The 144,179-nt window shown below is 42.3% G+C and overlaps 10 protein-coding genes and 1 long non-coding RNA gene across 11 annotated transcripts in view; 5 read left to right on the top strand and 6 right to left on the bottom strand.

The window, feature by feature from the left end:
- Nucleotides 1-3,526, bottom strand: part of LOC136932931 (hypermethylated in cancer 2 protein-like) — a 14,803-nt gene extending 11,277 nt beyond the window's left edge. The window contains exon 1 of the mRNA XM_067228248.1: nucleotides 3,455-3,526. The gene's annotated coding sequence lies outside the window, so the exon portion shown is untranslated. The remainder of the gene's footprint in view (nucleotides 1-3,454) is intronic.
- Nucleotides 3,527-18,941: 15,415 nt separating this feature from the next.
- On the top strand, nucleotides 18,942-23,201 carry LOC136933063 (uncharacterized). Its single transcript, XM_067228444.1, has 6 exons — nucleotides 18,942-19,607; nucleotides 19,844-20,082; nucleotides 20,569-20,753; nucleotides 21,004-21,721; nucleotides 22,614-22,882; nucleotides 22,943-23,201. Exons 1-6 carry the CDS (start codon nucleotides 19,340-19,342, stop codon nucleotides 23,199-23,201), a joined length of 1,938 nt encoding a protein of 645 aa, XP_067084545.1. The 5' UTR covers nucleotides 18,942-19,339.
- Nucleotides 23,202-27,705: 4,504 nt separating this feature from the next.
- Nucleotides 27,706-30,780, top strand: LOC136933026 (uncharacterized). The gene is made up of 4 exons (XM_067228376.1): nucleotides 27,706-28,371; nucleotides 28,608-28,846; nucleotides 29,333-29,517; nucleotides 29,768-30,780. The coding sequence occupies exons 1-4, from the start codon at nucleotides 28,104-28,106 to the stop codon at nucleotides 30,561-30,563; spliced, it is 1,488 nt and encodes a 495-aa protein (XP_067084477.1). The 5' UTR covers nucleotides 27,706-28,103; the 3' UTR covers nucleotides 30,564-30,780.
- On the bottom strand, nucleotides 30,641-37,667 carry LOC136933024 (uncharacterized). Its single transcript, XM_067228375.1, has 15 exons — nucleotides 37,401-37,667; nucleotides 36,632-36,751; nucleotides 36,105-36,352; nucleotides 35,899-36,021; nucleotides 35,630-35,764; nucleotides 35,305-35,373; nucleotides 34,928-34,975; nucleotides 34,732-34,851; nucleotides 33,912-34,082; nucleotides 33,320-33,531; nucleotides 32,850-33,169; nucleotides 32,504-32,679; nucleotides 32,265-32,437; nucleotides 31,756-31,970; nucleotides 30,641-31,095 (listed from the first exon to the last, which is right to left on the bottom strand). The coding sequence occupies exons 1-15, from the start codon at nucleotides 37,603-37,605 to the stop codon at nucleotides 30,827-30,829; spliced, it is 2,604 nt and encodes an 867-aa protein (XP_067084476.1). The 5' UTR covers nucleotides 37,606-37,667; the 3' UTR covers nucleotides 30,641-30,826.
- Nucleotides 37,668-45,000: 7,333 nt separating this feature from the next.
- On the bottom strand, nucleotides 45,001-46,716 carry LOC136932875 (uncharacterized). Its single transcript, XR_010874779.1, has 3 exons — nucleotides 46,051-46,716; nucleotides 45,576-45,814; nucleotides 45,001-45,089 (listed from the first exon to the last, which is right to left on the bottom strand). It is a non-coding gene; the product is annotated as an uncharacterized lncRNA (long non-coding RNA).
- Nucleotides 46,717-55,541: 8,825 nt separating this feature from the next.
- On the top strand, nucleotides 55,542-56,411 carry LOC136933062 (sphingosine 1-phosphate receptor 3-like). Its single transcript, XM_067228443.1, has one exon. It carries the CDS (start codon nucleotides 55,542-55,544, stop codon nucleotides 56,409-56,411), a length of 870 nt encoding a protein of 289 aa, XP_067084544.1.
- A 12,218-nt stretch (nucleotides 56,412-68,629) lies between these two features.
- Nucleotides 68,630-69,499, bottom strand: LOC136933061 (allatostatin-A receptor-like). The gene has a single exon (XM_067228442.1). It carries the CDS (start codon nucleotides 69,497-69,499, stop codon nucleotides 68,630-68,632), a length of 870 nt encoding a protein of 289 aa, XP_067084543.1.
- Nucleotides 69,500-83,263: 13,764 nt separating this feature from the next.
- LOC136933048 (adrenocorticotropic hormone receptor-like) lies at nucleotides 83,264-84,133 on the top strand. The gene has a single exon (XM_067228429.1). It carries the CDS (start codon nucleotides 83,264-83,266, stop codon nucleotides 84,131-84,133), a length of 870 nt encoding a protein of 289 aa, XP_067084530.1.
- A 35,132-nt stretch (nucleotides 84,134-119,265) lies between these two features.
- On the top strand, nucleotides 119,266-125,005 carry pmpca (peptidase, mitochondrial processing subunit alpha). Its single transcript, XM_067227976.1, has 13 exons — nucleotides 119,266-119,312; nucleotides 119,870-120,072; nucleotides 120,165-120,244; nucleotides 120,421-120,503; nucleotides 120,660-120,754; nucleotides 120,941-121,041; nucleotides 121,168-121,431; nucleotides 121,528-121,620; nucleotides 121,713-121,831; nucleotides 122,043-122,133; nucleotides 122,313-122,375; nucleotides 122,462-122,606; nucleotides 123,875-125,005. Exons 1-13 carry the CDS (start codon nucleotides 119,266-119,268, stop codon nucleotides 124,042-124,044), a joined length of 1,554 nt encoding a protein of 517 aa, XP_067084077.1. The 3' UTR covers nucleotides 124,045-125,005.
- Nucleotides 125,006-125,127: 122 nt separating this feature from the next.
- Nucleotides 125,128-133,301, bottom strand: inpp5e (inositol polyphosphate-5-phosphatase E). Its single transcript, XM_067227975.1, has 10 exons — nucleotides 131,740-133,301; nucleotides 130,760-130,883; nucleotides 130,488-130,585; nucleotides 129,885-130,009; nucleotides 128,070-128,189; nucleotides 127,422-127,529; nucleotides 127,074-127,235; nucleotides 126,760-126,875; nucleotides 126,541-126,677; nucleotides 125,128-126,320 (listed from the first exon to the last, which is right to left on the bottom strand). Exons 1-10 carry the CDS (start codon nucleotides 132,585-132,587, stop codon nucleotides 126,188-126,190), a joined length of 1,971 nt encoding a protein of 656 aa, XP_067084076.1. The 5' UTR covers nucleotides 132,588-133,301; the 3' UTR covers nucleotides 125,128-126,187.
- A 326-nt stretch (nucleotides 133,302-133,627) lies between these two features.
- LOC136932566 (gamma-crystallin M2-like) lies at nucleotides 133,628-134,556 on the bottom strand. The gene is made up of 3 exons (XM_067227705.1): nucleotides 134,524-134,556; nucleotides 134,048-134,290; nucleotides 133,628-133,921 (listed from the first exon to the last, which is right to left on the bottom strand). The coding sequence occupies exons 1-3, from the start codon at nucleotides 134,554-134,556 to the stop codon at nucleotides 133,628-133,630; spliced, it is 570 nt and encodes a 189-aa protein (XP_067083806.1).
- Nucleotides 134,557-144,179: the final 9,623 nt, after the last annotated feature.

Genomic DNA, 144,179 nt, shown 5'->3' with positions numbered 1-144,179 from the left:
CCATTGGTCAAGCTTTGCAGATTTGCAGATAGATGCTTGTAATGGCTGGTCAGACAGTCAGTCTAGACCCTGTTAACTTTTTTTAATGCATCTTGGGCATTCGGATCACAGTGGACATTGCTAAATACAACGACCACCACGGCGCATGCTGATCCAATCACTCAAACCACTGGTGTGTGGGACGCATCCGACCAGGTGTTTTGTAGTGTTAACGCTAAAGGCCAAAATATACTTCACGCCAAGTACGTGAACGAATACACTGAATGGCTGCCGCACGTATCCAGCGATCATTTGGTGTGTACTTTGTGCACGTCAGCCTGGCCCTTAAATGTACGCATATGCAATGTGCAATACCAACTGAAATCGTGGGGTAGTATACCAAAGTTCCTCTGACGTGCTGCGAGATAAAATCAGCTAACAGCGAAGAAGTAGTAGTAACAAAACAGATGTCAGTTTTAAATAGCAAATATGTGCGCTGGCTCGCAATTAGCCGTAAAGACATACGTTAACAATACCTCCTATGTCGCCATGGTTACTGCTGTTGTACAAAATCTGAAGTAGTCGTCAACGTATTTAGTAATGTTTTTTTGCTGACCTGCCTCCTAGTGGCTCTGAAACATCCATGTTGACATAAAGAACGCAGTGGAGTATGTGAACAAAGCTGCTTGCGTAGCTTTCGCGTATGTACCTACACGTACGAAACTGGAGTATACCGAGGCCTTTATGCATACCGATGCATCTCCTGCCAGGACGCAAGAGGAAAAGCCACTGCTTTTTAACATTCCTCCTTCCCTGCCCTGCCCTCTTTTGCAAGTCGCAAATTACTTTGTATTAGCCAATTTCTAAAAGTTGGAAGAGCCTTTACAAGTTCTTTTAAACCTTTTTTTCACAGTTTTTTTTTGCTTTTTGTAGAAAACTGTTTCCTCAACTAGCCTTTGTGAAACAAGCCTGGCGCTTGTCAGTACTTGCTCTAGTGGAAGTGACGTAGGCAGTGACAAAATCAGAACACAAGTGGACAGCGGGACACCTTGGAGACGCACAATTCACACATGTGAATGGCGGTGTGTCCTGGCTGTCTACTTTTGTGTTAGAATCACCAAAATGTGTTTTAAATCCAAGTGTAAACAGGGCCTAAGGACTGATCTCGCTCTACAGAATCAGATAGAATAAATTGGTGTGAGCAGGTGCAGTGACCCCGGTGTTTAAGTGTTGGAGGGGGGGGGGGGGGGGGGGGGGCTACATAACTTACAGTTCCCCTGCTGCAGCTTGGGGGAGACCCCTCCAATTAGGGGGCATCTGGAAGCAAGCAGGTCAGCCTTGTTTAACACCAACAGGGAGAAGGCCGCCACAAACAGAGGCCTGCCCCCCCACCGAGTGAAGGAATGAAAAGAGCCGTGAACGTCTCAGTTTGTGTGTGTGAGAAGGGGGGGTCCAGTCGCCCCATAACCCAGATGTGCCACCGCCTCTTGTTCAAAGAAGAGCCCCGCTCCTTTCCTCTCCATTCCTGTCCCACACGCAGTATGCAGGCTGGACTGTGTTGTCCTAGCTGTCCTGGTCTGTCTAAGGCAGCCATTACTGTACAAGACAAACCCTACGTCCCCCACCCCTCCTCCCTCCATTTGTGTGTGTGGTTTTCCCCCAGTCCTCTCGACTCCCTCCATGGGTGTGTATTGTATCCCACCCCTGTACTCTCTCCCCCCTCCATGGGTGTGTCTGGTATCCCAAACCTGAGGGGTGTCTGCAGAATCAGAACAGGTTCCTCTCAGACTAACTGATGTTACACAGACACCCAGCTAACCTCCCTCTGATCAACACACTACAGCAATGCAGTCCGTCTACAGGAGTCAAAATAGACCTTATAACACCAGAGACTGAGATATGAGGCTTGAATAACTGTTTCTGTTAAGAGCTTCATGGACGCAGTGAAAAAACGCCAATCAGGATTTTCAAACAGATTTGTTTGATATAACAAAGATAGGGTAGACCCATTTACCATGCAGAATGATTATGACTGTAACCTAAACTGGAAAATAATCTAATAATTCCTGTTAAATACGATAAACATTTACAAACAGAAATGCTGCCTAGAGAACACCCAGACTAAGGTAGTTTACGATGAAGACGAGAGCTTTACCCAGAATTCACATAACTGACATTCCAGGCCCATGTTATCTCCGCGCCCCTTGGTACTTAAAGAAACTGGTCACCTGAACAGACAGGCCGGGTTCGCCCCTGAACACACCCTACAACCACCCTACCTCAACCCAGCAGCTTAGAGCAGGATATGACAGGATTAAACTGCAATGTATCCTTGCAGATTAAAACAAAACACATTTTTTATCAAATATGAAAATAAGCCTTGCATTACTTAAAAAAAACGTAAAGACAGAGTTAAATAGACACTGTTGTAGTTTCTGATTAGGCCCTTTACAACTTAATCGATGTGGCGCAGGCTGTGAACCGGGTTACACAGGAACATCCTAGCACCACAGGCTAGGTACTAGCTAGGCTGTTTACCGTGCACCCTATAGCGACATATCGTAGCCTACACAAACTTCATATAATGTACAATTTTCTAATTCCAATAACACGGACGCAGTTATGACGAGAAGCGTCCGTTAAAAACATCGACGGGATATTCCCAAACGACTGGCTAAGACATGTAAACAATGACCCATCTAGATGGCAAACTGGCATTATTGCAGTCAAGTCGTCTAAACAATGAGTTCGACTCAAAGTAATGAAGACTTTACATTTAGCCTCAATCACGCCTCAATTTTTACTCGTGTCGAATTCTGATGCAATCAAGAATCCAATAGCACTACCTGCATCAATTAGCTAATTCCATTCAATTATTTCAAAGTCAATTTGGATTTTGGTCTTCAACATAGGCTTTATTCCATTCAATAAGTCTTGCGCCGTGTAGGCCTATGTCGACGAAATTATTGAACGTAAGAAATAAAATAAAAAACAAGTCAATCGCTATGGGGAGAAATGGTGTCGACATGCTGCTAGTAGCCTACTGGTTACGATAGCTCCTTTCTTCCAGTTCAGTCTATACTAAGCCTTGCCAGCTTACTTTGCCCAGGATTCGTTCGCAAATCGACCCCGTTTTCGGAGGCAGAACACATGGGCAAAATACATCGATGTAAACAATGCAGTGTTTATAAAGGCGGAATTTGAATAAGCCTACAGTACGACTTAGTGTTTAAGGTGTGCATGCAGACAGACCGCCAGCGTATATCTTGCCAAGCAAGCTGGTAAAGGCAACACAGGCACCAGCCCACACAGGCGAAACCCCTTTTTGTTGGCACGCGATGGACAGCAAGCGCAACAACCAAAATCCTTGTGATTTTTCCGTCGATGACAAATAAATCCTAAACAAACCGACAATCCTCTTGGACCCTGACATAGTACCACGTACAGAAGAATGGTAGAAATGCAAACTTGGTACCTTATTACATCGGTAGGAGCGTTCTCAATTTTCCATCCTCTTGCTCACCTCACAGCCTTCGGGACGCCATGTTGCAAGCTTGTGACGTTAAGCGTCCTCACCCCTGACCCAAATCTGAATAGAAGCCAACGCGATGAGCCAACCAAGAGCGGAGGAGAGGAAGAAAACATGGGCTCTTTCCTCCCCAGTGTAACATGAGGGTATAAGGACTGATCGATTTATCACCAGTGAGACCCCTTGCCAACTCGGCGTAAAAACAGTCATTCCCATTTGCAGAATATAGGATTTAGTGATCAATAAACCTGCGCTCACGATCGCAATACATAATAGACCATATCTGCCCCTCACAACTCTCACGTGTAGCCTATATGTTTGTCGAAACTTTAACAACGAATTTAATGGAATATATGCCTATAACACGCATGTTATTCTGTGATGTGATATTTGTGATAGGCTACCTTAATTACAGGGACGGTCCAAAGTATTTGGTGTCAATTAGATTGACAGTTTTATCACGTACTTTATTGATTTGAGACAATAATGAACACTCTCATTCGATTTTTGTCAATATGCAAACGCCAGGGGATGTTCTCCTACCTACGGCTTTAGTGAGGCAATCGAACCTAAATTTTCTGATATAAAATAATTAGATCTACTGTATGTTATAGTAGGCTAGGCTGTCCCAGGTAGGCTCCTACCATAGGCATATGGCGTCATGACATGACTAGACCATAGACTTATATAGGCCCTACAGTAGACACAGCGAGCCTGCTCTTTAAAGGGGTCATATACAGATTTTATAGGGTATTTCACACTGTTCCTTAAGGTCTCCAAATAGGGTATGTAACATTGGTTGGGATGAAAATGGCCTGGGTGCTGTTCTATGCGCCCTAATGCAACCCTGTGAAATAACCCTAGAATGAAACGAGAGGTTTTCTCCCTGTTATGGTATGTGCATGAATATTTAGATGAGCTGCGTGCTGATTGGTTGGTTTACAACGAGCGAAGCTGCGGAGCTAAGACACAACATAGCCAAACATGCATTGTGAATTATAGATTTACATGACAACACACATAATTTTTTACGGTCGGATGTGTATGTACATTTTGGGGCGTGACAAAGGGACCAGAGCCAAATAAGGTGAACTCGGTGGCTTTTTGGAAAGCGCCTGTTTTACAGCGGCAGTTTCAAATTGTGAGATTTGAATTTGGAAAGAGGTGTCAATAGACTTTGAGGTTCACTGTATGTCCATTTTACCCACCAAACTGTTGTTATTCAACTATGACAAGGTAAACTCGGTTTTGCCGTCAATGACCCCTTTAAAGACGGCGTCCCCATTCATTTCCATGGAAAATTTAGTGGCGCAGTGAGGCAAGCGAGAGCGTGAAACGGACTGCGCCCTCTTTCCAGTTCCGGCTCGTCCGGTCTTGCGCAGAACAATGGCTCGCCTTGTTCCTAGCTCTGAGACTCGTGCACGCTTGCAACTAGCTATATACGTCATACTTTGTGACATCTGGTTGCGAGCGCGTGGGCTAACGCATTGCAGTAGACGCAGACAACTTGTAGAATGGCGTAAAAGTCCGATTAAGAATCAGTATGATGCAAACTCAATCAAAATCAATGCTATCACTGTATACTATCATATTCCGTTCACTTGGTTTTTAGTAATATGCCTATTCTAGATGGAACATATGTTCCACATACGACTCAGACACACCACATACATTGTTCTTTTTGCTTTGTGTTTTATGTTCCACATACGACTCAGACTTACCACATACGTTGTTCTTTTTGCTTTAGGTTTTTAGTATGACTGCTTAAGTATTGTGTCGGATTAAAGAAACTGTAAACTTGAATAGCTGGCTCCTTGTTCTAGCTCGGCAAAGAAAGCTAAGTTAAATAGGCCTATGTTACTATTATGATGATGATGTTGCTTTACTATTACTAGCTTACTGTTATTGTTAATGCCATCATTGTGGTGTTAACTGACATAACGTTGCATAACCATAATAATTTTGTGGTTATCACACATGATTTATACCCTTCTCCTTATGCTCCTTCAGCTCAGGTAAATCCGCGATCGGCAATGTTCCTTTTTGTGCTCGCGCCCTGTTCATATCCGCGAGCACATTTCCAGGCAACTTTTCTTGACGTAAGCAAATAAATCGGGTGCTATTTCACTCATTTCGGATTGGTTTCAAACTTCAAAAAAAATATATGAAAAACCTAGTAGTATGAGCCAGGTTCGAGAATCGAACACAAATTATTGGGGGAGGTAGTTTTGGTTATGTTGACTGGAGTTAATAGAATAAAATCTACCGGACGAGTCGGCTACCAAATCGGAAATGCAATACCACCAACATCCACCGGGGCTGATGCCTCACGCCGAGGGGTGGGGGTCTGGTCTGGACTAGACCTGAACGGCAGTTATCTGTTATCTTTTTCGCCAATCATTGCTAGACTGAGCACGCCTTTTTAGATTACTATTACTTTTAACTATTTAAAATGTATATCCTACAAATATGTAGGTACAATATATCTCCATGAACACATGAAAGGCCGCTGAAGAGCCAAGAAGGTTAGTGCGGATCTCTCTAGCACCAGATGTTCTAAATGGAAGTGATGTAATGTTCCGACCCCGCCTCTTGTCACTTGCTCTGCCTGCTATATCTTCCTCCTTCTTGAGCCGCTTGTCTATACATTGTAGACAAATGCAAGCGAGCCCATGATCAACATGTAGCCAAAAAGCACTATGGCCTGTAGGCCTATAAGTGGGTTGTATCACAGGTGGTCTAGCCAGCCAAGTCAATAGATACAGTCGGCTTTATCTGCTTTACTATAAAGAAAGCAGTCAAACTGAAATCTGCAACAGTTCTGATGGTATATGGATGGTTGAGAAGGGAGGGGAGGATATTGAGGGGACTTCTGGCAAATGTTATTTGAAGTCCTGGACGGGATTCCATGCGTTAAGCAAATAATACAAGAAGTACGGGTCAGCCATGGAGCACATTCCTGGGATGTCTGAGAGAGTTGGTTATGGCTCCAAGCCAAAGACCTCTCCTGACACTGGGTGGTTGCCATGAAAACTGCATCTGGTGACTAGGCCTACAGGCACGCACTATGTGCACGTTGAACGTATCCAATGGACACATGGCTGTATCATTGGCAGGGCCCCTAAATTCAAACGTTCTCTTCCATATAATTCACACACCCAAATAAATGTCTGCATAATAGTATATTCTAAAGGAAGCAATATTTGAAAGACCATAAACTTTATTCAAATGATTGATTGACCATTTGATATAATAACGAGTTTAACCTATAAGATAAGAATGTAGACATTCTAAACATTTTTTTAAAACTTTAATCCTAGTATTCAAATTGAGCCTGTGTTGTTTTGATAATAATTTCAGAATTTGCAGGGCACCTAACAGTTAGGCCTAGTCTATTATTACATGCTGATTGGGCTACAAGTAGGCCTACAAGTTTGAATATAAATTATAGGTACTATTATGCTTTTGTAAGCGGTTTGAGAAACTGACAGTGCCAGTGACATCCTAATCATAATTGACAAACATTGACAAACATAATTCTAAAATGTTTCTTGTGTACAAAACATGAAGCAATACAAAGGTGTGTCAAAGTAAGTCCAAGGCTATACCAAGACGTGTTCAAATAAAAGTACGTCTAAATAATAATAACTCATCCACTTTTTGGAGCCATCCTCAACGTTTGTTTTCTGAGGCATCACGTCTTGAATCCTGTCAGAACTGGATGTCTGTTAGTAACGGATCCTTGCACACCAGGATTCACGCTGAAAATGATACAAAAACATACGTTGCAATAGCCTATTCTCTTAAGAAATTGCCTACTTTAAGCCTTGTGAAACTTTGTTTAAATTAAACGATAAACAGCAGTTGGATTTACAGTGCCCTAACGATTTACAATTTTTTAATATCCTAATGAGCCTATACAATGTTTTTGTTCTTGTTGTTGCTTTTTACAAACACATTTACAACCCCCAGGTAAAACAAGCTTGTCTATATCCTTTATAGGCTATACCAATATCCAAAATACGATTAAACAAATCTTGCACTATCGTTGATGTAAAATTATTTTACATGGACGTTCGTAAATAGGTCTCCAGATCACTGTGGATAGGCTATAGGCTACGCTTAGGGAATTTGTCCTTCAATTCTGTTTCAACCATCCATTGTAGGAATCGGCCAAATACAAATCAATAGCCTTTAACGTAGCCTATGCTAGGTAAAAAATAAATAAATAGAAAAACATTTAATAGCAACAATCTGATCGCTTATGCGCTCACAGCAGCATCCTCTCCCCACCTCCTCCTACGGACAGATCTCCAGATCTTGGCGAACAGCGTAGCCCTGAGCCCTGCGCACCCTCTTACATACAGGAGCGGCGTCAACACAGCATTTATTCGGGGTAGAATTCGGAGAGGGTCCGTTCCTTCGTTCTTAAACGCATAGCACGTGGATCCCACAAAATTACACAGGATGATGTGCAGGAATATTGGTAACCATGCCCCTAAGAAAAACACAGCTACAACTATGATGAGGTAAACCGAGGAGCGCTTATTATCTGTCTCTGCCGAGGGGTGCTCTCTCTCCAACTGAAATTTTGCTATTAAGAACAGTCTGATATTCAACCCTATCATGATGATCACCGTGAATATGTTACCCACAAACGTACCAATACCAGTCACCCTTTTGGCAGTTCCAACCGGCACCAGATTGTTAACGGCCACTATAACAAACGCATAGACCCAGTAGGTTAAGATAACCAACAAAGTTCTGTTCCTCGTCATTCTCTGTGAGTACTTAAAAGGTGCCGACACGGCGTGATACCGGTCGGCTTGGGCCGCCAGAATGGCCATGTAGGACAGACCTAAAAACGTGGGTGCGATGTAGAAAGTTCTATTTGGTGAGTCATAGCTGTCCCGCACATCAAGAACCCCAACATAATAATAGGAAACACCAGAACAAATGTCACTGAAGCAGGTGCTGAGCATGTACATGAAGCGGTTCTCACTGCGCAGCGCCCTGTTTATCATAATCGACAGGAAGACAGAGACGTTAAGAAAAATAATGGCGGTTGCCAGCGCGATGCTGAAGAGAAACATCAGCACATTGCCGAAACTATTGAGCGGCAACACGGTAGATAGACGCTGCACACTGTCGTTATTCATCGAGGCAGAGACAAAGAGAATGCAAGCTACGAGACAGTGAGCAGCGTGTCAAAGTCTGTTTGACATAGTGGCAGACACCTAGGCGTTTCTGGACAGTGTCGGGGCCCCTGTCGGATTCCGCACTGTTCGAGCGCAGTATTTTGAATCCGTCACGGGGTGCAGTGCCATGGTGCGGGCACCAGGGTCACAATTCCCATGGACTCCAATTAGCCTACTGTAATGTTTTCGATGATTTGGACAAGATTGACACGTGAAAAATATGTTATTGAAGCCACCATGGTCTCTATTGCATACGTACAACCACAACTGTAGGCTACATGCTGTTGTGCATGACATAAAATGTTTGTCTTGAAAATTACATGGAGTGAAATGTGTAGGAGGTAAGAGGTAATTATATGGATAACTTGGTAAAATACAGTACAAATCAACAATACAACAAATAAAGCAATACATCAAAGGGTCTTGGTTCTATTCCAGTTCTGAATGGCTTTATTACCTGATACAGTATATCAGATTTACTTAACCTACTTGTAGATAAAAAAAATTATTAAGGGGTTAATATTGATGTGCTTGAATGAAATTTTCCTATCCTTGCAAGAACAACTTGTTAAACAACTTATATTACTCATATCTTGAAAAATATCAGAGTTAAATATTGTAGCCTATATGTGGTTTGTATTTCTTTTTTTATATACGCAAAACCTTCCTGCTTATAACTTCTCCTTGCTGTAAAGTACCATCATGTATTCAAAGGTAGCCTATATGGGAGTTCTTTAAAATTAATCAAAGGTATCTGGATGCAGGCAAAACCGAAGGGACTGTTTAAGAAAGCACACTGGACAGGGTTGACGGTGTCAAAGAGGATGGGTTCATCTTCATTCCTTAATTAGGAAAGTATGTTTTTATTATCTACTGATTTGCTAAGAAAAAAAAGTGAATTAGCTACTTTAATAACATTTGCCTATCCACAGACTTGACTTGATCCAACTGACTGGCAAACACACATGGACTTACACACAAGGATACAATAAATTATTCTGTTTACTCTGTTTTATCAAACAACCTTTGCTTAATTTTTCACATTTGCTCACAAAAATACGCTGGGAAATTAATGTTAGCAAACTATCTTAATGTTGCGCCCTGCAAATCCTGAATAGAACTTGACCAACAGAAACATTTTCCACTTATAGCTACCTAGCATCAGCTATTTATAAAAAATTATATTTATAACTGTAGGCTAGAAAACCAACGATACAAACAAGCATGAAATTGATCAATTTAAGGAATAATTATTCTAGAGTAGCCTATTGTCCATGTAGTTGTTAGGCTACAACAGTTTCTGCCTATATCTTAGGCCTCTGGATGAGAATGTAAGGAAAACCAACCTGTTGTGGGGGGTTTTCTGACCCTTTAACAGTCAACAACAATATTTAAACAAGATAAACTTACTACTTACTCTCCATATATCATAGTACACTGACAGACAGGTGGTGTTGAGCTGACTCTATCTGTTTTAGCTTCGATTACAGGCCTAAATATTGGTTGGGATTGTTAAACTTTCCTAAAAGTTGGTAGTCCCTATCATCCCTACCTAAATCTAAACCTATGCATACAACCCACCACGAAGATGTCTACAGTATGCCATCTAGGCCTACTGCATTGTTTGACGCAAGCATTCATGGAGGGGGTGATTTCCCCCCTTGGTGCTCCCATGTTAGAAAAACATAGATTGCCCCTCTGGTGCCTGTCCTCTAAGCCGAAACATAGCAAAGTGCCCTCTTCGGAGGCCCAGTGTGCAAGAAAACTGATGCAATGCCCTATAATGGACGCCCTTCCAATGGAAAATTAGTGATGCAGTGCCCTTGTGGATGCCCCTATGTGTGAGGAAATGTGGCAAAGCACCCTCCAATGTGCCCCTATGTGCATTTCTTTATGAATTGCCCTATGGGTGCCCTTTTTTCTGCTTCTGCCTCTAAGACAGCCTGAGTACGACACTGTAGGCTAGTACCACGCAGTTCACTGGTCATCAGTGGAGACTCAGTCTAGCACATTATACACTTTTTACTTTCTTTAGATTAGCCATTTAAAGAACTAAATCTGACACACTGCAATTTAATTTAATCCATGAGTGCAGGGTCAAAATAAGAAACTATTAAACAGCCTTCAGTTGTTTACAGCAATTGAGATACATGGTTTGTTTTTGTGGATGCCTAAGCTGTTGCAAAGAGTTGGACTGCAAACGTTTTGGGAGAACATAAATGTCGCAGCTTAAAACTGTCTCAAAAAAAGGAAACGAGTTTTACTTCAATGGTCATGTAGGCTACCCCTTACAAAAAATAAGTATATTAAAGTATACTACAAGTATACTAAAATATGGATAGTACACTTTTAGTTCACTTTTGATATACTTTTAAGTAGTATGCTTAGAAAATAGTTCACTTTTAATATACTTTTAAGAAGTATACTTAGAAAATAGTTCACTTTTGATATACGTTTAAGTATGCTTTGAAAATAGTTCACTTTTGATATACTTTTAAGGAGTATACTTAGAAAATCGTTCACTTTTGATATACTTTTAAGTATGCTTTGAAAATAGTTCACTTTTGATATACTTTTAAGAAGTATACTTAGAAAATAGTTCACTTTCGATATGCTTAGAAACAGAAAATGGTATACATTTCTTCTGGAGTAGGATGTACGTTTTCTATTATTACACAGCAAAAACCGTCAAAATAATTTTAAAGTACAATACAGGTTACATTTTTTTAGATCCATCTCATTCTAATTATTCATGTCTAGGAAAGACTATTATGCATTGCACATTGAATCTTTTTTGTTACTGAAGCTGCAACCTTAATTACTGCCAAAACATTCTGAAACCCTATACTCTTATACTAATAATTATCAATTGGAGTATTAATGGGAAAAACGAAAAAACTACTTGAGAAAGAAGCAGACAGAAGGGTTGCATTTGAAGGTTATACTGTCAAACTGACTGAAGAATGAAATGACGTGAAAAAATTAAGATAGCGTGGCTCATTGGCTGGTCAATTCCCATGATGCAAGGCGGTAAATAGTTTTCCGTTTGTTCGAAATACAAATGTGACTTCATGAATTTCGTTTTTTAAATGTGTCTGCTTAGAATGAAGTGTTTTGTTGAGTGGAAATTGTCATTGTTGTGCTGGTTTGCCATTGTAGCCATGAGTTAAATGACTGTTACGTTTCATAAGAAGAGCTGGATTATTTGGCCGGAATTGAATACGCAGTAATTAGTTTTTTTCAGCAAAAAATCTGCCGTGTCACTTTGCGAGGCCCCGCCAAGTGACGCAAGCTCAGCGGCGTTTAGTGATGGCCATTCCGGCTCTTTTTCGTGAGCCGGCTCGTATGGCTCAGCTCACCAAAAAGAGCCGGCTCTTTAGGCTCCAGAGCGGCTCTTTAAAAAACACATGTTTTAACTATGAATTTTATTATGATGGGTGTGAAAACAATTTGAATTAAATTATGAAATGAAATCATACTCGACCGTAACCACATATCTTTAAAAATGCATTGATTTGTCATGGCTCTCCACCGAGTTTTGACTACTCTCTGACTGTTTGTGAGTTGGCTCGGCCCTCCCTCATGCAGGATTGACAGGAACAGAATGTGAGGATGATCATGTGCGCCTTTAAGCCTACAAGTATTTTTTTTGTTGTTCTTTGAATTAGTCAATTATTTGAAATACAATTAAAATTCATTATTTCATAATCATTTAGTTTTTATAGGCTGTATTAATCTATTAAAAATAGAGTCGGCTCTTCAGATATGCGAGCCAGCTCCCGACGTTCACCTTCAAGAGCCGGCTCTTAGAGCCGGATCGTTCGCGAACGACCCATCACTAGCGGCGTTGGAGGGGCCCCTGAATATTTAAATATAACTAGATCATTAGTGATGGGCATTCCGGCTCTTTTTCATGAGCTGGCTCGTAAGGCTCAGCTCACTAAAAAGAGACGGCTCTTTTGGCTCCCGAACGGCTCTTTAAAAAAATACATGTTTTAACTATGAATTTGACTATGATAGGTGTGAAAAAACAATTTGAATTAAATTATGAAATGAAATCATACTCGACCGTAAACACATATCTTAAAAAATGCATTGATTTGTCGTGGCTCTCCTCCGAGTTTTGACTACTCTCTGACTGTGTGTGAGTTGGCTCGGCCCTCCCTCATGCAGGATTGACAGGAACAGAATGTGAGGATGATCGTGTGCGCCTTTAAGCCTACAAGTATTTTTTTGTTGTTCTTTGAATTAGTCAATTATTTTAAATAAAATTAAAATTCATTATTTCATAATTATTTAGTTTTTATAGGCTGTATTAATCTATAAAAAAATAGAGTCGGCTCTTCAGATATGCAAGCAACTCCCGACGTTCACCTTCAAGAGCCGGCTCTTAGAGCCGGATCGTTCGCGAACGACCCATCACTATAGATCATAGTAAATGGACATTTATTAAGTTTATTCTTAAAGTACTTTAAATAATTCAAAGTGCACTTGAAAGTATTGAAAAGTATACTTCTGAGGCACTAAAGGAAGTATAGTTCATGAACTGAAAGTGCACTACACAGGTTACTTTACAGTATACCAAGGTATACTTTTAAGTACTTTAGGAAGTATACTTCATGAACTGAAAGTGCACTACACAGGTTACTTTAGAGTATTCCAAAGTATACTTTTAAGTACTTTAGGAAGTATACTTTATGAACTGAAAGTGCACTACACAGGCTACTTCACAGTATTCCAAAGTAAACCTCAAATGCACTATAAGTGTACTTTAAAGTGTACTAAATGACCTAAAAAGTGGGCCAATTCAGTTTACTTAGTACAAAAATAGTATATAAATAAGTACACTGCTAGTATACTTTAAGTTACATGATAATAGTATACTTTTTTATACTAAGTATACTTACAAAATAAATTTTGAAGTATACTTATTTTTTGTAAGGGATGTCATCTTGTGGACACAACAACAAACTGCAACACCTAGTACCTGCCAAACTATCATCTCGTCCTGAAACATTTTAATTTTATTGGAGATATTTGAAGAACCGATCACTGGTTGACAGTCTTTGCTGGTTAACACAAGTATTTATGGGACTGCTAACGTCTTTAAATTGTGATCATGAAATGTTCTGTTAATGTTTTGACCAATCGTTGTGTTTTATGCATAAGGGTTAAGGTAACTGAATGTAGGACCTAGGAACTAGGTTGGGATGGGATCTTCGAAATGTTGGAAGCAGACGAATGATATTGAGCTATAGGCCTAGCTATAGCTTTTTCCTTGCAAAAAGGCTATCTGTCTCTCAACTTGATTGCTTCACGCTAGTTACAGTATTATTTAAAGAAAAATCTATTTGTATTAGCATAATTTACTTTTTTATCCAAAGCAACATCAAAAGTGCATAGAAAATTAAGAATATATATATTAATTCTTATTTATTTGAGTAATGTTAGCACTTTAGTAATTTTATCCTTTTTATTGATATTGAGTCAATGAATGATGCACTGACCGGAAGAAGTTAAATTTCGTTGTACCAGTGACGATGACAATAAAGATCTATTATATTCATTTGTATAGTATGTGATTGTGTTGGGGGCACAGCCTGGCCCAAGGAGAATGCTGTATACTGTAGTTACATGGAGATTTTTGTTAATGGACCCAGTAGTGTTTGTTAGGGGACAATTTATACATGAGATGATCAATAAAACTACCATACTTGAGAAATCCAGAGAACAATATAATCATCAATTCTTGTAACTGGCTGAGCCTAAAATATCAGAACAATGGCCATTTGGTCTCATAAGCACAAGTCATTGTATTCCACACCGACACTGGTACAACATGATGCTAGTGTGGGGGTCTGTCCGTGCGGAGGAGACACCAGAGAAAGAAGACAATATATCTTAATGATTATTTGTATTTTCCCATGGGACCAGTGTGGTATCATCCCTGTATAATTAATATATCTCATATGTATTTTGTCCAAGAATAACTGGTGGAAGTTGTGGTTCAATGGCAAAATGTACAAGCCAGAAGTATCAGCACTACAACAAGCTGGATGATTATCAATGACATTTTCTGTTTTGAGTACAATTCAATTGAATAGCTATATTTCTTGATGATGCAATATATGAAGGCTAAGAGAATTCATCATGAATTGTGTTGCCGATGAACTCAGCAGAACAGACCACACTACTTAAGGCCTTGCGGTCCCTGTCTGTGCAGCTCCCATACCACACTGAGATGCAACCAGTCAGTATGCTCTCTATAGTGTATCTGTAGAAGTTAGTGAGGATAACTGAGTCCATGCTGAACTTCTTCAGTCTCCACAGGAAGAAGAGGCGTTTACAGGCCGCTTTGACCACCTTTGTAAGTGTGAGCAGACCAGGTGAGATCATTGCTGATTGTAAGGATGAGATCTCTGTCTCCAAGCAAGCCGGAAGGAGGCACGACTATTAGAAAAGGGTTGACTCGGTTTTATTAGTAACAACGTCAGATCATGCCATCAGTCCATGACAGAGGGATAGCATGTGAGAGAAACAAGTCTCTCAGAGGTCCATTATATACATGAGCTGGCCCATACAGATATAGTAACCACCAAAACATGCCCTTAAACAGTACACATTTCACAACTTAATGCACAGGAGAAATAGCACACTGGTGATGTGTCATAACTCATTGTTTGTACTTTTCTCAAAGGTTAAACAGAGCACATTCCCTGATCTATATGGGTATTGTCAAAGGCCCACTGCGTGACCTCTTGACCACAGCAAGAGACAACCTCACATATGTATAGAAAATCTTCATATCACTGATGTTCACCCCGAGGAACTTGAAGCAGCTGACCTTCCACTTCGGATCCGTTGATGTGTAGGGGTGCATGCTCTTCTTCCTGCCGCCTCCTATAGTCCACAATCATCTCCTTGGTCTTGCTGATGTTGAGAGAGAGGTTATTGTCCTGACACCATGATTTCAGGTCATCAACCTCCTCTCTGTAGGCTGACACTGTCAGAGATGAGGCCCACGATGGTTGTGTCGTCAGCAAACTTAACAAGGAGGTTGCCGCACAATCGTGAGTGAACAAGGTTAAGCACACAGCCCTGGGGGGTGCCTGTGTTGGTGATCAGTGTGGATGAGGTGCGGTCACCGATTCTCACCACCTGCTTCCCCGTCAAGAAGTTGAAGATCCACTTGCAGAGGGAGGAGCTTAGTCCCAGGTCCACAAACTTGGAGACAAGTCTGGAGGGGATAATGGTGTTGAATGCTTAGCTGTAGTCAATGAACAGCATCCTCACATACGTATTCCCTTTGTCCAGGTGGGAGAGAGCGGTGTGCATTGTCAGAGCGATGGCATCGTCTGTAGACCTGTTGGACCGGTATGCAAACTGCATTGGGTCCAGGGTGGGGGGCAGCGAGGGGCAGAGGAATGATTTGACTAGCCGCTCGAAGCACTTCATGATGACAGAGGTCAGTGCTATCGGGCAATAGTGGTTCATACATGTGACCTTGGTGTTCTTGGGCACAGGGATAATGGTGGTCATCTTGAAGCGATGGGGGGTACAGACAGGCTGAGGGAGAGGTGGAAGACGTCACTGAAGACCCCTGCTAGCTGGTCAGCACAACCCAAGGGCCCTACCTGATATACCGTCTGGGCCAGGAGCCTTGCGAGGGTTGATCTGCGCTGCCTCACCTCAGCTGCAGTTAGTGTAGGATAATGTAGGAAATATGTGTTGGGCTGGTTGATCTCTCAGACTGTCTGCCTGAGAGAAATGGACACACTAGTATCATGTTGTACCAGTGTACGTGTGGAATACAAGGACTTCTGTCTATGAGACCAAATGGCCATTGTTCTGATGTTTTAGGCTCAGCCAGTTGCGAGAATTGATCATTATATTGTTCTGGGGATTTCTCAGGTATGGTAGTTTTATTGATCATCTCATGTATAAACTGTCCCATAACAAACACTACTGGGTCCATTAATAAAAATCTCCATGTAACTACAGTCTACAGCATTTTCCTTGGGCCAGGCTGTGCCCCCAAACACAATTGCATACTATACAAATGAATAGAATAGATCTTTATTGTCATTGTCACAGGTACAAAGAAATTAAAGTGCTTCCGGTCAGTGGATCATTCATTGACTTAAAAATCAGGATAAAATTACTAAAGTGCTAAAATTACTCAAATAAATATACCTAAGACTGTACCGTAAAGAACCACACACAGTCATTACATGATACATAACATTGTGCACATTATGTTGGTATGTGGTTATTGCAGTTGGATAGACACTGTTTTAGTCTGTTTGTCCTTGCCTTGATTGATCTGTATTGTCTGCCTGAAGGCAACATTTTAAACAGGGAGTGCCCAGGAGTGTGAAGTGTCTTTTATGATGTTCTGGGCACAGGATCTGTGTAGGTCTTCCAGTGCGGGGAGAGGGCAGCCAACAATGCTGTGTATGACCCTCTGAGCCACTGTACAGCTGGTATACCAAATGAATATGCAGTATGTGAGGATGCTTTCAATGGAGGCTCGGTAGAAGGACACCAGCAGTCTTTGTGTGATGTTATTCCTCCTGAGTGTTCTCGGGAAGTACAGTCTTTTTCAGCAGCTCAGAGGTGTTCACACTCCAGGATGGGCTGTCCTGTAAGTGGACCCCCAAGAAGCGGAAGTCCCGCCACCCTCTCCACACTTCACTGCTCACACGTGAAGTGTAACAAGTTTACTTTGTACGCTGTGTTGGTTGACAGTGACGGCACAGAGCACTGCCCAGCTTCTACGTCCAAATCTGTGCCAACGCCATTTTCAAAAAGCAGCGCAGCAGCCTGGTGAGCAGCAGAGGTGGATAATGTCAGTCGTCCTGCTTTGCGGAGGTCATCCATGTACCTGCAGTAATGAAAAACAGGACACAAATTTGGAACTACAGTCAAATAGTAGCCTTTGCCTCAGATAGGACAGTGGGGAGCGCCATGACACAAGAGTATGAGAGTGTGCCCTAGCCAGCTGCAACACAGGTAAGGGCACCATCACAAACTGTTGAATGACACACATTTTGCATATTCTGATTGGATAGCCAATAACTTGTCATGCAACACCATAACCATATATTGGCCCTTATTGTTAGAACTAAGCTAAGCTAAATGCAAGTTCCATTGTGTAGTCATTGCCATGGTGATTGTTTTGTTAAGGTCTTAAGGCATTCAAATGTCACTTTATGAGGTTATTTAACATTAATACGAGTTCCCCTAGCCTGCCTTTGGTCACCCAGTGGTTAGACATTTTGATAAGTATAAGCTAACGCTAAGTCCTGGTATTCTAGGTAGATAACATAAGCGCTCGCCAGCTAGCAAGCTAGTTTAAGGAATATAACCTACGGGGATCTCTAATACAAGGTATATTTGGCTAACCACCATATTACCATTGTACGAGTAATGTTATTCTAAAAGCGAAATCCAAAAGTTACCTGATGGCATACGAGGGTCTGAGAAGGCGTCTTCGTTGTGCTCTCTTATTGCCATGGAGTGCGTGGAGAACTCGGAGTTCTGAAAGACTAGCAACAAGTTCTTCCATCGTCTCCATCGATAAAATGCCTTCCAGTCTTCTCAAATTCACGTCAATAACACGTATGTGCCATTTCTGAAATCGGTTTGCGTCGATATTTTCTCTGTAGTGCTGTCCTCTGTGAGGTGTGGTCTTCAGCAGTTAATTTGCATGTTAACTAGATATCTTCAAAACTAATTAGCATGTTAACTAGATATCTTCTAAAGCTTATTTGCATGTTAACTAGATATCTTCTAAAGCTTATTTGCATGTTAACTAGATATCTTCAAAAACTAATTTGCATGTTAACTAGATATCTTCTAAAGCTAATTTGCATGTTAACTAGATATCTTCAGACGCAAATTTGCATGTTAACCAGATATCTTCTAAAGCTAATTTGCATGTTAACTAGATATCTTGTTGGCAATAGTTACTAGTACTTATTGGTTTCGGGATATCTCTTGTCGGAATAGTTAACTAATATGGCAAGCCGTTTTAACATTTATTTCTACAAACGTACTAGTCACTATTTTAAAGTTACTAGTACTTATTCTTTAGTTACTAGTAACTAATCCAATAGTTACTAGTATATATTCCCATTTTACTAGTAACTTTCATTAGATACTAGTAACTATTCTTTAGTTACTAGTAACTAATCCAATAGTTACTAGTATCTATTCCCGTTTTACTAGTAACTTTCATTAGATACTAGTAACTATTCTTTAGTTACTAGTAACTAATCCAATAGTTACTAGTATCTATTCCCGTTTTACTAGTAAGTTTTCATTAGATACTAGTACCTATTTTTTAGTTACTAGTAACTATTCCGACATATCCCGAAACCAATAAGTACTAGTAACTATTGCCAACAAGATATCTAGTTAACATGCAAATTAGCTTTAGAAGATATCTAGTTAACATGCAAATGAGCTTCTAAAGATATCTAGTTAACATGCAAATTAGCTTTAGAAGATATCTAGTTAACATGCAAATTAGCTTCTGAAGATATCTAGTTAACATGCAAATTAGCTGCTGAAGACCACACCTCACAGAAGACAGCACCACAGAGAAAATATCAACGAACCGATTTGAGAAATGGCACACCTATGTGTAATTGAAGAAATAGGACGAAAATGCAGAGCATTAGAAAGAGCTTTCCAACAAGCTAACATAAGCCACGCACGATTGATGCCGATTGAGTCATCACTTGTGAATTTAAGAAGACTGGACGGTATTTTATCGGTGGAGACAATGCAAGAACTTGTTGCTAGCCTTGAAGAACTCCGAGCTCTCATCACCACCACACATGCGATGTCAGGAGAGCACAGCGAAGACGCCTTTTCAGCCCCTCGTATGCCCTCAGGTAACGTTTGGATTTTACTTTTAGAATAACATTACTCGTACAATGGTAATATGGTGGTTAGCCAAATATACCTTGTATTAGAGATCCCTGTAGGTTATTACTTAAGATAGCTTGCTAGCTGTCGAGGGCCGATGTTATCTACCTTGACTTTACAGTATTGTCTTTATTAGCTACATTAGTTGCTAACGTTTCCTGACCATCTCTGCCCAACTTGTATCTCTAACTTATGTTCTCAGGCCAGCGAGGGAGACCTAAAATTGCCATAACAAGGCAGCAAATACAGTTCCTCGTGGGTCAAGGCTACACAGTCAAGCGGATGGGACAGCTGCTGAAATGTTCAGCATCTTTTTTATATCAGAAAACCAGAGCGCTTGGATTACCAATTAGGAGTTCCAGGTCAAGAACCCTAACCAATGAGGAACTTGAAGATCATATAAGAAGACTTCACAGACAGTTTCCAAGATCTGGAAATGAGGTGACATTGTTATAAGTGTATTATAACTAATCAGTATTTTTGTAACATTTTCTAGCATCCTGGCCCGTGTGATGTAGGCTAGCCTACACGTTTTCATTCTGAAAGTTTGTTGGCCTTTTTGTTAGCATAAATAGACGTATAATAGTGTTCATGCACTACCGCTCAAATGTTTAAGAACACCTAGGGTTATTAATGTTTTAGATAGAGTTTCACTAAGGTGACATTAAATTGATTAAAATAGATATCCAATACCTTACCAATGTTGCAAATATCTATCACTGTTGTAAATGACTGATTCATGATTACTAATGTAAATACAACTGCAGAGACATTTTCCTTTTAGCTCATTCATAATTAATTATGTTTGACTATTATTTCTGATATATTTAATGCCACCTTGGGGAATGAAGATTCAATTTTCTATCAAAACACGTCAATTTAGTAAAAAAATGTTTTACCAAAGGTGTAAATTGCCTGTGGTTTCAGATGATGAGGGCATTGCTGCGAGCAGAAGGATTCTTTGTAACACGACAGAGAGTGAGAGCGATGCTGACTTATATTGACCCAGCGGCTGCTGCGCGAAGATGGAGTGCTACCGTGGCAAGAAGAACATACCATGTGCCATATCCCAACAGTCTGTGGCATATGGATGGAAACATGCGTCTCATCAGGTATTCAGTTGTATTTGACAATTAAATATGCACTGTTGTACCAAGCAAACTACTTTCTTCTTCAGTAACCAGCTTCCAAAAGCTGTAGAACATGTATTCCCTGATTATCAGAAATTCAGCATTTAAGATGGTCAGCTGGAAAGAGAAACTAGTTTGTTTCTTCTCATATTCTACAAATGGCACCATTAAAGATGTATTGTATATAACTGAGAAGTACTAATTTTGTTGACCAATAGTTTTTCCTTTACAGGTGGGGCTTAGTTGTTCATGGAGCCATAGATGGATACTCACGCCTAGTAACATACCTAAACTGTAATACAAACAACAAAGCTGTCACTGTACTTACACAGTTCTTGAAGGCAACATGCCTGTATGGACTCCCATCCAGAGTTCGCTCTGATCATGGTGGGGAGAACACACAAGTAGCATTGTTCATGAATATTGTCCAGGGTGTAGAGCGCAGTAGTCACATAACAGGGGAATCTGTTCACAACCAGAGGATAGAGCGCCTCTGGAGAGACGTGTTCCTGCAAGTTCTACACTACTTCTACAATGAATTCTACAGCCTAGAGGATGCTGCCATACTAGATCCAGAAAATGACATCCACAAGTTATCACTACACCTGACCTATCTACCAGAAATTCAACGTAGGTTGAACATGTTTAGAGAGGCCTGGAATCAGCACAGTCTAAGGACAGAAAACAACCGAACACCCTCACAGATCTGGACAGAGGGCATGCTGACCAACATAGAGGCAGACAGCACTCCCATCAACAACGTATTTGGTGATGACCCATATAGGGAGGACAGTTTAGAGGCCCTTCTGGCACAACATGGCATCAACAACTTTCCAACTGACATAGAAGAACAGTTCCCAGCTGTAGTTGTCCAACAACTAAATGTAAATCTTAACCACCAACAACAGCAAGACATTTTGAGGGCTATAGAGGGAATTGTGGACTTGAAAGTGAAATATAGGGTCATACACAGCATTGTTGGCTGCCCTCTCCCCGCACTGGAAGACCTACACAGATCCTGTGCCCAGAACATCATAAAAGACACTTCACACTCCTGGGCACTCCCTGTTTAAAATGTTGCCTTCAGGCAGACAATACAGATCAATCAAGGCAAGGACAAACAGACTAAAACAGTGTCTATCCAACTGCAATAACCACATACCAACATAATGTGCACAATGTTATGTATCATGTAATGACTGTGTGTGGTTCTTTACGGTACAGTCTTAGGTATATTTATTTGAGTAATTTTAGCACTTTAGTAATTTTATCCTGATTTTTAAGTCAATGAATGATCCACTGACCGGAAGCACTTTAATTTCTTTGTACCTGTGACAATGACAATAAAGATCTATTCTATTCATTTGTGTTTGGGGGCACAGCCTGGCCCAAGGAAAATGCTGTAGACTGTAGTTACATGGAGATTTTTATTAATGGACCCAGTAGTGTTTGTTATGGGACAGTTTATACATGAGATGATCAATAAAACTACCATACCTGAGAAATCCCCAGAACAATATAATGATCAATTCTCGCAACTGGCTGAGCCTAAAACATCAGAACAATGGCCATTTGGTCTCATAGACAGAAGTCCTTGTATTCCACACGTACACTGGTACAACATGATACTAGTGTGTCCATTTCTCTCAGGCAGACAGTCTGAGAGATCAACCAGCCCAACACATATTTCCTACATTATCCTACACTAACTGCAGCTGAGGTGAGGCAGCGCAGATCAACCCTCGCAAGGCTCCTGGCCCAGACGGTATATCAGGTAGGGCCCTTGGGTTGTGCTGACCAGCTAGCAGGGGTCTTCAGTGACGTCTTCCACCTCTCCCTCAGCCTGTCTGTACCCCCCATCGCTTCAAGATGACCACCATTATCCCTGTGCCCAAGAACACCAAGGTCACATGTATGAACCACTATTGCCCGATAGCACTGACCTCTGTCATCATGAAGTGCTTCGAGCGGCTAGTCAAATCATTCCTCTGCCCCTCGCTGCCCCCCACCCTGGACCCAATGCAGTTTGCATACCGGTCCAACAGGTCTACAGACGATGCCATCGCTCTGACAATGCACACCGCTCTCTCCCACCTGGACAAAGGGAATACGTATGTGAGGATGCTGTTCATTGACTACAGCTAAGCATTCAACACCATTATCCCCTCCAGACTTGTCTCCAAGTTTGTGGACCTGGGACTAAGCTCCTCCCTCTGCAAGTGGATCTTCAACTTCTTGACGGGGAAGCAGGTGGTGAGAATCGGTGACCGCACCTCATCCACACTGATCACCAACACAGGCACCCCCCAGGGCTGTGTGCTTAACCTTGTTCACTCACGATTGTGCGGCAACCTCCTTGTTAAGTTTGCTGACGACACAACCATCGTGGGCCTCATCTCTGACAGTGTCAGCCTACAGAGAGGAGGTTGATGACCTGAAATCATGGTGTCAGGACAATAACCTCTCTCTCAACATCAGCAAGACCAAGGAGATGATTGTGGACTATAGGAGGCGGCAGGAAGAAGAGCATGCACCCCTACACATCAACGGATCCGAAGTGGAAGGTCAGCTGCTTCAAGTTCCTCGGGGTGAACATCAGTGATATGAAGATTTTCTATACATATGTGAGGTTGTCTCTTGCTGTGGTCAAGAGGTCACGCAGTGGGCCTTTGACAATACCCATATAGATCAGGGAATGTGCTCTGTTTAACCTTTGAGAAAAGTACAAACAATGAGTTATGACACATCACCAGTGTGCTATTTCTCCTGTGCATTAAGTTGTGAAATGTGTACTGTTTAAGGGCATGTTTTGGTGGTTACTATATCTGTATGGGCCAGCTCATGTATATAATGGACCTCTGAGAGACTTGTTTCTCTCACATGCTATCCCTCTGTCATGGACTGATGGCATGATCTGACGTTGTTACTAATAAAACCGAGTCAACCCTTTTCTAATAGTCGTGCCTCCTTCCGGCTTGCTTGGAGACAGAGATCTCATCCTTACAATCAGCAATGATCTCACCTGGTCTGCTCACACTTACAAAGGTGGTCAAAGCGGCCTGTAAACGCCTCTTCTTCCTGTGGAGACTGAAGAAGTTCAGCATGGACTCAGTTATCCTCACTAACTTCTACAGATACACTATAGAGAGCATACTGACTGGTTGCATCTCAGTGTGGTATGGGAGCTGCACAGACAGGGACCGCAAGGCCTTAAGTAGTGTGGTCTGTTCTGCTGAGTTCATCGGCAACACAATTCATGATGAATTCTCTTAGCCTTCATATATTGCATCATCAAGAAATATAGCTATTCAATTGAATTGTACTCAAAACAGAAAATGTCATTGATAATCATCCAGCTTGTTGTAGTGCTGATACTTCTGGCTTGTACATTTTGCCATTGAACCACAACTTCCACCAGTTATTCTTGGACAAAATACATATGAGATATATTAATTATACAGGGATGATACCACACTGGTCCCATGGGAAAATACAAATAATCATTAAGATATATTGTCTTCTTTCTCTGGTGTCTCCTCCGCACGGACAGACCCCCACACTAGCATCATGTTGTACCAGTGTTGGTGTGGAATACAATGACTTGTGCTTATGAGACCAAATGGCCATTGTTCTGATATTTTAGGCTCAGCCAGTTACAAGAATTGATGATTATATTGTTCTCTGGATTTCTCAAGTATGGTAGTTTTATTGATCATCTCATGTATAAATTGTCCCCTAACAAACACTACTGGGTCCATTAACAAAAATCTCCATGTAACTACAGTATACAGCATTCTCCTTGGGCCAGGCTGTGCCCCCAACACAATCACATACTATACAAATGAATATAATAGATCTTTATTGTCATCGTCACTGGTACAACGAAATTTAACTTCTTCCGGTCAGTGCATCATTCATTGACTCAATATCAATAAAAAGGATAAAATTACTAAAGTGCTAACATTACTCAAATAAATAAGAATTAATATACCTAAGACAGTGCCGTGAACAACCACACACAGTCATTACATAATACATAACATTGTGCACATTATGTTTTGGCAACATTAACAGTGGTTATTGCAGTTGGATAGAAACTGTGTTTTAGTCTGTTTGTCCTTGCCTGGATTGATCTGTATCGTCTGCCTGTAGGCAACATTTCAAACAGGGAGTCCCCAGGAGTGTGAAGTGTCTTTTATGATGTTCTGGGCTTTTTTGAGGCAACGGGATCTGTGTAGGTCTTCCAGTGCGGGGAGAGGGCAGCCAACAATCTTTTGAGCGGTGTTGATGACCCTCTGGAGCGTTTTCCTCTGAGCCACTGTACAGCTAGTATACCAAATGCATATGCAATATGTGGGGATGCTTTCAATGGAGGCTCGGTAGAAGGAACCCAGCAGTCTTTGTGTGATGTTATTCCTGCTGAGTGTTCTCAGGAAGTACAGTCTCTGCTGGGACTTTTTCAGCAGCTCAGAGGGGTTCACACTCCAGGATGGGCTGTCCTGTAAGTGGACCCCCAGGAAGCGGAAGTCCCGCCACCCTCTCCACACTTCACTCCTCACACGTGAAGTGTAACAAGTTTACTTTGTACGCTGTGTTGGTTGACTTTGACGGCACAGAGCACTGCCCAGCTTCCATGTCCAATTCTGTGCCCACGCCATTTTCAAAAAGCAGCGCAGCAGCCTGGTGAGCAGCAGAGGTGGATAATGTCAGTCGTCCTGCTTCGCCGAGGTCATCCATGTACCTGCAGTAATGAAAAACAGGACACAAATTTGGAACTACAGTCAAATAGTAGCCTTTGCCTCAGATAGGACAGTGGGGAGCGACAGGACACAAGTGTGAGAGAGTGTGCCCTAGCCAGCTGCAACACAGGTAAGGGCACCATCACAAACTGTTTAATGACACACATTTTGCATATTCTGAATGGATAGCCAATAACTTGTCATGCAACACCATAACCATATATTGGCCCTTATTGTTAGAACTAAGCTAAGGTAAATGCAAGTTCCATTGTGTAGTCATTGCCATGGTGGTTGTTTTGTTAAGGTCTCAAGGCATAAAAATGTCACTTTATGAGGTTATTTAACATTAATACGAGTTCCCCTAGCCTGCCTTTGGTCACCCAGTGGCTAGACATTTTGATTAGTATAAACCAAGCCCTGGTACTGTATTCTAGGTAGATAACATTAGCGCTCGCCAGGTAGCAAGCTAGTTTAAGGAATATAACCTATGGGGATCAGGTATATTTGGCTAACCATATTACCATTGTATGAGTAATGTTATTCTAAAAGCGAAATCCAAAAGTTACCTGATGGCATACGAGGGTCTGAGAAGGCGTCTTTGCTGTGCAGACATCGAGTGCGTGGTGCTCGAGTTCTGAAAGACTAGCAACACGTTCTTCCAATGTCTCCATCGATAAAATGCCTTCGAGTCTTCTTAAATTCACCAGTAATGAATCAATAGGCAATCAATTGTGCGTGGCGTACGTTGCCTTGTTGGAATTTGTTCAATAACACGTGTGTGCCATTTCTGAAATAAATTCGTGTCGATAAGTTCACTGTAGTGCTGTCTTCTGTGAGGTGTGGTCTTCGGCAGCTAGTTTGCATGTTAACTAGATATCTTCTAAAGCCGATTTGCATGTTAACTAGATATCTTCTAAAGCTAATTTGCATGTTAACTAGATATCTTCTAAAGCTAATTTGCATGTTAACTAGATATCTTGTTGGCAATAGTTACTAGTACTTATTGGTTTCGGGATATCTCTTGTTGGAATAGTTACTAGTAACTAAAGAATAGTTACTAGTATCTATTCCCGTTTTACTAGTAACTATTCTTTAGTTACTAGTAACTAATCCAATAGTTACTAGTATCTATTCCCGTTTTACTAGTAACTTTCATTAGATACTAGTAACTATTCTTTAGTTACTAGTAACTAATCCAATAGTTACTAGTACCTATTCCCGTTTTACTAGTAACTTTCATTAGATACTAGTAACTATTCTTTAGTTACTAGTAACTATTACAATTCTTACTAGTAACATTATTATTCTTACTAGTAACAAATGCGTTTTTACTCGTCATTGCTTATGACGAGTAAAAATGACTACTTGATAGTACAATTTAAAATGTTACTAGTAAAACGGGAATAGATACTAGTAACTATTGGATTAGTTACTAGTAACTAAATAATAGTTACTAGTATCTAATGAAAGTTACTAGTAAAATGGGAATAGATACTAGTAACTATTGGATTAGTTACTAGTAACTAAAGAATAGTTACTAGTATCTAATGAATAGTTACTAGTAAAACTGGAATAGATACTAGTAACTATTTGAATAGATACTAGTTGGACACAAATAGTAGATATCTGTAAAGCAGAGCCCCATAGGATACCATTGTAAAATTGTCCAATTTGTTACTAGTAAAACGGGAATAGATACTAGTAACTATTGGATTAGTTACTAGTAACTAAAGAATAGGTACTAGTATCTAATGAAAACTTACTAGTAAAACGGGAATAGATACTAGTAACTATTGGATTAGTTACTAGTAACTAAAGAATAGTTACTAGTATCTAATGAAAGTTACTAGTAAAACGGGAATAGATACTAGTAACTATTGGATTAGTTACTGGTAACTAAAGAATAAGTACTAGTAACTTTAAAATAGTGACTAGTACGTTTATAGAAATAAATGTTAAAACGGCCTGCCATATACTAGTAACTATTGGATTAGTTACTAGTAACTAAAGAATAGTTACTAGTATCTAATGAAAGTTACTAGTAAAATGGGAATATATACTAGTAACTATTGGATTAGTTACTAGTAACTAAAGAATAAGTACTAGTAACTTTAAAATAGTGACTAGTACGTTTGTAGAAATAAATGTTAAAACGGCTTGCCATACTAGTATCTATTCCCGTTTTACTAGTAACTTTCATTAGATACTAGTAACTATTCTTTAGTTACTAGTAACTAATCCAATAGTTACTAGTATCTATTCCCGTTTTACTAGTAAGTTTTCATTAGATACTAGTACCTATTTTTTAGTTACTAGTAACTATTCCGACATATCCCGAAACCAATAAGTACTAGTAACTATTGCCAACAAGATATCTAGTTAACATGCAAATTAGCTTTAGAAGATATCTAGTTAACATGCAAATGAGCTTCTAAAGATATCTAGTTAACATGCAAATTAGCTTTAGAAGATATCTAGTTAACATGCAAATTAGCTTCTGAAGATATCTAGTTAACATGCAAATTAGCTGCTGAAGACCACACCTCACAGAAGACAGCACCACAGAGAAAATATCAACGAACCGATTTGAGAAATGGCACACCTATGTGTAATTGAAGAAATAGGACGAAAATGCAGAGCATTAGAAAGAGCTTTCCAACAAGCTAACATAAGCCACGCACGATTGATGCCGATTGAGTCATCACTTGTGAATTTAAGAAGACTGGACGGTATTTTATCGGTGGAGACAATGCAAGAACTTGTTGCTAGCCTTGAAGAACTCCGAGCTCTCATCACCACCACACATGCGATGTCAGGAGAGCACAGCGAAGACGCCTTTTCAGCCCCTCGTATGCCCTCAGGTAACGTTTGGATTTTACTTTTAGAATAACATTACTCGTACAATGGTAATATGGTGGTTAGCCAAATATACCTTGTATTAGAGATCCCTGTAGGTTATTACTTAAGATAGCTTGCTAGCTGTCGAGGGCCGATGTTATCTACCTTGACTTTACAGTATTGTCTTTATTAGCTACATTAGTTGCTAACGTTTCCTGACCATCTCTGCCCAACTTGTATCTCTAACTTATGTTCTCAGGCCAGCGAGGGAGACCTAAAATTGCCATAACAAGGCAGCAAATACAGTTCCTCGTGGGTCAAGGCTACACAGTCAAGCGGATGGGACAGCTGCTGAAATGTTCAGCATCTTTTTTATATCAGAAAACCAGAGCGCTTGGATTACCAATTAGGAGTTCCAGGTCAAGAACCCTAACCAATGAGGAACTTGAAGATCATATAAGAAGACTTCACAGACAGTTTCCAAGATCTGGAAATGAGGTGACATTGTTATAAGTGTATTATAACTAATCAGTATTTTTGTAACATTTTCTAGCATCCTGGCCCGTGTGATGTAGGCTAGCCTACACGTTTTCATTCTGAAAGTTTGTTGGCCTTTTTGTTAGCATAAATAGACGTATAATAGTGTTCATGCACTACCGCTCAAATGTTTAAGAACACCTAGGGTTATTAATGTTTTAGATAGAGTTTCACTAAGGTGACATTAAATTGATTAAAATAGATATCCAATACCTTACCAATGTTGCAAATATCTATCACTGTTGTAAATGACTGATTCATGATTACTAATGTAAATACAACTGCAGAGACATTTTCCTTTTAGCTCATTCATAATTAATTATGTTTGACTATTATTTCTGATATATTTAATGCCACCTTGGGGAATGAAGATTCAATTTTCTATCAAAACACGTCAATTTAGTAAAAAAATGTTTTACCAAAGGTGTAAATTGCCTGTGGTTTCAGATGATGAGGGCATTGCTGCGAGCAGAAGGATTCTTTGTAACACGACAGAGAGTGAGAGCGATGCTGACTTATATTGACCCAGCGGCTGCTGCGCGAAGATGGAGTGCTACCGTGGCAAGAAGAACATACCATGTGCCATATCCCAACAGTCTGTGGCATATGGATGGAAACATGCGTCTCATCAGGTATTCAGTTGTATTTGACAATTAAATATGCACTGTTGTACCAAGCAAACTACTTTCTTCTTCAGTAACCAGCTTCCAAAAGCTGTAGAACATGTATTCCCTGATTATCAGAAATTCAGCATTTAAGATGGTCAGCTGGAAAGAGAAACTAGTTTGTTTCTTCTCATATTCTACAAATGGCACCATTAAAGATGTATTGTATATAACTGAGAAGTACTAATTTTGTTGACCAATAGTTTTTCCTTTACAGGTGGGGCTTAGTTGTTCATGGAGCCATAGATGGATACTCACGCCTAGTAACATACCTAAACTGTAATACAAACAACAAAGCTGTCACTGTACTTACACAGTTCTTGAAGGCAACATGCCTGTATGGACTCCCATCCAGAGTTCGCTCTGATCATGGTGGGGAGAACACACAAGTAGCATTGTTCATGAATATTGTCCAGGGTGTAGAGCGCAGTAGTCACATAACAGGGGAATCTGTTCACAACCAGAGGATAGAGCGCCTCTGGAGAGACGTGTTCCTGCAAGTTCTACACTACTTCTACAATGAATTCTACAGCCTAGAGGATGCTGCCATACTAGATCCAGAAAATGACATCCACAAGTTATCACTACACCTGACCTATCTACCAGAAATTCAACGTAGGTTGAACATGTTTAGAGAGGCCTGGAATCAGCACAGTCTAAGGACAGAAAACAACCGAACACCCTCACAGATCTGGACAGAGGGCATGCTGACCAACATAGAGGCAGACAGCACTCCCATCAACAACGTATTTGGTGATGACCCATATAGGGAGGACAGTTTAGAGGCCCTTCTGGCACAACATGGCATCAACAACTTTCCAACTGACATAGAAGAACAGTTCCCAGCTGTAGTTGTCCAACAACTAAATGTAAATCTTAACCACCAACAACAGCAAGACATTTTGAGGGCTATAGAGGGAATTGTGGACTTGAAAGTGAAATATCAAACATGCTGCACTGAAATTTCTAATAAGTTGAATGAGCCAGCCAGGGGACTGCCTTCAATCACATGACTAATGCATGTCTATGCTCTCTTTTTAGATTTGCCTTGCAATGTGCTTGATTCATAGATCTAGGTGATGTTATAGTAACAGAAAGACCACTTTTATTGTACAACCCTTCCGTCACATTTAGTTGAACAACATTTTTGTACAATTGTAAATTACATTTGAGGTTCAGAAACAAAAACTTGGTTTGAATTTGTGAATTAAAGATGAACAGTACCAAAAAACAAAAAGCCTATTGACAGTTTCCTTACACCATTTCATTCTAAGCCCTACTCTTGACCAAAGCCCTGTGTATTGCAAATACCAAAGTCCATATTGTACTTAAAGGCAGTGTAATCCTTGTGCAAAGGTAGACGCAAGCAGTTCACACATGTGTTTGCCGTTGGAAACTTCGCCCTCTGTTGAGTGTCCCCAGGTAAAAGACAGTCAGTGTGCAGGAACTCGATGGATGGTTCCGGCTTCAAGCCAATGGCAGGTAGCGCACTGCATCCAGTCGCAAACATTAGAATTTTCTCCAACGAGCAGGGGGAGTTACCTTCTGTAAAGAAAGAAATGTTATAAGGAAGCCAATTCAAGCTGCCCTATGCAACTTTCCATAAAGTGATCCTGTCAGCCTTAAACTAGTTATTACTGAACATGGTAATACAGGGACAATAACCAATTTCTGAAAATGCACATTATTAATTTGTCCATAATATGCATTATTTTCAAGTTGATGTCGATTTAGCCATTTTATTGTCGTCTATAGTTTGTATTACCGTATTGTTCGCACTCAGGCGCACTGTCAATGAATGGTCCATTTTCGATCTTTTTCATATATAAAGCGCTCTGGATTATAAAGCTCAGTTTTTATTTTAATTAAAGGCTTTTAAGTGTACCTTATAGTCCGGAATATACGGCAGTCAAATTTGTATTTTTCAACCACTGGATCCAATATATTAGTTCCTACCATTTACACAGTTTATATATATTTTGGGGGGGGGGGGGGGTTTCAAAAAGTTATAGTGCAGGTTTAAGTGGTGTTCAGAATCATGCACTAGAGTATTAAGTTAAGCGTCAGCGAGCTGTAGCGTGTCTAACTCGTCAGTGGCCGGGGTTTGGATAATGTGTGTGACATTCAAGCTATGCACGGGCAGGCCCAACTTGCCTGGTAAAATTATGGTAAACTAAATAAAAAGCAAACTGATCTATTACTTGCCCTCTGCATCTAGAAGGTAGTCTCTCCAAAAGCCCACAGCAATGTTTTCCTGTACTCGTCTGTTACTTCCTGCACTGGAAAAACAGATGACAAACAGGTGATCGAGACCATCTGCGTTAAGGGTCTGTGGTGGGCTGCAGAAGAGAGGACGAAAGGCTTCTGGCTGTTTGACAACCTCCTCCAACAATCCTAATGTCCTCAGGCCTTCCTTGAACCTTGAAGAATTAAAAGTGGATAGATCCAGTAAGTGAGTGAGCTCAAGCCTGAATTGTCACATTATACAAATGTAGCATTGAAAAGCAAACTAAAATTGTGTACTGTAAGAACAGAACTTAAACATTTCACGTTGTGTTACTGTGTAACCAGGCACTGCATAGTGCAGGGAATCATTATCCCGTATAAATATCTCATGGGATAAATGAAAACTTACAGCATTTGTACGCTGGTTGCTACAATGAATGTTAGAGCTCAAATCGACAAACAGCACTTAAAACAATGCTCAATTATACCGTTCGAGTGGACCATGGAGTCGGTTTACGACTTGGAACTGGAGGATGTCCTGCAAAAGCAGGTCTTTGTCCTCCAGACATTTTAAAGCTCGTAGGCAGCCTGCATTAGACAGGTAGTCACTGTGACTCGACACAACTGAACGCAACTCCTCCATGGACTTGGCCTCTGATACCTGGCAAAATCAGATATTTTAGCACGAATAGGTCAAGTAAAAAATTAAAAAATAAACTGAAATTACCTGTATGATTTTAGCTCGCAAGTCAAGGTCGTGCACATCATCGATGGTGGGTGAGACGTTATCTTTCACAATGCAATCAAATAAAGTGGGAGAAAAGAATCCCGGTGATGGCCCCCCATGAACCATACTGACTGATATAGCCTTCCCCATGATATAGTACTTGTCTTCTCTGACAGCTGGAGAGTAAAATTGACATGATAACATTACTCCAAAGTAGTCTTACATGTAATAGCCAATTATCCATGATTACTTCATTTTATTCAAAACTTCCAAGGCAACCATTCCATCTTTTGCCAGTGCTACTGAAATGAAAATGTTAACTGAAAATGTAGACAAAAGGGCTCACCAATCGAGTCAAGAGCAAGGTTTTTTTGTCCATCTGGACCTGCCAGCATCGGGGAGCGCTCAATGTCTTCCATTAGTAGACTTAAAAGCTCTCGTCTTGGACCTCCCAAATCTATTCCTTCCTCAACATGTCCAGTTTCATCAGAAAACTTAACAGAAATTCTCTTAAATGGATTGTATGATTTCCGGTTGAATGCTCTAAATGCACCATCGAGTACATTGTTTCGGTTGATGTTAAATCTGCAGCTCAAGTTGTAGTTAATATTTTTCCCAAGTTCCAAAAGAATTTCTTTTGGGGAACAGTCAAAATCTTCTGTGCATCTGCAAACATTTTAATATTGTAAATATTAAAATGCAGTAAAGTCCACCCCCCCCCCAATGCATTCAAAGTCACATGCCAAAATCTATATTTTCATCTAGAAACAACTGACCATAGACTGGAAACGCTACAACAAAATATGTACAACTCACTGAATTTCGATGTTATCCGTTAGCTGCATCTCATCTGGCTCAGACAGCTGCATCTCATCTGGCTCTGACATCTCAGTCTCTGGCATGATGTCAAGGTAATCTATGTAGATTTCCTCTGCAGGTCCACACTGTGTAGGCCCAAAATCACTTTGGACAACCTCCATCAAATCAGGCACTTCAGCAGAAACTCTGTTTTGCTGCTGGTAAATGGTCTTCAGAAAGTGATAAGTTGTAAATACACAAAGATAAAAGATTACATCTATTACATTGATTTCGGAGCTAAAACTTAACACCTTTGTAAATCTTTACTTTCAAAAAAGTAAATTTTAATTCAAAGGTAATCTAATTTAGTTCTATCCACAACAATGTTAACCAAATCACACTTTCAAATTGGTAAATGAGCTTTGAGGTCTAGCATGCAATGCATTAAACAAGTGTTGAATGAAGTTGTAACTGCTGCTTTAATACCAAAAGGTACGTTACACATGAGTCATTGCAAATTTTGTGTTAAAATTGATTTCACAGAAACATAAATGAGGCTGTCCAAAACACAAGTGATAAATACCCACCCCACTTTTATTATATTATTCACCTGCACTTCCTCCATGTCCATCCATCGAACATGGAGGTTCAATGGAGAGGTGATGTTGTGGTCCAGAAGAGTCCCAGACACCATGTTGATGACTGTGGTGCCTGACGTAGTTTCTCTGATGTAAAAATACTCAGTGGCTGAGGCATGTGATCCAACAAAGTCAAACAAGGCCTGAAATAAAATATGTACTTATTTACTAGCCGGAAAATATCAGTACAATGACAATCAAGGTTTATGACTGCCGTTTTGACCTGACATCCTTGCTGTGTTTATATATTTTAAATATATAAAACTATAGTGTTTAAACCAAAAATTACAATTGCACTATATGCAAAATGTGGGTAACATAGTACCATATTTATAGTATAGTCAGTAGCAGGTAACGCAGTCTCATTTACACACCAGTGGAGGGTGAGTAGTAAAATGTTAAGGTTTTTAGTTTCCAGAGTTATGAGGCCTGCTTGCAGGCACCAGTAGATGGTCAATTTAGACAACAAGGACAAACCATGTCTATGTAAGGATGAGGAAATTGATATGATATTACATAATGTCATCATGTGTTCAGAGGTTTAATTAGGTAACCTCATACAGTGCGGAATGCTAAGCACTCAATTGAATGATTTTGCCTTCTGTAAAAACACAGCCTTTTCTTTGAAAAGCCGTTTTCATATTTGAGATGCAAAACCTTACAGATCTACATTCTTCAGATGGGTCATGGTTTTTGGTTGGAAAATCCCAAATTTTACAAATCCAGAAGAATCACATAATTATTTTTTAGCAAATTAAGCATTTATACATCTGTACATTCAACAATGTTTACCTGCATAGGATCAGATGTATGGAACCGTCTGATCTTCATTGTGCCATCTGGAAAACTGACTTTCAGAGGTATGCCACCAGCAGGTTCCTCAGTTGTCCTCATGAGTCTCTCATCTATTGTCTGAGAGACAGTGAGTTTGTAACAGGTTGAATATGTGCCTTCTACTGAATAGATGCTTACGGAGATGATATAGTACCTTCAAACGCCTCTCCTCGTAGTCGCAGACAGCTCGTCTGCTCTGATCCTGTCATCAAATAAAAACCATCAGCTTCAGAAATTTTAATCACCATGAAAGTTTGCACAGACAAGGAATTGATGTTGGCAGGAAGGTGCATGCGTATAGGAATACATAAGTGGTGTTAAGTTTAAACAAATCTAACTATACTAACAAGGTACAAAGCCAACCTAAAACCAACTACTACGGGGAAAGGTATGCAGAATAAATTATAATGTATATAGTTAATATACACAATATAAAAGGCCCTGGGGACTTGAGGTGCAGCCGTTAGTGTACAAGGAGAAGAGCAGAGGGGAAAGGCAAATACCTAGTTAAATGTTCCAAAAAAAATATACCTTTTCTTGGTCAGCTCTCAATGACAGATTGTATTCAATGTCTTGTTGTTGCCGTACAGTCCTCCACTCCTGTTAAAACAATTATTAAAACCAGGAAGCAAATGCTATAACACTTTTTTATAACTATTGTTTAAATGACAATGGTGAACAATTAATTGAAATTGCTTGGGTTTTAATTCAAGTTGCACATTACTACAACAAACCAGAGTCAAGGATAGAGACAACAATGAGTCATAGAAAAAAAAGAAAACCTTGACACAGCAGATACATTTATTTGGATAGGTCCTCCAACCCCTCTATGTAAAGTTAGGAAAGAACAAGTTACCTCTACATCATGTGGTGTTCCATTTATAGGCAGTACAACCAGTCCTGGACTTTGAGCTCTCTCAAGGTTTTCTACAGTCTCAGTGCTGGTCGGATGTAGACTCTGATGATGACTGGACAAGTCAGAGGTGTACCCCTGCAATTCAGAAAAGCAAATAGGACATGTGGTTACGCATTTGCTCTGATCCGCCAACCTCCCTTGTGTTCATATAAATAGTCACGGATGAAATCCAGTCCAATAGTAAAGAATTAAGACAGCAAGTTACCTACCTCTACATCATTTATTGTCGCAGGTACAGTGAGGACTTCTGCTCTTGGACTTTGAGGCCTCTCAAGTGCTGGGTTGCCTTGTGCTTCATGTATGGTGTCAGGTGGTATGGGTAGATCCTGTGTCTGAAGAGACAAATCAGAATATTTTGTGAATTATGCACTTGGACACATGGATGCAAATACAGTGAATAGAAACTGCACTGTACCTGCCCCACTTCAGCACAGGGGAGAATGTAGAGTCTGCTCTTTCCCATCACTTTCTTCAGGGCTCTCACAGAGTTGGCTTGGACCTTTTTGATTTTTTTGCCCTTGTCTACTTTTGCCAGCTCAAACCCCACCAGGTTCAAGCTAATCATTGGGAATCTCTGACAAACAAAGTGGTTCAATTCTGCCAGACTCCAATTCAGCTCAATGGTGGACAGTTGTCCATCCACTGACTCCTGCACTGGTACTCCTAAAAGAATATTGAAAACAAATGAATGAAAGACATAATCCTCTAAAACTGATAAACCATCTACTAGATTGACTATGCCTGTATTGGCTTGCAATACTAGTTTGATTACATACATTAACTTTTTTTTAAGGATTGACAAACTGCAAATGCATTATCCATTTGATCATTTTAAAATTACAAAAGTTTCTATTATATTATATTACCAATGTCATACAAGTTAATATTATTTTTTGTCAAACACATTTCATTGCTTCTACCTAATAACAGTGCATGATGTACCTAATCCATTATTTGTTAGAGCCTGACGCGCAGAAGTTGATGGCAGAGACTGGATATCTGGTCTTGGGAGCAGAAAGAGGCCCACCTGCCAAGTCGAACGTCCCCTTCTGGAGGATGTGCCTAAATCAAAGTTTCAATAAGATTGAGATTTACTTTATGAATGAATAATTTCAATACTTCAGGCGATTTGCAAAGCAAACTTCCAGTTGTGGTATTATAGCACACCTAATTTAAAGCCAGCATGGAGCCCATCTGCATCTCAAATGAGTTTTAAGTATCTTGGTTTACTCGTATGCAGTTTAGCCAGCGGGACCAACTTTTAAGGGGTGGGAAAATAAATACATATGCAAGAGAACAATGGTTGTAGGCCTACTCGCCGAAGCCTTTGAGCACACCCAATTATGTTATTGTAATAGGCTACAGTGTCATTTTGGAAACTTTTTGGTCGTTGGTGTGCTGCAAGATTTTTCCAATGTAAAAAAATGTGCCGTGGCTAAAACAAGTTTGTAATCGCTGAGCTAACGCTAGCTTATGTCATTGATGAACGCCATGTGCACCCCCAACCGATTAGATTTTCAAGCTGCAATGGAAAATGTTTAAATAACGTGGCAGAATCGATAACTAGCTATATTTGTGCATTTAGGTAGGAATATTGTACAACGAAAGTAAAAAAATAATGATCTCTGTAATTATCGTTAGCCATTATTAGCCAAATTACATAGTTGTGCCACCACTGAATGAACTGGATAGAGCTAGCTACAGTACTAACCTTGAACTCGATTTCCACGTCTTCTGAAAAGATTTCTGGTTGATGTCAAAATGTTGGTGCCAGAAGTCCCTGCCGATGGAGCCAACGTCAATTCGTGCCTAGCACGTTGCAGAGCATTAAACACTCGGTCAAACACTGCTGCAGCTGCAACTGGTTGCTCATTAGTGTCTTGATTAGTGTTCGTCGGTGAACGTGTCTCCGCCATAGCTCAATTAGCTATATGGCGATCAGCCTGTGCTGGTGAATTGTCAAGCTCCAGAAAGGCGCGGGAATTGAGCTAGGAGATTTCATTGGCTGAATAAAAAAAAAAAAAATTGTGCGGTCTTCTGTGAGGTGTGGTCTTCAGAAGCTAATTTGCATGTTAACTAGATATCTTCTAAAGCCAATTTGCATGTTAACTAGATATCTTGTTGGTAATAGTTACTAGTAACTAAAGAATAGTTACTAGTATCTAATGAAAAGTTACTAGTAAAACGGGAATAGATACTAGTAACTATTGGATTAGTTACTAGTAACTAAAAAATAGGTACTAGTATCTAATGAAAAGTTACTAGTAAAACAGGAATAGATACTAGTACCTTTTGGAATAGATACTAGTTGGAAACAAATAGTAGATATCTGTACAGGAGAGCCCCATAGAATACAATTGTAAAATTGGTCAATTTGTTACTAGTAAAACGGGAATAGATACTAGTAACTATTGGATTAGTTACTAGTATCTAATGAATAGTTACTAGTAAAACGGGAATAGATACTAGTAACTATTCTTTAGTTTATGGCAGGCCGTTTTAACATTTATTTCTATAAACGTACTAGTCACTATTTTAAAGTTACTAGTACTTATTCTTTAGTTACCAGTAACTAATCCAATAGTTACTAGTATCTATTCCCGTTTTACTAGTAACTTTCATTAGATACTAGTAACTATTCTTTAGTTACTAGTAACTAATCCAATAGTTACTAGTATCTATTCCCGTTTTACTAGTAAGTTTTCATTAGATACTAGTACCTATTCTTTAGTTACTAGTAACTAATCCAATAGTTACTAGTATCTATTCCCGTTTTACTAGTAACAAATTGGACAATTTTACAATGGTATCCTATGGGGCTCTGCTTTACAGATATCTACTATTTGTGTCCAACTAGTATCTATTCAAATAGTTACTAGTATCTATTCCAGTTTTACTAGTAACTATTCATTAGATACTAGTAACTATTCTTTAGTTACTAGTAACTAATCCAATAGTTACTAGTATCTATTCCCATTTTACTAGTAACTTTCATTAGATACTAGTAACTATTATTTAGTTACTAGTAACTAATCCAATAGTTACTAGTATCTATTCCCGTTTTACTAGTAACATTTTAAATTGTACTATCAAGTAGTCATTTTTACTCGTCATAAGCAATGACGAGTAAAAACGCATTTGTTACTAGTAAGAATAATAATGTTACTAGTAAGAATTGTAATAGTTACTAGTAACTAAAGAATAGTTACTAGTATCTAATGAAAGTTACTAGTAAAACGGGAATAGGTACTAGTAACTATTGGATTAGTTACTAGTAACTAAAGAATAGTTACTAGTATCTAATGAAAGTTACTAGTAAAACGGGAATAGATACTAGTAACTATTGGATTAGTTACTAGTAACTAAAGAATAGTTACTAGTAAAACGGGAATAGATACTAGTAACTATTCTTTAGTTACTAGTAACTATTCCAACAAGAGATATCCCGAAACCAATAAGTACTAGTAACTATTGCCAACAAGATATCTAGTTAACATGCAAATTAGCTTTAGAAGATATCTAGTTAACATGCAAATTAGCTTTAGAAGATATCTAGTTAACATGCAAATCGGCTTTAGAAGATATCTAGTTAACATGCAAACTAGCTGCCGAAGACCACACCTCACAGAAGACAGCACTACAGTGAACTTATCGACACGAATTTATTTCAGAAATGGCACACACGTGTTATTGAACAAATTCCAACAAGGCAACGTACGCCACGCACAATTGATTGCCTATTGATTCATTACTGGTGAATTTAAGAAGACTCGAAGGCATTTTATCGATGGAGACATTGGAAGAACGTGTTGCTAGTCTTTCAGAACTCGAGCACCACGCACTCGATGTCTGCACAGCAAAGACGCCTTCTCAGACCCTCGTATGCCATCAGGTAACTTTTGGATTTCGCTTTTAGAATAACATTACTCATACAATGGTAATATGGTTAGCCAAATATACCTGATCCCCATAGGTTATATTCCTTAAACTAGCTTGCTACCTGGCGAGCGCTAATGTTATCTACCTAGAATACAGTACCAGGGCTTGGTTTATACTAATCAAAATGTCTAGCCACTGGGTGACCAAAGGCAGGCTAGGGGAACTCGTATTAATGTTAAATAACCTCATAAAGTGACATTTTTATGCCTTGAGACCTTAACAAAACAACCACCATGGCAATGACTACACAATGGAACTTGCATTTACCTTAGCTTAGTTCTAACAATAAGGGCCAATATATGGTTATGGTGTTGCATGACAAGTTATTGGCTATCCATTCAGAATATGCAAAATGTGTGTCATTAAACAGTTTGTGATGGTGCCCTTACCTGTGTTGCAGCTGGCTAGGGCACACTCTCTCACACTTGTGTCCTGTCGCTCCCCACTGTCCTATCTGAGGCAAAGGCTACTATTTGACTGTAGTTCCAAATTTGTGTCCTGTTTTTCATTACTGCAGGTACATGGATGACCTCGGCGAAGCAGGACGACTGACATTATCCACCTCTGCTGCTCACCAGGCTGCTGCGCTGCTTTTTGAAAATGGCGTGGGCACAGAATTGGACATGGAAGCTGGGCAGTGCTCTGTGCCGTCAAAGTCAACCAACACAGCGTACAAAGTAAACTTGTTACACTTCACGTGTGAGGAGTGAAGTGTGGAGAGGGTGGCGGGACTTCCGCTTCCTGGGGGTCCACTTACAGGACAGCCCATCCTGGAGTGTGAACCCCTCTGAGCTGCTGAAAAAGTCCCAGCAGAGACTGTACTTCCTGAGAACACTCAGCAGGAATAACATCACACAAAGACTGCTGGGTTCCTTCTACCGAGCCTCCATTGAAAGCATCCCCACATATTGCATATGCATTTGGTATACTAGCTGTACAGTGGCTCAGAGGAAAACGCTCCAGAGGGTCATCAACACCGCTCAAAAGATTGTTGGCTGCCCTCTCCCCGCACTGGAAGACCTACACAGATCCCGTTGCCTCAAAAAAGCCCAGAACATCATAAAAGACACTTCACACTCCTGGGGACTCCCTGTTTGAAATGTTGCCTACAGGCAGACGATACAGATCAATCCAGGCAAGGACAAACAGACTAAAACACAGTTTCTATCCAACTGCAATAACCACTGTTAATGTTGCCAAAACATAATGTGCACAATGTTATGTATTATGTAATGACTGTGTGTGGTTGTTCACGGCACTGTCTTAGGTATATTAATTCTTATTTATTTGAGTAATGTTAGCACTTTAGTAATTTTATCCTTTTTATTGATATTGAGTCAATGAATGATGCACTGACCGGAAGAAGTTAAATTTCGTTGTACCAGTGACGATGACAATAAAGATCTATTATATTCATTTGTATAGTATGTGATTGTGTTGGGGGCACAGCCTGGCCCAAGGAGAATGCTGTATACTGTAGTTACATGGAGATTTTTGTTAATGGACCCAGTAGTGTTTGTTAGGGGACAATTTATACATGAGATGATCAATAAAACTACCATACTTGAGAAATCCAGAGAACAATATAATCATCAATTCTTGTAACTGGCTGAGCCTAAAATATCAGAACAATGGCCATTTGGTCTCATAAGCACAAGTCATTGTATTCCACACCGACACTGGTACAACATGATGCTAGTGTGGGGGTCTGTCCGTGCGGAGGAGACACCAGAGAAAGAAGACAATATATCTTAATGATTATTTGTATTTTCCCATGGGACCAGTGTGGTATCATCCCTGTATAATTAATATATCTCATATGTATTTTGTCCAAGAATAACTGGTGGAAGTTGTGGTTCAATGGCAAAATGTACAAGCCAGAAGTATCAGCACTACAACAAGCTGGATGATTATCAATGACATTTTCTGTTTTGAGTACAATTCAATTGAATAGCTATATTTCTTGATGATGCAATATATGAAGGCTAAGAGAATTCATCATGAATTGTGTTGCCGATGAACTCAGCAGAACAGACCACACTACTTAAGGCCTTGCGGTCCCTGTCTGTGCAGCTCCCATACCACACTGAGATGCAACCAGTCAGTATGCTCTCTATAGTGTATCTGTAGAAGTTAGTGAGGATAACTGAGTCCATGCTGAACTTCTTCAGTCTCCACAGGAAGAAGAGGCGTTTACAGGCCGCTTTGACCACCTTTGTAAGTGTGAGCAGACCAGGTGAGATCATTGCTGATTGTAAGGATGAGATCTCTGTCTCCAAGCAAGCCGGAAGGAGGCACGACTATTAGAAAAGGGTTGACTCGGTTTTATTAGTAACAACGTCAGATCATGCCATCAGTCCATGACAGAGGGATAGCATGTGAGAGAAACAAGTCTCTCAGAGGTCCATTATATACATGAGCTGGCCCATACAGATATAGTAACCACCAAAACATGCCCTTAAACAGTACACATTTCACAACTTAATGCACAGGAGAAATAGCACACTGGTGATGTGTCATAACTCATTGTTTGTACTTTTCTCAAAGGTTAAACAGAGCACATTCCCTGATCTATATGGGTATTGTCAAAGGCCCACTGCGTGACCTCTTGACCACAGCAAGAGACAACCTCACATATGTATAGAAAATCTTCATATCACTGATGTTCACCCCGAGGAACTTGAAGCAGCTGACCTTCCACTTCGGATCCGTTGATGTGTAGGGGTGCATGCTCTTCTTCCTGCCGCCTCCTATAGTCCACAATCATCTCCTTGGTCTTGCTGATGTTGAGAGAGAGGTTATTGTCCTGACACCATGATTTCAGGTCATCAACCTCCTCTCTGTAGGCTGACACTGTCAGAGATGAGGCCCACGATGGTTGTGTCGTCAGCAAACTTAACAAGGAGGTTGCCGCACAATCGTGAGTGAACAAGGTTAAGCACACAGCCCTGGGGGGTGCCTGTGTTGGTGATCAGTGTGGATGAGGTGCGGTCACCGATTCTCACCACCTGCTTCCCCGTCAAGAAGTTGAAGATCCACTTGCAGAGGGAGGAGCTTAGTCCCAGGTCCACAAACTTGGAGACAAGTCTGGAGGGGATAATGGTGTTGAATGCTTAGCTGTAGTCAATGAACAGCATCCTCACATACGTATTCCCTTTGTCCAGGTGGGAGAGAGCGGTGTGCATTGTCAGAGCGATGGCATCGTCTGTAGACCTGTTGGACCGGTATGCAAACTGCATTGGGTCCAGGGTGGGGGGCAGCGAGGGGCAGAGGAATGATTTGACTAGCCGCTCGAAGCACTTCATGATGACAGAGGTCAGTGCTATCGGGCAATAGTGGTTCATACATGTGACCTTGGTGTTCTTGGGCACAGGGATAATGGTGGTCATCTTGAAGCGATGGGGGGTACAGACAGGCTGAGGGAGAGGTGGAAGACGTCACTGAAGACCCCTGCTAGCTGGTCAGCACAACCCAAGGGCCCTACCTGATATACCGTCTGGGCCAGGAGCCTTGCGAGGGTTGATCTGCGCTGCCTCACCTCAGCTGCAGTTAGTGTAGGATAATGTAGGAAATATGTGTTGGGCTGGTTGATCTCTCAGACTGTCTGCCTGAGAGAAATGGACACACTAGTATCATGTTGTACCAGTGTACGTGTGGAATACAAGGACTTCTGTCTATGAGACCAAATGGCCATTGTTCTGATGTTTTAGGCTCAGCCAGTTGCGAGAATTGATCATTATATTGTTCTGGGGATTTCTCAGGTATGGTAGTTTTATTGATCATCTCATGTATAAACTGTCCCATAACAAACACTACTGGGTCCATTAATAAAAATCTCCATGTAACTACAGTCTACAGCATTTTCCTTGGGCCAGGCTGTGCCCCCAAACACAAATGAATAGAATAGATCTTTATTGTCATTGTCACAGGTACAAAGAAATTAAAGTGCTTCCGGTCAGTGGATCATTCATTGACTTAAAAATCAGGATAAAATTACTAAAGTGCTAAAATTACTCAAATAAATATACCTAAGACTGTACCGTAAAGAACCACACACAGTCATTACATGATACATAACATTGTGCACATTATGTTGGTATGTGGTTATTGCAGTTGGATAGACACTGTTTTAGTCTGTTTGTCCTTGCCTTGATTGATCTGTATTGTCTGCCTGAAGGCAACATTTTAAACAGGGAGTGCCCAGGAGTGTGAAGTGTCTTTTATGATGTTCTGGGCACAGGATCTGTGTAGGTCTTCCAGTGCGGGGAGAGGGCAGCCAACAATGCTGTGTATGACCCTATATTTCACTTTCAAGTCCACAATTCCCTCTATAGCCCTCAAAATGTCTTGCTGTTGTTGGTGGTTAAGATTTACATTTAGTTGTTGGACAACTACAGCTGGGAACTGTTCTTCTATGTCAGTTGGAAAGTTGTTGATGCCATGTTGTGCCAGAAGGGCCTCTAAACTGTCCTCCCTATATGGGTCATCACCAAATACGTTGTTGATGGGAGTGCTGTCTGCCTCTATGTTGGTCAGCATGCCCTCTGTCCAGATCTGTGAGGGTGTTCGGTTGTTTTCTGTCCTTAGACTGTGCTGATTCCAGGCCTCTCTAAACATGTTCAACCTACGTTGAATTTCTGGTAGATAGGTCAGGTGTAGTGATAACTTGTGGATGTCATTTTCTGGATCTAGTATGGCAGCATCCTCTAGGCTGTAGAATTCATTGTAGAAGTAGTGTAGAACTTGCAGGAACACGTCTCTCCAGAGGCGCTCTATCCTCTGGTTGTGAACAGATTCCCCTGTTATGTGACTACTGCGCTCTACACCCTGGACAATATTCATGAACAATGCTACTTGTGTGTTCTCCCCACCATGATCAGAGCGAACTCTGGATGGGAGTCCATACAGGCATGTTGCCTTCAAGAACTGTGTAAGTACAGTGACAGCTTTGTTGTTTGTATTACAGTTTAGGTATGTTACTAGGCGTGAGTATCCATCTATGGCTCCATGAACAACTAAGCCCCACCTGTAAAGGAAAAACTATTGGTCAACAAAATTAGTACTTCTCAGTTATATACAATACATCTTTAATGGTGCCATTTGTAGAATATGAGAAGAAACAAACTAGTTTCTCTTTCCAGCTGACCATCTTAAATGCTGAATTTCTGATAATCAGGGAATACATGTTCTACAGCTTTTGGAAGCTGGTTACTGAAGAAGAAAGTAGTTTGCTTGGTACAACAGTGCATATTTAATTGTCAAATACAACTGAATACCTGATGAGACGCATGTTTCCATCCATATGCCACAGACTGTTGGGATATGGCACATGGTATGTTCTTCTTGCCACGGTAGCATTCCATCTTCGCGCAGCAGCCGCTGGGTCAATATAAGTCAGCATCGCTCTCACTCTCTGTCGTGTTACAAAGAATCCTTCTGCTCGCAGCAATGCCCTCATCATCTGAAACCACAGGCAATTTACACCTTTGGTAAAACATTTTTTTACTAAATTGACGTGTTTTGATAGAAAATTGAATCTTCATTCCCCAAGGTGGCATTAAATATATCAGAAATAATAGTCAAACATAATTAATTATGAATGAGCTAAAAGGAAAATGTCTCTGCAGTTGTATTTACATTAGTAATCATGAATCAGTCATTTACAACAGTGATAGATATTTGCAACATTGGTAAGGTATTGGATATCTATTTTAATCAATTTAATGTCACCTTAGTGAAACTCTATCTAAAACATTAATAACCCTAGGTGTTCTTAAACATTTGAGCGGTAGTGCATGAACACTATTATACGTCTATTTATGCTAACAAAAAGGCCAACAAACTTTCAGAATGAAAACGTGTAGGCTAGCCTACATCACACGGGCCAGGATGCTAGAAAATGTTACAAAAATACTGATTAGTTATAATACACTTATAACAATGTCACCTCATTTCCAGATCTTGGAAACTGTCTGTGAAGTCTTCTTATATGATCTTCAAGTTCCTCATTGGTTAGGGTTCTTGACCTGGAACTCCTAATTGGTAATCCAAGCGCTCTGGTTTTCTGATATAAAAAAGATGCTGAACATTTCAGCAGCTGTCCCATCCGCTTGACTGTGTAGCCTTGACCCACGAGGAACTGTATTTGCTGCCTTGTTATGGCAATTTTAGGTCTCCCTCGCTGGCCTGAGAACATAAGTTAGAGATACAAGTTGGGCAGAGATGGTCAGGAAACGTTAGCAACTAATGTAGCTAATAAAGACAATACTGTAAAGTCAAGGTAGATAACATCGGCCCTCGACAGCTAGCAAGCTATCTTAAGTAATAACCTACAGGGATCTCTAATACAAGGTATATTTGGCTAACCACCATATTACCATTGTACGAGTAATGTTATTCTAAAAGTAAAATCCAAACGTTACCTGAGGGCATACGAGGGGCTGAAAAGGCGTCTTCGCTGTGCTCTCCTGACATCGCATGTGTGGTGGTGATGAGAGCTCGGAGTTCTTCAAGGCTAGCAACAAGTTCTTGCATTGTCTCCACCGATAAAATACCGTCCAGTCTTCTTAAATTCACAAGTGATGACTCAATCGGCATCAATCGTGCGTGGCTTATGTTAGCTTGTTGGAAAGCTCTTTCTAATGCTCTGCATTTTCGTCCTATTTCTTCAATTACACATAGGTGTGCCATTTCTCAAATCGGTTCGTTGATATTTTCTCTGTGGTGCTGTCTTCTGTGAGGTGTGGTCTTCAGCAGCTAATTTGCATGTTAACTAGATATCTTCAGAAGCTAATTTGCATGTTAACTAGATATCTTCTAAAGCTAATTTGCATGTTAACTAGATATCTTTAGAAGCTCATTTGCATGTTAACTAGATATCTTCTAAAGCTAATTTGCATGTTAACTAGATATCTTGTTGGCAATAGTTACTAGTACTTATTGGTTTCGGGATATGTCGGAATAGTTACTAGTAACTAAAAAATAGGTACTAGTATCTAATGAAAACTTACTAGTAAAACGGGAATAGATACTAGTAACTATTGGATTAGTTACTAGTAACTAAAGAATAGTTACTAGTATCTAATGAAAGTTACTAGTAAAACGGGAATAGATACTAGTAACTATTGGATTAGTTACTAGTAACTAAAGAATAGTTACTAGTATCTAATGAAAGTTACTAGTAAAATGGGAATATATACTAGTAACTATTGGATTAGTTACTAGTAACTAAAGAATAAGTACTAGTAACTTTAAAATAGTGACTAGTACGTTTGTAGAAATAAATGTTAAAACGGCTTGCCATAGGCGGGTCATCTCTCTAATAATGCCAGGAATCTGTGTGTGCAGTGCCGGTGTTGTCGCCCAACTGGTTTCCACGCTAACTGGTTCCCCAGCTGTGCGTTCACATATCAGTCTTCCTCTATCACCTGATTCGTCACAAATTCACAAACATATTACTGGCGATTATCAAGTCGGATCGCATACTTGCTGCGGCGAATATGAAAGTATGAAAGTATAGGCTACGTGCGCACTACATTACATTCGTGTTCCTTAGCTAAATCCTCCCCCCCCCCCCCCCATATCTTGGGACTATAATATCAGACACACCCCAAAATTATTTTGGGGTGTGTCAGACATTACAGATCATGCCCTGTAAAGTGTGCCATAAAAAGCTTTTGATACTAGTTGCAAAAATGTAAAGAAGGGGAGTAGGATTTTGGCAACACTGTTTTTCATACCTGCCGAAAACCTTGTTTTTCATACCTGTTTTTCTACCTTTTGTGTAAATATATCATTATAGTTTAAAATAAATGTGAAGGAACCAATCAAAATTACATCTAGGCTATTAGATGTTTTTCACTAGCCATTCACAAAGGGAAGGTCCAGGCTTGGCTTATCAGGTACTAAAACCAAGCACACTGTACATTGCAAGTTAGAAGACACAAAAGGCTGTGGGAAGCAGGATCTATAAAATGGATATGTTTGTAAACACAAAACAGTTGTGTGGCAAGTAGTGTACTGAGAGGGAAATAGAAGTTGAATTCTGGTAGGAGGGACCTGTGAGCAGGGGCCTTTTTATATAGCCTAGCATAGTAAAATAATGTAGCTATACTCATTTACCAGACGATTATATGCCAATTAATTGACATATAGGGTTAGGGTTAGGGTTAGGTGCATATAGTCCATCCATCCATCCATCATCTTCTGCTTGTCCGGGGGTCGGGTCGCGGGGGCAGCAACCTAAGCAGGGAGGCCCAGACTTTCCTCTCCCCGGCCACTTCCACCAGCTCTTCCTGGGGGACCCCGAGGCGTTCCCAGGCCAACCGAGAGACATAGTCCCTCCAGCGTGTCCTGGGTCTTCCCCGGGGCCTCTTCCCAGTGGGACGTGCCCAGAACACCTCACCAGGGAGGCGTCCAGGAGGCATCCTTATCAGATGCCCGAGCCACCTCAACTGGCCCCTCTCGACGCGGAGGAGCAGCGGTTCTACTCTGAGCCCCTCCCGGATGACCGAGCTTCTCACCCTATCTCTAAGGGAGAGCCCGGACACCCTGCAGAGAAAACTCATTTCGGCCGCTTGTATTCGCGATCTCGTTCTTTCGGTCACTACTCACAGTTCGTGACCATAGGTGAGGGTAGGAACGTAGATCGATTGGTAAATAGAGAGCTTCGCCTTTCGACTCAGCTCCTTCTTCACCACAACGGACCGATGCAGAGCCCGCATCACTGCGGACGCCGCACCGATCCGCCTGTCGATCTCGCGCTCCATCCTTCCCTCACTCGTGAACAAGACCCCGAGATACTTGAACTCCTCCGCTTGGGACAAGATCTCCTCCCCGACCCGGAGATTGCACTCCACCTTTTTCCGGTCGATAACCATGGCCTCAGATTTGGAGGTGCTGATTCCCATCCCAGCCGCTTCGCATTCGGTTGCGAACCGCTCCAGTGAGAGCTGGAGGTCACGGCCCGATGAAGCCAACAGGACCATATCATCCACAAAAAGCAGCGACCCGATCCTGAGGTCCCCAAACCGGACCCCCTCAACGCCCTGGCTGCGCCTAGAAATTCTGTCCATATAAGTTATGAACAGAATCGGTGACAAAGGGCAGCCCTGGCGGAGTCCAACCCTCACCGGGAACAAGTTCGACTTACTACCGGCAATGCGGACCAAACTCTGGCACCGGTCGTACAGGGACCGAACAGCCCCGATCAGGGAGTCCGGTACCCCGTACTCCCGGAGCACCCCCCACATGAGCCCCCGAGGGACACGGTCGAACGCCTTTTCCAAATCCACAAAACATGTGTAGACTGGTTGGGCGAACTCCCATGCACCCTCCAGAACCCTGCCAAGGGTATAGAGCTGGTCCACAGTTCCACGGCCAGGACGAAAACCACATTGCTCCTCCTGAATCCTAGGTTCGACAATCCGACGGACCCTCCTCTCCAGCACCCCTGAATAGACTTTCCCAGGGAGGCTGAGGAGTGTGATCGCCCTAAAGTTGGAGCACACCCTCCGGTCCCCCTTTTTAAAGAGGGGAACCACCACCCCGGTCTGCCAGTCCAGAGGCACTGTCCCTGATGTCCACGCGATGTTGCAGAGTTGTGCCAACCAAGACAGCCCTACAACATCCAGAGCCTTAAGGAACTCCGGGCGGACCTCATCCACCCCAGGGGCCTTGCCACCGCGGAGCTTTTCAACCACCTCGGCGACCTCAGCCCCAGAGATAGAAGGGCCCCCCCAATGTCCCCAGACTCTGCCTCCACGTCGGAACGCGTGTTGGTGGGATTAAGGAGGTCTTCAAAGTATTCCTTCCACCGATCCAGGACGTCCCCCATCGAGGTCAGCAGCGCACCATCCCCACCATATACAGCGTTGACAGTGCACTTCTTCCCCCTCCTGAGTCGCCGGATGGTGGTCCAAAACCTTTTCGAAGCCGTTCGGAAGTCATTCTCCATGGCCTCGCCGAACTCCTCCCACGCCCGGGTTTTTGCCTCCACGACCGCCAAAGCCGCATTCCGCTTGGCCTGCCGGTACACATCAGCTGCCTCTGGAGTCCTACCAGCCAACAAAGTCCGATAGGCCTCCTTCTTCAGCTTGACGGCTTCCCTCACCTCCGGCGTCCACCACCGAGTCCGAGGGTTACCGCCGCGACATGCACTGACCGCCTTGCGTCCGCAGCTCCGGTCAGCCGCCTCAACAATGGAGGCCCGGAACATGGCCCATTCGGACTCAATGTCCCCGGCCTCCCCCGAGACATGGTCGAAGCTCTCCCGGAGGTGGGAGTTGAAGCTCCTTCTGACAGGGGATTCTGCCAGCCGTTCCCAAAAGACCCTCACATTACGTTTGGGCCTGCCAGGCCTGACCGGCGTCTTCCCCCACCATCGTAGCCAACTCACCACCAGGTGGTGATCAGTTGACAGCTCCGCCCCTCTCCTCACCCGAGTGTCCAAGACATTCGGCCTCAGATCCGACGACACGACTACAAAGTCTATCATCGAACTGAGACCTCGGGTGTCCTGGTGTCAAGTGCACATATGGACACCCTTATGCTTGAACATGGTGTTCGTTATGGACAAGCCGTGTCTAGCACAGAAGTCCAACAACAAAACACCGCTCAGGTTCAGATTGGGGGGGCCGTTCCTCCCAATCACGCCCCTCCAGGTCTCACTGTCATTGCCCACATGAGCATTGAAGTCCCCCAGGAGGACGAGGGAATCTCCGGAAGGAGCGCTTTCCAGCACCCCTCCCAGAGACTCCAAAAAGGGTGGGTACTCTGCACTGCCATTTGGTGCATAAGCACAAACAACAGTGAGGACCCGCCCCCCCACCCGAAGGCGGAGGGAGGCTACCCTCTCGTCCACCAGGGTGAACCCCAACGTACAGGCGCCGAACCGAGGGGAAACAAGTATTCCCAGCCCAGCTCGACGCCTCTCACCGAGTGCAACTCCAGAGTGGAAGAGAGTCCAGCCCCTCTCAAGGAGACTGGTTGCGGAGCCGATGCTGTGCGTCGAGGCCGACTATATCTAGCCGGAACTTCTCTACCTCGCGCACCAGCTCCGGCTCCTTTCCCGCCAGCGAGGTGACGTTCCACGTCCCTAGAGCTAGCTTCTGCAGCCGAGGATCGGACCGCCAAGGCACCCGCCTTCGGCCGCCGCCCGTCTCGCACTGCACCCGACCCCCATGACCCCTCCTGCGGATGGTGAGCCCACTGGAAGGGGGTCCCACGTTGTCTCTTCGGGCTGTGCCCGACCGGGCCCCATGGGAAAAGGCCCGGCCACCAGGCGCTCGCCATCGAGCCCCACCCCCGGGCCTGGCTCCAGGGGGGGGCCCCGGTGACCCGCTTCCGGGCAGGGGCAACTGAGAACTATTGTTAGTTTTCTTCATGGTAGTTCTTTGAGCCACGCTTTGTCTGATCCTTCGCCTGGAACCTGTTTGCCTTGGGTGACCCTACCAGGTGCATATAGTGCATTTAGTAAACTATAACAGCAAGTAGGCTACAACGTAATCAAGAATCAGAAGTGAATAGTTCTACTAAAAGTGATTCGTACAAATGAATACAAAGAAGGATGCTCGCTTTTACCAGACAGTGACATAACAGCAGTCGCAACTACAACATAGCTAATTCACATATTACCCTCATTCCGATAATAGGACAGTGTAGCACAACATCGACATCAACATCGTTTTTCAAGTGCAGCTCCAAAGTACGTCTATTTTCTTGAGACAATCATTCGGATTTTACGAGTAGCACGACATACAAATCGTATAGGCTCTCAAGTGCAGCACAAAATAACTTATATTTTGATGAAACATGAATTAAATAGCCTACTGACAGTTTCCTCAAAGCCGTCAAACTACAACTAGCAATACGCTAGGAAGGCAGTGCGCGTTCACGCGTAGGGGAGTGGGATTCTGCGGGGGAGTGAGAATTCGGTCCAACACCGGTGTTGTGCGACCCGATGCATGACCCCCTCGCGGGAGCGCGCGCCAACCACTCGGAATCAAAAAGTGAAGGATTTCGTCTTCATATTGCAACCAAACGAAGGGGAGACAGAAGAGTCACATTATACTTTCTTTGTTATAGAATTCAAGAGAAATATGTTGGTTATCTGTGGTTATCAGATGCTATTTTCAACACAAAATCCTTAAAATTCGTCATTCAAACCGTATAGTAACGAACGCGAACCAACATTTTTGCTCCACGACATCGCATTCTGAGGAAATATACCCCAGCTATGATTACCAAAGGAAACTACAACAGGACAGTAGTCGTCCTGTCAACTCATTTGTACTGTTTCCCGAAATCAAAATACCTGCCAGCGTCACTTTAGTAAATCGAACACACATTTAAGTATAACGGCTTGTTTTTGGTTGTTTCGTTTTTTTTTATTATAATGAAATAACCATATAACACAAATGGTATAACGAGCCATTAATCGTTGTTTTGATTATTCCATATCCTTTATGCTGATATCTGCAAAAGATGAAAAATAGGCTCGTAATATCGATTTGTCCATTTCGGAAGTCAGAACCAGATGATGGGGAAATGCGTGGTATCCGTTGTTTTGTTTTATTTTGGAATTACGGAATATCCATATAACACAAACGGTATAACGAGCCATTTACTCATTTGTTTGATCGGCCGTATTATGCATACTGGCACAAGTGAAAAAGAGAGAGAGAGGGGGAAAAATTTGAAACTATTGGGGGTGTTATTACTTGCGAACACCAGAGGGCAGCAACGACTAGCTTTAAAAAAAATGTTCCTGTGATCTGCAGGACTACAATCTTGACGACATGGCAGCAGGTTCTTTAGTAGAAGACACACACACCAAACGTAAGGCACATGTTGACCGCGTTTGCTAGTTGCTACTTAGTTAATAAATCTTTGATGAACCCAAGTTTCTTTAATATATATAAAGTTTCTTTAATATATATTAGAAACATTACAAGACGGGGCTCCAGTGTGTGTTCAAACAAGGCCAAAAGTGCCAGACGGTATCAATCACACCCGTGCAAGTAACACTCCACGCCCCAACCCTCCCTCCCCCCACCTAAATGACGCTTTCAGTTCTGTTGTACGTCTTAATGAAGTGCATTGAGGCAATCATAGTAAGAAAGTTGAGGTCATGTGGGCTACCTTTGCAGTTTACATAGACACACAACTGACAGAGGCACTGTTGTGGATACTTTTTTCAAAGTTCTGATCATATTCCAAATTCAACTTCTTCAAAGTCCAAAAACAGCACGGAGCAGCAACGAGAGGGTTCCCAGGAAAATCTGATTTCCCTTTTGTCTGTGCTTCACCTTTTATATCCAACAAATTACACCCCTGAACTTTTAAAACAGATCTATTGGCCTACTACAATTGTAAATATCCTATGACTTCTGCTCCAATTGGGCCTTGATGCAATGCCATCGAATAGTTTCTGCTATTTCTGATACGTTTTTGGGGACTAACCAGGGACCAAACCAGTAACTTGTGCCCAGTTCCTCTATTCTGCCCTACTACATGTGTTTTCCAACACCAGTTGCAATCAACCCTGGGTTATAGCCCTTCACCATTGCATGGTGCCATTCATTCTTCACAGGTCACACCCATCAGTCAAAGTGAAAAGTAACTGGTCCAACTCCATGTCCAAGCCCATGGTATCTGTGGAGGAATACAGTCATCACACTTGTCAAACCCTATAGTATGGGCCTACACGAAAGTTATTAAGTCATTGGACTTGTGTGGGGAGGGTTTGACAAGTGTGATGACTGTATTCCTCCACAGATACCATGGGCTTGGACATGGAGTTGGACCAGTTACTTTTCACTTTGACTTGATGGGTGTGACCTATGAAAAATGAATGGCACCATGCAATGGTGAAGGGCTATAACCCAGAGTTGATTGCTCGTTATACCGTTTGTGTTATATGTCCCCATAATCTGGTTCTGACATCCAAAATGGACAAAACGATATTACGAGGCTATTTTTCATTTTTTGCAGATACCAGCATAAAGGATATGGAATAATCAAACAAACGAGTAAATGGCTCGTAATACCATTTGTGTTATATGGTTATTCCGTTATTCCAAAATAAAACAAAACAACGGATACCACGCATTTCCCCATCATCTGGTTCTGACTTCCGAAATGGACAAATCGATATTACGAGCCTATTTTTCATCTTTTGCAGATATCAGCATAAAGGATATGGAATAATCTAAACAACGATTAATGGCTCGTTATACCATTTGTGTTATATGGTTACTTCATTATTCCAAAAACAAGCCGTTATACTTAAATGTGTGTTCGACTTACTAAAGTGACAAAACGATATTACGGCCCTATTTTGCGTTTGTCAACATGGGTTGCAAAATAGAAAAACCAATGGCCACAAGGTACACGGACCTTACTAGTTACCCATCCACAATTGTAATCAGTAACGTAACTTTTGGATTACTCAAACTCAGTAACGTAATCTGATTACTTTCCATTACTTTTGGATTACTTTCAAAACCTAGTTTATAACCAGTTGAAGTTTGTTTACATAACCTGGAATATGCCTAAATCAACGAACAAATGATGTTGCACCCCAGAAACTGTTGCAGCAGGACATACAGTAGCACTCCAATATAAATAGAAAGGTCACCCCAATTTATGTCAATAAATCGGGGTGGTCGTGTATTGCATGCCGCACTATCTGATCAAATTGACAGTTCTCTCTACAGTCAGAGCTCGCGCAAGAAGGTGGAAGGTAAAAACTTGTAAGGGCCTAATAGCTAGCTGCACCCTAGCAAACATAACTTGCATTGTACTGATGTTTTTGCCTTTTTCTTCCTTGAAAACAAATTGGTTGTTGAAACGCCAGGTGAAAAATGCAGTTTGTTGCTGCGACATTGCGATTGCGTTTTTGTTGATCAAAGTTTAAACAAGAAACGTCACGGACAAAATGGCCAATGATAAAACAGCCACATTTGCAATATAAAAGGATACATTTTTCAAAAGAAAATCGACTATTCCCCAAATGTAAAAGTAGCGCAAAGTAATCCTCAATATTTTTCAAAAGTATCTGTAATCTGATTACATTTTTTTCCGAGCAATGTAACGGATTACAGTTACAATTATTTTGTAATCCGATTACAGTAATCCGATTACTTGTAATCCGTTACTCCCCAACCCTGTGTTTATTACATAAACAGAATAGAAGAAGAATATTGCAGGGGATTTTGGCACATTTTTGGGGGCCGCTACCCACACGGTTAGCTGTGTTGCTCGTTCCACGAATGCACGATCCTTACAAGTTGTACCTCGTTGTAAATGTGACTAATCCGGCTTTCCAACGATATAAAATGCAATACTAATTGGTATTACTGAAGAGGAGGAATAATCGACCGAAATAACGTTTCCTAACTTTTTTTGAGGAATTTAGTACATTTTGATCAACATATAAGCAATTTATAACGTAGGAAACAGCAGATAAATGAAGGCTACATAATAATTTGTATGAATGTAGGCTACCACAGAATTGGCAATTTGACTAGAATAGATGTGGAGGTTGAAGTACTTCAGAAATGACAGAGAATTTCAATTGTGATCTGAGAAATATAAGTACCAAAATCACTGATCATCGCAGGCACTGTGCCCTACAATTCCAGGAATCTGTGTGTGTGCCATTTTATCACGGGCACTATCTGAAGTTCAAGAAATCTGTATTTGTGTGTTTCACTGACATCTTATTACAAATCCGTGGCAAGTAGGCCTTGTGACTGAAGACAAAACGCTCATTAATCTGTTTATTAATCTGATCCAATAGTTCACCGCAGGTATTGCAAATTCATTGAGTCTCTGGAGGTTAGGAAAACCACCTTCATCGTGCAGCATTTGGTATAAGTACGAGTTGGTAGTCACGCCTTGGAGCGCCACCATGCTATCCAACTCCACCGTGCCTCTGTCGGTAACTTTCACCAGCCCGGAAGATTTCTTTATCTTTATTTTCCATATTTTGTTCGCAACGAGTGCGGTGCTCCTGGCGGGTTCCGTGGTCATAGGTATATTCAGTACCAAATCTTTGCGACAACAGAACCGCTTCATCTTCATGCTGAACACAAGCATCAGCGATACACTAACTGGCTTTTCAGTTTACTATCTTGGTCTGTTCGACGTCCAAGAAGGTTACCCTTCTAGAAATGGAACATATTATATTTTGCCCTCATTTCTAGGAGTTAATGTCTTAACTTTTCTATTTGCGCAGTTTGACCGCTATTTTGCTGTGTGCCACCCATTCTTTTACAATCGCTTCATCTCTAGATCTTTTGTAATTGGAGTATGTGCTTTTTGCTGGATTTATACGTATTCTATTCTAACAGTACAAAACATGGTGCCAGTCTACCTAGCTGCACAAATTAACGCATTCGGTGTAATGACTCTACAGATTATAGTCATAACCAAATTGCTGATGACTATAAAGTTATACTTCATAGCCAGAAACCAGTTGGGGCGCGAGGTGCCCAGCGCGGAGAGAGATAACAAGAAGGAGTCACTGCGCATCATAGTTTTTGTGGTCATCTGCTTCTTAACATTGTGGTCTCCTTCTTTCGTTAATATAATTGTCAGACAGTTGACTAAAGGGGGCCTCAGGTTTAGTAACGAAGCCACAAATTTGTTCGCCATAATGGCACGTTTTAACGCGCTGGTTACACCGGCACTCTATATCTGGGGCAGCCCGGCGCTGCGCGCAGCCGTGTGGAAAACCATGTGGCGAAGTGTGTGTCCATGCAGGCGGAGAGGAAGGTAAACTATGACGAGTATTTATTGGGATCATTTTCAATCCAACCCAGATCGTTTAAGATTTTTGGTCTTTGAGTTGAACAAACGTTGAGAGAATAATTTTTATGATGCTGTTTGTGTCTCTCTATAAATGTCCACTCCCCTTCCTTACTTAAATTCTTCTTTCTAGGATCGGATTTGACCAAAACATTGGGAGAAAACACTGAGGAGACATGTGTTACCAATGAAGGAGGCAGCCGGTTCGAACTTGATATAGGGAAGAGGGACTGGGAGATGACGAGGTTTGCCTCCCCCTCCCCTGCTGTTCAATGTTGTGAATGTTAACGATATCAAGGTCCAGACATCCCTTAATTATGTTCCATATATATAATAGGCCTACATTGAATTTTGTGATTAATATTGTCTTGTGAAAACGCAATGCTTCTGAAATAGCCTATGTCATGAAAACGATGGCGATGATGAGTGATGACGATGATTTGAATTATTAAGATTTTACTCTTCACAATCAGTATTAGGCTGCATTTAAATACAGATTTCCAAAAAAAATGAATTTTAATACGTGACGTTATCTATTTCTACTCTCGGCTTTCTAAAAGTTTAAATTGGTATAAGGCAGTGTGTGTTTTGGAGTGGGGCAAGCCTGTAATATATAGACCTTTCATTTGGAATCATAGGGCATATTTTGTTATCTTATAAACAATTTTATTCGGCAAGTAAACAAACAATGACCACGGTTATTTTGGCCATTCAGTGAGATTATTCTTCGAACATGTGTCAATATTTTCAATTCTTAATTAATAGTAGCCTCGCCTGTTCGTTTGTACACATTATTTGTGTTCAAACGAACAGACTGGGTTAGATGGCTGAGCAGTTAGTGAGTCAGGCTATTAATCAAAAGGTTGTTGGTTCGATCCCCGGCCGTGCAAAATGTCTGCTAAATGTAAATGTAATTATTTTAGTGAAATTAGAGTGACATGTGGAATTGGCCTCTTTTAATTTCATGGCATTCCTCAACTAAAACTAAAGGCAGCAATCGCCCTAAACATATGCACTTTACCTAATGGTCAATACTGTCCTGTAATTATAGACGTTTTTGTGATCTAAAAAATGATCACAAAGACTAGGCCTACTCTAAAGGTTATTACTTACACAGCTAATTCTAAACTACTTTAGTTTCAATCCGTAGAGACCGGGGAATGAGTGAAGTGATGTTTATTTTACAAGAGACGACAGTATTAACATCAGGTGTTTGGCGTTTAGACACCATGGGGAAATCAGACACACTGTGCTAATCAGTAGGGGCTAAATCCCTCAGAGCGTTATGGACGTCCATATGGACGTCCTCGCTAGGGGGTGTTTTCGCATGGACGGACGGTGATGGCTGCTTGATCTTTGCATGGATGGACGGATGGCGATGCTGTTCAGAGTGCCGTCCCTGATTGGCCGTCGCTAGGGGGAGCATTGAGCATGGACGGCGATACTGTTCAGAGGGCATAGAGCAGGGGTGTCAAACCCTGGTCGAGGGCCGCTGTCCTGCATGTTTTAGATGTTTCCCTGAGCCAGCTCACCTGATTCGAATGAATGGTCGTTATAACAACCCATTTAATTGAATCAGGTGTGCATAGAGCATGGACGGCGATGGACGGCGATGCTGTTCTGAGTGCATAGAGCATGGACGGCGATGCTGTTCAGGCACTTTCTAAACTTGACTTGTCGCATAGCATGGTATTGCAACGTTTAGATTTGTCTCGCTCAAAGTTGTTCGTGCGCAAAATTGGAGTGACTGATTGGCGGCTCCAAATCCACCAATAAAACACTTTAAACTGACGGTTTAAAAGACCGAAAAAGCAATGTATATCAAAGGGTCATAACACATGTTTAAATCTTTAAACAAGTCTTATTAACAATTCACTAAATAATTAAAATATATGTAGCCTATATCTAGGCTAACCCTATATATATTATAGTTGTTTTTCAAGTCTATATTGTCATGAGATTTTATTGTTGATTGGTATAATTCTGTATGTAAATAAATAAATAAATAAATAAATGTATATATAGCCTACACATGAATGCAATTCATACAAAATAACGTGGTAAAAGTTATTGAGTCATCCAAGGTTGCAACCATTCAGGTGCTATCACCGTCCGTCCATGCTAATCAGGGATGGCACTCTGAACAGCATCGCCGTCCATGCTCTATGCTCCCCCTAGCGACGGACGTCCCTACTAATCAGGGACGGCACTCTGAACAGCATCGTCGTCCATCGCCGTCAATGCAAAAACTCCCCCTAGCGAGGACGTCCAGATAGAAGTGAGCGGCTAATCGAAACCTCGATGACAGCCCAGGCATCGAGGTATAGGAGTGGGCACGCGTAGTGGCGGGAATGTGTAGTGAGATATAATGGTTGTATGGCCCCAGCGTGCCGAGTTCGGTCTTCCTGAACGTTCAAGACTTGCAAACCTCCTTCACCTTGCTGTAGGATTTAGTAGTTCGAGTTGGTAGTTCATGTCTCATACAGCACCACCATACTCTCTAACTCAACCATACCTCTGTCCGTAACATTCACCAGCCCAGAAGATTTATTTATCTTTATGTTCCACTAGTGCACAGTGTCCGTGATGCAGTCGGTGATTAAGATCCCGGTGAAACACACAAATACAGATTCCTTGAACTATCGTTAGTGTATAGTGCCCGTGATCAAATTGGTGGCACACACACACAAAGTCCTGAAGTTATAGATAGGCACAGTGCCTGCGACGATGTCGGTGACACACACAGATTTCTGGAATTATAGATAGATAGTGCAGTGCCCATGATGCAGCTGGTGATGACAGTTCTTTTCAGTGGTTTTGGTACCTATATTTGTCAGATCACAATTTAAATTATGTGTCATCTCTGAAGAACTTGTTCAACCTCCAAATCTATTCTAGTCAAATTGCCAATTCTGTGGTAGCCTACAGTCATGCAAATTATTATGTAGCCTTCATTTGTCTGCTGTTTCCTACATTATAAATTGCTTGTTGATAAAAATGTAGGCTACTGTATAGGTTCTCTGTTAAATTGTCTCTGTTAAATTGCCTGGCTGCCAGCCGAATTTAGCCACGCCCACAACATTTTTGGTCAGGAAGTTCGGTCTGGGGTTGCTACGTTGCTCTGATTGGTTTTAGTTCTATCCAATTCAGCGAAGAGGCATTTTTTTCCGTGTTCTGTTGAAACACGCCCCATACTCACAGCCCAACGGAGCGGTATCAGACTCATATTCTGACTAGAATTATGAGTGTGACAACGTCAGGCTATTTTATACCATCACAAACATCTAAACATTTAGTTCATAACAGAAGTCATTACATGCACAATGGTTGAGCCAGATGTCATAATTGTAGGTCTAATTCACCATACAGCGTTTGTACATTTGCAATGTTCAGGCAGTTTTGACATCAATAAACACATTAATATGTAACAGCATGGTGTCATTGGTTGTAAAATCTAATTTGCTTCTAAATAACGAAACAGAAATTCCTTATTATCCTTACTATGCTTAGTTTCATTCCATTGCAATTGCCTTTGTTAATCGCATTAGTTCAATAGCGGTAGGCTACTTAGGCAGTTTTGACATCAGTAAACACATTCATTTATGTAACGAAATCCACTGATCTATAGATCAGCTGGCTAGCTAACAGAATGACAGTATACTGTCATTCTGTTAAGCAGCTGAATATCAGTTGTAAAGGCGAATTCGCTTCTTAATAACAAAACAGAATTTCCCTATTTTCCTTACTACTTACTACTGATTACAAATCAGTGACATAATGGGTTTTTTTAAGGCATAAACACCAAATTCACATATGAATATATATTTCAATGTTAAAAAAAATCTGGCTTGGAAATTCCGGTTGCTCAAATTCGAGCCAATTAATGTATATCTTAAAAAATGTTAGCCTAAAAAAGTCGAGCCTATCAAATTCGAGGCGAAAAAAATCAGCTTGCAACATCTGGGATAGCAAGGATAGGTAGAGTGTAACAGGTTAGAAAAGCAGTTTGAATAATTGCACAACATATTCTGTTACGTGTATTTCAGTTTCTTTTCTATTTTGAAATCACAAGCACACTGGTATTGGGGGTCTCTGGTAGCCCTCCCTGTCTCCCCTTGTTTTGTCCCCCCCCCCCCTTCCTCTTTCCTGTTTGATATATTCTGGGAATGAGGTAGGCGGTTGAATTTCAGTCGGAAAAAAACAATCAAATTAATATTGCCTTTAAAAATAGTCATCTATGTTATTATCTATCTTCTTACAACTGATTATTAATATGTGTATAATATATCTGAACTATTTTGAGAAATATCCCTGTGACATATGGTTTATATGTTTTTCTCTTTTGCTACATGTGGGGGCTAGCATTAAGAGTGGAGCTAGCAAACGGGAGACTCACCAAACTTTGTTTCTGTTGGTGTGCTTACACAGGTGTGATAACGTTTTAATTTACCTTTCTTAATATAAATGTTACATATCTCTTTCCTGTTTGATATATGCTGGGAATGAGCATTAAGAGTGGAGCTAGCAAACGGGAGACTCACCAAACGGTGTTTCTGTTGGTGTGCTTACACAGGAAATAAATATAACGTCTCAACAACGGTTGTCCACGGGTCACATTTATTACACAACGCAGAAGTTACGTCTGTTACAAGAGCAATCAAGCAATAAAGAGAAAACGCATGATGACTACCAGGGAAAACAACCATGCTTCGGTGACAGCTCGTTAAAGAGTATGATATGGGTTTAATGTTTGGGACCTTTAACATTAACTGGTGTAAAACATATCTATCACAACCAGATTCTATGTGGTTTCACATACCTAGACATCTATTTTAAAAAAGTAGGAGGGCTTGATTTTTTTTTCAATGTGATTTTGAGGTGACCAAAAATGTTATTAATTAAATTACATTATCAAACTTCCACAAACAAATTTTCCAATATTGGAAAATGATATTTACCCATAACCTTTATCCCCATGGATCAACCTTATGGAACAATAGGGTCATTGTAATCAATAGGAAATCATTGTTTAAATATGATTGGTATGAAAAGGGCATTGTGTTTGTGAATGATGTTATAGATGATAATGGTAACTTTCTGGAATATAAAGCTTTCTTAGACAAATATAATTTAAACTGTACTTGTAGAGAATACAACAACATCTTGTACTCGCTGTGAAATATTTTACTGTTGATTGTTTTTCTTCAGGTACACTCTTGCACTTTTTGAGTTTCATGTTGTAAATGTAATGTAAATGTACCAACTTTACCAAATGTAGTTATTAATGATTGTACTTTATTTGACAGTAAATGTACGCCTAATAATAAATATATTAGTGATGCTTTGGAATCTAAATTATTTTTTTATTATAACAGAGGATTGTGCAATATGGTTGCATTGTCCATAGAAAAAAAAACATTTTAAATTCATTAAATGGCCCATTTCCCCAAAAGTCAAAGACACTCACTTTAAAATAATTTATAAAATATATCCGGTCGCTGACTTTCATAGAAAAATATCCAAATTTGATGTAGACTCTGTATTTTGTGAGGTGGCTGATGATACTCTGGAACCATGATTCGGTGAGTCAGATGTAATAACATTTTTGCATTGAGGCTCGATTGCTCTCTAAATAATTTTATCTTTTAACTGCTCTGCGCCCTCTAGTGACATCCTGAATATGTGACTGTCACACTGTGATTTCCACACACTATTTTAATTCCCGATTTCCATGTATAAGCACATCAAGGAAAATCAGATAACTGTTCTTTTTTTCGTTTTCTATTATCAAAACAAAAACCTGAAAATGGGTCGTTTCCCAATTTTGGTTTTCTCATTTCAAAACAAAAATCCGTTGGCCGCAAAGTACACGGACCAGTGTGAAATCCCTGTTTACATTTTATTTGTACCATTCCTTTATTCATTCATATCATGTGTCAACTTCGTGGGCACACAGAGGCTGCCCAGTACCCATGGCCATACTTTTATAACTGTTATTTTTATGTTGTTGAGATGGAGAAACTGAAAACAGAGTTTAAAACATGGTCTGTTTACTGTTTACTCAAAGCTTTCTTTTATATTATCAATGTTTTTTACATATTTTGTGTCTTACAAATTGTGTAAATAAGCAGAAAAATATGAGTACAAAATGTTATATTATACATTCTTTATCATTGGGTGTGGATAGCTCTGACAAGGCGCAACCTATATTCTCTCTCATATTTCTTATTATTATTAGGCTATTATTATTTTCCCACCCCATCCCTCAATTTTTGCACTACAATGTTGGAATCAAAATGTGCGTCTTGGTCCTGAAAGCGTCGCTTGTATTGGATTTTACGTTGTTTCACGGTTTAGGTTTAATTTAGGTTTTTGTGGAGAAAAGTGAAGCTAATGGTTGCTAACTAGCCAGTCACTAACTTCACAAACGTCACAACATCACAAACCCACGCGCGATTACCTATAGTAGAACAATTAGTTAAGCAGCTTGTTAACTTCTGGGAGATAGTTAGGCTAGCTACCTTAAACGGCAAGACAGCTGCAGAAACGCCACAGGCATAGGCCAGGGCTGCGTTTCCCAAAAGTATCATAAACCTAAATTGATTGTAGAATCCATCGTACGATGTATCTTAGTTTTACGGGCCGTTACCCAAAGCCAAGCTAAAGAGGCTCTTGAAAATGCTCGTAGATTAACAAGAGCTCCAGAGCAGTCGTAGATTGCTAAATGCATTTTAAGCAAAGAGACTCAGTAGACACCAGTAGACCGACCCTAAAAACAAGGCTACATGGGTGCGAGATGAAAAAGGATAACTCTTTATATATTTTATTTATTATTTTCTATAATTTTTACTTAAAAATTAAGCAAAAAATGTTAAACTGTACTACACATGCCTTTAATCAAATGTTGTGCTAATTACGTAAGCATTTCATAAATACATCACGCTCAAGGCTGGATTTACCATTAGGCTTGACTGGGCTCCAGCCCATGGGCCCCGCCAAGTAGGAGGCCCCGCCCGTTTCCGCACAGCGGATAGTGATGGGAAGTTCGGATCCTTTTACGGACTCGATTCTTTGAATCTCGTTCATTAAAAGGAACAAATCTTTTTCGAGTCATTCGTTCATTTCAACAGGTTCACACTAACATTTACCAATTATCACGGCAAACAATTACGCTGCACTGAACTGTAAGTAAAGTACAATAATAAAAATAAAACTACTGTCTGTACTTGGTGCTGGACAGTTGGAAACAGTGAGTACCTTACCTCAGCCTGCATGTAAGTTACAGACAATAATCCAGTTTGATACGTTGATTTAGATTGAATTATGGCCGTTAAATGATAATCTATAGATACAGACTTTATTATCCCCATCATGAAGGGTAATTTATTTGAGAAGCTTGCACACACACACACACACACACACACACCAAGAGGCAGCCCCCCCAGATTCCTGCCGCGCCCCCCCCCCCCCCCCCTAGCTCCTTCTGACTTCAGCCAAAAAGGTTACATGTTGAAGCTATGAAAAAGTCTGTTAGTGCTTTCAGTAATATGCCTTTTTTTTTTTTTTCCCCCAGTGATTGTCTGGTTGATAATCGGCAACGTAGGTTAGAGCTCCGCCTCCACGTTTACCGATAACAGTGAAATCAACCTCGAATCTCTTGCCACTCACTTGTTCTCGAAGTTTGTATATCGGTCTTTTGTGGAATGCTTTTGACTTGTGCTGTCAGTTATTAACGGCGTTAACGCAAACCCATTTTAACGGCGTACATTTTTTTATCACACGATTAACGTTCTTTTTGGCCAAGCAAACGTTTTTGTTTTTTTTCACATGCTGTTGCAGCAACTACTGATGTTATGTGATGTGCGATTAATTGCGATTAATCGCAAGTTAACTATGACATTTATGTGATTAATCGCGATTACATATTTTAATCGTTTGACAGCACTACTTTTGACGAATAGTAAAGTGTAGCAAAAGGTGCTTTATGTTAAACCCTGTAATTTCATACTTCTGTTTCAGTTGTAATCTTTATTTGTTTTTATAGAAGATACACGGGTTAGTAAGACGTTAACAGTACAGTAGTCTTTTAGCTTGGTTAGCCATCGATTGTTCTTTGCGTGTGTGTTTCTACAAAGAAAAACCTTTTATCATGCATCGATTTCTGATCCCCAAACCGTCTACTACTGTCCCTGCGACAAGGGATATTAAACTCATACTCCAGAGCAGGCAGAGTGTGCTGGTCCTAGCGGAAGCACTTCCCAGTCTCTAGGTAGGCCTACCAACATTACTGCTGCTGTAGGTGAAGGCGAGCATGGTTTGAATGACAGCACTCCAATGCAGCCTGTTCTACAAACGTACCCCATGCACATTTTCAGCCAAGGTCCTAGGCATCGCTCTCAAACTTGGTTAGAGTACTCAGCCAAGCTAGATGCATGTTTCTGCTTCCCCTGTCGACAATTTGGAGCCAGAAATGATAAAGACATCACCTTCAGAAGACAAGGTTTTACCAATTGGAAAACGGCTATATTTATTTTACATAAAGCTCAAAAAACTATTTTGCACTCAAATAAATGCCCAAAAATTTCACTCGCGCACTGCGCACGCTCGCATAAACTGTGGAGGTCCTTATCCAGCATCACATCAAACGCAGGATACATCATAGGTTTGGGCTAAGCCCCGAATGTTTATAACGTCTGGCTCCGCGCCTGATTAACACTCGGATAGTTTAAGCAGACTCAAAAAATTTAACATAAAGGTAATATAAAAAAGAATACGATCCCTTTCCGTAATCATGATACCCCAAATTATCAATGATAACAAAGTACATATGGTATACAAAACTGCAGTCAGATTTGGTGAGATTGCTAGCTTGGATGTTATCTTTACATATACATTGTCAGCTAGATAATCATATTGTAGCGTCAGCGCCCTTGGGTACCCAGCATGCAGTGCAGCATGCCAAAAAAGGGAATGAGTTGTGGAAAATATTTTGGTTAGAAAAGCGATGTGGGGGATTTCTGTTGTTGTGCTTGTTCAGCTAAATGTGTGTAATGTTATTGTTAAATAACTGAGATATCATTGTTGCGCTGTATAGTCTTATTTTTGTTCACTGTGCCTGGTAACTGAGATGTGGGTACTTTGCAATTTGGTAAGTAAATACATACCGTTACTCTGACCACCAAAATACTGTTAGACCTGTGCACTTCTAATCCTAATCCTCTAATATTCTGATGTACTTTCTACATGCATATTTGTATATTACTTTGGATAAAAGCGTCCGATAAAAGCGTTCCACAAACTTTTAACCATTGCCATATATTGCACCCTTGCCATTTTTGCACCCATGTCATATTTGCACTAAGCACCCTATTTGTATTTTTTATATTTTTTTATATTGTACATTATAGCTATTTAATACTATATATTTATTTTATTCTACATACCTGTGAAATAAAATTCTAGTGGCACTGTGTAGATCTGAATAATCAAGAGATGGCGGTTTCAATACAATTTATTTAGCTTGTACAATAGCATAAGATTAAACAAAGTACTTTATGATCAGTCATTACGAAGGACGTGCTAGCCACAGATCGTTCGCAAGAGTGATGAAGAACAACCATAAACTCGTGCTTTATATACACTTAGAACAAATGTCCTAATAAATGATCAATACATCAATGCAGTGGTCTCTGTGATTGGGTAGCACTGGTCAGTGACAGTTAAAACAATATAACCCCCCAGGCCAAGGGTCCAAAGTCTTTTGATGTCACAGCTCCCTCTCTAAATGAGGATAGTAAAGATACCTTTAATGAAACACAAACAGGACACAGGACACAATCTCCTTGGCCAAAAGGTCAGAGCTGCTAGATCAACTGATCCATCTAAACTTCTCCCTTTAGGCCACGGGAACTCAAGAATCCCCCAACCTCCGTGCCTCTTACTTCTTAATTAGGCATCATAAAAGAACACCATATACCTTAAGACCAACTGCTACATCCATTCTACAGAGCTTGCATCCTACAAAGCCCCAGTTCATTACATTACCTATCTATATAAAACACATACATTGTAACTATATTCTAAATTTCCACCACAATACCTGTCCCCTTAGTATTAGTTCATTAGACTTTGCACCTTTTGTATAGTATAGTTAGACTTGTTTAAACTTACACCACTTATTTAAGATGTACTCCTATATGTTGAATGTATGCACCCTCCTGCCAAAGTAAATTCCTTGTCTGTGCAAACTTTCATGGCGATTAAAACCCTTTCTGATTTCTGATAAATGAACAACATGCAAATGTGAATAGGCTTATTGTTGTCGGCACATTACAACACCAAAATGTTTGGAATGGAAAACCTTAATAGCGGGTTTTAAAGAGTTGTGGATAGGTTTGATGCTGTAATAATGTATTCTGTATTTATAAGGGACACACTCACCAACAAATAAAATAAAATACATTAAAACCAATAAGAGATATCCGTCATTGACCATTAACTTTATAGACTTCCACAAAATATTATACATCTACAAAAATACTATATAGCCCATTAGGCCAAATACAAAACTCATTTAGAAGTGCATTTTTTCAATCCTGAATCCTGTTTTCCAGTTGAGGAAAGTTGAGCAGAGATTTATGCTGTGCAATAAGTATCATTTCAAGTTTACCAAAACTTGTGAGCAGTTAGACATTTTCAACAATCTGCTTTGTAAATACCAGTTTTGTTTCTACAAACCGAATAATATGCGATGACTAGAATCATTAGCATAACCACTCAAGTACCTACAATTAAGGATTGAAATTCAATTAAACCCTCAAAATGAAATCATTTTATTCATTCAATCTGATTCGTTTTGTCACATCAGGTAATATGTTTACTTTCCTTTCCACGTGCGCATTCTCAGGATACTGAGCAAAGTTATTCGTACTGGTGGTCATGGTGAGTTGGTGTACAAAACAAAAGCCTAACCCGACTGCTGTCGTTCACAGATAATTTTGTGAACCTGGCACTTAATACAATAGGGAATGTCATCTAGTCCTTTATCTTTCAGCTACACTTGAATGAACCGATCTCAAGATTCAAGATTTTTATTTGTCACATACATGATTATACATGGTACAATATGCAGTGAAATGTGTTGTTGTACCTGCAACCACTTAAATAAAATAGAATAAAAGGATGCTAAAAAGAGACTGTATAAAAATATATAAATTAAAATAAATAACATAGCACACAGCAGTATTTCAACGCTTTGAGTTGAACAGACGGATGGCTTGAAGGAAGAAACTCCTCATCCTCTCTATGTTGGCTCTCTGGCCTGACGGCAGCAGGGAGAAGAGTGAGTTTCCAGGGCTGTCTGAGGATCTTCTCAACCCTCGACCTGCATCATTTGTGATCTTGCATAATTATTCGAAATACAGTAGCCTATTAGCACTTTAATGTATCAACCATGTTATTTTCCAAATAAATCAGTTGTCTGTTTCCATTGTGGTGCATTAAAAGCAAAGCAAGAATTGGCACCTAAAAGCAATAGAAGTAGGCCTACATTTGACGACCTTCCTGCATCCTCCTTCTCTTCATCATCCTCATCTCGACATTTCGCATGAGTCAAATAATATTCATGAACACACTTGTAAATGCATCATCATTCCGCGTGTGAACTTGACCCCCCCCCCTTCCCCCTCCTCCCCAGAGTTCAGCATTCCTCATCCGTTTTTGTTTATCGTGGTTTGGTCAAATACAGTCCTGTACGTGAAAAAGAAATGGTAAGTGAGTGACGGGAGTCAGATGGCTGAGCGTGTTTAAATCAAAGTAGAAACTAAGTTCAAGTTAAATTACGCTCTGGATAAGACCGTCTGCTAAATGACTAAATGTAAATGTAAGTGCACATCGAGGTCTCAGATCAAGCAATAAAAGTAAGCTAGTCATTTGTTCGCTGATGTTGTGGTGAAATGTGTTAAATCTAAGTAGAAACTAAGTTCAAGTTAAATTACGCTCTGGATAAGAGCGTCTGCTAAATGACTAAATGTAAATGTAAGTGCACATCGAGGTCTCAGATCAAGAAATAAAAGTAAGCTAGTCATTTGTTCGCTGATGTTGCTGGTGAAATGTGTTAAATCTAAGTAGAAACTAAGTTCAAGTTAAATTACAGCCCAAACACTAAACGCCAAGAGTGCTTGCTGTAGCTTACCTTTCTCTCCGCCTGCACGGACACACACTACGCCACACGGTTTTCCACACGGCCGCGCGCAGCGCTGGGCTGCCCCAGATGTAAAGAGCAGGTGTAACCAGTGCGTTAAAACGTGCCATGATAGCGAACAAATTCGTGGCTTCGTTCCTAAACTTGACGCCTCCTTTGGTCATTTGCTTCACCACAATATTAACGAAAGAGGGACACCACAACGTTAGGAAACAGATGACCACAAACACTATGATGCGCAGTGATTCCTTCTTGTTATCTCTCTCCGCGCTGGGCGCCTCGCGCTCCAACTGGTTTCTGGCTACGAAATATAACTTTATAGTCATCAGCAATTTCGTTATGACTATAATCTGTAGAGTAATTACAGCAAATGCGTTAATTTTTGTCGCTAAGTAGATTGGCACCATGTTTTGTACCGTGATGATAGAATACGTTTCTATCCAAGAAAATGCACATACTCCAATTACAAAAGATCTAGTGATGATGCGATTGTAAAAGAAAGGATGGCACACAGCAAAATAGCGGTCAAACTGCGCAAGTAGAAAAGTGAAAACATTAACTCCTAGAAATGAGGGCAAAATATAATATGTTCCATTTCTAGAGGGGTAACCTTCTTGGACGTCGAACAGACCAAGATAGTAAACTGAAAAGCCAGTTAGTGTATCGCTGATGCTTGTGTTCAGCATGAAGATGAAGCGGTTCTGTTGTCGCAAAGATTTTGTACTGAATATACCTATGACCACGGAACCCGCCAGGAACACCGCACTCGTGGCAAACAGAATATGGAAAATAAATATAAAGAAATCTTCTGGGTTGGTGAAAGTTACCGATAAAGGAACGGTTAAGTTGGAGAGCATGGTGACGCTACGTAAGAAATGGACTACCGACTAGTACTTATACTGGTTCCTGCAGGTGAAGGCGTTTTGAAAGTCTTGAACAACCCCCTGGAGACTCAATCTGGAGACTCAATTAACTTTAACCTAGCGTTACGGCCGCGATGCGACGGTCGGAGCTGATCGCGCCTGATCGCCTCCACTCTAGTCAATGGTGCAGTTCACACCGGACGCGCCGCGGCGCGTTTCAGATGCGACCCTCCGCGCAGCTTCGCGAGAGGTCACAGACGTCACAGAGGTCGCGTCCAAGCCGTAGGTAAAATACAAAATAAAAGTCAGAAAATCGGGGGCCTGTAAACAGGTAGGTAAGTGACATGGATGGCTTAAATTCGCCGTTAAAATCTGTTCATTATGTCCTCAGTTGTATGTAGCCTAATGTAATGCTGTAGGCCTACTGTTCTGTAATTGGGTAGCCTTGTTTATGCCACAAGTAAGCGCTACCTAATAGCGTGTATGTTATAGAGCAGCGTTTCCCAACAACCGGTCCGCGGACCGGGTACCGGGCCGCACAGAAAACATTTTATAAAATTATTTTCTTTTAAATGATTATCAGAGTCTGAAAGACATTTTATTCTGAAAAATCACCGGATTCTCTCCTTCTCCGCGGGCCTTTTCCCCTGAGCAAAAAAGCTCTGCAAAGACGTTTGTTTACTCATTTTTCTTCATTGAGCGGTAACTATCACATGCGTCTCTTGTACAAATAGGCCGTAAGGTGAACCCTGTTATCGTTTCAACCCGCTCCACAGTCTGGCATCTACACAATCTCAGCTCATAAAAAAGAACGAGTCCTGCTAAGCTACCAAAAAAAAGTTTGTCGCTGAAATTCCAGTCGATTGTCGATGCGTCTGTTTTATGCAGAACTAGTTTCTTCGGAGCGTAATAGGATTTTGGTGGCACGGTTCGACACGTGATCCTTCTACACCAATAAGGTAGCTGCTTTTTGTCAACATGGATGGATATGGTTGTCAAATACAGGATGGGACCTTGCACGTTACAGTGTTTCCTATGTTTATTTTGCAGTGGCGGCCCGCCACGACTACATTTCTGCCGCCATGGTATCAGAAATAGGGCTGTACAAAATTTTAGGAGGTCTATGTGATTGTTAGAGTGCATGTCGGAGAATAGCATGGATACGCGCTTCACAGCGCAGTTGAGATTGTGCCTCTTTGAGAAGTCATATAGTTAACTTGTCAGTTAATTTAAGCCTGTTATTGTATTAGTCTATATTCTTGCTAATTTAAATTAAGTTAACTGGTGATCTTCGTTGTTTGTATTATTCCCCTGCTAGCTAAATTAATAAAGACAGACAGACTTATGTCGTTGTTGTAACATTCATTCATTCATTCTTCCACAAATGAAAACACTGATCAACCATAAAAACAATCGTAATGAAAAATATGAAATATGATATATAAAACTGTACAAAACAGAATAAGGAATAACAGATTAAGGACACTCAGTCCTCACTGTCAGTGTCAGGACAGTTATCTTCCAGTTCCTCAGTTTCTTTTGTGTTGGCACAATTACAACAACGACATAAGTCTGTGCAACACAGTCCTGCAGAAAAACATGAACATCTGTTTGTCTCACACGCACTTTTGCAGCCGCAGTGTATCACATGCAAAACACTGTCAGGGGCCGAATTTCTGTTACGTGCAAGGTCCCATCCTCTATTTGCCAAACATATCCATCCATGTTGACAAAAAGCAGCTCTCGTTCTACACCTTATTGGTTACATAGACGCAACGATAATCGACTGGAATTTCAGCAACTAACTTTTTTTTGGTAGCTTAGCACGAATCGTTCTTTTTTATGAGCTAAAGATTGTGTAGATGCCAGACTGTGGAGCGGGAATCATTTTCTAAAACACTTTTCGTGGTTCACCTTGCAGCCTAAAAAGGCTCTGGACTTGTTTGCCATTAAGAAATGTTAGTTCTGCTTTTCATGCGGAAGGACTCTTGATTGGTTATTGGCAGGGCCATACGTCATACCAGAGGGAGAACGCGCATTGTTCGACTGTAATATGGGAGTCAGATGGCTGAGCGGTGAGGGAGTCGGGCTAGTAATCTGAAGGTTGCAAGTTCGATTCCCGGCTGTGTCAATTGACGTTGTGTCCTTGGGCAAGGCACTTCACCCTAGTTGCTTCGGGGGGAATGTCCCTGTACTTACTATAAGTCGCTCTGGATAAGAGCGTCTGCTAAATGACTAAATGTAATGTAAATGTAAATGTAATCTGTCGTGTTGCCGAAGCAGTAATTTAATGTCCATGTTGAGACCAAGTTAGAAACCCCTTCTTAGTTCGACGTGTGCGTCCATAAAATATGTAAGTTGTTTACCATGATTCTAATTCCATATATCAACCTGTGTAATATGTTCAGAGATGTTTAGCATTTATCGTTGGTGTTGGTGTTAAACGAGTGAAAGAATGCTAGCGTTTACTGTGTAATTAACGTTTGTGTTAGCTTGCAAATTACCTCGCATTGAGCCTGCATACGCATGCCATTTGTGTTTCTTATGGTGTAGCTACGTACTTAAGAATGTGTATTTACATGTTTAGGGCTTATTTTAGTTATTTACATGCATGTTGATGCCGTGAGCTGACTAGCCTGTTAAGTTAACATGTCAGCTAAATATGTGCACGCGGGCTACGTAATAGTTTGTCCTTATTGTTTTCTCCTTTGTTTCAGAACCACACATATACTACATACACCAAACACACATCTCAACTCCACATGTAACTTTAATACAAAGTGATTGCATCAATCTTGTCTCCTTATTGGATCATTTGTGCACCTCTCCTGCCCTGAAGATCCTGGCCCCAAAGCCATGTTCTGGCCGACACTCCAGATCGTGTGTGATGACAAAATATGAACAGTTCCTAAACAGTCTTGCCCCATATACAATTGTACACAACTATTAAACCTCACCCACATCTCTTCCTCTTGACACGTGATAGTTACCACTCAATGAAGCCTGTTTGAGACAACAACTCTGCCAGTGTTTTGGATGAAGGCTGAATATCCTGAGATCGCCACAAAAGCACTGAAAACCCTGCTTCCATTTCCAACATCCTTTGTGAAGCGGGATTTTCTGCCGTGACAGCAATCAAACAAAATCACAGAATAAACTGGAAATAAGGAACGCACATCGGGTTTTACTGTCGTAGCTTAGTCTCGTTCACACAGAACAGTGGGACTGACAGATCGAAAGCTAGTAACAATATAACGATGGAAAACCAGGCTAAGAAACGTAAAGATGGGGCTCAAAAATTAAGAGACAAAAAGACATCACATTCACAAGACAAGGTTTTACCAATTGAAAAACGGCTATGTTTATTTTACATAAAGCTCCAAAAAACTATTTTTCGCTCAAATCAGCACAAAAAAAAATCTTGCTTGCTACACGCGCTCGCATTAGGTGTGGAAGTCTCTAACTAGGATCACATCAAACCCAGAATGTGCCTCTCATAAGTTATGAGGGATGCACCCAACAATGGAAGAAGAGCTCTGGAAATATTGAGAGAGTATTATGCAGGGAGGGGAAAGCCCCACATTATCAACTTGAAGTTGATCGTTTGCCTTCAGAAGGCAAACAATGAAAGTGTAATGGACTATATAATCAGAGCAGAAACCGCCATCACAGAACTGCGGAACGCAGGTGAAACGTTAGGAGACGGCCTGCTAGTGGCTATGGTCTTAAAGGGATTGCCTGAGAGTTTTAAGCCATTCGCAATACATTTACATTACATTTAGTCATTTCGCAGACGCTCTTATCCAGAGCGACTTACAGTAAGTACAGGGACATTCCCCCCGAGGCAAGTAGGTTGAAGTGCCTTGCCCAAGGACACAACATCATTTTGGCACGGCCAGGAATTGAACCAGCAACCTTCTGATTAGTAGCCCGATTCCATAACCTCTCAGCCACCTGACTCCACAGTATATGCAAATAATACAGCCTGCCATATACATGAATGTTAAATCTGGTACCGTTTCTGGTTATCAGGGTGTCTTTATCTTCTTTAAGGACAACCGTAGCCCCACTCGTAGTTGCTGCCTTCACTGAGAAGATGCTTTGGGGGTAAGACGGTACGAACAAAGCGTCTCTCAGCATCGCTGAGACATCGCTGCCACAGTATTGATAACCAGACCCTCCAGGAATTCGCGATGTTGCGATCGTACCAATTCACGCGAATTCAACGATTCCCGCGAATTCAGCGCAACGTTGCAATTTTAACCAATCAGCGCAATTTTCCCGCAACTTTGACCAATCATCGTCGTCTCCCACAACTCTCCAGTAGGGGTTAAATCCAGTGTTGCGCCTGAACGCGTTCATTGAACGAAAGTTCATGAACTCGTTGATAATTTTGGAGAACGTGAACTGAACGTACTGTATTACTGCCTGATGAACGATACTGAGAACACGTTCATTCTGGTTTCTGTGAACTTTTTCACTCTTTTTAATTTCGTTCAATAAGGTGCCAGATTTCTAGAGACTTCCAGGTGAAAAACATACCGTTAACAGTCCTGTATCCAGGGTTGCCCAACCAGTCAATTGCTGCATGTGCTTTCTTCTACTGTCTATGCCTGGCAAGTGTGAGAGCGCCGAGTTGCGTAGAGGCCGAGAGTGGTATTGTAGACAGAGATTTCAATCTTTTTTGTTAAAAAAGGGAGATTCCTCCCTTCAATGCATGCGAATGTACATCCTGGTTGGATAAGGATTAAAAATGTGATATGATGAAAATTGGCATGTTGGTAAGGTTATTTATGGGACCATTTCTCAATGGTTTTATTCTTTGATGAATGTTTGTGAATTACTTAATTTTCAACCAATAACTCAATTAATATTACTCTCACCTAAAAAACACCGCAACTTTCATCGCAACTTTTTGGAAAAGCTCCCACGAAATCAGGAATTTTAGCCCGCAACTATCACAAAAAAGGCCCGCGAAATCCTGGGGGGACTGGATAACACCACGTTTGCAGAATTCAAGACTAAATTACGTACTTTTGAAGAGACAGAGAAGATAAAAGCAGCCGAATCGAGCAACAGTGTGATGAAGAATCAATGGAAAAGCGGAGGCGGCCCGCCAAGACGAGCGCACGTGGCTGGAACAAACACGACACAGAGATGGTGTGCTTCAAGTGTGGCACCAGAGGCTACCGAGCAAAAGGATGTCGACAGAAGACATGGTGTAGTCTTTGCAGAAGTGACACACACAAAGACATCACGTGTAGGCGTAAGAACAAGGGCCGGGTTTCCCAGATTCGTTAAGAAGCTCTTAACTCTAAGAGCTTCTTAAGAGCGTTCTAAGAGCTTCTTAAGAGCGTTCTAAGAGCTTCTTAAAAGCGTTCTAAGAACGTTAGAACGCTCTTAAGAAGCTCTTAGCGTTAAGAGCTTCTTAACGAATCTGGGAAACCCGGCCAAGGACAGTAAGGACAAAAAGCATGGTGCGAGTAAAGTCTCAGAAGATGCCGACGAGGATTAGTGGTCAAGAAGAGAGACGGAGGGATCGGTAACCAGCGGCAGCCTGCACGCAGCATCCAGGAGAGGGGTCTGATGGTGGACACGGGGGCTACCTCTCATATCATCACAGACATAACCATGTTCAAGAGTTTCGACTGCGCATTCATGCCAGAAACTCACAGTGTCGAGCTGGCAGACGGCAACCGGAGCAGCGGGGTCGCTCAGCAGAGGGGAAATGCTGAGGTTTCCCTCATCGACAGCAGAGCACAGCGACGCAAGGCGATGCTGAGAGACGCTTTGTTCATACCGTCGTACCCCCAAAGCATCTTCTCAGTGAAGGCAGCGACTATGAGTGGGGCTACGGTTGTCTTTAAAGAAAAACACCCTGATAACCATAAACGGTACCAGATTTAACATTCATGTATATGGCAGGCTGTATTATTGGCATACTGAAGCTGATAAGCGTAATGCATGTCACGACATACAGACATGGCATGAGATATTAGGCCACTGTAACTATGACGATGTTCTTAAGTTGCAGAATGTTGTTGAAGGTATGCAGATCAAGGGCAAAACGGGTAGACCCGAACAAGAGTGTGATGTGTGTATTCAGGGAAAGTTTGCCCAAACCAGAAATAGGGACCCTGATACCAGAGCAAAGGCTCCCTTACAGATGGTACACACAGACCTTGCAGGTCCTGTAGCCACAGAATCGATAGATGGTTACAAATATGTGCAGTCATTTACAGACGATTACTCGAGCGCAGTGTTTGTATATTTTCTAAAGAAGAAAAGTGACACAGTACAGGCTACAGAAAAGTTCCTAGCAGATGTATCCCCTTACGGGAAAGTGAGGTGCATAAGATCCGACAACAGAACAGAGTTTACGTGCGGTGATTTCCAAACACTGTTGAGGAAAAACAAGATATTAGATGACTTCATGACTGAAGACAGTGATAGTGATGGGGTTCATATCACGGTAGACTACTGCTGCAGAGCGGTGTGTGGCATTCCACAGACATTTGGGGGAGCAATGGGGTCAGCTAACTCAAAAGAATGTTTAAAAGCCACGGATGAGGAAATCCAGTCCTTAAATGAGAACAAGACCTTTACCCCGACAGCACTGCCAATAGGCAAGAAAACAGTGGGGGGTAGATGGGTTTACTCTACCAAGACTGATGTAGATGGAAAAGACAAATACAAAGCACGGCTCGTGGCCAAGGGTTACAGACAGAGAATGGGAGTAGACTATGGGGAGACGTTTTTACTCACGGCAAACCTGACGAGTGTAAGGGTGGTGCTACAGAAAGCAGCACAGGAGAATTTACTCCTTCACCAAATGGACGTGAAAACAGCATACTTGCACAATCCCATAGACTATGAGATCTACATCAATCCACCAGAGGGTTATCAAGAGAACAAGGGTATAGTTTATAAGCTAGATAAATCACTTTATGGTCTTAAACAATCCGGGCGAAATTGGAATAGGGTTTTGCTCGATTGTCTAACTGAGGATAGGTTCACACAAAACCCAGCCGACCACTGTGTTTATGCCAAAGAGTCAAACGATGGGAAGGTGATCATAATCATATGGGTCGATGACTTGATAATTTCAGCAAGCAATAAAGAGAGACTGAAAAAGGTTTTAATATGCAAGACTGTAGGACCAGAGAAACACCCTGTGAGCAAAAGTATACTGAGGATGCAGTAAAGATGGAAGATGACAGGGTGTAGGAAGGGAGGCTGTAGGAAGTCTTATAAACTTGACAACTTGTACCAGACCAGACTTAAGTTTTGTAGTGAGCAGGTTATCACAGTACTTTGTTGAGCCTACAGAGGAGCAGTGGGTCACTGTGAAACACGTACTAAGGTATCTCAAAGGCACCGCAGAGAAAGGGTTAAGTTTTAGGAGAAACGACAGTGAGAAGATAGGTATACAGACCTACAGTGATGCCGAATGGGCGGCTGATACCAGTGACAGACGCAGTAGCACGGGATACTGTGTGAGCCTTAGTCAGAACAGCTCCCTGGTTTCGTGGAAGACCAGAAAGCAACCTACCGTTGCGTTATCCACATGTGAGGCGGAATATATGGCACTGTCTTCAACCATACAGGAGTGTCTATACCTAGAGCAGTTACTGGGAGGTATAGATAACTACAAGTACACACAAACTATAGTGCATGAGGACAATCAGGGAAAAATTGCTCTCGCCAAAAACCCTGTAAACAGACGGAGTTGTAAACATATTGACATAAAGTACCACTTTATCAGGTCTACTGTGAATGAGGGAAGAGTGACTTTGATGTATTGTTCTACTGATAACATGACTTCTGATGTAATGACCAAACATTCACAAATGTATTCTGTTTTCTTGTTTTCTTTTTGCTTAGAGTATAGCAACCTGAATACAAGTGGGGGTTAGTGATAGGTCGTTCGCGAATGAGCCGGCTATTTCTTGTAGGTGAACGTCGGGAGCTGGCTCGCATATCTGAAGAGCCGACTCTATTTTTTATAGATTAATATAGCCTATAAAATTAAATGATTATGAAATAATGAATTTTTATTTTATTTAAATAATTGACTAATTCAAAGAACAACAGCTAGATATAGTCGGCCTCGCCTCGACGCATAGCATCGGCTCCGGAACCAGTCTCCTTGAGAGGGGCTGGACTCTCTTTCACTCTGGAGTTGCCCTTGGTGAGAGGCGTCGAGCTGGGGTGGGAATACTTGTTTCCCCTCGGTTCGGCGCCTGTACGTTGGGGTTCACCCCGGTGGACGAGAGGGTAGCCTCCCTCCGCCTTCGGGTGGGGGTACGGGTCCTCACTGTTGTTTGTGCTTATCACCAAACGGCAGTTCAGAGTACTTTTTTCTCTGGGGGGGGTGCTGGAAAGCGCTCCTCCCGGAGATGCCCTCGTCCTCCTGGGGGACTTCAATGCTCATGTGGGCAACGACAGTGAGATCTGGAGGGGCGTGATTGGGAGGAACGGCCCCCCCGATCTCAACCCGAACAGTGTTTTGTTGTTGGACTTCTGTGCTAGACACGGCTTGTCCATAACGAACACCATGTTCAAGCATAAGGGTATCCATATGTGCACTTGGCACCAGGACACCCGAGGTCTCAGTTCGATGATCGACTTTGTAGTTGTGTCGTCGGACCTGAGGCCGAATGTCTTGGACACTCGGGTGAGGAGAGGGGCGGAGCTGTCAACTGATCACCACCTGGTGGTGAGTTGGCTACGATGGTGGGGGAGGACGCCGGTCAGGCCTGACAGGCCCAAACGTAATGTGAGGGTCTGCTGGGAACGGCTGGCAGAATCCCCTGTCAGAAGGAGCTTCAACTCCCACCTCCGGGAGAGCTTCGATCATGTCTCAGGGGGGGCCGGGGACATTGAGTCCGAATGGGCCATGTTCCGGGCCTCCATTGTTAAGGCGGCTGACCGGAGCTGCGGCCGCAAGGTGGTCGGTGCATGTCGTGGCGGTAACCCTCGAACCCGGTGGTGGACGCCGGAGGTGAGGGATGCCGTCAAGCTGAAGAAGAAGGCCTATCGGACTTTATTGGCTGGTAGGACTCCAGAGGCAGCAGATGTGTACCGGCAGGCCAAGCGGAATACGGCTTTGGCGGTCGCGGAGGCAAAAACCCTGGAGTGGGAGGAGTTCGGCGAGGCCATGGAGAACAACTTCCAAACGGCTTCAAAAAGGTTCTGGACCACCATCCGGCGACTCAGGAGGGGGAAGCAGTGCACTGTCAACGCTGTATATGGTGGGGATAGTGCGCTGCTGACCTCGACGGGGGACGTCCTGGATCGGTGGAAGGAATACTTTGAAGACCTCCTTAATTCCACCAACACGCTTTCCAATGTGGAGGCAGAGTCTGGGGACATCGGGGGCGGCCCTTCTATCTCTGGGGCTGAGGTTGCCGAGGTGGTTAAAAAGCTCTGCGGTGGCAGGGCCCCTGGGGTGGATGAGGTCCTTAAGGCTCTGAATGTTGTAGGGCTGTCTTGGTTGACACAACTCTGCAACATCGCGTGGACATCGGGGACAGTGCCTCTGGACTGGCAGACCGGGGTGGTGGTTCCCCTCTTTAAAAAGGGGGACTGGAGGATGTGCTCCAACTTTAGGGGATCACACCTCAGCCACCCTGGGACAGTCTATTCAGGGGTTCTGGAGAGGAGGGTCCGTCGGATTGTCGAACCCCTTTGTCACCGATTCTGTTCATAACTTATATGGACAGAATTTCTAGGTGCAGCCAGGGCGTTGAGGGGGTCCGGTTTGGTGACCTCAGGATCGGGTCGCTGCTTTTTGCGGATGATGTGGTCCTGATGGCTTCATCGGGCCGTGACCTTCAGCTCTCACTGGAGCGATTTGCAACCGAATGCGAAGCGTCTGGGATGGGAATCAGCACCTCCAAATCTGAGGCCACGACCGGAAAAGGGTGGAGTGCAATCTCCGGGTCGGGGAGATCTTGACCCAAGCGGAGCATACTGCATGAGGGAGGGCCGAGCCAACTCACACACTCAGTTAGAAGAGTAGTCGAAACTCGGAGGAGAGCCATAACAAATCAATGCATTTTTAAAGACATTGTGGTTAAGTATGAGATAAGAGTATGATTTCATTTAATAATTTAATTCAAATTGTTTTCACACCTATCATAGTCAAATTCATAGTTAAAACATTTATTTTTTAAAGAGCCGTTCGGGAGCCAAAAGAGCCGGCTCTTTTCAGTGAGCTGAGCCAAACGTAAAAGAGCCGGAATGCCCATCACTAGTGGGGGTGTTCAAATATGTTCATTATGTCCTCAGTTGTATGTCATGTAATGCTGTACTGTTCTGTAATTGGGTATATGTTTATGCCACAAGGAAGCGCTACCTCTATAGCGTGTATGTTATAGAGGACGCGTCAGCGTCATTGTTTGTTCCAGTTAATTTGCCGTAGTTCAATCAGAAGCTGTCTGACCGTGTCTGCAGCTCATATAATAAATATGCCAAGAACGGCTAAAAGGTGATCAATCTATATCGTCCACTCTTTTCCTCCGAATACAACGTTAGCTGCAACAACAGTGTAGCATAACTCAACATTCACTTTTTGGGTTGCAGCTGTAACGCGCCGCAGACGTGTCCAGTGTGATGGGGGTGTCAAACCTCCACTAAAAACAAGATTGGATGCGTAAAGATAATTCAAGATGAAAAAAAGAGCATTCTTTCTATATAGATATTTAAAGTTCAACTGAAACTGGGATATTTTTCAATGAACTAGGCTACACATGTCTAATCAAATGGTGTGCGAATAACGTAAGCATTTCATAAAAGTATCACTGATTGTAAATTCATGACACCTGCTAGGCTACATGCCTACATTCATGTGAACTATTATTAACCACATACGATATAAATTAACGATCATAATAATTATGATATAGCCTATTTTAATGTTTTGTGTACCAACAGTAAATTTTCTAAATTGTGTACCGTGATTACTCAATTATTTTATTTAACAAAAATGTTGAAGTTGCGACAGAACAAACACAATTCCACATCCGGGAAGCGTCTTAAGTAGCTCTTAAGAGACAGGTACGAACATTCTTGTTAAGAGGATGTTTGGGAAACGCATGTAAGAAATAACGATTGTTCGTTATTTCGCTCATAGAAAACAACTAGATCAATTGTTATTGGGAAACGATGGTTAGTTGTTAACCAGACGCGTCCGGTGTGAACAGGTATCTGAGTCCTTTACGGTGTAGGGATGTGTCGTTCATGAACAATTTGTTCATTTTGAATGAATCATTGGTATGACTCGGGAGTAACGAGTAGTCTCAGAGAGTGATTCTTTCATTTTCTCGTGGCTGACATAAAAAAATATATAAAAATAACAAAACGTGTATTTTGTGAACAAATCTCATTCACTTCTTACTATACTAAACCTAGCAGTCACGCGAAAGTGAATGAGGTAAACAAATCCTTTCTGTTTTCTCTTCGGAGCCTATGCAGGTCACGTGAAAAATTATCCAAAGACTCGTACCCGAAGACCCAGTCGCGAAATTAACAAATAATTTCCGTTTCCTCTAGCTACCAGTACTGAGCCTATGCAGGTCACGTGAAAAATTATCCAAAGACTCGGCAGATGAACGAATCATTGATCCAAAGACTCGGTTGGCAGAAGAACGAACACATATACACATTTATTAAAGATTCATTTTGAAAGGAAAAAAGTATTATGCTGAAACTTTACAACCACCAAAGTGTGAGTAAAAAAAAAAGTGTTTTTAGGAGAGAAAAAAACGATGTGTGCGCTATGCCCCATGTATGGTCAGAGGGGATTCAAACATGCAATAGCCTACCAAATAGGCAAAGGAATGCACCAGATATCGGGCCAAAGGTGCTGCTCAGCCAATGTAACATAGCGGCATGGAGATTGAATCTGTTCACATTTGTTACATACTGTATTTGTTCTTACAGCCGATATGGCCCAGTTTCCCAGACATGTATTAAGTCTAGTCCTTTTTCTCTTACTTTTGGATTTAGTGTCAATTACATTAAAAGTATTTTGTACATTCCCTGTGTTGGAAATTACTTGTATATTGCCATGGGTATTACCTGTGTTTTATTTCTTGAATAAGGCTACTCTGTGTACTGTCCAGCTGTCTTCAACCCTGTGTATTCCTAACCTGTTTTATTGTAATGTCATTTTGCTTGCTGTTGCGCCACAATTCATCCTTGGGTATACCCATCACATTGACAGAGGCTCTGCCCTTACCATTTTTGCTCTCACACTGCCATCTAGTGGGCACTTAAGCGATCTTAAATGTATACCTTTTTTAAAATGTGAATATGATATAGTATACAACATTTAGTCATTTATTTTTTACAAGCTAAATTATTTTCTCAGTAAGTAACCAGTAGCTTACAAAATAGCCTACAGTTGTTGAAAAAAACACTGCCAATTTATATTAGCTTATGCCAATCAAGATTGGTTGAATGGGTTTTCTCTCTTCAGAATCAGAATGGGTTTTAATCGCCATGAAAGTTTGCACAGACAAGGAATTTGCTTTGGCAGGAAGGTGCATACATTAAACATATAGGAATCGTGCAATGATCATTATCTGGTTTCCCCTCAGAAACAAATAAAGTGGTAGAACCCAATTTGGGGTTTTTAATTTTTTGAATATGTGGGGGATGTGTGTGTCCCCCCCCCCCCCCCCCCCCCCAATATATAGGAGAGTGGGGTGATTTGTGCCAGGGGGAAGTTGTGCCACCCCCTATTTCTAGGGAACCACAGAAGAAATTGGTTGTGTGACCACACATTTTTGAAAAGTCAGTCATTTTACTCATCCTGTAAAGAAGAGCCTCATTGCATGTGAGGTAAGCATTCCAAAGTAAAATTTCTATGATCAAGGTTTTTTTATTGTTGTGTCTGAACAGTTATAGACAAGTTTGACATTGACTGTGATGTGCTCACGTGGCGCAATAGGCTTGTAGAAAATCGGCCTTTGATGTTGTAAAATAACTTGAAATAAACCTTAAATTTGTATTTTGGATTGAATTTGACTAGCATTTATATAGCATCACAGTTTCTGAGATGAAAATATACTGTTTTAGTTCAATAATCAATGGCACAATTTTCCCCAATGTATTCTCTCTAACGGCACAACTTACCCCGCACCGGGGGCAAGTTGTTCCACAAGACCAGAAAGCTATATTTCTTAAATACTATATTTCAGATCCAAAGTGATTGTTCCCAGGGATGCACCACATCCTGAAATATATGTACATATTTTAGTTGGAAACATTACTGTCATGGCCTCGCTTTAAAGTCACTTAAAGTAAAAACTGGCACAACTAACCCCACTCTCCCCCTATTATGATTACGGCCCTATTTCATAGCCTATGCGAAAATGGGCCACACTCACAAAAGGAAGCACATCTGTTGCAAATCGCCCCTAACGTTGATTAGCCTATATGTTTATTAATCTAATCCCAGAGCTGAATATTGTATTGAACACGCCTGTTAATACTTCAACGCAGGAATTGTAAACATATCTAGGATGAAGGTCACTGAATCTCTTGAGGTGATTTTCTAAAGGGAGTTTCTAAAGCCTAATAGTGCATTGTGTGCAGCAAGCTTGAAAGAGAAAAAAAGGGATATGAACAGGGGCCTGTGCCCCAGTAGAGTTTTATGTCTAACAACTCCCCTGTGAGGCACACCGTCTTCACTTTGCAGCATAAGTATAAGTAGCCTACAAATTGGTAGTCAAGTCTTGGAGCGCCACCATGCTCTCCAACTCCACCGTGCCTCTGTCGGTAACTTTCACCAGCCCGGAAGATTTCTTTATCTTTATTTTCCATATTTTATTCGCCACAAGTGCGGTGCTCCTGGCGGGTTCCGTGGTCATAGGTATATTCAGTACCAAATCTTTGCGACAACAGAACCGCTTCATCTTCATGCTTAACACAAGCATCAGCGACACATTAACTGGCTTTTCAGTTTACTATCTCGGTCTGTTCGACGTCCAAGAAGGTTACCCTTCTAGAAACGGAACATATTATATTTTGCCCTCATTTCTGGGAGTTAATATTTTCACTTTTCTGTTTGCGCAGTTTGACCGCTATTTTGCTGTGTGCCATCCTTTCTTTTACAATCGCATCATCACTAGATCTTTTGTAATTGGAGTATGTGCATTTTGCTGGATAGAAACGTATTCTATTCTCACGGTACAAAACATGGTGCCAGTCTACATAGCGGCACAAATTAACGCATTCGCTGTCATGACTCTACAGATTATTGTTATTACGAAAGTGCTGATGACAATAAAGTTATATTTTGTTGCCAGAAACCAGTTGGGGCGCGAAGTGCCCAGCGCGGAGAGAGATAACAAGAAGGAATCACTGCGCATAATTTTGTTTGTTGTCATCTGTTTCCTAACATTGTGGTCTCCTTCTTTCGTTAACATCATTGTAAGACAGTTGACCAAAGGGGGCCTCAGGTTTAGGAACGAAGCCACTAATTTGTTCGCTATTATGGCACGTTTTAACGCAGTGGTTACACCAGCTGTTTACATCTGGGGCAGCCCGGCGCTGCGCGCGGCCGTGTGGAGAAACGTGTGGCGGAGTGTGTGTCCGTGCAGGCGGAGAGAAAGGTAAGCACTCTTGCCGTTAAGGGTTTGGGCTTTCATTTGCAAATGCTATAGCCTACACATTTCACAAGCAACATCAGTGAATACATGACTAGTTTACTTTCATTGCTTGATCTGAAATGTAAATGAACACTGACCCATCTCCTTTTGTTGTACAGGACTGTATTTGACCAAAACACAATGAACAAAGATGGATGAGGAATACTGAACAGATCGTGAATGTGTGTGTGGAGGGGGGGGGGGGGGCTAAAGGGTTAAAGGTCACACTGCCTGATGATGCATTTACAAGTGTGTTCATTAATATTTATTGTACACTATGAAGTGTCGAGTTGCTGAGGATGCAGGATTGTGATCAAATCTACTTCTATGGCTGTTAGGTGCAATTTCTTCCTTTGCTATCTATAGGCCTTACGCCATAAACAAAACGGACAACTAAATTAATTGGAAAATAACATGCTTGGAGGCTACTGTTTAGGCCACTGTCATTGGAGGCTACTGTCATTCGATTAATCATGCAAGATCGGTTTCATAAGGGTAGCTGAAAGACAAAGGAGTGGGTGACATCCCTTTCTGTATTAAGTGCAAGGCTTCTCAACAACGTACAGTACCAGTCGTACTGTATGTACTAGAAAGGCTACAACTATACTGTTTGTGAACAGTAGCAGCCGTCTTCGGCTTTGTCAGTTTCAAGTCATCACCGAATTACTGACTTTGTTCTATTAGTATTCGGGAACGCGCACATGGAAAGGAGATACACTTTTTAACTGATGACACAAAACGTAATTAATTATAGTCTTACATTTTTTGTGAGGTTAATTTAATTTAAATGGCCTATTTATTTGAGTGATTATTTTAATGATTTTAGCTTTGTATTCGGTTTGTAGGCCTATAACTGCTCACAAGTAATTTGTGGTAAAAAAAGAAACAAAGTGTAATACTTTATTGACAACACGTCTCGTTTGTGCTCTCCGTTTGTTGCGACAATTTGAACACAGAACATACCTTGCCCAGAACTTTGAATGAAAGTTCTTCGAGACTTCACCTTTACCACAAGAGTAGAAGGTGGAGAATTATGAGAGGGATATTTGTTTGTTTGTTGTATCATTGTTTGTTACTTAAATGTTGTGTTTACTGTAATCCTGATTCTAGTAACTACTCCTTCTTCCTGAAAGATAACCAAGTATCTTGGTATCTACATAAAGCTAACATAATAAAACAATCATTCAACTCTATTTTGTAACTATATCAAGATGTCCAGAACAATAGTTGAACAATTTTATGAACCATCCAGAGACCAGTTCACACTTTTGGTAGGTGTGAAGGAAAGAGGGGGAGTTGAGAACCCAGCTTCCCCCAATCAACTTCTGACTTCAGACAGGTCCTCCTCCTAACTCTGTATACAACACAACACAATTTAGTTTGGCAACTCTCAGGCAGCAACAACAGCAAGAGCATTTAAACATAAACCTCAAAAATATATTTTTTATTTACATTAACATTTATGCATTTAGCAGTCACTTTTATCCAAAGCGACTTCCAAGAGAGAGTTTTACAAAAGTGCATAGGTCACTGATCATAACAACGAGCCCTGCAGAAAGAACCTTGTGCTAACGAGCCCCAAACATTGCGGGTAGCCAAACATGAATCATACATTGTGAAAACCAAATCAGTCCCAAAGGGAAGAACAATAAGAGCATGTAGTTAGACAAATTACAATTAAACAGCAAGAACCTCAAAAGTGCAAGAGTGTACCTGTGGAAAAAAGCAAGCAACAATAATATATTTCACGGCGAGTACAATCATTTTAAGACAGTTACAACAAACCAACAAAAGCAACAAGTCACAAGAGACATTGTGATCCTGGAGGAAACTAACATCAGGTCCAGCCAATCATTCCTATCATCATTTTATTAAGTAGATGATTTTGTATTTAAAAACAACTGAACACATATAAAACTGAACAAAATATATACAAAATTGCACATTAATATTGGCCTATACTTTGATTATTAAAAATATATATATTGCCCCATGTTTGAAATGGCGTTGGGATTGCGCTGCATTGATTTCTCTAAACAACATAATTTTTACGTTATGGGCAACAATTTGAATGTTACAATGACTGAAGTAGTCCAAATAGGTATATTTCATTATTCAAAAAATAATCAGTAAGTAATGACAAATTACAAGTAATGGGCCACTCGCCTGAAGTTAAGTTCAAGTGGGAAAAATGGGCATGTCTGTTATGCTCAGGTAACACCATTGATAGGCCTATTAAAGGCAGGATAGGTAAGTTTTGCGAAACTAGCAATATTCAGTGGCGGCTGGGAAGCCCCCGCGAGGCGGGGGGCCCCAAGGTCCCCGCCCTGCATTGCAAAAAACAGACTAGGCCTATATAAAAAAAAATATATTTAAAAAAGTAAAAAACTTTGAGGGCGCTCATTGAGAGCCCCAAGTTTCAACTACCGAGTAAAGGAATCCCGTAATGTAGGCAACGTAACAGATCTTCATCCACTTCCATGGGCTAAATAGTCTAAAAATCCCTAAATCTGGCAATAATGGCTTTTGCGTATTTTACGTGCACTACTATGCCATTACGCCTCTTTAACGCGCACATAAAAAAAATGCTAATCATTACGTTTTGCTGGATGACGGTAGAGACATAAGTAAAAGAAAATATGCAAGCGGTGCTCAAAAGCGCAGCAATAAACTGTTGTCTGAATAAGCTCGAGCAAAACACCCAAACATTACACACTTATTTAGACCAGCCAGAGAGGAAGCTATCATCAGCATCTCCATAGACGAAACACTACCGCAGAAGCAGATAACTAGCAGCACCACGTCTTCACCAGCAACCAATATACTTGCTTACTTATTGTCAAGAATAAATGTTTTCTTTTCCCTCCATTGATTGTGTGTTATTTCAGTGGCGGTATTGAACTATCAGAAGGCTATAGCGCTGTCTTTGGTTTTGAACAATGACAAATAGGCTGCTGTTGTGCTGACGCAATTGTGCTTTTGTTATTTTTAAACTTTTTTATTTCTCCCTCACATTGCTGAATATATGCTAAAGTTAAAGGTAGACAGCAATCAGTCTATTGGCAATGGTATAAGATAATAGATGGAAATGCATTTTGAGTGGATTTAGGGAAGGGGCCTCGAGCTCCGACTTTGCGGCAGTAGCGGTTAGAACCGAAACTGTACTGTACTGTAGCGAGTGGTACGTGACAGTGGAGCGAGTGGTACATGACAGTAGCTAGTGGTACATGCCAGTGCCTCCACTGGCACGTGACAGTGGCTAGTGGTACGTGCCAGTGCCTCCACTGGTACATGACAGTAGCTAGTGGTAGGTGACAGCGCCTCCACTGGTACATGACAGTTACTGTTCTGTTGATAGTGGTATGCAAGTGTGTCGTGGCAGTTGCATTGGGTGTCTTGCAGCTTTTGTTTACTATCGTGTATGCCCCGCGGCCATTTTAGAATAGGAGAACAGGCTATAAACTTTTATTTAAAAAAACAAGTTAAACTGTTTGTGCTAACAGACTCCAAACCATACTTTTGATGTCTCTCTACAAGCTCACCATACAAAGTAGTCGATTTAAACATTATATTGCATATAGTGTAATTGTGTGACTGTAATGTAAAGCAGACTTGTACACACGTAATGAATTAGTAACAAATTATTTTACTCAGAGTAACTGAATTGAAGCGTGCACATGAGCCACCGTTGTAGACTCTCGTCTCTAATGCACATCGTTGTGTTGTTATCAGCGCGTCCTAGTGGCGTATATCATTAATTGTAATAACTGAAGTCAATATAGGTAGCCTACATTTGCATTTCGATACTGAGTAAATATAGTTGTTAATAATAGTTCATTATTTTCATATGAAGAACCTTGTCAATTAATGACACCCTATGATTGCAAATATACTTTCTGGGTATTATACATATTGGAAACTACAAACTCTCCTTGATACAAATCTGTTTAAATCACTCAGATATCTTTATCACAACTGAAGTTACATCATTTTAAAGTCGACCTGTGTCAAAACATCCATTTTATTCTTCTTGCATCAGCTTAATCTTGCTAGCTCTAACTCCCTCCACAACAATAAATGAAGGTTTAGGGTTGTCTCCATGGCAACAACCTTGGTACACGCACATGTGTTTGAGAAAGAGAGCATGCGCAACAAATGAAAACATCACTTTTTAATGCACGGTCTGATCATGCACTTATTTAAATTAAAACCTAGTGTATCCCATTAGCTTACTTATCATTCACACAGTAACTTAACAAACTTAACACATATCGTTTTATTTGGTGTGTGAAAAAACAAAGAGAAAGCAGGCGATCTGCCGGCCCAATTTATGAGCGGGCAGAGCGGCCCACTGGGAATTCTCCCGATGGCCACTCCGGGCCTGAGCCCAGTGTTCAAACAACTTTTAAAATGTAAAAGGCCCGGCCACCAGGCGCTCGACATCGAGCCCCACCCCCGGGCCTGGCTCCAGGGGGGGGCCCCGGTGACCCGCTTCCGGGCAGGGGCAACTGGGAACCATTGTTCCTTTTCTTCATGGTAGGTTTTTGAGCCACGCTTTGGTCCTTCGCCTGGAACCTGTTTGCCTTGGGTGACCCTACCAGGGGCATAAAGACCCCAACAACCTAGCTTCCAGGATCATTAGGACACTGTGACAAGGGGGCCTTGTCAGCCATGGGCCTGGCAGCCCGTTGGCCTCGTTACCGAAGCAAAGCCTCAACGAGGCACACCTGTTGCTCATCTACCCCACTCCTGGTGAGTACAAAAGGGGACAACAAGGGGTGATATGGTGGTTGACGTGGTTTTTATGCTACACAGACTCGCCGTAAGGAGAGAAAAGACCAACGAATGAGCCAGGAGGGCCAGAGGCCCTTGAAGAAGAGACACGCCGACATAACTTTGTTTTCTTTAATGTTTTTGTTTTGTACCAAGAGGTGCTATTAAAACCCTTCGGCTTACCTTCTCCCTTGGAGTCTGTCTCCGTGCTTCACAAAGTGGTGGAGGATGCGGGCAGGAACGAGCCCCAATGAAGCACACCAGGCCTCTCCCGAAGAAGGTTCCGGGAGGGACGGGTCTATCCCGGACCCCACCAACGCAACAGCGGTCCTCACTCACCTGCTACAGGTGACTGTAGAGCAGCAGCGTGCCACAACCCACCTGACGGCCAGGCTTGGCCAGATAACAGAGGAGCTGATCCACATGCGTGTTGCGGAGGGCGCGGTCCGACAGGCTGCATCACGGCATCTGACAAAGATGACTTTGACCGATGATCCTGAAGCCTATCTTCACACCTTTGAGGTGATTGCCCGGCGTGAAGGCTGGGACCCGGACGAGTGGGGTGGCATCCTAGCGCCCTTCCGCACAGGGGAGGCCCAACGGACCTACCAGGCGTTATCCCCAGAGGATGCCCTGGATGTACCCGAGGCTGAAGGCAGAAATCCTGAACCGTCTGGGCCTTTCCCCATTGATGGCAGCGCAGCAGTACCATGCCTGGAGTCAGACCCCCGGCCTCCCTGTCCGACAGCGAATCGATGACCTCCACAGGATCACACAACGTTGGCTGCAGCCCGACCACCTCAACCCCGGCGAAATCACAGAACGGGTAACCGTGGAGCGTTTTCTGAGGACCTTGGGGCCCGATGAACGCCGCATGGCCAGCATACACACCCCATCCAACCTACAGGAGCTGGCGGTGGTTGTCGAAAAGGCAGAGGATTTCCGGACCATCCCAGTCGCTTGGAAAAGGGACTGGGAAGCTGCGCCTTTCCTCCCCAACCTCAAGGGGCCCCCTCTGGTCAATCGGAGAGAAGATTGGCCCCGTCCAGGGCCGGCCCCAGCCTCCCGGGCACCCACTGCCTGGGACGAGCCCATGCCTACAGACCCAGGCTTGAACACCAACCGATCCAGGGAAAAAACGTGGCAGGTTGGGTGTGCAGTACACGGCTCGGCAGGGCCCAAAGCACCAACCCGGCCGGTAAAGGTGGGAGGAAGGACCGTAGAGGCCCTGCTGGATACAGGGAGCTCTATATCCCTGGTGCACCCCTCTGTGCTGAACCCTCAATACCGCACCAAAGGCACTCTTCCCGTCGCGTGTGTACATGAAGACATCCATCACGTCCCCGCCACAACGCTGAAGATCCAGGGGACTGGGGCACAGGTCCGAGACCTAACAGTAGGCGTCGTCCCAGGCCTTCCAGTTCCCCTCCTCTTGGGGCACGACTGGCCAGACCTGGGGACCCTATCACCTGCCAAAGCGAGGCCCCGGAGGAAGAACAGGGCCCCGCCTCGCCAACCCTACCAGAGAGTGTTAACAAGCCCTCCTCTTCCTGCCCGCTTGGGTCAAGAGGAGACCGAAGCCGACGCAGAAGGTAAGCCTCCAGACGTCTCACACCCCTTGTCTGTGTTCTCGCTTCCAGGCGGTGGGGGCTCCCTGAGGAGGGAACAGCGGTAAGACCAGAACCTGGAACACTGTTGGGGACAGGTCCAGGTGGTCGAAGGGGACCGACAGGCAGGTGGCCGGCTACCAGATACCTACTTCCTACGGAATGGCCTCCTTTACCAGAACACGATACGCAGAGGTGAGCAAGTGGATCTGCTGGTCTTACCCAGGCCCAAAGTTCCAGTGGTGCTCAGGATGGCCCATGGCCACCCTCTGGGTGGACACCTGGGAGTGGCTAACACCCTGGAGAAAATCCGTGACCGCTTTGTTTGGCCCGGCATGAGAGGGGACGTGGAACGACACTGTAGATGATGCCCAGTTTGTCAGCGCACTGCACCTCGGCGACCGCCTCCAGCACCATTGGTACCACTCCCCATCATAGATGTTCCATTTCAGCGGATCGGGTTGGATATTGTGGGGCCCCTCCCTCCGTCATCCCGGGGCCACAAATACATCTTAGTCATGGTCGACTACGCCACCCGGTGGCCAGAAGCCATCCCACTACGGAAAACCACATCCCAGGCCATCGCCAAAGAAATCGTCTCCTCACCAGTTGAGTGGGTGTTCCCAAGGAGATCCTGACAGACCAGGGCTCCCCCTTTGTCTCCCGCCTGATGTAGGACCTGTGTGGGATGCTGAGGGTCCAACATCTCCGAACCTCTGTTTACCACCCCCAGACAGACGGCCTTGTGGAGAGGTTCAACCAAACCATGAAACGATTGCTCCGACGAGTGGTGGACAAAGATGGGAGGGACTGTGGGATCTAATGCTCCCATACGTCCTCTTTGCCGTCCGGGAGGTTCCCCAGGCTTCCACTGGGTTCTCCCCGTTCGAACTGGTGTACGGCTGACGACCCCGTAGCCTCCTGGACTTGGCGAGGGAGACCTGGGAACAACAAAAAAATATCGCCGTTAATCTATTCTCAAAGTTCGGTTGGGAGCTGGGTCTATACTACGCAAGCTATGATGACTTTCACCTTGATATTTTAGCGCGGATGTATACCTAGCCGAATCGCACTGTAGGGGGCGAGAACGAGTCTTCGAACCTGTGTGTATGCCTTGTGTATGAAATTATCACATCAAACGTGACGTGCTAACATGGATCCAGCTATGAAGCCGCCTGGTTTGCTTCAGGGAAAATGTAGTTTTAAGAAGCTTCCCAATGGAAAACTCGACAAGACTAAGGTTGTTTGCACCTTGTGCTATGCGGAATTAGTTTATTGTAGGAGTTCTTCCAGTCTCAAATACCACCTAAACGCAAAGCATCCCTTAGCTAATGCGGAAGATGCCGGGCCAAGCACTGATGTAGCGCAGGAGAAGAGTCGTCGTCAAACTACTATGTTTGAGTGCAACCGAGGCAAGCCCGTCAGCACAGCTCTATCAGCCAAGCTAACTAATCTAATAAACAGGTAATAAACACAAGTACATCTTATTGAACATAATTTATTTTCATCACCAATTATCATAGTAGAACAGCTTTCTCAAGCAGTTTGTGATGCATTTTGGAAACAGGAGATGAGCTCCTGGTCTACTGCGCCACCTGGCTTGAGAAACCCGTTCTGAAAGACTTACTTTTAGTCATTATTTGGGTAGCACACATATTCTGAATGCCTTCGGCGGAATTCAAATGAGCCATTTTAATCTAGATTAATCTAGATTAACGCCAAGATTACAGCAATTTACAACACTTACAACAACTTCCCACATTTACTTTCTGCAGTCTGACTACAGTACGGTCATCTGCGTCGCCAATTCCCACCATCTCCAAAATGTGCGTAGGCCTACACATGGGTCAGAGTTTGCGTGGAAGACCGCACATTCTCCCGTCAAGTTTGTTTTTTATAAATCACAACCTTTGCGTGGGAAGTGGCGTACGCACATTGTCAGCCCCGTTTTGTGCGTACGCAACGTTTATAAATGAGACCCCAGGACACAAACTTCTGCAAATAAGAGTTTTTTGCTCCCTGAATGCTTACTGAAGCCTCATCAAAACCGACTGAGACCTGAACTTCCTTTGGACCCACTTATTGAAATGTTACTTTCCCTGCTCCTCCTATTACAACCTCAGCTGCATTAATATGAGCTATGTGTGATGTTCAGTTCCCACTTGAGGTCCTGGGAGAGGATGGTGCCCAGGAAGCGGAAGGACTCCACAGTGTTGACTGGGGAGTCGCACAGGGTGATGGGGGTGAGTGGGGCTGTATTCTTCCTGAAGCAGGGCGAGGATGATGGTGTTGAAGGCAGAGCTGAAGTCCACAAACAGGATCCTGGCATAGGATGCTGGGGAGTCCAGGTGCTGTAGGGTGAAGTGGAGGGCCATGTTAACGGCGTCATCCACAGATCTGTTGGCTCTGTAGGCAAACTGCGGGGTCCAGGAAAGGGTCTGTGATGGATTTGAGGTGTGCCAGCACAAGCGCTCAAAAGACTTCATTACCACAGAGGTCAGGGCGACGGGTCTGTAGTCATTGAGTCCTGTTTGCCTTGGCTTTTTGGGCACAGGGATGATGGTGGAGGACTTGAGACAGGCTGGCACATGGCATGTCTCCAGGGAGGTGTTAAAGATGTAGATGAACACTAGAGACAGCAGGTCAGCGCAGTGCTTGAGGGTGGCAGGAGAGACAGAGTCTGGCCCAGCTGCTTTGCAGGGGTTCTGCCTCTTGAAAAGTCTGTTAACTTCACCCTCCTGAATGGAGAGAGTCGTCACTGTAGAGGGGGTGAGGGAGGAGGCCTCATGGGTGGGAAGGGGTAGTTCAGGACTGTCCAATTGTCTTTCAAATCTACAGTAGAACTCATTCAGGTCGTTGGCCAGGCGGGAGTCGTTAACAGAGAACTGACGCTTCAGTCTCTCTGAGTACAGTCGTTTAGCCTCTCTCACCGCCTTGCTAAACCTGTTCTTCGACTCCTTGAATCTGTCTCTATCCCCTCTCCTAAATGCTTCCTCCTTCTCTGACCTCAACCTTCTGAGCTCTGCTGAGAACCAGAGCTTGTCGTTGTTGAAGTTCACCCTGGTGCGTGTTGGAATACAGCAGTCCTCACAGAAGCTGATGTATGATGTCACAGCCTCTGTGTGTTCATCCAGACTATTGGTAGCAGTCGTGAACATATCCCAGTCAGTACAGTCCTAGCACGCCCGCAGATCCTCCATAGCCTCACTGGTCCACTGTTTTGATGTCCTCACAACAGGTTTACAGAGCTTTAATTTCTGCCAGTATGCAGGAATCAGATGGACCATGGTATGGTCAGAGTGACCCAGTGCTGCACGAGGGATGGCGTGGTAGGCTCTACTGACTGTAGTGTAGCAGTGATCCAGAGTGTTCTCTTCTCTGGTTGGACATTTGATGAATTGTCTTTATTTAGGGAGTTCGTGGCTGAGATTACCTTTGTACGATAACAAGGGAATCCGGGTTTGCTGGCTCCACACTCAGATTCTGGTCGGCGAGCATGAGTTGGGCCTCTTTAACCTGTGGACCCGGTGCCATGTAAACTCCGACCAAAATGAGTGACGCAAATTCTCGTGGCGAGTAAAAAGGTTTACAGTTTATAAAAAATGATTCCAGATCCGGAGAACAATGCAGAATCACTGTCACATCTACACACCAGCCACTGTTGATGTAAAAAACAAATACCACCGCCTTTGGTTTTGCCGGAGAGTGCAGTGTCCCGGTCAGCTCTCACGAGTTGAAAGCCTGCCAGATGTAATGCAGTGTCCGGGATCAAATCGCACAGCCATCTCTCCGTGAAGCACAAAACCGAAGATGAAAGAAAGTCTCTGTTTTTCACCATCAGTAGCTGAAGTTCATCCATTTTATTGCACAGTGAACGTACATTTGAGAGGAAAAGACTTGGAAGCACTGTTCGGATTCCACGTCTGCGTAGCCGTACTAGCGCTCCCGCTTGCTTTCCCCTTCTTCGGCGTTTCACTGCATGGGCAAAGCCTAGCGCGGCACTGGCTAGAATTACCACTAAATCTGCCGCTGTAAGCAGAAAAGTGGGAAATAAATCCACAGGAGTTGTAGTCCTAATGTTTAGAAGTACTTCTCTTGTTAGAGAACCATGGAAATCTTGGCAGAACACTGAATTAACAGACAAAACAAGACAAAACAGAGCGCACCTAACAACCGAGGCAGCCATCATCGGTGCCATCTTGGATCAAATCATACTTATCAACTCGAACTCAGTGTGTTAAAATAAACAATGTATTATCCGACTTCAAAAATCTGTCTACAGGTGTTCCCCAAGGTTCAATCCTGGGTCCACTTCTTTTCAGTCTTTATATTAATGATTTACCATCCGTATGCCAAGACTTTGAGGTTCTGATGTACGCAGACGACACTGTGATCTTTGGGTGGGGTAAGAATAACGTAGAGTTCGCTGCTAGGCTTACAAAGGTCATGGTTGATGTGTCTGACAACAAATGTTGTCTTCAGCTTAACACTTCCAAAACCGTTGCTATGTTTTTTTCTAATACCAGCAAGTCTCGCATTTGGCTCTCTTGAGACTGCCAAATGCATCTTGGGCTTCTAGGGTCCACTTCACCATCCTCGAGTGCTTCTTTGTGGTAAGTTCTATGAGAGGGGAAGCTATCCCAGCAAAATCAGGAACCAACCGTCTGTAATAATTTGCAAAGCCTAAAAATGATCTCACCTGCTTCTTGGTCAAAGGATTTGGCCTCTTCTGGATGGCAGCAAGTTTCACCTCCTGCGGCTTGACGAGGCCTCTGCCAATGGTATACCCCAGGTAGTTTGTCTCACTGTAGGCCAGCTTGCACTTTTTGGGGTTCGCTGTCAAGCCTGCTTCTCTTATGGACTCCAGGACCTTCTCCACCCAAGGTAAGTGACTATCCCAATCCGGGCTTTGGATCACCACATCATCTAAATACGCAGAAGCATAGTCTTTATGAGGTTTCAGTACCTGATCCATTAAGCGTTGGAAGCTCGCAGGCGCTCCGCACAAACCAAAAGGCATCATCCGGTACTGCCAGAGACCTCCAGGAGTGGCGAAGGCCGTTTTCTCCTTTGACACGGCTGCCAACGGAACCTGCCAATAGCCTTTTGTAAGATCGAGAGTAGTTATGAACTGAGGGACCTGGGTGTGGCAGCAGGGTCTGTAGGTTTGGTTGTTAGAGAGCGGTGGGCTCTCTGTATTTGCAGATTCACATCAGGCATTGGTTTAAAGACTGACTGAATCAACTTCTTTGCAAGCGTCGTCACATCTTTTCCCTCACTATCCTCTGGTACACGATATATTCTCAAATTGTTGCGTTTTGTCCTGTTCTGCAAATCTTCGCATCTAACTGAAAGGTTCATCTCTCGGCGTAGCAGATAATGTATAGCTCTCTCATGCCTTCTCTCGTTCTTGTCCTTCAGCAGCACTTATACGATCATCCGCCTCTGTGGTTCTTTTCTCTAGTTTTATCATTTCACCTTTCAGCTCTTCTATTGATGTTTCCAGCTTGGTAAGGGATAGCTTGGTCTGGTTATGCCCCTCTTGGTTTTCTGACATTAGCTTTTCTAGCTCTGCTAGTTAGGTTCCTCCGGTAGGAGGGAACCTATTGTTATTGTTGGTATTCTTATTATTAGGTTCCTGCGGTAGGAGGGAACCTATTGTTATTGTTGGTATTCTTATTCTTATTATTATTTTTCTTCTCCTTGCACCCCAATATCTCAAAAGGTCCCTGGTCATACATTTTCTAATTTGGCACATTGATACTACATCCAAGTGGGTACCCCCACACCAAATATGGGCCACATCGGACCATAGGGGGCGCCACAGGCCACGCCCAAAAGTCCGATTTTCAAAGTGATGGCATTTCCACCCCATTGCTCCAATTCTTCTGAAACTTGGTGTGCATGCCTCATTTTTCATGAGGAACAAAAAATCCTCAAGGACCCATACGGCCATGATGGATTTTCCTGTACTGTGATAATTTGGGAAAACCTTCAAAATTCCTCTTTTCTTGAACCAAAGGTGAAATTGACTTGAAATTTGGTACAGATATGTATCATTGACGTATTTAAAAACGTTACTTAAGGCAATTGAATCAAGTACAAAATGGCTGAAATGGGTGTATTTATGTAAATGTCCACATTGCCTCAATATGTTTGTGTCACTAAATCAAATGTATATTTGAAGGGTGGTTCAAACCTAATAAGCTTTAAGGTGACATGCCTCTGAAGTACCATGCAAAGTTTCACCTTGATATGTCAAAATATGACTGAACTACAGCTGTTTGAACTTGGACCAAATCTGAAAATGCTCGCCATTGGAGAAACAGCTTTTTTTAATTATCCAGTTATTGAACTTTGTGTATTCCATGCCTGGGAATGGCTCAATTGGCTGAGATGTTGTGCTGGTAATCAAGGTTCAATACCAGTCAGAGGCATAGTTTTTAATTTTTTATTCTGACCAAACGGTTTCTAGTCTCCCGATAAAACCTCTGGTTGTAAAACATAGCAATGCGTGTTTATTTGAGCCCATCACAACACATCTGTTTAGCGAGACTGTGTAAACCACTGCAATACAAGCCAGGTTCACCACAGTAGCTAGCTACACATGGTAGTGTTAGATTCACAACTGAGTTAGCTCTAATGAAGTATATTGATTATTGAGGTGGACCCCTTGCCTGTTGCGCAAATTATTTCAGTGACCTAAGCTAGGACACACGGCCACTGATGCTAGGCATGATTTGAAATTCTCTTCCATGACTTATGTTGAGTTATGGCACACCAAACAACCTAATCTAAGCACTATGAGTAATATATTCTTTACAGCAGCAACCAGGTCTAGCCTGACGTTGTCATACTCATAATTCTAGTCAGAATATGAGTCTGAAAACTCTCCGTTGGGCTGTGACTACGGGGCCTGTTTCAACCGAACTCGTAAAACAAATGCCTCTTCGCTCAATTGGATAGACCTACAACCAATCAGAGCAACGTAATATGTTGTTTGTTGAAAACCAATTCAACCCAAGGGCTCTTTCGTGACGTTGTTGATTACGTTACTGTTGATCATCTGTCCATCATCGTATAAAGCCCGCCCTGGCAATTTCATTGGTCCGTCCAGATCCTGGTTTTATGTAGTTGTTCCCAATACGAGACCCTCCAGACCCAACTTCCCGACCAAATTCTTTTGTGGGCGGGGAGAAGTTGGGCTGGCAGCCAGGCTAAACCAGGTCATCCCCATGTCTTGTTTTTATAGGAAATTTACATATCTTGATTGTGGACAACTTTTTGTTCCCCAATCTCAATGAACAGCCAAATACAGCAACAGCATTGACATTGTTTAACAATTACCACAGTCATTTTCTCACTTGTTGTACTTCTAAACTCGCAGAATGAAATCAAAACAACCACTAGCGCGGTGGTTTCATTCCACCTTAGATTTAAGGCTCTTGGCTCTTGACGAAGGCGGTCGCATTGTTCTCTCCTCCCCTCCCTGACCTTCCCTGCTTGGCTGTGTCTTGTGTCTTGTCTTGTCTCAAGATACTCTCTCATCATCACTCTCCGAAACTAGAAGCATGGAATTAATTAGCTGGTCTCTCAATGCTATTGACACCATCTTCTCGAAGAGAAGCTCGGGTTCGGGGGAACCCAACTGTCCGGACGGGACGTTCGCAGCTGGCTACACGATGGACGCGTGGGAGAATTGGGGTGTCGTGTGTCTAGCGGCGCTTTCCGTGGAGGACGTTGAAGACATCTTCATATTCGGAACCATGATTACAGGCTTTCTGCTGTTTGGAATAGGCGCTGGCTTTGTATATCGTAAAATCAAGGTAACGGCTGCAGCCGTCAAAAGCCCCGTTAGGCTGCCCGATATGATTGATGCTGTGGGCAGAGTTGTTGGAGCTCAGTCTGTGAACTTACAACGCAGCATTGATTACAACAGGGATAAGTTTGCGGCTCTGCAAAGGAAGATGGAGGACTTGGAGACCTTCCTGATTGGGTGGACGCGAAAATTGAGTTGCGGCAACTCGTCAAAACAACTACCCCAATCTTATCCTCTTTCGGCCCCGTAACCAGCACAAGCCCTGGCCAAGGTCGTCACTGGAAAACAACTCCCCTGGAGAGCGCTGAAGCGAGACTATCTTGCTCCTCCCTTCCCCCCCCCACCGACATCTGTGGTTTGGTCTCTTCCCGGGTCATGACCAAGGATGTCTCCTGGCCAACACAATCTGCATAGGGAGAATCGGACTGATTGTGGCCTAGGTCGAGGGCGCCAACCCAGACCTACTCACACATTAACTTTCACCTACTACAGATATCACCACCCCCCCACCCCCATCCAACGCCTTCGCCTGCTTGTTTCCCCAGGGTGGCTGGCGGATCTGTGTCCAGCGCCTACCATGGCTGCAGGTCCAGATGCTGCTTGTCTACCCCCCCCCCACTCCCCGTTGCAAGTATCGTGTTTTTGTAAATGTTGTTGTGCTTATGTGCTGAGGTTTTTGTCTGTTCCCACACTGTACTCCTCTAGGAGCATTGTCTGGGTGTTGCCTTTTTCTCTCCTCCTCTCTCCTCATGTTATGCTGTAACTTTCTAGTTGGCGCCGAAAATGGCTGCCTAGGTAGGCTCTCCTGCCAAAGTAAATTCCTTGTCTGTGCAAACTTTCATGGCGAATAAAAACCCATTCTGATTCTGATTTATAATCTTTGAAATAATTTTATCAGTCTTCAAAATATTATAATGATATATGCATATGGAAAACGTTTCAACAACAATGATATGGTATGCAATGCCATAGATTAATTATACATTACATGTTTATAATATTTTGCCATTTTGCGGAGGAACCCGCATCGCTGCTTGCAGCTATATTTAGGTTCCTCCGGTAGGAGGGAACCTATTGTTATTGTTGGTATTTTTATTATTAGGTTCCTCCGGTAGGAGGGAACCTATTATTATTGTTGGTATTCTTATTATTATTTTTCTTCTCCTTGCGCCCAATATCTCAAAAAGTCCCTGGTCATAAATTTTCTAATTTGGCACATTGATACTACATCCAAGTGGGTACCCCCACACCAAATATGGGCCACATCGGACCATAGGGTGCGCCACAGGCCACGCCCAAAAGTCCGATTTTCAAAGTGATGGCATTTCCACCCCATTGCTCCAATTCTTCTGAAACTTGGTGTGCATGCCTCATTTTTCATGAGGAACAAAAAAGCCTCAAGGACCCATAAGGTCCGCCATGATGGATTTTCCTGTACTGTGATAATTTGGGAAAACCTTCATAATTCCTCTTCTCTTGAACCAAAGGTGAAATTGACTTGAAATTTGGTACAGATATGTATCATTGACGTATTTAAAAACTTTACTTAAGGCAATTGAATCAAGTACAAAATGGCTGAAATGGGTGTATTTATGTAAATGTCCACATTGCCTCAATATGTTTGTGTCACTAAATCAAATGTATTTTTGAAGGATGGTTCAAACCTAATAAGCTTTAAGGTGACATGCCTCTGAAGTACCATGCAAAGTTTCACCTTGATATGTCAAAATATGACTGAATTACAGCTGTTTGAACTTGGACCAAATCTGAAAATGCTCGCCATTGGAGAAACAGCTTTTTTTAATTATCCAGTTATTGAACTTTGTGTATTCCATGCCTGGGAATGGCTCAATTGGCTGAGATGTTGTGCTGGTAATCAAGGTTCAATACCAGTCAGAGGCATAGTTTTAAATTTTTTATTCTGACCAAACAGTTTCTAGTCTCCCGATAAATCCTCTGGTTGTAAAACATAGCAATGCGTGTTTATTTGCGCCCATCACAACACTCTGATCATCTGTTTAGCGAGACTGTGTAAACCACTGCAAAACAAGCCAGGTTCACCACAGTAGCTAGATACTTGTAGTCTATGCATGGTAGAGATAACTCTAATGGTTATCTCTAATGAAGTAAATTGATTGTTCAGGTGGATCCCTTGCCTGTTGCACAAATTCATTTCAGTAACCCGGAAGTCAGGTGGCTGAGCGGTTAGGGAGTTGGGCTAGTAATCTGAAGGTTACCGGTTCGATTCCTGGCTCTGCCAAATGACGGTGTGTCCTTGGGCAAGGCACTTCACCCTACTTGCCTCAGGGGGAATGTCCCTGTACTTACTGTAAGTCGCTCTGGATAAGAGCATCTGCTAAATGTAAATGTAAAATGTAACCTAAGCCAGGACACATTCCCACTGATGCTAGGCATGATTTAAAATTCCCTTCCATGACAAGTTATGGCACTCCAAACAACCTGTTTAAAAAACCATGAGAAAGTTATTCTTTACAGCAGCAACCCAGTCATCGCCGTTGTCCCGTTTTTATAGGAAATGTACAAGCAGTTTCAACTTAGGCTGAATCTAACAACGCTTACCACAGGAGAAACAGCTTACTTTTTTATACAGTAGCTGAACATGACAATATTCAACACTGAGAATAGCTCAATGGGCTGGGGTGGTGACCTGTAAAGTATCAGGTTGTAGGTTGGAATCCAGCCATAGTCTTTTGGCCTGTCATAATTTTGATTATCTGTTTAGTTCAACAGGATGACATCTTTCTGAAGTACCACAAACAATTTCACCTTGGTATGTCAAAATATGATTGAATTAAAGCTGTTTCAACGTTGGCTGAATCTAACAACGCTTAACACAGGAGAAACACCTTACTTTTTTATACAGTAACTGAACATGACAATATTCAACACTGAGAATAGCTCAATGGGCTGGCATGGTGACCTGTAAAGTATAAGGTAGTTGGTTGGAATCCAGCCATTATCTTTTGGCCTGTCATAATTTTGATCTGTTTAGTTAAACAGGATGACATCATTCTGAAATACCATGCACAATTTCATGCAATTTCACCTTGAAATGTCAACCATTTCTTAACCTTTGTCCCAAAGCTGACCAAAGCTAATACTCTGACCTTTCTATTCATACAATCTCAACAGTTGGTGTGTAGCAGAGAGGATAGAGGGACTGACTTTTGTAACCTTATGCTCATGAGTTCAAATCCCCATTCAGCCTGTTGTTGGCCAAACATTAAGTAGTTTTGCTCCCTTGTTGTCCAACTCTCGATCTTCTACAGTGTACATGTTTATAATATTTTGCCATTTTGCGGAGGAACCCGCATCGCTGCTTGCAGCTATATTATTTTTGTTTCTGTGCTAGGGCTAGGGTATATTGTGGCCAATCTTTTTTCCATCACATTTTGCAATTGGCAAGGCATATATTTGAGCCCTGCGCTACCAATTGACGCTTGGTAATTCGCGAGACACACCTACAAGTTTATTCGTTCCCAAATTCCCATCACAAAATCGGCAAAGGGGAGACAGATGATACGTGAGGGGGGTGAAAGGAGGGGCCACCATTAAACATATTTCAAAGTATGAGCTGGAGCCTATAGGTGTCAGATGTTATTTAATTTTCAGGCCACGTTTACACATAGCCAGGTATTTACAGAAAATAACGTTGTACACACAAGATCATAAAAAAAAAAAAATGATGTTTACATTAACCCGCATAAATACGCCCCCGAGCGCTATCATAACTATGCCAAACCTGTAGGCGGCAGTGTAACGAGAAGGATAAAGCCATGCAAACCAATCAGAATTCTCAAAATCAACAACAACTACGAATAACACATCAACTTCCTTTTCCTTTCAATAGTAAATATGGCGCGAGGTTCATTTGTTTGGATGATTCACAAATAAATGTAACGCTTTGCACAAATGTATTTCGTGATTCACAAATGTAACTCGATTCACAAATAAATGACCCCATTACATTACTACAAACATAGGACGCTCACATGACGTGATGCATTTTTAGTCGCATACTGTGATGTTTGTGAACCAAAAAAACGGAGTTTTCAGAAATCTCCACTTTGGCCGGAGTTTTTAGAAATGATCGTTTTCCGTGATAAAACCTCAGTTTTCGTGTAAATGAAAGGCCAAACCGCATGAAAATATATGCGTTTTTCCTCTGTGTAAACGGGGCCTCAGTTACCAGATCGTTAAAAAAATATATAGACTTTTTTTTTGCTTTTGTTTTTTGTTGCTGGAGGAGAGGTTGTTATTCTGAGTGTACTAGGGCTGCAACTAACGATTCTTTTGGTAATCGACTGATCTATCGACAATTTTTTCGATTAATCGACTAATCTAATGATTATTTCCCCCCCCCAAAAAAAAATTATGACTCAAAATGTTGAAATTTGAATTCAAATGTATTTGAGTAGCAAGTTGTGTAAACATGTAAACATCATTATAAATAAACAAAATAGTAATACAAATTAAAGTGCAAATATGTTTTTAAAAGTAAAGTGCAAATAAAGTTTTAAAGTATAAAGTGACATGTGATGCCAAGATATGCCTCTGTGGCTACACTGGTCCAAGCATCAGTTGTGAGGGCAATCTTGTTCTCAGTTGCTTTCAGAGCATCTTTAACCTTGGCAAGTGAAGTTTCATACTTTTGCTCCATGAGCTTTGTAAAATGAGTTCTGGAAGGTAAGGTGTAACCTGGATGGAATGTGTTGACCATCTGCATATACTATATATACTGATAACGTCTTGATTATGGGTGATTTTAACATTCATGTGGATGACCCAAAAGATCCTTTAAGTAAGGCCTTTACTGCTCTAATGTATTCCACAGGTCTCACTCAGGTGGTTTCCAAACCTACCCATCTTCACTCGCATACATTGGATTTAGTTCTCACACAGGGAATTAAGATCAGTGACGTCATTGTCCACCCCCACAATCTTATATTATCAGACCATTGCCTCGTCACCTTCAAAATGGACCTCTGCCAGAGCCTTGGAGGCACTAAGAATATTTTTACTAGCCGCTGCATAACCCCAAACACAGCTCTGGAACTGCTGCACTAGAAGTCCTTGACGTCCCAAATAAATCATTAAATACTAAAACGAGGGATCTGAATTTGGTTCTTCAGCTATCCCTAGACTCTGTTGCCCCTCTCAAACCAAGGAAAAGAAAGGACAAGAAACTGGCTCCATGGTATTCAGAGGAAACCCACACTCTTAAGAGGTCCACTAGAAAACTAGAACATAAGTGGCGTAGCACTAAATTGGAGGTTTTCCGCCTGGCCTGCAAGGACAGCCTAATGGAGTACAAGCATGTCCTCATCAGGTCCAGATCAGATTATTTCTCTAGGTTGATTAGTAAGAACAAACACAACACTAAGTTCCTATTTGATACTGTTGCAAGTCTCACTAAGAAAAATACACTCTGTGTTAGTTCAGATTTCTCTCCCAATGATTTCTTAGATTTCTTTGACCAAAATATCTATGCAATAAGGGACAAACTACTGACTAGTCCTGGAGGAGTGGCCATCAACACTGAACTTTCCCCTATACCAAGCATGCTGCATGTTGAGGCTCTCACTCACTTTAATCCTATTTCTATGGAAGCGTTCATCGAGCTGATAGACTCCTCGAAACCCACTAGCTGCCTTCTCGATCCCCTCCCTGCTAAACTCTGTAGGGAACTTCTCCCTATTATTGGACCACCCATGCTTAGTATTATTAATGAATCTATTGTAATTGGCCAAGTCCCCATCGATTTCAAACAAGCTATTATTAAGCCCCTTCTTAAAAAAACAAACCTGGATCCAGGTTGTCTTAGCAACTACAGGCCAATTTCAAATTTGCCATTTCTCTCCAAAATTTTAGAGAAGGCTGTGGCACAACAGCTCACTGAGCACCTCTCCTCAAATCAGCTTTATGAACCTCTCCAGTCTGGATTTCGTCTCCACCACAGCACTGAAACTGCATTAGCCAGGGTAGTCAATGATCTACTGTTAGCCTCTGACACGGGTTCTATCTCTGTCCTGGTTCTTTTAGACCTAAGTGCAGCTTTTGACAAGGTGGATCATGAGATTCTCTTGGAACGTATGGAGAACTATGTTGGGATTTCTGATACGTCACTTCAGTGGTTTAGATCGTATCTATCTGATAGATCACAATATGTCCACTATGATGGCTGCTCATCCAGGAGCTCCACTGTAAAATACGGAGTACCACAGGGTTCAGTTCTAGGCCCTCTGTTATTTTCTCTCTATATGCTGCCTTTAGGAAACATAATTAGAAGCTCTGGGGTAAATTTTCACTGTTATGCAGATGATACTCAGCTATATATGTCTATAAAGTCTGGAGAATTTCCACATGCTATGGAAAAATGTGTTTCTAGGTTGAGAGCTTGGATGACTGCAAATTTTCTTCTTCTAAATTCGGATAAAACCGAGGTTCAAATTTTCGGTCCTAAAAAATATAGAAATAATTTTCCCAATCTGACCTTAGACCTAGACGGCGTCAAAGTCTCTCAAAGCCAGCTAGTAAAAAATTTAGGAGTCACAATGGACCCAGACCTTTCGTTTGAGTACCATATTAAGCAAATTACCAGAACTGCATTTTTCCATCTACGTAATATTGCCAAAATACGAAAATTTCTCTCAAAGGATGATGCCGAAAAACTAATACATGCATTTGTTACGTCCCGATTGGACTATTGCAATGTGTTGTTCTCTGACCTCCCAATTACCCACCTAAAAAATTTACAGCGGGTGCAAAATGCTGCTGCTAGACTATTGACCAGATCAAGAAAGTTTGATCACATAACATCTACTCTTGTCTCTCTACACTGGCTCCCTATCCAAGCCAGAGCTGACTTCAAAGTTCTACTACTAACATACAAATCTCTGCATGGATTGGCACCACTGTACCTCTCCGGTCTCCTTGCACCCTATTGCCCCGCAAGGACACTTAGATCTCAAGACGCCGGCTATCTGGTGGTTCCCAAAGTTAAGAAAAAAACAGCTGGAGGTAGGGCGTTCTCATATAGAGCACCTCTTCTCTGGAACAAATTACCCGTCTCAATTAAGGAGTCTGATACTGTTTCGACATTTAAAATTAGGTTAAAAACGTTATTGTTTAGTCAATTCTACGACTGTTAAAGGTAAGTATGTTACTAGTTGGAGGCAACGGGGGACGGGTTGCTTCCATCCTTATTCTATAAGTATAACTTATTTTAGAGTTTTCTTCCCCTGGAACAGATTTCATGTTCCAAATGGGGGGGGGCTGTCGCTGTCTTGGTGTGTGGGGCTGCATCAAATTCCCCTTTTTTGCTCTGTTAAATTGCTGCACCAGTCCACACTTGACCGGTGGGGATCTCATTCTATTATGACTGTAACTGTTAGCTGCTCCTGGCATTCTCTAATCCCTGCTCTCCTCTCTCTGCCCCCCCCCCACACACACATCCCTTGTGGTGTGGGGGGTTTGAGTTGTCAGCACCTGCCTGGTCGTCGGTCAGCCAACGCTGGACCTGGTCGCGAGTCTCCCGGTCCTGTCCTACATCTATAAAGTTGAACAATGGATTTTGGTGTTTTAAAAACCCACCGACTGATTTCACGTTAAGCTTTAACTTCTTACCTTTCGAGCTAAATATAGTTAAAAATTTTAGAGTTAGCTTAGCCTTTACTGGAGCCGGTCAAAAGACGCTGGCGCCGGTAAATTAGCCGTGCGCTACCCTTTTCCAAACCCGACCGCACTTCTAAACACTGGGCGCTGCTGTTTTTCCGGGGATATTAACTTGATCCAGGGTCACCAAACTGCTGTCAACATATCCAGGGACGTAGGTATGTCCTCCACAATAAGATATCACGCTTCAACATCTCCAAACTATGCGATAAAATCTCAATTTGACTGTATACCACCACCTGCTGGATGTTTTGTTGAACTCTTCTCAAAGTTTGCTAGCCCCCATCCCTTCCTCCCCTCGACTACAGATCACGTCACACATGATCGTGTATTTTCATTGGCAAGACAAAGTAGTGTTAAGCTAGCGTTGAAATACACTCATATGCTAACCCATAGTAGCAGTACGATGACAACACAGACACACTTGTCAGAGTAAAGATCGTCGCCCAAGCGTCGCCCGAGTGTCGCCGAGTGGTCTTTCGGCCAAAGTAACTTTCCTATATTATTTAGACATGTAAACGTCCATATATGTTCATGAAATTTTACACGTAGATTGTTTGGTATGCCTAAAATAATAATACTTACACTTTGCTGGCGATAGCAAAAGAAAATGCTGGCAAAAAGACCGGAAACTGAGGTGTCCAAACCCTGTTCGGGTTTGGACAATAGTAGTTTACAGCGGTCGGGATTGGACACAGTGACGTTAAATGAATGCCCATCACTAGTCCACACGCCTTTGCTTAGTACTAAAAGAGAAAGAGAAAAAAAACAAAGTTTTAATTAATGTAGGCTATCATATTTGTGTATAATGCTAGAATAGATCTCTCGTAATTGTGTTGATATGAAATTATTATTTTTCCACAATATTTAGTTTGACGAATGCTAAGTGGAGGAGGTTAACTATTCAGAACAAACGAAAAGACAGGCTACTCTGATAATTCACTGATTAACTACATTGCACGTAACATAACTGAAGTCGCGTTAGCAAGCATCCTCCATGAGACGTTCTGATAATTCACTGATTAACTACATTGCACGTAAAATAACTGAAATAGCGTTAGCAAGTACCCTCCATGAGACGTTCTGTTTTCCAACATGTAAGCGTAAACTACAAAATATTCCCAGACTTTTGAAGCTCTCGGTCTAGCTTGTTTCGGCTCTCCCACATTCTGTTCCGCCATGATTCAAAAACGTTCTTCTTCTTTGCCTTGGTGTATGTATGTCTATGCCTTGGTGCATATAGACAATGTAAGCGATACTGCTCCCTGCACTTCCGGTAGTGCATTGCAATGCTGAATGAAAATTACCGGCAGCTCTGAATCTTTTTATAATATATATATAATATATGACGCATCAACGTTAAAAATCCACGTCGACAATTTTTCACAATCGACGTAGTCGATTTTGTCGACTATTCGTTGCAGCTCTACTTTCCTCCACTGCTTCTTCAGCTGCCTCCTCTCTCTGACTAGGCGATCTATTTCCTTCTGCCTCCTGGACTTAGTGGGGATTGTCGGTTCAGATCTCTTTCCTTCGACTACTCCAAACCTTTCCGATCCATAGCTGTATATAAGATCTCCCATTTTCTATAGCTTCTTCCTGGTGGTGCCTCTGAGCCTCTCTAAGATGTTGCAGAGGTCAGTGTTGACCTCCATCCACAGTGCCTTTTCGCAGGATTTTGGCCACTTGATCAGTGGCCTTCGCCCCTGGATCTTCTTTTCCACTGCAGGTCTTGCTGGGCTGGGTTCAGGTTAGTTTCCTGTGCAAGGTTCGTCCTCTTCTGGGACAAGGATGTTGATGTCCTGCAGACTGTGGTTTTGGCCCTGCTGCTGAACTTCAGTCGACTCACCTTTTCCTGCCCTGATGTATTTTTAGGCCTCTAGTGGAAGTAAACTTTGCCCAGCCACATATGCAGCTCTGGAGCTTGTGTCCTGCTGTAGCTGTTGCAGTCTCGGGTATGCTGATCATCAAACTCGTAGTCTGTTCCGTTCCTATGTCAATAACCGGGTTATCCGCCGATGAGTCATCTTCTGCCCCCGCTCTCGCTGACTCAGGGGGTATTTTTTCCTTATAATTTTCCGTAGCCATTGGTGGGTGGGACCCATGCACCGTTCGTGCTGGGTCCCGCTACCACGGGTAGCTATCCCGTGGCAGCCCTGTGATAATGTGAGAACGTTTTTTTTGTTAATGTTTGAAAATATATACTTTTAAATCACATGTACATAAGTATTCACACCCTTTGCCATGACACTCAACATTAAGCACAGGTGCATCCTGTTTCCACTGATCATCCTTGAGATGTTTCTACAACTTGATTGGAGTTCACCTGTGGGCAATTCAGTTGATTGGACAAGATTTGGAAAGGCACACACCTGCCTATATAAGGTCCCACAGTTGACAGTGCATGTCAGAGCACAAACCAAGCCATGAAATCCAAGGAATTATCTGTAAACCTATAAGACAGGATTGTATCGAGGCACAGATCCGGGGAAGTGTACAGAAAAATGTCTGCAACATTTAAGGTTGTAGAGGAATGAAATATATGCTGCTAATTCAATGCTGCTATTTCATATGTTCTATATCTCTGTTGAATAAAATACAATCAATACCTCAGATATACAAAATGTGTAATGACAATGCTGAACATATATTCCAAATATAATCAATGCTTTCAATAATGATTAACTAATATTCCAATTGTATGATTATGCACCAGAATGTGACTGTCTGTGAAAGTGAGAAGAGGGCCATGCTCAGGAAAATGTATCCTTTCGTGTGAAAAGGAATGCAATACAGCCTACTGGCAGGGAGGGGTGTACGGGGTGATATGATTTGCTGCAGAGAATGTGGACGTCAAGGTCGGTGAGAGGTAGGGGAGGCGAGATGGCCACACCATGGAGAGGAGAGGGTACAATGGGCCTCACAACTCTTGAGAGTTACCCCCCTGGATACCTTTGGGTCTGCTCTGAACCCCTTTGGACACAGGTCAGGCGGAATTGGACTGGGCAGAACTCTCTCTGATTTCTATCAAGACTATTCTCACAAGGGCCTTTGTTTACTCTACTATATGAAGCGAGACTGGTAACATTGACTGGTATTGCCGTTCTACACTGAGACACACTGGTGTGCTGTATTCATTGTTTTGATTGCATCATTTCTTATCAATAAACTACAAAGAACTTGTTCTGGGATTCAACCTTGCATTCTTCTCCACCCAAATTAGAACAACACGACAAGGTCCCAATGAGGACAGTGGCTTCTATCATCCGTAAATTCCTAGAGTTGGCTGCACGGCCAAACTGAGCGATCGGGGGAGAAGGGCCTTAGTCAGGGAGGTGACCAAGTACCCAATGGTCACTCTGACAGAGCTCCACTCTTCAGTAAAAGGCACATGACAGCCCGTCAGGAGTTTTCCAAAAGGCACCTGAAGGACTCTCAGACCATGAGAAACAAAATGTATCTGGTCTAATGAAACAAAGATTTAACTCTTTGGCCTGAATGCCAAGCGTCATGTCTGGAGGAAACCAGGCTGGAGGAAACCAGGCACCGCTCATCACCTGGCCAATACTATCCCTACAGTGAAGCATGGTGGTGGCAGCATCATGCTGTGGGGATGTTTTACAGTGGCAGGAACTGGTAGACTAGTCAGGATCTAGGGAAAGATGAATACAGCAATGTACAGAGACATCTTTGATGAGCGTGATCCCAGAGCGCTCTGGATCGCAGACTGGGGCGAAGGTTCATCTTCCAAAAGGACAACGACCCTAAGCACACCTCATCAAATATGAATACAGTGCAACCCTCTTCTTTCATTAGATAACTGACTGATCTGACAGCATGGGCCACAGGTGAAGGTCTTACCTGACCGTTGTTGACAACAGCATGTTGTGCTGATGCAGTGAAGATCACCATTGTGACAAACTTGACAAGCTCACATCAGCAAAATTATTTGGAATGTCTAACGTGGAAAATGGCAAGTAGTACCTTTTAATATACATTTAATATACAGTAAATCCTTTGCTAAATCCTTAGCAATTATGATCAATACCTACGGTCATGGCACTCAGAGATGATGTGCTAGAGAATATAAAACAAAATGTTGAAGATGACCTTTACGGTCCTCTGAGAGGAAGCCAAAAATGAAGATGTCTGTTATCCAGCTCTGCAGCTCTGTGTCCCATCTGGATGTGCTCATCACTAGTGTAGTAGTGCTCGACAATCCCCTTGACGTACTTGCAGCAATATCACAATCTATTAGGGGGGGTTCAAATATTTCAAGATTAATTAATTTGACCACATCATTTGGTCTCAAGGTTTCACAGGGTTAAACTTCAATTTTGATGATCCATTTGGGCCCTGGTTTACTTCTGGGAGATGTTCCATAGCATGAGCCCATCATCTCTGTAGAAGTAGTTGGGCACTTTCTCCAGGCCACGTGCAATGATGTTCTCTGGCAGGCAGAGAAAGCTGCAGGTCAACGAGGCAAATACCCTCCTCATAAACTGCAGCAGCCCCGGTACACCTACAGCAGCATACTACACAGAATAATCACATGAGGAGAAATCAAGTGTCTGACAAACAGATACTGCTGTTTGTCATTGATCACATTTGGAGTCACTCCATCCAGACGATTGTAGTCAACAAGGAAAATGTTGCCTCTCTGTTTGAAACACCAACAGCATCAGAGAAAGTGTCAGCATAGCTATCCAAGAGGTTTGATAATGTAAATACCTTTTCTGTAAAGTGAACGGATTGATATGCTGGTGGTTATGATTGCTGGATGTTTAGTCAATTTCGGGTAGTTTGACTATTCATGACAATCTTCAATATATCAAACCATCTCCTCGGCGAGGCTGGTGTCTCCTGTCATGGACGATTTCACCATCTCATCTGTGACAGGGAAGTTTTCAGGCAAGGTAGTACAGCGGCAGATCATCATGGGGTTGAGGCCATTCAGAAACTGGTATCCGAAAAGCACATCCTCCCTCCAGTGCTTTTCAACATATTCTGTAAATGGACGGAATTTATGAAGGTAACCTTTCTTTAACTTTTTTTGCTTTAAGAGATATTCTGTTCTGAAAAGGGGGCAAATTCTGAACTTTATGCACTTCTGAGTTAATGTTCAGATGAATAATTTTACATGTATAAAAATAAATCTATTTAATGACTGCGTTATTTTTGCCTGATGTGGATTGTGGGAAACATAATTGAAATACATGATAACCCAGAAATAATCTAAAATATTAAAGTCAAAATTAATTACACAAATTGTGATTGGAAAGTTATTTGTACTCACTATAGCGTTCTGTTTTAAAATTGCTGAACATTTAGTGAAGTTCCTCAAAGCTTGTCCAAGGTTTCTTTAAACTAAGCAATCCTTGTTATAAAAATCCCAATAACATATCTGTTCAAGAGAGAAAACAACTTTAAACATGCATCTTAAAAGTAACATATACATTTTGTTCACCCCTGGTCTGTATATATAAAGCCATACACTCTGTTAACAGATCCTTTCCCCAGGTCAAGAGTATGGGCCGTATTCTCTGTTAACAGAATCAGAATCAGAATGGGATTTATTTGCCATGAAAGTTTGCACAGACAAGGAATTTGCTTTGGCAGGAAGGTGCATACAATAAACATATACCTAAAATTTAAATATGTGGACTATCTATACTAAGGGTACATAAACTAGCAGTACTAAGTGGGATTAGAATAGAATTAAATATACAATAAAATAAAATATAAGTTGCCGTAAATTACAATATAAAAATACAAATATTACAAAAAATACAAATGTACAAGATACCATTATTGTAATGCAGTGCAAAAAGCAGTGTGTTTTAAGCAAGAAGTCATTAGAGTCAGTGTGGTCCCTTGGCCTTGTTGAAGAGGCCAACAGCGGAAGGGAAGAAACTGTTTTTGTGGCGTGAGGTATTGGTCCTGATGGACCGCAGCCTTCTGCCGGAGGGGAGTGACTGAAACAGGGAGTGTCCAGGGTGGGAGGAGTCGGCCACAATCTTCCTCGCTCGCCTCAGGGTCCTCGAGGTGTGCAGGTCCTCGAGGGTAGGCAGATTGCAGCCAATCACCTTCTCAGCAGTGCGGATGATACGCTGCAGTCTGCTCTTGTCCTTGGCAGTGGCAGCAGCGTACCAGACGGTGATGGAGGATGTGAGGATGGACTCAATGATGGCTGAGTAGAAGTGCACCATCATTGTCTTTGGCAGGTTGAACTTCTTCAGCTGCCGAAGGAAGTACATCCTCTGTTGTGCTTTCTTGATGAGGGAGCTGATGTTCAGTTCCCACTTGAGGTCCTGGGAGAGGATAGTGCCCAGGAAGCGGAAGGACTCCACAGTGTTGACTGGGGAGTCACACAGGGTGATGGGGGTGAGTGGGGCTGTGTTCCTCCTGAAGTCCACAACCATCTCCACTGTCTTAAGAGCATTGAGCTCTAAGTTGTTCTGGCTGCTCCAGGTCACCAGGTTGGCCGCTTCCCACCTATAATCAGACTCGTCTCCACCAGAGATGAGCCCAATAAGGGTGGTGTCGTCCGCAAACTTCAGGAGTTTGACGGACGGATGACTGGAGGTGCAACTGTTGGTGTACAGGGAGAAGAGCAGAGGAGAAAGGACGCAGCCCTGAGGTGATCCGGTGCTGATGGACCGGGAGTCAGAGACTTGTGTTCCCAGCTTAACGCACTGCTTCCTGTCAGACAGGAAGTCTGTGATCCACCTGCAGGTGGAATCAGGCACGTTCAGCTGGGAGAGCTTGTCCTGAAGCAGGGCGGGGATGATGGTATTGAAGGCAGAGCTGAAGTCCACAAACAGGATCCTGGCATAGGATGCTGGGGAGTCCAGGTGCTGTAGGGTGAAGTGGAGGGCCATGTTAACTGCATCGTCCACAGACCTGTTGGCTCTGTAGGCAAACTGCAGGGGGTCCAGTAGAGGGTCAGTGATGGATTTAAGGTGTGCCAGCACCAGGCGCTCGAAAGACTTCATTACCACAGAGGTCAGGGCGACGGGTCTGTAGTCATTATGTCCTGTTGGCCTTGGCTTTTTGGGCACAGGGATGATGGTGGAGGACTTGAGACAGGCTGGCACATGGCATGTCTCAAGGGAGGTGTTAAAGATGTAGGTAAACACCGGAGACAGCTGGTCAGCGCAGTGCTTGAGGGTAGCTGGAGAGACAGAGTCCGGCCCAGCTGCTTTGTGGGGATTCTGCCTCTTGAAAAGTCTGTTAACTTCACCCTCCTGAATGGAGAGAGTCGTCACTGTAGAGGGGGGGAGGTGGGAGGCCTCCTGGGTGGGAAGGGGTAGTTCAGGACTGTCCAATTGTCTTTCAAATCTGCAGTAGAACTCATTCAGGTCGTTGGCCAGGCGGGAGTCGTTAGTGGAGTGGGGGGCTCTGGGCTTGTAGTTGGTAATCTGCCTGAGCCCTCTCCAGACAGAAGCAGAGTCGTTTGCAGAGAATTGGTGTCTCTGAGTACAGTCGTTTAGCCTCACTCACCGCCTTGCTAAACCTGTTCTTCGACTCCTTGAAACTGTCTTTGTCCCCACTCCTAAACGCGGCCTCTTTCTCTGACCTCAACCTTCTGAGTTTAGCTGTAAACCAGGGTTTGTCGTTGTTGTAGCTTACCCTGGTGCGTGTTGGTATACAGCAGTCCTCACAGAAGCTGATGTATGATGTCACAGCCTCTGTGAGCTCATCCAGACTATTGGTAGCAGTCGTGAACATGTCCCAGTCAGTGCAGTCCAAGCACGCCCGCAGATCCTCCATAGCTCCACTGGTCCACTGTTTTAATGTCCTCACAGCAGGCTTACAGCGCTTTAGCTTCTGCCTGTATGCAGGAATCAGGTGGACCATGGCGTGGTCAGAGTGACCCAGTGCTGCTCGGGGGACCGCATGGTATGCTTTGCTGATTGTAGAGTAGCAGTGATCCAAGGTGTTTCCTTCTCTGGTAGGGCATTTGATGAATTGTCTATATTTTGGGAGTTCTTGAGTGAGATTGCCTTTGTTAAAGTCGCCTAGCACAATAACCAAGGAATCCGGATTTTCATGCTCCACACTCAGTATCTGGCTGGCGAGCACACGTTGAGCCTCGTTGACGCTAGCCTGCGGAGGCATGTAGACGCCAACCAGAATGAATGATGCAAACTCTCGTGGCGAGTAAAAAGATCTACAGTTAATAAAAAATTATTCCAGATCAGGAGAACAGTGCTGCAGAATCACTGTCACATATTCACACCAGCCACTGTTAATGTAAAAACAAATACCACCACCTTTCGTTTTGCCAGAGAGCACAGGGTCACGATCCGCTCTCAGCAGTTTGAAACCTGCTAGCTGTAGCACAGAGTCTGGGATCAGTTCACTCAGCCATGTCTCCGTAAAGCACAAAACGGAAGATGAATGAAAGTCTCTGTTTTTCCACACCAGTAGCTGAAGTTCATCCAGTTTGTTGCTCAGTGAACGCACGTTGGAGAGAAATGTCCCCGGTAACGCTGTGCGTGCCCCACGCCGACGGAGTCGCACCAGAGCACCGGCTCGTTTGCCTCTCCTACGGCGCTTCGCTGCTAGGACAAAGCCGAGGGTGGCTTTGACTATAATTCCCACTAATTCTGCCGCTGGAAGCAGAAAAGTGGGAAAAAATCCACAGGAGTTGTAGTCCTGATGTTTAGAAGTACTTCTCTAGTTAGAGAACCCCGGAAATCTTGGCAGAACACTGAATTAACAGACAAAACAAGACAAAAAAGAGCGCACCTAACGACCGAGGCAGCCATCATCGGCGCCATCTTGGATCAGAAATCCTTGGATCAGAAATCCTTTGCCTCGGATCAAGAAAACACACAAAAATGTTAAACCACTATTAACATTTACAACATGGATCTTACAATGTGTCATTAATAGTGCCTATATCTTTGAATGATAAAATAGTCAAGAAAAAAGTGTTCCTCACTTGTAGATTTTCTATATGTCTATATTCCAGCTCCTTCTTCCTGTTCTCCTGAACCATTGGAATGGTGTCATTGAAAACTATCTTAGTTGCAGGAGCATAGAGGAATACACGTATGCTACATGGTAATGTGCTGTACTCTGGATACAATGCATAATCGAGTGTTTGATTGGAATTAGGTGATCATACACATTTTTCATTTATTTATCTATCTGTGTTTGATTACACCCACATACACAGACACTTAGACCCACACTAACCAGTAGCATCTCTGAAAACCATCTTCTCATGACTTGGGATGCAATGGTAACAGAGAAATAGGACATTATCTCCCTCTGGTGTTGTCACAACAACCTTAGCACAGAACCAAGTTTTATCCGGTAAAATGCATCCTGGCTCAGTGTCCAGCTTCAGCAGCAGAAGTTCACCCAAAGATGAGGGGCAAGGCACTTTATTTTTTCCAACCTAAGGCAGAGAGCATTTTTATTCACTTTAATACAAGTTCTGATCAATAGAACATGACCAAGATTATGCTTTTGGTCTGGGTCTGGCACATCAAAACATCAAATCTTAAACTGTCCACTTATATAATGTACAGTACTGTTGAAATGTTTACTTACAGATTCTTGGTAGAAGCCATGAACTGAGTGTCGGAGGAGGACATGATCACCTTCTGCATTGGTGCCCACCAGCTGCATGTAGACGTTGTTCATGGTGCCGGCTCCCAGCACGTCCCCAGTGAACACGGTGGCCTTGTAGATCACCATGATGATCCTGTAATTTAACCTATATAAACACAACCTTTGTAGTTTTACACCGTGGATGGCTTCAGAATTTATCAATCTCAACATATATTTGAACACAAATTCAATCTTGTCTGTTCATTCAAAATTAGGTTCACATGCTAAAGTGATTCACTTTAATGGAGTGAATACATCATGCTTCATAAACATCTTATTTTACTAAAAAGTGTATTCATATGATATTCTTGAGACATAAATTACTTTTCATACCAGATGCTGAAAGGAAGAATCTGTGCATTCCTAATCCCATCCTTCAGTGGATGACTTTATATACTATTAAAATTTCACAGTCCTACTTTTAATTCCGTCGTTACTTCCTTATTGTCTCTGGTAATTTCACAAGAAATCTATGGTTTATGTTTCTGAATCTCCAACTTCTAAGTTTGAACTTTTTTATTCGTTTTTAGGTTATTTGAAATACAATTTGAAATACAGTTTGATATATTTTTACTAGTGGTGGGCATAGATTAATTTTTAAAATCTAGATTAATATCACTGTAATCTTGGCGTTAATCTAGATGGCTCATTTGAATTCCGCCGAAAGCATTCAGAATGTGTGCTACCCAAATAATGACTAAAAGTAAGTCTTTGAGAACGGGTTTCTCAAGCCAGGTGGCGCATTAGACCAGGGGCTCATCTCGTGTTTCCAAAATGCATCACAAACTGCTTGAGAAAACTGTTCTACTATGATAATTGGTGATGAAAATAAATTATGTTCAATAAGATGTACTTGTGTTTATTAACTGTTTGTTAGATTAGTTAGTTTGGCCTATAGAGGTGTGCTGACGGGCTTGCCTCGGTTGCACTCAAACATAGCTAGTAGTTTGACGACGACTCTTCCCCTGCGTTACATCAGTGCTTGGCCCGGCATCTTCCGCATTAGCTAAGGGATGCTTTGCGTTTAGGTGGTATTTGAGACTGGAAGAATTAACTCCTACAGTAAACAAATTCCGCATCGCACAAGGTGCAAACAACCTTAATCTTGTCGAGGTTTCCATTGGGAAGCTTCTTAAAAATACATTTTCCCTGAAGCAAACCCGGTGGCTTCATAGCTGCATCCATGTTAGCACGTCACGTTTGATGTGGTAATATCATACACAAGGCATACACACAGGTTCGTTCTCGCCCCCTACAGTGCATTTCGGCTAGGTATACATCCGCGCTAAAATATCAAGGTGAAAGGCATCATAGCTTACGTAGTATAGACCCAGCTCCCAACCCAACTTTGAGAATAGATTAACGGCGATATTTTTTTTATCGCCCGATAAGAGTCTCACGTTAACGCAGCACGTTAACGCCGATAACGGCCCACCACTAATTTTTACATAACAAAAGCCTAGAAATAACTCATTGCATCATTTCAAATTCATGTTAAAACTACGTTTAGTGGTCGGTATGATAATAAATAATAATAAATAGATAATAAATACACTAGAACTACAAATGGGGTAAGAGAAGGAAAGAAGGAAAAATACACACATTTTATTTAAAAAGGCCAAGGGGGAGACGGGTCTATGTGCCAATACGTGGTATTGTGCTTTTCATTAATTTTTGGTTCATTCACACAGGGGCTTTAGAATAGGTAAGCTGCCCTATTGCTACATCATGTAGCTTTACTTATGTTTAAAACAGCCTTGTGTTTAGTATGGGGACATTTTTGGTTAGGTATAGAATACAATTTTACTTTTCTTTGGCCCCGTTAATTGTGTAATTATTACTTTTATAACCATCGTTTCACTTGTTTGCATACTGCCAAACACTCTTTGTTAGGCCTCTCTCTTGTCCCTAGAAATAGAGGATCACATCAACTCTCGATCTTACCAATGGTGAATGGCAGGTTCCCCTGAGAAAGCATGCCAAGACCTCCAAGGTGAACTACATCGTATAGGTTTTGTATGCTGTGGAGTGACCATAGAGACAAGGGTTGTTGAGGGGAAGTTCTGTTGAACTTGATCTTTTTAAATTTTTCATATGTAATGTTAAATACATGATACAACCTCTGGAGGGAATTGCTCAAAAGCAATGCCTAAATATTTTTGGGGGGGAGTGGGCACCCACCTTATCTATTTTTTTCTTTTTTTGTATAGAAACGAACTATACTGCCTGGAGAAATAATGAAGTGTGTAAGTGGCTTGAACAAGAAGGTTTGGGTGACTGCACAAAGCCTTTTCTGGTAAGATGTGATCATCCATTGTCCTATTTAAACCGAAACAATTGCTGAATTGTTGAATAATGGCCAAAATGGATTTCCCAGTAAATTACAAAAAATATTACAAAAATATCTTCTCTATGAAAACATCTAATCTGAAACTGCAGAACCACAATAGCCTACAACAAGAAAACACCAAAGTTCAGGGAAAAGATACAGCCCCACATAGAGACGGCACTTTTATTTCAGAGAAAAACTACTACTCTGGAGGTTTTATCCAGAGAACCTTTTCACATTCTAAGGGTGCTTACAAGAACCCACCCAGGGGGTCCACCAAAAACTTCATATTTCAAGGGCTTCATCTAGAACCCTCCCAAAATGATTGAAACCCAACATTTGGACATTGTGGTATACATATTATAATCCATAATTTTAATCAATTTTACAATTTCCACTGGAGAAAAAAAAACATGCAAATGTTTTGTGAAAAACTATTTACAAATGATATAACAATGATGGATAAGGAGTGTAGACTCCTGAGACTTATGAGAATATGCCAACAGAACTGGAGGCTAGGCCGTGTAGGACCCATGGGGTACAGGTCAAAAGTGAAACCAGGATCAGTGGACTAGTGGAATTACAATATGACAGAAAGGACACAAGACAGGCATGTCAGGCTGTCCTCAGCAGGTGAGTTAATGTAATCTGCAGAGATGGTGACATACAGTAGCAGAGGGAAGCGAAAAAAGACTATTAGCATCATGCTAAGGTCCTCTCTACACCAGATAAAGCAGTGAGCCATTTATATAAACAACAAAGTAATGCAGGGTCCAAAGGGTGCAGTAGCAGTATAGACACATACGAATGGTGACAGTGGAACTAATTGAATAAGCCTGTCCTCCAACTCCTATACAAACAATACTTTTCAGTAGAAATAAATTCAGTTGGCTGTACAAGACCAAATTCATTGATGCAGTACTGGTAGAACTCAATCGTTCATCCATCCATCTTCTCTGCAGTCAGTGTTAATGTCTGTCACATCTTTCACTATTGGGTGTCGGTAAATTAGGCTGGTTTGCTTGCTTGGTAAATTAGATCATAAGATCTTCAACTGAGGATCCATTTTAAAGGCACATAGCTGTAGTCTACTTGTAAAAAATAAATAAATGGAAGAGACACATCAACAAACTACATCTAATATAAACAGCTACGTTCTTCTAAATTAATTTGATGGAATTGATGAAGAGGAAGTGTATCTGGCCCTACCAACGTTATCCGGGTTATTTAGTGGTCACAGCGAATCCAAGATGGCATCGCACATGTCTAGGTGTAGAACTTGGGGACGTGTCCAAAGGTATTCAGTTATTATTTATATTAACTAAAGTGTTCTGAGTCTTTTAAGTTTTTAAATATTTGACCAACGTTATTGTTACGTTTAGATTTGCTCCTCCAACCGGATCGATTGGTCGTGAATACTTGTAACGATGCAAACTGCTAGCTAGTGCTAGTGCTAGTTGCATATCTTTCTGAGGTGGGGGTGCTAGCTAGCTAGCTACCTTCAGGCTGGCTGTCAATCTCGACAGTCAAACCAGACAGTGGTCAAACTAGCTCGCCTCGCTGATGAGACCCAAGGGAATGAACGTCAAGTTGTTAGCTAGCTACCGTTAGTTAGAAGTAGTCACATCAGGGGCTTGGTGTGAGCCAAGTCCCAAACTAGTCAGCTAACTAACAAAACAAACATCTACATCTAGAGCAGAGGATCTTTGGAAGTTATTTCATTGCAGTAGTTTGTGTTCAGCTAGCTAGCTACCCTTGCATGGCTATAGAAACAGCAAAGTTACTGTTTATTTGAAGACCTACTTTTATTACAAGTAACAACAACAACATAATTTAGTTATCGTTGCCTTCAAGGTGTGGGATCGCAGCATACAGGAAATACAGCAGTGGCAGTGGATATCCAAATATCTCACTCTCTTCACCCTTACCTGGGATCCCCAAACCCGTGTTTGCATCAGTGGATGGGCATGAGAAATATGAGACAAAAATCACTACTTTAGAAAATGGTCTAAAAGTTGCATCCCAGAACAAGTTTGGTCAATTCTGCACAGTTGGAAGTAAGTACCTGCAGCACTTAATATTTGCAGTATTTAAACTAAAAACATGAATTAGTTGAGTCCATACACTCTGTTTTTTCCCCATTCTACAGTCTTAGTAAATTCAGGTTCCAGGCATGAGACAAAATACCCAAGTGGAATTGCACACTTTGTGGAGAAACTTGCCTTTTCTGTAAGTGGCAAGGGGTTTATTTATTATTGTGATACACTAATCCTCTAGTATGCCCTCACTCCAATTAACAAGCTAACAGAATAAACCCATATCATTGTAAAATGGTTCGTGTAATAAAATGGTCATTATAATTGTAGGCCTTTCTCTTGCAATTACAGTAAACATGTATTCTTCAGTCCACAGCACAGTATGGGAGTAGAGATGAAATACTCCTCACACTTGAAAAGCATGGAGGGATATGTGACTGCCAAACATCTAGGTATGCTTTTTTAGAGCCAAGTATGCCCCCAGTAAGACTAAAGAGCGAAAATTATAGGCATGTAATAAACAACATAAAATGTTGCATAGTATGGCATATTTGACTTGTAAGCACATTTATATTCATGTAGCTTGTTTCCTGTTTATTTGACTTCAGAGACACCACTATGTATGCCATTTCTGCTGAGGTAAAGGGACTGGACACTGTTGTCAGTCTTCTTTCTGATGCTGTCCTGCAGCCTCGTCTTCTGGGTGAGTTCAAACTGTACGCTGAATGACATAGACACATCTTATAATTAGTTTCCTCTAACATAGACCTGACATACTGAAATCAATTAAAATGTGAACATGTCAAGAGTTTGACGGTCTGTGAGCGTGTCTGTGTGTCCAAATTGACTTGGCTGAAGTCTATTTTTTGTTGTTGATGGGTTGTGCTAGACGAGGAGATAGAGATGACCAGGATGGCAGTGCGCTTTGAGCTGGAGGACCTCAGCATGCGCCCTGACCCTGAACCTCTGCTGACCGAGATGATCCATGCAGTGAGTCATGCCTTTCTCTCTCAATCTCACTTCCACTGTGTAAATTATTTCCTGACTTTTGTAATAGTTCGAGTTGAAAGTAATTGTGAAAGTGTCATTTTTCACTACTCTTCCTCTTGGGCCTAGGCTGCGTACCGGGGCAACACAGTGGGTTTGCCACGCTTCTGCCCCGTAGACAACGTAGATAAGATTGACAAGAAGCTGCTTCATTCCTACCTGCGGAGCTACTTCTGCCCCGAGCGCATGGTGCTAGCAGGCGTGGGCATCGAACATGAGCAGTTAGTGGAGTGTGCCAGGAAGTACCTACTGGACGTGAAGCCAGTCTGGGGAACTAGCACTCCGTCCAATGTTGACCTTTCTGTGGCACAATACACTGGTGGCATTATTAAGGTGAGAGCAGACTGTTTGTTGTTGTCTGCTTTTGACCTCATGTCATAGTTTGTTTTTGTTTACTTGATCGCTAGAACCCACTTTTCCTCCTCTCAGATGGAAAAGGACATGTCAGATGTAAGCCTTGGCCCGACGCCCATCCCTGAGCTTACGCACATTATGATTGGCCTGGAGAGCTGCTCCTTCCTGGTTGGTTAGCCCCTCCCACTTCCTGCTACCTGTCCTGTCCTGTTTATTGAAGGTGTCTTTGTTGCTTAACGTGTTTGTTGTCTATGTGACAGGAAGACGATTTCATCCCCTTTGCTGTCCTCAACATGATGATGGGGGGAGGAGGGTCGTTCTCTGCAGGGGGCCCTGGGAAAGGCATGTTCACCCGCCTGTACCTGAACGTGCTCAATAGGTGAGGGTGTCAAACCTGAAACAAAGAAGCAACTTTTCAAGAACTTTTTGAAATTTCCCATTGGGATGAATACATTACCTATCTATTTCTATATACAATGTATGTTTTTCATGGTGAGAGCAGAATCAAAGTTGCATTTGCTGCAAAATGATGACCACTGATCAGTAAAATGTTACTTTTGGATATAATGCTCTTGTATTTTGCTGTCCAGGCATCACTGGATGTACAACGCTACAGCCTACCACCATAGCTATGAGGACAATGGTCTGCTGTGCATCCATGCCAGTGCGGACCCCAGACAGGTAGGTCGCGGCCTGCACTTGAACAAACCCAGATTTGCATGTTGTGTTTGGGCTGTACTATAGAGAGAAAGGGGGCATGTAAAAGTATTGTGGAGAACCTTAGACCAGACCTACTTTGGTGGCTGTATTTTAAAGCTTTTGTATAAAACATATAATTTATTTCTGTTGTGTGGCTTCAGGTTCGGGAAATGGTGGAGATCATAACCAGAGAGTTCATTCAGATGGCTGGGACTGCAGGAGAGGTAACAAACCAATCATCAGTCCTTTTTGTTTGAACGGTAAAGCTTTGTGACATTTGTACCTTACCGTGAATCTGTTCGTTTGTCAGATGGAGTTGGAGAGAGCCAAGACGCAGCTCAAGTCGATGCTGATGATGAATCTGGAGTCAAGGCCGGTCATCTTTGAGGATGTGGGACGCCAGGTTCTCGCCACGGGAAAGAGGAAGCTTCCTCATGAGTTGTGCACACTCATTAGTGAGTACTGCTATCTCGGAGTGTCATGAAACATCAAATGTATTTGTAGTAGATGTACTCTTAATAGTCTGGGGAAGTATCAGAAATAAATACTGAGGAATCAGAAAAAGCCCGATAATGTGTTTATGCCTCTGTTACATTTACATTTACATTTAGTCATTTAGCAGACGCTCTTATCCAGAGCGACTTACAGTAAGTACAGGGACATTCCCCCCCGAGGCAAGTAGGGTGAAGTGCCTTGCCCAAGGACACAACGTCAGTTGGCATGACCGGGAATCGAACTGGCAACCTTCGGATTACTAGTCCGACTCCCTCACCGCTCAGCCACCTGACTCCCTCTCTGTTGCGGTGTCAGCAATACTAATGGGGATTTGGATATGGGATATGATGGCTCTAAGTACCACACCCCCCCCCGGCAACATTGGACAGAGGGCGTTCTCAGTCAAGCGACAGTGCTTTTTATTTCATTGGTGGCCAAGCTGCGAAGGCACCTATTGTGTTTTGTACCTTAATATTATTATTACGCATCTTCTCCCATTGGAGTCTGTGGCAGCCCCTGAAACATTATGGTAAAAATGTGTGAAAAATGGCACACATTGGGGACAGTCCCTTCAATCTTTTACCAAGTTTCATGTCTACAATTGGAGCACTCTAGCGCCACCAACGGGTCAAAGATTATCAAGCCTCACAAAAGTTATCACATGGTTTTTCCATTTTCTAAACCGTTTGCTCGGTACAGTCAATCAAACAGCCAATTTGCAGCAAAGCCGGTAAACAGGAAATTGGGTCACATCTCAGCAAATCTTTGATGTATTCACACCAAACTTGCTGCATTTCTTTTGAGGATGTCTAAAATGTTTTCTGGGTCATTTGACCTGCTTGGCCACCTCATTGCTGCTTGCAGCTATATTTGTGTTTAAGCTTCTATTACTCAAAACAAGTAGGACTTAAAGGGATTCTGACAACAGGGGAAAGAACTTTAGTGTCACCTTTCAAAAGAGACCATGCATGTACTCCAAATTGTTCAAGAACAGCTTTTAATTTTCTTTGGGTATGCCTTGTTTAGGTGTTTTAGGCGAATTTGACTGTATGTTTTGTAAATATACTATAGCTCTATCCATCAGTTTCTCTACCCACCCAATTCCTAGCTCAGTGTTGCAAAGTCTTATGCAACTTTTGACATTAAGAGGGGAAAGTCAAACATCATATTGATAAGGTTGGAAGTGCATTCTAATAAACAATTTCTTTTTCTGTTCCCCTTTTCTCAGGCAATGTCAATGCTAGCGACATTAAGAAGGTCACAGCCAAAATGCTTCGCAGCAAGCCGGCTGTAGCAGCACTGGGGGATCTGACAGAAATGCCCTCCTATGAACACATCCAGGCTGCCCTGTCCAGTAAGGATGGGCGCCTGCCTCGCATGTACCGCCTCTTCCGATAGATAGCCTTGTTATGCATCGAGCCAGTGGCAAGTTACCATTACTGTATATACTGGACACTTAATCCCACACTTATCCGTCTTGGTGGAGCTCTGTGAAAGGGGACGAAGTCTGGACTACTATTGCTGTTTTTCCTCGTCAAGAAATAATATTACACTTACATTCTCTCTATTTTTGGTCTGAGGAAATTCCTCAGCTGCGTTTGCTTTCAGTGGGTTCTAGTTATAAGGGTGTGTGAATGAATGTGTGTGAACTGATGAAGCCAGCACTTAGGCCTGTGCAGAGGAGAGAAGCTGCCAAATTACTTTTATAAAGGATAATGGCAGAGTTTGAAGTTCTAATGTTTGTAGCGTTTGGGAAGTTGCTTCCTTTGTGACGACTTAAGGACACACTTTTTGAGTTTCTCGTAATCGTTTTACAGATGCACCCTCAGCTGATAAACCTCTTCCCTCTGCAGATCAACTCAGTTCCTCTGTACTGCACACAAACTATTGAAAGAAACAAACCTTTTGCAATCCTCATGGCAAGACTTGTGACTAGTTTTGGTCAAATGTAGCCATTTACCCTCACTCAGCATAACTGGGATGTGAAACTCCCTATTCTTATCAGTAGAATGTACAGTAGTTGTCCCCATGCCCTTCAACCGCTTATAATGCCCTGTTGTGTAAAGCCCTGAATGTATGTGTAATTGTATGTTTGCACTGATGTAGTGTTTGGTGCTTGGAAAGAGGAATTGGATAATGCTCCTGTGTTTTACCTAGAATGGGGCAACATAAAGTATATGTATTACTTTATACCATTTATATGGGCAGTAAATGGAGTTTGTATAAAACCATGTTAATATAAGAACACAGTATTCTTTATCTAATGCTACCACATGCAGGCCCATTGTCTTCTGTGTGGGATGTTGGTGACAAACCCATTAAACATAATTACAACTATAAATAAACATCTTCAAATGTTGACTTTCAGTACTGCTTGGGCTTACATGACAAATTAAATGTCATAAGTGGATTATCACTACCTGTAAAGGTTACACAATATCACATGCTTGCTGTGAGACATCTGTGGCTGAAAATAAAGAATGACAAAAATATATTTATTATGTGATGTTATGTCACAGAAAACCTGTTAAAAAAGACATATTGATTGTTAACAATATTGAGTCCTGAGGACAAGATCACAGGCACTTTAAACGCGTGACAGATGACTCATGATTCACCAGCACAACCCATCTATTGATCTCCAATCACCACAGTACAGTTCTGCAAAAGGTCAAGACAGTTTTGATTTAGTTAAGAGAATGTTAAGGCATTGAACCACACACTGTTCCGAACTCAACAAGGGACCTATACAACATTTTCCAACCTCATTTAAGCAGATCATCTTAAATCCAGATACCGACCGTGGACAAGTGGAAAAGTTACCACACACCGAATATTATGAACTGTTAAAGAGTACTGCAGAAAATGTATTTTCATCAAGGTCTAAAAAATAAATTACATTATTATTTTTTTGTAAAGCTCTCAGTGGTTAAAGTGGGGTTTTACCAGAATTCTTGCCAGATCTCAACTGAAGTGCAATTCTAACTTTGGTGAAAATCTAGAATAGAAACAATCTTTAAAGACATGAAAAAAATCACACCTAGTTGGCTACTGCATGTACTGTTTAGGAAGCTAGTGATGGAAATGCATTTACAAGGCATTTAGAATACTGATAGAGGAATGGTCCATGTCGCCCAGGCTTGTTAAATAAAAATTGTGTAAGAACCTAGAGTGTAGACACTGCCTCCAAGGTCATCGGATGTTCTTCTTTTACTGGAAAGATTCCTAAGGTCTCGTTGCGCAAAAGTGTTGTATAAATATACACCAGACTTTTGTGTGCTGTTTGTCCTCAAGGACTAGCCTACTCCACCTTGTGCAGTCCCACCAAAGCACACTAGATGTCAATAACTTCTTCACTACACGATTCTGGGGTTTGACAGACAAACAACCGTGTCCCTTTCAATCCTGCTGGTCATGTGTAAGTTTGAATAGAGTCTGGATCTTTCCACAGAGAGCGGCCTGGTCTGTTGTGGTCCAGTTGAGTCTGGTCTGGTCCAGTTGAGTATGGTCTGTTCAGGTTGAGTCTGGTCCGAAGGCATGTTCAGGAGATGGAGCAAACGGTGCTGCTGCCCTGGTTCTTCAGAGCCTCTCTCCTCTTCAGCTCTCTGGTGATCCTCCTCTTGATGCCCTCCAGGTATAGGCTCCTGTCAAACTGGCCCGCCCCAAGGGGAATGCTGTAAAACACAACACACATTTATATAAATATAATAATTATATAAATATATAATAATTGTTTTGTTTTCACCCAAAAAGAATACTTGTCCTCTTTTTCGGGGTTAGAGCTATTTGCACCACACCATTGCAGCCCTGCAGGGCATCATCTGCTGTATCTAAACTGGGAGAGCTAAAAGCCAGCAGGCTGTCCAGCTAGGATCCAGTTCCAGCTGGGCTTACTTGTCTCTCCCTGGGCGCAGTTTGACCTGGAACATGCCCATAACAGGCCGGTGGTCGGATGTCCTAATAGATGAACAGCTGGTGTATTTGACCACCTTGATATCGTCCGCCTGCCTGTTTCTGTACAGTATCCTGTCCTGGGACGCACACAGAGAAAAGACATTCATTGGTTTTGCTGTGGTTTTTCTATGATAGGAGTCCTTGAGCAGGACAGCTCACCGTGTATGACGGGGTCCTCTGTTTAGAGGTGCTGTCGTAAACATCGCAACCAATGTCAAACTTGTAGGTGGGTGGGAAGTGGATGGGTGCTTCCTGGAAACCTTTAAAGATAGAACCTAGAATACAAGACAACAGTCTCAGCCCCAAAAGCATCAGATGATATGCACACAATACATACCAACATGCACACAATACATACCAACACGCACACCAACACACAATTCAACTAAATAAAGGTCAAAGTATATCATTATTTACAATTTGTATTTGACGCATGCGCGTGCACACACACAGCATGCCTCATGACAGCCTACCGTCTTTCATCTCCTTGGAGAGCTGATCGTGCAGAAGCAGGGGTGTCATGTCCACGCCAGACGCCTGCTTCAAAATGGTCTCTACTCCCACGCGGTCTTTACTCAGACGGAAGTTAAAGTCCCCGAACCAGAAGACTTCATCATACCTCGTGGTCACGTCAGCTGAAAATGATAATTTACAGCATTTATTAACGTTATACACAACACAATATTATATTCTGTATTATATTTAGTATTTATCCAGACATAACGTTTTAGGTTTTGGTTAGAAATGTTTAACTAAGCAGTGAAAGACTTTTTGTCACACAAATGCTTCAAAGTGACTAGCAGAAGAGCAGGTTGACTTACAGGCAGTGGAGCGATATGGGTTTGTGTCTGGGAGGCCTTTAGGAAGAGCCAGAGCTTCTATGATCTTGTTGTAGTCCAGTACTCTCTCATACACTTTGGAATCTCCAGCTGGTAAAGAACAATGTGGGAATGACTGGTTGCTCTGTTCAACAACACTTAACCTGTGCATTCTAGGCGTTCTGATGCAAAATAACCCATTTAGCGCAAATATTACATTTACATTTAGCAGACGCTCTTATCCAGAGCGACTTACAGTAAGTACAGGGACATTCTCCCCAAGGCAAGTAGGGTGAAGTGCCTTGCCCAAGGACACAACGTCATTTTGCACGGCCAGGAATCGAACTGGCAACCTTCAGATTACTAGCCCGCTTCCCTAACCGCTCAGCCACCTGACTCCCTAAATATAAATAAATGTAGGGGATAGGTATAACTCAGTGGTATAGCGTTTGACAGCAGATCAACAGGTTGCAGGTTCAAATCCCCACCTGTATGTTGCTTTGGATAAAAGTGTCTGCTATGTTTTATAATACTAATATTTCTAATATTATTATTTATTGTTGTTCATCCTGCACATTCTTCTTCCTATTTACATTCAATGACTTAATTCCTAATTGTTCCTAAACAGAGGGTACCTTCCTGTCCACTCACAGGTAAAGTGGGAGGTAATAAAGAGGAAGGAGGTCCCAAAGAAGGTGAAGCCGATGCCCACAGCCCCTTTGGTCTTGATCTGGGAGATGATCCTCGTCGTGACTGTGGCATGTTCCACCTCTGCTCGCAAGGAAAAGCAAGAGTTACAGCTATAGTACAGCACATGAAAGCAAGTGTACAGGCAGAGAATGTCTAATATAGGGAGAACTGCCACTCTCGGGAAACTTCCGGGTTCTGAACTGGTTGCCGTTCCATGTGAGGGCGCTAACGAGCGGGTGCAGAATGAATGGAGGTCTATGGAGCTATACCCCTCAAAATCCACTTTTCTCAGGATATAATTTTTTGTCTAGTAATTTGAATTCTGAATTCGAAAGGGGAGGCAAAAAAAATACACACTGCTGGCTGTTAGATTTTTCGCCAGTTCTAAAAAGCCTTTGAAAATGTCATTGACGTCATACACATTGTACGACCAGAGCTACTGCTTTACGGCAAGCTCTGGTCACTTCCTTTTTTCTCTCAAGGCATCGACAACACAGCTGTCAGGTTCTCCCTGTCAATACACATGCTAGACAGAGTTTTGGCTGCTAATGTTGTTGCTAATGTTGCTAATGCTCTGAAATTCTGATTCCGCTTCGGATGCCATCAAGCAGGAGCTCTGGTCGTATCAGTCCTTCACTAACCAATCAGCATTCATTAACAAGTACTCGTTCATTCAACTTTCGACCTATAATCCATGTTGAACATGCAACATGGAACTACAATCAAATCGGAGATTTCTCAACGACAATCGGGCGAAAGAGACAAATTTAGCCGTTTAGCTCAATAGACTCCCATTCAACGTGCACTCGCTCGCGATCACCCCCAGTGGAACTCTGGTGGAACTGCAGCCATTCGGTACAATGGGGCTTAATAAGGAGTGGCAAGGCTCTCCTTAAACAGGCTCTGGTACAGGTATTATTAGGCACATAAAACAAGTACACAGCATTAGGTTATGTGAAAGAAATGTTGGGCTTATGTACAATGAATGTGTTTTAAAATAAGTTTACAGTTCGCTAAGATTCTTGATACAATGAATGTTGATTCAACTCCATTTGGCAGAGATGCCACCTGTAGTTTTATGACACCTAACTGGGGGGAAGAGACAGTTGGTCTGAAGACAATGTGGATTCAAGCTGTATTCGAACTGTATTGTTCTAAGGAGTTAACCAATAACAGAAGATATTTGGTATAGCTGCATGTCTGTATTATGGACCAATGATTTTTGAGAACTTTGTGCTATAAAATGGTCTGTTGAATGATGTTCTGGGGGGTTCAGGGCCATCAGCTGCATAGTGCTGGTGTCTGCTGGACTCTCCGGTTCCATTCTAGAATGCTAGATGGAGCTGTATGGAATTGTCTTTGTGTTATTGTCTTAAGTTTGTGTGTCAATTAAGTTATGTTGGTAACGTTATTATGTATACGTCATACTTCAAATAAATCTTAACTCTGTACTTCACCCGACTTCAGTTTAACGATTGATTCTCTCAAAAACGTCTACGACAGTTAGCATGTTTTAAATATTTCCCTTCTCCAACACACCGGATTCAAATGAATGGGTCATTATCAGGCTTCTGCTGAGTTTGATAATGACCGATTCATTTGAATCAGGTGTGTTGGAGCAGGGCAACACTTAAAACTTGCATGGAAGGGGGCCACAAGGACCAGGATTGAGAACCACTGGTGTAAACGAACATGCCCAGTATCACATAGAACATGCATAGTACACACCCATTTCAAGGCTGTTTCCATGGCGCCGGTGTGTGGCGTAAAACTCACCTGAGCAGAACCAGATGAGGTCCCTCCTGACGAACACAGTGAGGTAGAGAACGCCATGACATGCAGCATACAGCATGACGTAGTATGGGCCCAGGGCTTCCTGGAGACGAATCTCCCACTCCCTCCTGTCACACACATAAACACACACCAAACACACACCAACCAAACAGACGTGAACACACATGCACAACAAACGCAAGACGTGTACACACCCACACACACATGTACACAACACAATCTCAAGGTCAGTATACTACCATATCTCTAGCAATGCCAGGAATCTGTGTGTGTCTGTCTGTTTGTTCGCGTTTCCTACGATTATCTGAAGAGCCGGGCACCTTGCAAAGTTCATATTTTGCAGGTGTCCTTTTCATAATTCAACGGAGTGCAGTACCGCGATTGAACTAATGCGATTAACAAAGGCATTCGCAATGAGTGCCGGAGTTCGTAGTCGGTAAAATAGTAAAATTCTGTTTCATTTTTTAGAAGCGTATTAGCTTTTGTCTTAACTATGGATTGCTGAATCTCCTGTATACACAACAAATTAACCCTTGTAAAAATGTTGAAACCTTGACCTTGACAAGCAATATAAACGACTCCTACCTGTCTGGACATCCCTCCTGAACACCGATAATGTAAAAGTCTTGTGCAAATTCAGAGTCCGTTGGGAGCAACAAGTCATCTAAATTGATTGGAAGTCCCTGAAAATAATACTTTCGTTAATATGATTTGTTAGCATGGTGGTCAGACGTTATTATAGATATTCATGTACAGTAGAAGAAGTACTAGCAAGGAGAAGAGTGTGTTTCCCAGTGTGTTTCTCAGTGTTCCAAGACCATCAGTTGCAGGTTGTGTGCTAAGGTTGGTTGGCCGACCTTCTCTCCTTGCATGTTCCAGGTTGCTACGTAGATTCCCAGAGTCCTGTCGGGGAAGTAGCGGTCTAGCTCCTCAGCCCCCAACAATGCACCATTGCCTAGTACACTTCCCTCCAGAAAGCTCCTGCAACAACACAGACAGGACCGTAACTACATATGAGGTACCCAAGGTTGGGACCTTGATAAAGAACATTCACAAAACCATTTATTTAAATGTTGCCCTTCTGTTATGAATTACATCTTTGGTTGGACTTAAAAATAAATAAATAAAATTCAGACACTGGTTACGTCCTGAACAAACCCCAGAGGAAGAACTGTCACAGCAATATGATGCCTGCACCTGTGTAATGTAGCATGTATGCAGTGATGTACTGTGTGGTATAGTGTAATACAGAGTACTGTACCTATTAGTTCTTATATGCACGTATACTAGTATAAGTCCCTTAAATACTTGAGCACTGATTCCTGCTGCTAAGATACTGGTTGTCCAGTAAGACCCATCTTATCTCCCGGTCAGCTGTCAATAGGTGTGCTAACCAGACAAGGTCAATCCCCTCACACAAACTATTTTATCTTATCTTTCACCATTTTCTCTGTTAAAGCAAGCTCTTGGATCACATGCACACATCTTAACATGCTGTAAGGCCAATAAAGGTGAACTGTGGCCAGTGCTATAGTGTCATCGCTGTGAAGCGTTTTGATTTGAGGTTATGTGCAACATCACAGGAAGTGATTTTCTCTGAAAAATGCACATAAACCATGTAACCCAATGTACTACAGTAGACCTTCCATTAAAAAATGGGGTGTCACGAAACATATCTTAAGGCAAAACCTAAAATTCTGCTTTGAAAGCTTCAAGAAAGCCTAAAGACAGCACACCTGTATACACTGTAGCCTATCAACCCAGAGGGGAAACCTGCTAGCACTAAAGCTCATCATCCTCCGTATGTGCAGGTAAGAGTCTCCTGTCCTGAACCCACCTGTTTCTCACGTCTCTGGGTCTGATGGGGTTCAGCACGCTAAAGGTGGACTTCATGGAGTTGACGGAGGAGCTGTCAGACACCATGTTCTCTAGAAGCCGGCTGTCGCTCAGGTTCCTATGCAGTCTCTCTCCAGGCCTGGGCCCTCCTCTCCCCATCAGCATGCCATAATCCACGCAATCCCTGTCAATCCGATTAGACGTTCTTAAGGTCGCCGACACCAAACTCTGCTCCAGGGCGGGAAGCGCTCCTGAGAGCTCCAGGGGGGAGAGGCGCACTTTGGAAGACCTCACCCGCTGTTCTGCGGACTCGCTCTGGTGATTGTGGGGCTGCGTCTCGTACTCTGAGAGGCTGTGGCCCCTACCCCTGAAGATGGGAGACCGTGTAGGAACCTGGGCGCTTACAGTCGCTGAGTTCTGTATGTTCCTCAAGGTGGCAGCACCACTAAAGGTAAACACATCTGAAACTGCATGGTCATCCTTAAGGGAGTCTGTGGAGGAGCCCGTCTCGGCGGGGTCGGTTAGACTTTCCTGACTAGATCTCCGTATCCTTTTCCCCTTCTCCTCCAGCGAACTGTTCTTGCCTACCTTCATTAGCCCAGATGGCCTAGGCAGAAGGGGTGGGCGAGGCTGGTAAGAAGTGGACTTGCTCTTCATGTCCCGTGTATCTTGAGGGGTGATTTGGGTGTCGCTGTGGGCCCTGAAGGTTTTAACGTCTGGTGTAGGTGCCGTAAACAGCTCCTTGTTATTGTTGACCCTACTTGGGTCCTTCCCACCTGTTACTCCAGGAAGGACAGAAGCAGCTGGGTGAGAGGGGCTGGTGTATTCCCCATCCTCGGTCATCTTCATGTCCTATGTCCTCTGGTCAGACGTCTGTTGTACCCGGAGACTTCATTCGCGTATTGCTTAGTTTTGATTGATGTAGAGAAAATATGAGCTGGGTAGCTAACAAGAGGTTTAGCTCTAGTTGACAGACAGCTAACTACAGTGTTAAGCGGTTCGTGAAAACATCTTTCTCTCCGCCGCTTATCTAGCTAGGCTAACAATACAAGCTATATTGGAAATCCGTATTTGTTACCAGTAGCTTGCTAAAAAAGGATGCAGTCTTGAATTTAAATGGTTTTGCTCGTTAATCAGACACAGTATTCAGTTGCTACTGCTTCTAGCAAGTTAAATACACCGTATAGACTACAGTAGCCTACCTATCGTCTAAATATTTTGTTGAAGCGGCATCTCCTATAGCACGTGACATATTGCTCACGAAAAATAACCTAACTAGAAATAGCGTTGAGTAACGTTGATAAAGATAACGTAGTTAGCTTAACTACAAGCTTACGAGATTGCCCAGCTACAGTACAGTGCTAGTAGTACTGTTTGGTACTGTACAGTAGAGCTAGCTAGCCTAGCTGTTTTGTTTGTCTCCCATCTACACGTACAGTACTGTACCAAGCTACTAGACAGCAAGACTAGCAAATCCACATGATTCCATTTTGCCTTGATGACAAACGTTAGCGAAAGAAATTACCTCAGCGTAAGCTACGTTTTTGTTCAGCAATTTTTTTGGCTTCATATTACAAGTCAAGCTAGCTCAAAATCCTAATACTTCCTTAGCAACGCTTTACAACAGGGTTTTCGTTACCAACCAAGAGCAGCATGGTAATTCATGTAGCTTCGTAAGTCACAGCGCCCTCTACGTGACAAAGAACATTTCTGCAGAAGAGCACAGTACCACAGTATGTCAGCCTACAGCACACAGAAAGATTTCCCAATTTACCCAAAATGTGTCATAGCGATAAAAATGGTTTTGTGAAGAAAATGTTTTTATGGTTCATGTTAAATAAAAGTGATTCTGTAAAAAAAAAAAGATCCCTTTATTAAGTGCAAATGATCTAGTAGTAGGAATCCATGATGCGCCTCATGCTCATGAACCTCATGCCGCCCATGCCTCCCATGCCTCCAAACATCTGTCCGAAGCTCCTGTACTCTCCAGGCCTCATGTACATCATCCTGCCTCTGTAGTTGGGCTGCTCGTACATCAGCCAGTGGCCCTCCATCACGTTGCAGGACATGCAGTTGGACATGCGGTAACGGTCCATGATGGAGTCACAGTCGTCCATCATCTCGTACATCTGACCTCCGAAGTTCTCCCTCTCGTAGATCCTCATCCTGTAGTTTCCTCTGTACTGTAGTGGGACACGAATTTAAACAGTACATATTAAGTGAAACCCCATCCCATAGCACAAAGACATTGATACATAGACATAACAACGGAGGCATCCTAGTGCCTGGAGAGTAGGTTTACTTCTTACCATGGGGATCATACGGCAAGACCTGATGCAGTCGCTCATGCCCATCATACTCATGTAGTCTGAGTACTCGCCCCTCCTCATGAAGTACTGGTTACCCATGTAGTTGGTGCGGTCGTAGACCATGAAGCAGCCTCTCTCCACCCTGCAGGAGTGGCAGCGGGACATGTAAGAGGACATGTCAGACATGTCGTTCATACACTCGTAGGACCGGCCCTGGAAGTTCCTGTCCTCGTAAAAGATGATCTGAATAGAAAAAAAAGAAATACATTGTTTTACAATGGTTTTAATTGAACAGTCTGACAATTAAATATCAATCTCAGGAGTTGATCTATGGCACTGGCCTAGTAAAAAGGGGTCAACTCCAACATGGCAGCAGCATCTACAGTTAATACACCAAGATGCCACCAAGAAAATCCCTAGCTGTGCAATCCACATCAATACTGGTGTAAAAATCAGCAAAGTATAGTGGTACCTACCTTGCTCATCATGTTCATGTTAGAGGTGGTCATTTTGGCTCAGTTGGCTCAGCTGTTGCTGTTGTTACTGCTCTTGCTCTTGATCCTGAACTGACTCCTACCTGCTTAACCCTTTCTTTTTATACCTAACAGGCAGAGAGGCCCATTATGAAAAAATCCTGAGCCAGCAACATGCCATAGAAGGGCATGGGGCTGTTTGTCCATATTTACAGAGATGGGGTGCCTCAAAAAGCTTTAAAACGGCTTTTACTCATGGAACAAACAAAGGTCACACAAAGCCTGTATTTATTTATTTTTTAACAATGACATACAGTCATAGCTACTGTACATTCTGCATGTGATACATCTTTTATTCAGTTACAGTAACAATTTTTTTGTGTTTAGGTCTGGTTATGTGACATTATATGACATTGCTAATACAACCAGGGGATAAAAAAAAAAGATGACATCTACATACGTTTTGTTTTTCTCAGTCGCTTTGGTGCGTTTTTCACATCATCCCTAACATGTGCAAAATAGTAAGTGCATTTCTCAAAACAATTTGTACAAACAGCGTTACACAATGGATATGTTGCTAAAGCTAGTAATTCACTTAAAATCCTTAGTTCATCTCTCAAGAGTAAATATTTATGTCAATGAACATATCAGTGTTATCAGAATGAAAAGTCATCGTGTCATCGTTCACGAACAAGGTGGTAATTATTTTTGGTCATGTTGTCAATGTAACTGTGTACTTTGTCAGTATTACCTGATGTACTAAGGCTACAGTTTGGATGACAGTTACTGTATTGAAAATGCACAACGCTGCACTTCTTCTACATGGCATATATCAATTTCAACAGTACTAATTTACATATTACTGTATGTGGGTTATTGATTTAAAGAGACTGGACAGGATTTCGTTTTTCACAGCTTTTACTAGTGCTACTGTATGAAATGAAAAACTAAATTTTTTACAGTAAGAAAAAGACAAGGGGCACAAAGGTAAAAAAAACAAAATGAGAAAGAAACACAGGAAACACCACTTAGGCAAAACTTTGCATGCAGCACTGTTCCAGTGCTGTCTCTAGACATCCAGACGTTCCTGTCTGTCGGCCTACATATTCTCATCCACATCACACTGGATATTTTCCCTTGCAATACAACTTGGAAAGAATCTTGTCTGATCCAACCTCTGCAGGCGTCTACTGTAATGTCCTCATATGCTGCATCCATGGCAGCCAGTAGGATCATCTGTGTGTGTGGCTGGCAGTTTTCACAACGAAAGTTGACCAGGCCTCTAGGGGGAGCGCTAAGTGGAACAGCTTGATTTTCGGCCTCACGGAGCAAAAGAGAGAGAACATATGAGACGTTTGAACCAACATCGAAGTAAAGAGGCGTTCGTTTTTTTTTTTTTTTTTTTATGTATTTGCAGCGTTTTTGGTTTGCGTGCTTTCGTTTGCAAATGCAACATTTACATTTAGTCATTTAGCAGACGCTTTTATCCAAAGCGACTTCCAAGAGAGAGCTTTACAAAGTGCATAGGTCACTGATCATAACAACAAGATAGCCAAAAACATCGCGAGTAGCCAAAACATGAAGCACACATTGTGAACAACCAAAGTAAGTGCCAAAGGGAAGAACCATAAGAGCATGTAGTTAAACAAGTTACAATTAAACAACATGAACCGCTATAAGTGCAAGTGTACCTGTGGAAAAAAGCAAGCAACAGTAATAAAAACAATATATCACAGCGAGAACATTTTTTTTTTTTTAAAGTTACCACAAACCACAAGAGCAACAAGTCTCTAAGCAAGAGTCATTGTGATCCTTGAGGAAACTAACATCGGGTCAAGCGAACCATTCCTAAGTACCGTTGTACTCCCGGAACAAGTGCGTCTTGAGCCTTTTCTTGAAGGTGGAGAGACAGTCAGTATCTCTGATGGAGGTGGGGAGTTGATTCCACCACTGGGGGGCCAGACAGGAGAAGAGCTTGTGTTGGGACCGGGCGGTCTTGAGCGGTGGGACCACCAGGTGGTTGTCTGAAGAAGACCGTAGGTGACGGGTGGGGGTGTAAGGCTGCAGGAGAGACTTGATGTAGACGGGTGCAGTCCCGTTCACTGCTCGGAAGGTCAATACCAGGGTTTTGAATCTGATACGGGCCATGATAGGTAGCCAGTGGAGAGAGACGAGGAGCGGGGTTTATGTATTTGCAGCACGTTTATGTATTTGGTTGTGTTGTGTGTATTTGCATTTTTATTTGATTCTGATGGGAGTCAGGGAGTCAGATGGCTGAGTGGTTAGGGAATCGGGCTAGTAATCAGAAGGTTGCTAGTTCGATTCCCGGCTATGCCAACCAAATGACGTTGTGTCTTGGCAAGGCCTTGGGCAAGGCACTTCACCCTACTTGCCTCGGGGGAATGTCCCTGTACTTACTGTAAGTCGCTCTGGATAAGAGTGTCTGCTAAATGACTAAATGTGATGGAGATGGGAGAAGAAACCCACCGAAATTAGCTTCGGTTAAACAGGCGTGGGAGGAAATTGCCACAATTGTTACAAATCAAGTTCACATACATAGATATTTCTCATGAAAATCTTTTTATTATCAGTGAAGAAATGTAACACGCCATAAATCAAAACAATGTAAAGTAGCTTCGCAGAAAGAAGACCCTGTCCTCGCCAGCATTGCGCACGTGTAACCTGCGTTGTGTTTACTGCTTTTTAAGGACTGAAACTCTCAGGATGGATGAAGATGTTTATTTCTGTGAACAATGGGTCATCAAATACACATTCAATTAATGGGCATTCTTTTGGTCCGCCTGCAGCAGTTATCTTTTGTTCTGCTGCCATATTATTAACAGTGTTCCAATTAACATCCAATTACTAAAATATCCAAACTCAACAATCTTCGTCCAACAGTTCATTGCGCAGAACAGCGACTGCATTGCAAAATGACGTTACTGGCTAGCCGTTCTAAAACGAGCATGCTAGCCACGCCACCAGTATGATAGGCTAGCCGTATAATAATAACTCTGTAACGTGAGATACAACACTTAAAATCAAAATTGTTACCTGTGAACAATGGGTCATCAAATACACATTCAATTAATGGGCATTCTTTTGGTCAGCCTGCAGCAAAATACATATGAATAGTAAACGGCATTAGTCAAACGCACGTATGCTTGATCAAGCGAAAACAGAAAATCAAATAAAACTTAAATTCTAATCTCGTTAACATGTGATTTATATTTGCTCATTTACAACTCAAAACAGACATTTAATACGTATTTGTAATACAAATATATATGGACTTATTCAACAGACTTTAATGGGAACATCTTTTTTGCCCAACCTACCTGCAGCAGTTATCTTTTGTTCTGCTGCAAGGCAGGATATGCTACCAATGTGTAGTTAATACTTCAAAATAAAAGTCTCGACCCAATGATGCAGGATTTAACAATCGCTACCAAGAACTTATACAACTCCGTTACATACACCACCCTTAAATTCTGCTAAATTGGAGACATACCGGAGAAGTACTAACAGACAAGAAAAGAGAGAGGGAAAGAAAGAGAGAGAAAAAAAAACTAGGATGTCACTAAAAAGTATCACAAGCCATCGATTAAAAAATCCTTCAACTAAGGAGTACTTAAAGAATGGAATGGCGCCTTACCCCAGACGGAAAGTAGACCCAAGAGATGCCTGTTACACCTCAAATTCTGCTATTCTATATCTGATACTCATCTCTAACTGTTTCTTAGTCAGGTCAGACTGACTAGAATGACATCTGTTACTACAATAAGAATTTCAAAATAAGCTCTTAACTAGAGAAAAAAAAGGGTGTCAAGCACCTGCTCATTCATCTCACAAACGAGTCTCTGTGGTGGATTGATAACTCTGCCTCGTCTTGTTCGGGCAACTGTGTTCTCAAAGCCCCGGGGTTGAATGCACACAACAAGCTCATTTGAAACTCTATCTTCATAGGTGAGCACTACTTGTTGGGACTCAACATCGGATGGGTCACTGTTTGCAGAAAGAACATCACTGTTCTGCTTCCTCGCTTCACTCATGACGCCACTGGCTGAATCAAACGGCTCTGACACACAATCAGATACCTCACGCACTTCAGAGAGGCGAGTCTGATGATCCTCCATCTCAAAATGGTCATGGCTAGAGAGCACCCAGTACGCAGTTCGGTCACCGCTGCCATCCACCTCAGCTGGAGGGTTGACTTCAGGAACCATCTTGTCACTGCCATCCATCTCGACTGGAGGGTTGACGGGGACAACCTCATCACTGTTACTTATCTCGACTGGAGGGTTGACGAGGGCAACCTCATCACTGTTACTTATCTCGACTGGAGGGTTGACGAGGGCAACCTCATCACTAGGGATGGGTATCGAGAACCGGTTCTTGTTTAGAACTGTTCCCAGTGAATCGATTCCTTGGAATCGTTAGCAAAATTCCTTAATGATTCTGTTAACGACTCTCTGTGCCGTTAAACAATTAAAATGCTAAGTTTAATAATGGATTAAAAATCGATATGCTCAGTTTAATAATGGGACACGCGAACGTCTGTCTGAATAAACTATAAAAGTTTGCGCACGCATGGGCGAAGACAGACTGCAGCAAACATGGCAACTAGGAAGAAGCGTTCTAAAGTTTGGTTGTATTTCACATGACAAAATGACAACAACCACTTGTAACGCCTGTAAAAAGTCTATTTCGTCGAAGGGAGGAAATACTACAAATATGAAGAAGCATTTGAACACACAGCATGGAATGAAGTTACTGGAACGTCATGTGTTCGATGCATGCAGCAGCGCAGCTAACGTTCGCGCTTCATCTCTAACTATCTAAGGTAGAGCTAAACTGCTCAAAAGTGATCACAACCACTTGTTACTGTGTGAAGCAATTTGCCTTAATTGTGTGTAGTCGATCTAGTTATCTTCTGTCCCGTCGTTTGAAGCATACATTTTAGCTCCGGTGTTGTGTCCCTACTGGTTTCCGAACTAACTGGTTTCCCAGCGGTGCGTGCACCTATCAGTCTGCCTCTATCACCAGATTCGTCACAAATTCACAAACATATTACTGGCTATTTTCAAGTCGGATCTCATATTTGCTGCGGCGAATATGAAAGTATAAGCTGCGTACGCACTACATTACCATTAACGACAAAATAAATGGAGACAAAATAAAACATTTGCAGGCTGGCATGAAGTGGGATTCGATCGCACTAGGCCTTTGGTGTATTACTGTAAAGGCCATTCCACAAGCTATTCTAGCTCATGGAAATTACTCAAATCAGTTACGTACTTACTAACCACCTTGGCCTTCAGGTAACATCTTGATTTGGCAACAAATGTAATGATTACTACATTACAGCCATTCACGCCATAATAAATGGAAGCTAAGAAAATAAAAGATTCGAGTGGGATTCGATCCCACGAGCAAAAACACATCCATCGTTGCAATCCTTTGCGTTACATCGCGAGGTACTGAAGCACATGGGTATGGAAGGGATTCAGTCACAAATTTATTTACATTTAGTAATTTAGCAGACGCTCTTATCCAGAGCGACTTACAGTAAGTACAGGGACATTCCCCCGAGGCAAGTAGGGTGAAGTGGCCCAAGGACACAACGTCAGTTGACATGACCAGGAATCGAACTGGCATCCTTCGGATTACTAGCCCGATTCCCTCACCGCTCAGCCACCTGACTCCATGTATGAACTACGTTGGCCTTCAGGCAACATGTTGTTTTGTTTCTTCTGAATCAACTAGTTACCGTAGACACTACCCGAATGTAGGCTACTCATCACGTATTTGGAGTAGCCTGTATATGTAGTAATATTCTACCCGCAACACAGTACTGAAGGTGTCGAATTTATTTGTGACCAGCATCCAGGAAACTTTGTGAGGTTTCTATGATACATACATTTGTATTTTATGTCAAACAAACACACAACACTCATGTAATGCCATCATATTGTCTTTATTATGTGAAGCACTACACATGTTTGTATGAAGTACTATAAACAATTATTACATCTAATGTAACTGCCGCACATTTAAAGTCAGAGCTATAGTGAGAACTCGACTGCTCTGCATGAGTAGGCGAGAAAGACGAAATCAGTGAGCGCGAATTGTAGTTGGGCCGGGACATCTCCACATTGCAGCGCGCGCATGTATTCCAGCGATCACATCAGTGCAAGAAGACAGTGCCCACGGGAAGAATCAGGTTCCCTAACGCAAATTAAGCTGCAACCTAGAGACATTAAGTGTTCTGCACAAGAGACAGACATTTCCTTTTGCATTTCACACAACAAGTTAATGTTGTTTTGTTTACTTACCTTTTCAAATTGAAGTACATTGATATTGCTACTGTGTTGACATTGTGCATACTGATGACTATTCTGTAATTATTACTAAGAAATTATTACTAAGAACTAAGGCAAAGTTATAATATAAAGCATTTAAAGGTAAATGGTTATTACTTAATACGATGTCCAAGTATAACTAAAAGTTAACCTTTTTGATTTGTTTTAAATTCCATTTCAAGATTTAAGTTTTAAATAAGGCTATATATAACTATAAAAAGCTATCAGGCAAGACTATAGCTCCATAAATAGCAAAATAATTATTATCTAACTGTGTCATACTAACCTTTGATTACAATTTCATTTGGATATCAAGTTAATATAACTATATTGAACTTAGACTACATTAAACCTAACTTACATTATTGTAAACAAAGTTGTAAAGACAAGTTTAGATTAAAACCAAAATAGGTTAATTTAAGTAAAATGTCAGAGGTTGACCATATCCTTGAGAGTGACAAAGAGAGTGAAGGTGAAGACGCGCAGAAGCACTGCACAGACATGCAACCACAAGCTGCTGAAGGCAAAAGAGATGATCACCACACTTCCTCACAAGAGCCACAAAGAAGCCAAAGAGTCTGCAAGTTAACGGACAAGGGCCGAGAACTGCACAATGAGCAAGTAAAAAGATTTGTACACCGTTTCAGTGTGAGCTACGAGAAGTGGAAGGCTAAGGATGCCAAACAAATGCTGAGTGGACAATGCTCAAACAACCTGCTGCGTGACCACATCACTAAGTTAAGCAATGCCTCAGAGAATCTGAACGTTGTCTATGAAGAGTTAAGGCACATCGACATTCCCGACCAAGACACACGTCGCAGAGTAGACACCTGTGAAGCAGTAACAAGAACAATCATCCAGACAGCAAGGGCTCTTCTAGACACAAGAGAAGATGAAGAACAAAGGGTGTAAGCAACAGAGTCTGTAAGTAAATATGCAGCCTCAGACAAGTTAAGCATCAACTCTCACGGCACCAAGTCATCTGCTCATTCCCGAGCTAACTCAAGAAGAACATCCCGTTCAAGCCAATCTTCTGCAAGACAAGATGCTGCTGCTGAAGTTGCTGCCAATGAAGCCACTTTAAAGGTACTGCTAGAGCAAGAATGTCATATCAAAGAACTTGAAAGACTCGAAGCTGAAGCCGCCCATTTACGAGCCAAACAAGAGGCTGAAAATTCAGAGAGACAAAGGGTGCTGGAAGCCAAGCGCAGACAACTAGAACGATTGGAGACAATTAAGAAGCTAAAGGCTGCTAAGGCGCGACAGCAAGTATATGATCGAAGTGAATGCTCGGACGAAGAAATAGTTGAGCTGCTCCATCAAAGTGTCCCTTTGAAGGAGAATGAGGAAGTCAAGTATGAAAGTAGCCTATTGCAGCATCCCTCCCCACCTCAAGCGGTGACACATCCAAGACAAGAAGACAATACTGCAGCTCTTGTTAGGGCCTTCGCAGAGTCCATCAGTGCAAGTCGTCTTCCTGTACCTCAACCAACAACGTTCAGCGGTGACCCACTCAGATTCAATGACTGGAAAGTCTCTTTCCAGACACTTATTGACAGGAAAAACATACCAGCCGAAGAAAAAATATACTATCTGCGAAGGTATGTGGCGGGACCAGCCAAAAAGGCTATTGAAAGCTACTTCCTGCTTAACACAGAGTCAGCCTATCGTGCAGCGTGGACCATCCTAGAAGAGAGATATGGCAATCCATTCCTCCTCATCAAGGCCTTCAGAAATAAGCTCGATGCATGGCCCAAGATAAGTTCCAAGGGGAGTGTGGAACTTAAAGAATTCGCTGACTTCCTTCGCAGCTGTGAGTCGGCCATGTCTCTGATCAGAGGTCTTGAAGTACTCAACGACTGCAACGAGAACCAGAAAATGCTTGCTAAACTGCCAGCCTGGCTAACCTCAAGATGGAATAGGAAGGTCAGTGGAAGAACAAAGTCACATGTTCCCAAGCTTTAGCCAGTTTGTCAAGTTTCTCACACGTGAAGCCAAAATTGCTTGCAACCCAATAACATCTCTTCACGCTTTAAAACCAAGTGAAAGCGAGAAAATCATGGTCTCAAAGACCAGTGGTCCTGGAGCAAAGGTTTTAGCAACTAACTCAGACGAGAGAACTGTTACCACAAGCTGTGTCTTCTGTGAGAAGGCAGGTCACAGTGTACACGAGTGTCGTAAGTTTATGGATGAGACGATTTCAAGGCGAGTCAAGTTTGTTCAAGAGAAGAGATTGTGTTTTGGCTGTCTGAAGTTTGGTCATCGCTCAAAGGACTGTGAAAACAGAAATATCTGTGATATGTGCAAGAAAAGACATCCATCCTGCCTCCATGATAATTGCATCAATGCAGAAAGGAGGTCAACGTGGCTTAGTGGAGCTGAGGACAGTGACAAGTCAAGGGAAAGGAAAACGGATCACCCACAAGATAGAGCAGCAAGGTCATCATGTGAGGCAACATCCAATAGAGTTGTACAGAATGTTAAAGACACTCATACATCCACAGTCATTCCAGTGTGGGTGTCAGCCACAAGTGAGCCAGATCGTGAAGTTCTTGTATATGCACTCCTCGATACACAGAGCGACACAACCTTCATCCTGGAAGAAACGGCAAAGACTCTCCACACAAGGAACGAACCAGTTCAGCTAAAGCTCTCTACAATGGCTTCAAGAAACATAGTCGTGTTCTGCCGGAAACTAACTGGACTGCAAGTGAGAGGATTCTATTCAGACAAGATAATTCCTCTGCCGGTGACCTACACAAGAGAATTCATCCCTGCAAACAGAGATCATATTCCCACACCAGAGACTGCAAAGGCATGGCCTCATCTTGAACATGTCGCAGATGAGATTGCTCCTCAGCAAAGCTGTGACGTGGGCCTGCTTATCGGCTACAACTGTCCTCAAGCTCTTGTCCCAAAGCAAGTGGTGCCTGGTAGAGAAAATCAGCCCTTTGCACAGAGGACAGACCTGGGCTGGAGCGTGGTCGGCTATGGCAACCCATGTCTCGACTATGGAGATGAAATCGGAGTAAGTCACCAGGTCATCGTGAAGCAAGTGATGCCGGGTCTTGAGTCATCTTCAAACCTCACAAGCGAAGTACGCTATGTCTGTAGAACACAGGTCAAGGAGGTAGTCTTACCTGCAGACATCATCAAGGTGCTGGAATCTGACTTTGTTGAAAGGTCTTTAGAGGACGGTCAGATCTCTCAAGAGGATCTCCGATTCCTGTCAAAGATGGAAAGAAGCATCAGGCTCAAAGACAATGGTCATTACGAAATGCCGCTGCCATTCAAGAA

Source organism: Osmerus mordax, chromosome 24, assembly GCF_038355195.1.
Source record: "Osmerus mordax isolate fOsmMor3 chromosome 24, fOsmMor3.pri, whole genome shotgun sequence".
NCBI lineage: Eukaryota > Metazoa > Chordata > Actinopteri > Osmeriformes > Osmeridae > Osmerus > Osmerus mordax.
The sequence above is the reverse complement of the archived record's forward strand: the minus strand, read 5'-3'. Positions and strand labels throughout refer to the sequence as shown.

Coding starts and splice junctions, on each gene's coding strand:
- LOC136932566 (XM_067227705.1), bottom strand. CDS start 134,556: ATGACCACCTCTAACATGAACATGATGAGCAAG. Junction 134,291..134,523: donor ACATGAACATGATGAGCAAG/GTAGGTACCACT, acceptor TTTTCTATTCAG/ATCATCTTTTACGAGGACAG. Junction 133,922..134,047: donor CTTGCCGTATGATCCCCATG/GTAAGAAGTAAA, acceptor GTCCCACTACAG/TACAGAGGAAACTACAGGAT.
- pmpca (XM_067227976.1), top strand. CDS start 119,266: ATGGCATCGCACATGTCTAGGTGTAGAACTTGGGGACGTGTCCAAAG. Junction 120,073..120,164: donor TCAATTCTGCACAGTTGGAA/GTAAGTACCTGC, acceptor CCCATTCTACAG/TCTTAGTAAATTCAGGTTCC. Junction 121,621..121,712: donor TGGAGAGCTGCTCCTTCCTG/GTTGGTTAGCCC, acceptor TCTATGTGACAG/GAAGACGATTTCATCCCCTT.
- LOC136933063 (XM_067228444.1), top strand. CDS start 19,340: ATGGCACACCTATGTGTAATTGAAGAAATAGGACGAAAATGCAGAGCA. Junction 20,083..20,568: donor TTCCAAGATCTGGAAATGAG/GTGACATTGTTA, acceptor CTGTGGTTTCAG/ATGATGAGGGCATTGCTGCG. Junction 21,722..22,613: donor AGGGAATTGTGGACTTGAAA/GTGAAATATAGG, acceptor CCTCTCCCTCAG/CCTGTCTGTACCCCCCATCG.
- LOC136933026 (XM_067228376.1), top strand. CDS start 28,104: ATGGCACACCTATGTGTAATTGAAGAAATAGGACGAAAATGCAGAGCA. Junction 28,372..28,607: donor AGCCCCTCGTATGCCCTCAG/GTAACGTTTGGA, acceptor TTATGTTCTCAG/GCCAGCGAGGGAGACCTAAA. Junction 28,847..29,332: donor TTCCAAGATCTGGAAATGAG/GTGACATTGTTA, acceptor CTGTGGTTTCAG/ATGATGAGGGCATTGCTGCG.
- LOC136933024 (XM_067228375.1), bottom strand. CDS start 37,605: ATGGCGGAGACACGTTCACCGACGAACACTAATCAAGACACTAATGAG. Junction 35,765..35,898: donor CGACAATAAATGATGTAGAG/GTAGGTAACTTG, acceptor TCTGAATTGCAG/GGGTACACCTCTGACTTGTC. Junction 34,976..35,304: donor TGAGAGCTGACCAAGAAAAG/GTATATTTTTTT, acceptor ATTTGATGACAG/GATCAGAGCAGACGAGCTGT.
- LOC136933048 (XM_067228429.1), top strand. CDS start 83,264: ATGCTCTCCAACTCCACCGTGCCTCTGTCGGTAACTTTCACCAGCCCG.
- LOC136933062 (XM_067228443.1), top strand. CDS start 55,542: ATGCTATCCAACTCCACCGTGCCTCTGTCGGTAACTTTCACCAGCCCG.
- inpp5e (XM_067227975.1), bottom strand. CDS start 132,587: ATGAAGATGACCGAGGATGGGGAATACACCAGCCCCTCTCACCCAGCT. Junction 127,236..127,421: donor CCCATATCGCTCCACTGCCT/GTAAGTCAACCT, acceptor TATCATTTTCAG/CTGACGTGACCACGAGGTAT. Junction 126,321..126,540: donor CTGCGCCCAGGGAGAGACAA/GTAAGCCCAGCT, acceptor TGTGTTTTACAG/CATTCCCCTTGGGGCGGGCC.
- LOC136933061 (XM_067228442.1), bottom strand. CDS start 69,499: ATGCTCTCCAACTTAACCGTTCCTTTATCGGTAACTTTCACCAACCCA.